Source organism: Diceros bicornis, chromosome 14 (genome assembly GCF_020826845.1).
Source record: "Diceros bicornis minor isolate mBicDic1 chromosome 14, mDicBic1.mat.cur, whole genome shotgun sequence".
NCBI classification, from domain to species: Eukaryota; Metazoa; Chordata; class Mammalia; order Perissodactyla; family Rhinocerotidae; genus Diceros; species Diceros bicornis.
The window spans coordinates 37232526-37376704 of record NC_080753.1 but is presented as its reverse complement, the minus strand read 5'-3'; the positions used below and the strand labels follow the sequence as shown (position 1 = coordinate 37376704).

Genomic DNA, 144179 nt, shown 5'->3' with positions numbered 1-144179 from the left:
ATTTCCCTGATAGTTAGTGATTTTGAACATCTTTTCATGTGTCTGTTGGCCATCTGTATATCTTCTTTGGAGAAATGTCTCTTCAGGTCTTTTGCCCATTTTTTAATTGGGTTGTTAGTTTTTTTGTTGTTGAGATGCATGAGTTCTTTATATATTTTGGAGATTAAGCCCTTATCAGAAGTATGGTTTGCAAATATCTTCTCCCAATTGTTAGGTTGTCTTTTCGTTTTGTTGATGGTTTCCTTTGCTGTGCAGAAGCTTTTTAGTTTGATGTAGTCCCATTTTTTTTTTTTCTATTGTTTCTCTTGCCTGGTCAGACGTGGTGTTTGAAAAGATGTTGCTAAGACCGATGTCGAAGAGCGTACTGCCTATGTTTTCTTCTAGAAGTTTCACAGTTTCAGGTCTTACACTCAAGTCTTTAATCCATTTGGAGTTAATTTTTGTGTATTGTGTATGGTCTACTTTCATTTTTTTACATGTGGCTATCCAGTTTTCCCAACACCATTTGTTGAAGAGACTTTCTTTTCCCCATTGTATGTTCTTGGCTCCTTTGTCAAAGATTAGCTGTCCATAGATGTGTGGGTTTATTTCTGGGCTTTCAATTCTATTCCATTGATCTGTGTGTCTGTTTTTGTGCCAGTACCATGCTGTTTTGGTTACTATAGCTTTGTAGCATATTTTGAAATCAGGGAGTGTGATACCTCCAGCTTTGTTCTTTTTTCTCAGGATTCCTTTAGCTATTCGGGGTCTTTTTTGTTCTATATAAATTTTAGGATTCTTTGTTCTATTTCTGTGAAAAATGTTGTTGGAACTCTAATAGGGATTGCATTGAATCTAGAGATGGCTTTAGAAAGTATGGACATCTTAACTATGTTAATTCTTCCAATCCAAGAGCACAGAATATCTTTCCATTTCTTTGTGTCTTCTTCAATTTCTTTCAGAAATGTTTTATAGTTTTCGGTGTAGAGATCTTTCACCTCTTTGGTTAAGTTTATTCCTAGGTATTTTATTCTTTTTGTTGCAATTGTAAATGGGATGGTATTCTTAATTTCTCTTTCTGCTACTTCGTTAGTGTACAGAAATGCAACTGATTTTTGTATGTTGATTTTGTATCCTGCAACTTTACCATGTTCGTTTATTACTTCTAAAAGTTTTCTGGTGGATTCTTTAGGGTTTTCTATGTATAAAATCATGTCATCTGCAAATAGTGACAGTTTCACTTCTTCCTTTCCAATTTGGATCCCTTTTATTTCTTTCTCTTGCCTGATTGCTCTGGCTAGGACTTCCAGTACTATGTTAGATAGGAGTGCTGACAGTGGGCATCCTTGTCTGGTTCCTGTTCTTAGAGGATGGCTTTCAGTTTTTCACCATGGAAGATGATATTAGCTGTGGGTTTCTGATATATGGTCTTTATTATGTTGAGGTACTTTCCTTCTATACCCATTTTATTCAGAGATTTTATCATAAATGGATGCTGTATCTTGTCAAATGCTTTCTCTGCATCTATTGAGATGATCATGTGATTTTTATTCTTCATTTTATTAATGTGGTGTATCACGTTGATTGATTTGCAAATGTTAAACTGTCCCTGCATCCCTGGAATAAATCCCACTTGATCATGGTGTATAATCTTTTTAACGTATTGTTGTATGCGATTTGCTAGTATTTTGTTGAGGATTTTTGCATCGATGTTCATCAGTGATATTGGCCTGTAATTTTCTTTTTTTGTGTTGTCCTTGTCTGGTTTTGGTATCAGGGTAATGTCAGCTTCATAGAATGAGTTAGGGAGCTTGCCCCCCTCCTCAATTTTTTGGAAGAGTTTGAGAAGGATAGGTATTAAGTCTTTGAATGTTTGGTAGAATTCACCAGGGAAGCTATCTGGTCCTGGACTTTTATTTTTGGGTAGGTTTGTGATTACTGTTTCGATCTCCTTACTGGTGATTGGGCTATTCAAATTCTCTACTTCTTCTTGATTCAGTTTTGGAAGGTTGTATGATTCTAAGAATTTATCCATTTCTTCCAGATTGTCGAATTGGTTGGCATATAGCTTTTCATAGTATTCTCTTATAATCTTTTGTATTTCTGAGTTGTCTGTTGTAATTTCTCCTCTTTCATTTCTGATTTTACTTATTTGTCCCTTCTCTCTTTTTTTCTTGGTGAGCCTAGCTAAAGATTTGTCAATTTTGTTGATCTTTTCAAAGAACCAGCTATTGGTTGTATTAATTTTTTCTATTTTTTTTTGGTCTCTATTTCATTTATTTCTGCTCTGATTTTCATTATTTCCCTTCTTCTACTGATTTTGGGCTTTGTTTGTTCTTCTTTTTCTCCTTCCTTTAGGTGCATTCTTAGATTGTTTATTTGACATTTTTCTTGTTTGTTGAGATAGGTCTGTATCTCTATAAACTTCCCTCTTAGAACCGCTTTTGCTGTATCCCATAAATTCTGGCATGTTGTATTTTCATTTTCATTTGTCTCCAGGTATTTTTTGATTTCTTCTTTGATTTCTTCGTTAACCCAGTCGTAGTTCAGTAGCATTTTGTTTAATCTCCACGTATTTGTGGCTTTTCTGATTTTCTTCCTATAGTTGATTTCTAGTTTCATACCGTTGTGGTCAGAAAAGATGTTTGGTATTATTTCAATCTTCTTAAATTTATGGAGACTTGTTTTGTGGCCTAATATGTGATCAATCCTGGAGAATGTTCCATGTGCATTTGAAAAGAACATGTATTCTTCGGTTTTTGGATGGAATGCTCTGTATCTATCTACTAGGTCCATATGTTCCAGTGTATCATTGAAGGCCAATATTTCCTTATTGATCTTCTGTTTGGATGATCTATCTGTTGGTGTAAGTGGAGTGTTAAAGTCCCCTACTATTATTGTGTTACTGTCTATTTCTGTTTTTACTTCTGTTAATAATTGCTTTATATATTCAGGTGCACCTACATTGGGTGCGTAGATATTTACAAGTGTTATATCCTCTTGTTGGATATTTCCCTTGATCATTACGTAATGCCCTTCTTTGTCTCTTTTTACAGTTTTTGTTTTAAAGTCTATTTTGTCTGATATGAGTACTGCTACCCCAGCTTTCCTTTCATTGCCATTTGCGTGGAGTATCTTTTTCCATCCCTTCACTTTCAGTTTGTGAGTGTCTTTAGGTCTGAAGTGTGTCTCTTGTATGCAGCATACATATGGGTCTTGATTTTTTATCCAGTCAGCCACCCTATGCCTTTTAATTGGAGCATTTAGTCCATTGACATTTAAAGTAGCTATTGATAAGTATGTACTTACTGCCATTTTTTAACTTTTTTTTTTTATTCAGTGTTTTAGTAGTCCTTCTCTGTTCCTTTCTTCTTCTATACAGAATTGATGGTCACTTTAGTTTGACCTCTGTCTGAAAGCTGTACTCTTTAACTCCCCTCCTCCCTCCTTTTATGTTTTTGATATCATATCTAACCTCTTTTTTGTGCATTTGTATCCATTACATTCTAATCATGGAAATAGATAATTTTTCCTGTTTGTGGTCTTCTCTTTTCCCCTTAAATCAGTCCCTTTAACATTTCTTGTAGCACTTGTTTCTTGGTGACAAACTCCTTTAATTTTTGCTTATCTGGGAAAATTTTGATCTCTCTTTCCATTTTGAATGATAACCTTGCTGGGTAGAGTATTCTTGGCTGTAAGTTTTTTCCTTTTAGCACTTTAAATATATCGTGCCATTCTCTTCTAGCCTGTAAGGTTTCTGCAGAGAAGTCAGCTGATAGCCTTATGGGGTTTCCTTTGTATGTAACTTGACGTTCTTTTGCAGCTTTTAGGATTCTCTCTTTATCTTTAATTCTGGACATTTTGATTATGATGTGTTTTGGTGTGGGCCTCTTTGGGTTTATCTTGTTTGGGACTCTCTGTGCTTACTGTACCTGGATGTCTGTTTCCTTCCTTAGGTTAGGGAAGTTTTCCTCTATTATTTCTTGAAATAGATTCTCTGCCCCCTTGTCTCGCTCTTCTCCTTCCGGGACACCTATAACACGGATGTTAGTGCGCTTGATGTTGTCCCAGAGGTCCCTTAGACTGTCCTCACTGTTTTTAATTCTTTTCTCTTTTACCTGTTCAGCTTGGGTAATTTCTTCTAGTCTTTCATCCAGCTCACAGATCCGTTCTTCTGTATCCTCTACTCTGCTTTTGAGTCCCTCTAATGAATTTTTCATTTCCAGTATTGTATTCTTCATTTCTGATTGGTTCTTTTTTATATCTTCCATTTCTTTGTTGACATTCTCACTGAGTTCATCTATTCTTCTCCCCAGATCAGTGAGCATCCTTAACACTCTTAGTTTGAACTCTCCGTCAGGTAGTTTGCTCATTTCTGTTTCACTTAGTTCCTTTTCTGGGGTTTTGTCCTGTTCCCTTACTTGGAATGTATTCTTTTGCCTCCTCATTTTGCCTCTTTCCCTGTGCTTGTGTCTACGTATTAGGTAGGTCAGCTACGTCTCCTTCTCTTGGATAGGTGACCTTATGTAAGTGTTGCCTTAGGAGGCTTCCAGTGTGCTTCCCTCAGTTCTCAATATTCCAGGGGTCACCCCTATGTGTGCTACATGTGTCCTTCTGTTGTGGCCTGTTTGTTCTCCCTGTAGGCACCCAGGGAGGCTGAGCTATGCTCCTGGCCAGTTGTTGTAATGCTCAGCTGCTTGTAGTTGTTGTGGGCCCTTCAGTCTCTTTATCAGGTGTGGGGAGCCCCAGCACAGTTGGCTGCAAGTTCTAATACCACATTTGTGTTGCAGTATTTCTTTTAAGTGAGTAGGCCCCCAGTGTGGCAGGTTGTTAGGCTCAGGGCCTTACAATTGCTGTAAGACTCTAGCCTATTAGGTCTCTTGTCAGCACTCTGAGGATTGCAGCTGGGTGGGGCTGGCCTCAGGCACAGGAGCACCCAATCGTTTCAGGCTTTGGAAGGTGGGGCAAACCCCCTATGTGGGTCTTTGAGAAGCACAAGTCTTCTGCAGCTGACAAGCCCTGCCGCCCACAGGTCCACACACACAGTCAACACAGTCCTGCCCCATGTGAGCGTCCCGACCTCCCCAAGCGGACCCAGTCTCTCCACAGCGGGGGCCCCACACACTCTGCCACCGCCCCACACTCTCCACCCGTTCCTTGTGGACACCCTGCCCCGCTCAAGTCGGCTCAGTTGCCAGGCTGCAGAGAATCCAGTCGCCAATCTATGCAGGCCCACAAGTTGCCTGAGGGCTTGTTGTTGGGTGGGGCCAGTCTCTAGGGTGGGCTGCCTGCCCTGGCTGAGCTGGATTAAATCGGTGCTCTAGTGGGTGGGGCAGACCCTGGGCTAGCAGGCCTCAGGGAGAACTCCAATGGCTTCTGTGTCAGCACGCTCACACCAGGCCACAACAATGGCCGCCGCCATTGTCCCAGTCCCTGGAGAGGTCTCACCCCTCACCGAGATGCACTCAGGGCCTATTAGGTAGTCTCTTGTCACCAAAGCACTGTGCACCTTTCTTTCTGGTGATTTTAGGATGCTTTCTGAAACGGGTGAGTTTGCTTGCGGGCCCTTTAAGAGCCAGTTTTAGTTTCTTTGTGAACTGGTTTTTCTGGGGGTACTCCCCAATGTTTTAGTAGCAGGCAAAGTCAGATATTATGCCACTCGTCTCGATTGTGCTGGGTCCACAAAATGCCCACAGCGGGGGCGCTCCCGGCTCAGGGCCCCGCTCCTCCAGGGAGGGCTGCGTACTTGTGAGCTGCTCCCGTGAAACTGGCGGCTTGTGAAGGCGGCCTTTTTCCTCTCCAGAAGGGAGTCTCTGCCTCTTCTACCTCAGTTAGGATTGTCCATTGTTGCAGGAGTTCCTCTTATCCAGTTTTCAGTTCTGTCTCAGGGGTATTTTTTCCACGAGTAGTTGTAGATTGGCTGTGTCCACGGGAGGAGGTGAGTTCAGAGTCTGCTTATGCCGCCATCTTGACTCCGCTTCCTCAATCATCTTTATCAGCATTATCATAGCTGTTTTCAGCAGGCCAAATGGAAAAATAGAAATTTTTCTCCAAATGGAAAGGCAAGAAATCCTACAGCTTCTGCACACAGGTTAGGTATCTCCAATACCGTGTTTTACAGATTCTACATTTTATGTAGTGGTTGCTGGATGAAAGGGCTACGTCTAAGCAAAAGTGTCTGGGCTTGACACAATTAAGAGTCTCTTGCATGTACTGTGAAAATAGCCAAATATCTGTAAGAGCATTCCTACAAGCAATACATCTCATTATATTATAATCACTTCTTTTCTTACATTGTTGTGTAAATTATGGTGTTCACACTGGGAACAGAGGGGAAAAAGAGACTGACTATTCATCTGAGTGAATTTACAAAAGAACCATATGAGAGAGCATCCACTCTCAAAGACTCTAATGTAATAGGTCATTTCATTAATGGTGACATACACTTGCCCTTTCCAGATATGTTTGAGCAGTGGATATACCATTCATTTGTCCCAAAGAGTATGGAAAATGAGCTGCTTGAAGATGTGATAAAATGTCTATCATCTTTCTTTTCTCAAATATTTTATTTTTCTGAGAGCAATTTTAGGTTCACAGCAAAATTGAGAGTAAGGTTCAGAGATATACCATATAGCCCCTGCCCCTACACACACACAGCCTCCCTCACTATCAATCCCCACTCCTGAGGGGTACGTTTGTTATAATGATTAACCTACATTGACATATCACTATCACTCAAAGTCAATGGTTTACATTAGGGTTCACTATTGGTAATGTATATTCTACGGGTTTAGATAAATTTGTAATGACATGTATCCACCATGTCATGGTGGCATCATACAGAGTCTTTTCACTGCCCTAAAAATCCTCTGTGCACAGCATATTCCTTCTTCCATTCACTCTAACCCCTGGCAAACACCGATCTTTTTAGTCTCCATAGTTTTGCCTTTTCTGGAATGTCATATAGTTGGAATCATACAGTATGTATGTAGCCTTTTCACATTGGTTCCTTTTGCTAAGTAATATGCATTTAAGGTTCTTCTATGTCTTTCTATGGCTTGATAGCTCATTTCCTTTTACCACTGAATAATATTTCATTGTCTGGAATATATTACAGTTTATTTAACCATTCACCTATTGAAAGACATTTTGGTTGCTTTCAAGTTTGGCAATTAAAAATAAAGCTGCTATAAACATCTGTGTGCAGGTTTTTGTGTGAACATAGGTTTTCAACCCCTTTGGGTAAATATCAAGGAGGAAAATTGCTGGATCATATGGTAAGAGTATGTTTAGTTTTGTAAGATACCTCCAAACTGTCTTCCAAAGTGGATGTACCATTTTGCATTCCCATCAACAATGAATGAGAATTCCTGTTGCTCCTCATCCTTGCCAGCATTTGGTGTTGTCAGTGTTCTGAATTTTTGCCATTCTAATAGGTGTGTAGTGGCATTTCATTGCTGCTTTCATTTGTATTTCCCTGATGAAATATGATGTGGAGCATCTTTTCATATGCTTATTTGCCATCTGTGTATCTTTGGTGAAGTGTCTGTTAAGGTCTTTGGTCTGTTTTGTAATCAGGTTGTTTGTTTTCTTATTTTTCAGTTTTCATAGTTATTTCTATATTTTGCATAACAGTCTTTTATCAGATATGTCTTTTGTAAATATTTTCTCTCGGTCTGTGGCTTGTCTTTCCATTCTCTTGATCTATCATCTTTTAAGTAATATATACACAATTGATTCCTCCTTCTCTATCCCAAACCTCACATATTTTACTACTATAAAAATATAAATGTCCTTGTTTTTTCTTCTATTTATGTCTATTTGTGTGTGTGTGCATAGTATTTCAGGAGGATATACAGGAGATGAAAAATTAGGTTTCAAATATATCAAATATCATAGTCCCAGCTCCTCTTTACAGCAACTTTGTTATCCGTCTTTCCTCAAGCATTTCCATATTTTACAGTGTTTGTCGTTTAGTAGAGGATGAAGGGAGTAGATTTTGTGATTAACTCTAGGCTTATCAAATATACTGACCTATTCTGAATTCCATCTGTATTGAAATAAAAGAAAGTTGATGTTCAAGTGGAAGTTGCTATTTATCACTAGACTGAGTTAGTCAGCTAAGTTGTTTGGCAGAGAGAGTCAAAGAGAAAAATTAGTGAGTTCAATCCCTAATGCAGACCTGATATTCATTGCATAGAGAAAGGTGAGTGCTGTTGAACAGTGTTCATTCTGATTATTGGGCATCTGGTATGATTTTTCATTATACAAGGAGTACAGGATGCTAAGTATCTCATATATCCTTGCATGTATGGTCCAGTATTTTTTGGCTTCATTTTTTGTTCACATATGGTAACTCTAACCTTGAGCAATTTCCATTAAAATGGTTGGTTCTTCAATTTTGCTGGTTTTTAAAGATTTTTTATTTATTCATTTTTTCCCCCCAAAGCTCCAGTAGATAGTTGTACGTCATAGGTCCGCATCCTTCTAGTTGCTGTACGTGGGACTCGGCCCCGGGTTGGACAGAGAAGTGGTGCCTCGGGGCGCGCCCGGGATCAGAACCCGGGCCGCCAGCATCAGAGCGCGCGCACTTAACCGCTAAGCCACGGAGCCAGCCCTAATTTTGTTGGTTTTTGTTAGCCATAAGTGGTGATCTTCTCTTGTAGGAGTTTTAGAGCTACCCTTTATCAGATTAATGAAATTCCCTTTTATCGCAAGTATGCTAAGATGCTAAGTGTGTTTTTATGTTAACATGGATTGATGCTGCATTTTATCAAAGGAGTTATTGCATCTATTAAAATGATCACGTGATTTTCCCTTTATTTTGCTAATACTGTATATTACATAAATTGACTTTTTTTTTTTTTTGGTGAGGAAGATTGGCCCTGAGATAACAGCTGTTGCCAATCCTCTTCTTTTTGCTTGAGTAAGATTGTCCCTGAGCTAACATCTGTGCCAATCTCCCTCTGTTTTGTATGTGGGACACCACCACAGCATGGCTTGATGAGTGGTGTAGGTCTGCGCCTGGGATCTGAACCTGCGAACCCAGGCTGCCAAGGCAGAGTGCACCATACTTAACTGCTATGCCACTAAGTTGGCCCTTAATTGACTTTTTAACATGGAAACAACTTGGAATTCCTGGGATAAAAACAACTTGGTCATAATCACTAGATTTAAAATGTTAATAATTTGCTTAGAATTTTGCATTATGTTCAAGAGAGGGATAGGCCTGTAATTTTCTCCTCTTGAACAAAGTTGAGGGACTTGGAATACTTGATATCAAGATTTATTATGAGGAGACAGCAATTCAAACAGTGTTGTATGGGTGAAAGAATAGACAAGGAGAATAATGAAACACAATGGAGAATCTAGAAACAGATCCACATGAATTTGCACATTAGATTTATAACAACCTTGGCAGTGAAAAGAAGAGGGGAAAGGGCAGTATTTTAATAAAATAAGTAGTACTTTATCAACTTTATATGGGATATCCATATAAAATAAACTCCCTTAACAAAAAGTGTCTCTTGCCTCTTTGTTCTCTCTCTCTCCCTCTCTGTATGTTTCTCTGTGTATGTATATATGTAGAATACAATAATACTACTCCAAATACAATTCACAAAAAATACTACTTAGTGACCAATCATTTATTTATACAATATTGCATATATTATCTTCAGTATACACACTGTCAAATCACTTATTCGACAAATATTTGAAGCAATTATTACGTAACAAAAACTTACTAAGATAATGTAGATACTGTAATAGAACAGAAGGATAAAATTATTACCTTTATGGTAGAAAGATGAGTTGATACTCATTTATGTTAACATTCAGCCTCCTCCCTAGTCAGTTCTGACTTCTGTAAGGTAACCAAATGATGGAAATTAGACCTGTACCAAGTCAGCTTTACTTTCCAAACGAACCAGCATGGAGAGAAGACAATGTCGTACAATTCTACTCAAACTACAAATTTCAGAGGAAAAGCAAGGCCTTAAGAACTTCCCAGTGCCTCTCATTACTCATACATCTCTTTTTTACTTGCTTCTTATAGTACTCTTGGTTCAGGCAAGATTCATAGAGTAAAACAGTCCATCCTATGTATTTCTGGGAATGAATTAGGCATTTATAAAATTATTGAAGTGCTGGAGGAGATAAACCTAGGAGATAACTACTAGCTTTCAACACTCATCCAGAGAGCCTGATAGTGCCTTTTGCCCTCAATAGTCAGGACCTAGGAAAAAACTGCTCCTGAATTGACACCACCTTTGAAATCTGAGATGAGTGATTGCAAGACGTTACAAAAATTCAAGGACATATCTGTTGCCATTGTCAGAAAAAAGGAGACTCCCCCTCACTTCCACATTTCAAATATCTCTCAAATGCATCTCAGTGAGCTGCATCTAGAACCTTGGAGGCAAGAGCATCTGGAAAATGTATTTCTCCAGCTTTCAAAAAATGCTAGTTGTTGTCATTTATTATTCTTCTTCATTATTATCAGTCCATTTTATCAATATTTTCTTGTTACAATTTATCAATATTTTCTTCTATCATGCTTTTGGTGACCTATATTCAAAATCTTTGTGCACCTGTCTAAAATCAAGTCTTGCAGATTACCCCAAGGTTTTCTTCAAAAATTTTTATAGTTTTAGCTCTTATATATAATCCATTTTAAGTTAATTTTTGTGTACAAAGTAAGGATCTCAGTTCATGTCTTTTTTTGCATGGAAAATCCAAGTGTTGAATAGGCTATTGAATTGTCTTGACATATTTGTCAAAAGTCAATTGATTATAAATATAAATCTTTACTGCTGGACTCGAAATTCTGTTCCCTTGACTATAAATGTAATCTTAAGACAGTACCGCATTGTCTTAATTACTATGACTTTGTAGTAAGATTACAAATCAGGAAGTGCAACTGTCTTAACTTTTTTAAAAAAAATTTTTGTCTGTTATGAGTTTCTGTAGCTTTTTGATGAATTATCATCAGTTGGATGTCAGTTCATGATAATAGCTAACATTTGCACACCTTGATATTAGACAGAAGTAGAGGACAAGGTATGAAGACTGTCTAAGATATTAAAAAATGAAACTACAGGTGGTATCTTAGTAAATGCAAATCTAACTAGGAGAATATATCTCAAGGATTATTTTGATCAACTCTAGTTAACTAAGTAGACTTTTTTGTATTATTAATTGATTATTTCATTTGTTATTTGGGCCATTGTAAGATATAAATTAAAGATCAAACATTTTGTTTTGAAACTTTTAGTCAGGATAGAAATCCTTAACAAATCAGTGAAATTCAGTGTCTTAGTCTCCTTATGACATGTTACTATGCTGGGTTTTTAAGAACTGACAAACAAAGAGTTTTGCTTTAAGTTCTTGGACAAACTTGATAACAAACGTAAGAGTTGGAAAGATTGTCAGTGAAGAAAAAAATCAAAAAGTTTAACATGAGAGGAAAAAGAGAAAGAGGAATTAAAAAGAAATCTAAATCCAAAGTGGAGATTCATTGTCATGATCAAGGATCTTGAACCAAAGGTTTGAGAGGAAGCTACATATACTTACCATCAAAGGTAATTTTTGTGATCCATGGAATCTTGAGAGGAAGCAGTGTTCTTCCAGAAGTCATCTGCTTTGGAAGGCCTTTTAGTGAGTGTCAATGTCAGATTTCCATTGGGATTAGATATTCAGGTTGTAAGATTCTAAATACGTTAACAATGGGAATCATGTGTCCACGTGTCTGGGAGCTTGAGAAGCATATTTGTGAATAATAGTACCTGAAATGATACTTTCCAGTGTGTTTTCAAGGCTGATATTTTTGTTAAATATTTTAGTGTGTTTAGTTTTTCAGTTCTATATCACGTAGAGATATATCAGGTGATATGCTCTTTTGAACTGTCACATCTATTGTGCATATTCCTTTGTATATACCATTAGTTATTTGAGAATATCTGGCAAGATCAGAGTGACTGAGCTGGAATCTGTCAGAAGAGAAGTCAGGACAAATCTCATGGATCTTTCAGTAACAATTTCATATAGTGGCAGTTTATGAGGATTTTTACATTCACAGCATTGTTGTCATTTGGGCTGAGGTAAAAGTGCAGATCAGAGAGGTTAAGGTCTCTTAAAAACTTAGACAATTCGATTTTAACATACTATTAGCTCATTTCATCTTCTTAGAGTTTTGGGAATATGTTTCTTTTTAATGAAGTTACCCTTCCTTCAGTGTGTTTAAAGTATTTTACTTAGAAACTGTGTTTTATTTACAGAGAGCATTGAGGTTTTCCTTAAGTAAAACAAAATCCACAATCCTCGAAACAAATGAGATTTATTTTTAAATGTTTAAATGGTCCTTGAGATGGGGATTTGAGATTTGATATAACGTTATCATTTTTCAACTTAAGATAATCATAGATAAAGTAATATTTGGTAATTCATTGTCTCAAGTAAGTGAAAGAAAATCCCATCAAACAGTTTTGTAAGATTTGAACAAATTTGACTTGACCTTGTCTTTGGGAGTATTATTTGTTGTTGTTTCATGAATAAAATGTCTGGAAGTGGTTTGGAGCAGCTCCAGGCTATAGATGACAGTTTAGAGATAACATTAAGTTTTTCTTTTGGGGGATAAGTTTCTTGTATTTGAATAAGTTATTCCTATTTTGAAATCGGATTAAACACTGTCCTCATAAGATTCATATAAGTAAAGCCATTGAGACCACTTGTTTATATAACAGAGTATATACTTTAGTACAGGCTTTAATTTTGATAAGTGAGTTTTTTCTTTGGAAGTTGCCTTGTTACCAAGAAGCAGTCATTGCTTTGTTTTCAAAATCTTAATCAAGACCTCTGATTCATAGTTCATCCATGATTCATGACATGTAGAAATCATGAACAAAACCTAGATTATATACATATCAGTATAGATATTTGCTCTTAAATCTCTAGCAAATTAGCACACACCTATCAGAGCTATTTTCATACAATGAAGTATTAGTGACACATAATATTAGCAGTTACAGCATGGTTGTAAAATATATGCTTTAATTATTAGAATTGTCATCAGGTTTGAACATTAGTCAAATTAGAACGTGGTATGTTTGGAGTTTGAAAAGCTTTTAGATGGTCGTGATATTTCTCTTTATTATGTGAGAAGCAGACAATAAAGTATATAGGTGCTACAATAGAGAATATCAAATATATATGATTATTTTAGAGTCCTTTATTTCATAACATGAGGTAATAGAACTTTGTGGTTACTTGGTGCCTATTCAAGAAATCCAAGCTCCAAAGATAGTTTAGTTGTAAAAGATATTTTACTATTTTTGACAGAGAAAACTTGTATTATGCTGATAAATCAACAATATCCAAAAACTACTGTAAATTTGTTTATTCTGGTAAAAAATGGCAATTCTGTAATTTATAAAAATAAGAGAAAAAAGTAGATTTAAAACCAATGCAAAGTGAAATAAGTCAGAGGGAGAAGGTCAAATGCCCTATGATTTCCTTCATTAAGTAGTAGATAATAACAACAATAAACAAACACATAGGGACAGAGATTGGATTGGTGGTTACCAGAGAGGAAGGGGGGAGGGAGGAGGGTGAAAGGGTAATTCGGTACATGTGTGTGGTGATGGGTTGTAATTAGTATTTTGGTGGTGAACATGATGTAATCTATGCATAAATAGAAGTACAATGATGTACACCTGAAATTTTTACAATGTTATAAACCAATGTTACTGCAATAAACAAAAAATTAAAAAAAAAAACAAAAAACCAAGTTTAGTTACAAGTGTTCTGCATCCTCTACTTAAAGATTTTCCAGGTATGCAAAAATTCATCAACATTAGCTTAAACTCTTAAAGTCAATTGAAAATCTTGGTCATCAATTAAGTTGATACACTGAATTAACATAATTTGAAGCGTTAAATAAGACATTCCTTTTTAATTAAAACATTACCTACGATAATTTCAGTTAATTGAAGGCATACTTTTATAACTTTATAAACTTAAACAAAGTGATATTAGATTAAACTCAATAAAACCAGTAGATTATATTCATGAAATTCAAATTTTGTAGACTTTTTATACAAAAATAAACTCAAGATTGTGTAAACTAAAACATTATGCTAACGTTTTTACAGGGAGAGACACATAGAACAGTTTTCTTCTCAAAATTATTAACCAATCTAATATTTCAAAAGAATCGCTTAAGTAATAATAATACATATATGTTTTACCTATTTAATGATATATCACATATAAAAACTTTAAAATTATTTGAAAACAATACAGTTTTGTTGTGCTTCTTATATTATCATATAGTCAAAGAATCAAAGTCATTAATTAAATTCAGAATATCGTTTTTAATTCTGAGTTATAGTTTGAGCAAAAGAAATTTTTGAGAAGCAGTACATCATTTAAAGCATAAGGATATGTGATTTTAGAAATCTAAGTTTCTTTTATTTTATCTTGATATACGTGCTTATTCATCTTTGTAAGTCAATCAGAGGTCCATTGCATTTTAAGAGACAGTATATTTAATTAATTATCTCCCTCTACGTGAAGACAAGGAATATTGATGTGTTTGCTAAAAAAATTTATATTGATAAAAATTGAATATTTTATTAACTCTTGTGCAAATACATAAGTAAATGTAATAAGAACATGACTTGAAATAGAACCAGAAGCATTCATATATATTTAAAAAATAAAGACATATAGTTAAAAATCATTAGATCTCTTCAGAGGCCTCATTGATGACAAATCTTAGTAGTATTGTGATTCTCTTTTGAAATTGGTAGGACATTCTCTTTTTTCAATGTTCATATTCTTTAAGATAATGACATTGTTTTTTACCAGTTTTTCTTTAAAAGATTACCTTGCTTAAGGTTTAGGAAATATTAAAGCTTGATTTATACAGCTATAGAAAATTCTCATTTTCCTGAATCAATTTGTCCAATTTGCAATGGCATAAGTTTTTTCTCTCTGCATTACTTAGCCTATTTAAAGAGTATTGAAGGAACATTGATTTCCAATTCTTTCATTATTTAAAACTTTTGGTAAACCAGTCAAGCAAGGCTGAGCTTGAGAAGGTATGGGTTCAATTTCTTTTTATTTTAAGGCTCTTCTTTTTTTTTTTTTTGTGAGGAAGATCGGCCCTGAGCTAACATCTGCCTATCCTCCTCTGTTTGCTGAGGAAGACTGGCCCTGGGCTAACATCCATGCCCGTCTTCCTCTACTTTATATGGGATGCCACCACAGCATGGCTTGACAAGCAGTGCATCGGTGCACGCCGGGATCTGAACTGGCGAACCCAGGCCGCTGAAGCAGAGCGCGCGCACTTAACCGCTTGCGCCACTGGGCCGGCCCTAGGCTCTTCTTAAATACACAATTTTATTAAAGCCAAAAATACCTGTAGGAGAGTGTGGCTTATTAAGATCATCTTTGGTATACAAATTCCATTTTTGCAGACACTGACAGTTATTAGGACTGCAATTGCTGTGTATTTAAAAGGTCAGAAAGTTGGGACGAGGAAAGATTTCTGACCTTTAGAGCTAGGAACACTCATACTGGCGCAAACACAAAATGCACTGAGAGGATTCCATCGAAGTCAGAAAGACAAAAGACTAAAAACCTCTCAACCTTGCATCGTCTATGCCAGAAAATGTAACTGCTAGAAATATTAGAATGTTCCAACAAAGAAACATGCAAACACACACACGTACACACACACTCACCAAATGGATTAGATTCAAATTCCCTGTCACTTTTCACCTGGCAGGGACTCGATTCCTAAGAACCATCACGTGACAGAAATCACTTAATAATATAAATGCAAAAATCAAAACTAAAAATCCAGCACTGCTGACACCAACGTGGACACAAATGGATCTGGACAATCAAAATATAAACAAAAAGCAAACTTGACAAAGAATCAGAAGTGGAATGTAAGAACCAAGGAAAGCTCAACCGGGAGACTTACCAGAGCAGCCAAGGAACGGTGAGTTGCAGTCAAGGAATCCAGTGCAAATGAGGTTCACTTTCAGGTTAAATGTCTCCGCTGGTCCAAAGGTGAGATCTGGATGAGCAATATCTCAGTGGATGTCCAAGAATAAACTGCTGGAGATTAACTAAAAGACACCTAGCTAATTTGAGGCACATTGTTTATTTATGCAAGAGTAATCAATCAATAGATTGATTTCATTTAAAAAAGTAAAGGCAAGATTTATAGAAGAGAAAGGGCAAAGAGGGAAAAAATATCAACTGCAAAGATTTTGGAAATAATAAGTCATGTTTGCACTATAGAGGGTAAACCAATAGGCTGACAGATAACAAAGATGTCTGTCTAGACATCTCGAGTATGTTAAGTAGGGAGATGAAAAGAAGGAAATTCATTTGCTTATAGATTCTCCAGAAAGTCTGATGAGTTTGTTTTTGCAGCATGTATGTCAGGATGTCTTAAATAATGCCTCCTGGTACCTTTCTTTAGCATCTCCACCTTAGTTAGGCTTTCCTCATTAGAATTTCTCACGCTGCTCTGCTCTGAACTTTTCGTACCAGCCTATTCAAAGCCTTCTTTATATCTTTGTTTCTCAGACCATAAATGGGAGGGTTGTGGTTGGAGTTAGAACAGTATTCAAAAGATTATGAACATTCCTTTACTATGGGCATAGGAGCTGTTGGGCTGGATATAGACAGCTGTTATGGTCCCATAGAAGAGAGAAACTACCAACAGGTGGGACCCACAAGTGCCAAGGGCTTTTTGCCTGGCTTGACCTGACCTGATCCTCATTACTGCTTGGACAATGTACTCGTATGAGATGAAGATGAGTGCCAGAGGGAGAAAGAGCAGTACCAAGGAAGCCATGAAGAGCTGAACCTCATTGGCATGAATGTCTACACAGGCCAACTTGATCATGGCAGGCACTTCACAGATGAAGTGGTGAATCCTAGGGTTCCCACAATGGTGCAGCTGAAGGGTGATGGTGCCATGAATTAGGGTGTTGCCCACTCTGCTCAACCATGCCATTCCTGCAAGGGACTGGCAAAGTCGAGAGTGCATAACTGTGGCATAATGGAGTGGTCGGCAAACAGCAGCATAAATGATCAAACGCCATGACAGCTAGGAGAACACATTCAGTGGATCTCAGCGCCACGGACACGTAGAGTTGAATGGCACAAATTATGGGAGTAATTGTCTTGGTTGATCTGTGGAGGTTCCACAGCAGTTGGGGAACAATGCTGGTGGTAAAGCAGAGGTCAACAAGGGAGAGGTTGGTAAGAAAATAATACATGGGTGTGTGGGGCATGGGATCCAGACAGGAGACCAGGATGATTGGTGTGTTGCCTACCAGTGTCAGGAGGTAGGAGGTTAACACAACCACAAAGAGGATTTTCTCAAGCTGCATCAGGTCAGAGAAGCCCACCAGTAGGAAATCGCCTGCCAAACTCTCATTAATTGTCGTCATCACCCGACTCATGCAAAGGAGAGAGACATGTATGAAAATATAGATGTTACATAGTGAGAAGCAATTAAAATCAGAAATACTATTGAGAGAAATTGACCCTGAAGTTGCGGAATGAGAGTGTGTGCTGTGTGACAGTGCGGAGGAGAGAGAGACAGCTGTACGTTTCCAGGACGAAAGTAAAAATAGGCAGAACTTACAAAGAACTGTTGAAGTATTTGGTGATATTAAATATACACAGAAGTAATTAATAATTAATTATTGCTCAGTTCTTACAAATTGTTTAATTTTTTTCTGGAAATCCACTATCTTCTTCTTCAATGGCATCTTGTAAGATTATAAGTAAAAGAAGTAAGGGAGATGTTGTTCGATCAACAAACGTCTTTTCAGGCATTCTATCAATTGTCAATAGAAAAACTAGAAACTGAGGATCAGGTATATTTTTGAAAATAAAGTATATGATTATTTCAAAACGTATTTCATACGTTTGTTAATATCATGCTAAAGATGCAATGTGAAGAATCCAATCATCATGTTGTTTTAATTATTTAATAGATACAATCCATATAATAAATAGTTTTCTTTCAACATTTTTTGTATAATGTAAAAATGAGCAAAACTGCTGAACCTACTCCCCTCATTATTTAGTCAAGAAATTTCAAAGTCTCTGGAAGAAATATCAGACCAGTGTCTAAAAATGTAATCCTGTGAAATATACTTCTCAGAAATCTTAGGGAGTTTTCTTAAGGTATCTACTACTAATTAGAGAGAAAACATATGTATGTACCTCAAGCATTTCTTCTGATGCAGTCATCATGTCCACCTATTTTTAACTCACCTCTCAACCCAGTTCCATTCACTCACTTTTCATTCACTTGATCCTAACAAAATAGAACCCATGAGAATCCCACATTTTTAACTGCGTGTATTTGAATATGAATGGAGTCTCTTCAATTCCCTACCATTCTTGAGAAGATAGAATGATTCAGAGAGTAAGGGGAGGAAATCACATACATGCATATATAAACAAACACAACATAAACATGCATACATGTATGTATTCAAAGTTATAATTATATCAGAAATAACTCTTACCTTCTGTAACTTAACAAACTGTATAACTGGAAAGAATTTAAGAAAGCTAAAAGTAAGGAAATTCCCTGATATATAGAGATACCACTCTTTTTTCTTTTTCTATTTCATGTTCCCCTTCCTGAAAGTTCATTCTTCAAGATTAAGGGAGCTGTACAAATATAGTTTATTTCAAATTGAATTTCTTTCGAAAATAGTAAGAGTCAATTTAATATGGTGTTCAGAAATAAAACCCCTTCCTAGAAGGTAGACATGAAAGCTAGATGAATTAATGGCTGGTGTGGTTTGAGAAAGACTGACCCGAGCAAACGAAGAAAGCAATTACAATGTTTTCTCTATTTAGATAATTAGTAGTATATGTAGATGGGTAAGAGAAAAGATGTGGTCCTCATTATTTACTCACCTCTGAAAATTTTGTTCCTTCACTCTTCTGACTAGTTTCATAAGCCAAGAAAGTGATGTTTATGAATGAGCTTTCCAGAACCATGAGGTTCTGAACGTGGATCTGTAAATCCAAGACCAACTTTGGGGTGGAAGTGTTTATTTCTGGAGCCAGAACACACTGAAGTTTGTTACTGAAGCAGAGATTGATATCAGGCCCAGAATGGGACCTTGGAGACTGTATCTTCCTAATAAGGCAATTAATACCAAGCACAATAGTGAACAACAGCAAATTCCCTAGGAAAATTCTATGGAAAAAATGACTTCTGATCACATATGTTCAATCTTGAGGACTTACAGACCTCAATTCACATGCTAAAATAAAATCTTGAAAAGTGAAAGTAAAGGTCCCACCCTCAGCATGGTACATCTCTACAGGCATGATATTGCATGGAATTATTACCATCACTTCCATATTTAAGTAATCACTATATAATCAGGACATAATTATCAAACCTTATAAGCCAAATACATATGCATGTGTCACAAATCACGGTGTACCAATAGGACAGGTTTTCAAGTGTGGTTCTGTTTTAAGGAGACTGCAACAAAAGATTTGGTAATCACATATTTACTTTGGTCAGTATTTCCCAAACTTTTCAACAGTTTCCCTGGTCAAATAAGTTTGAGAGACTCAGCATAACATTTCAAAGAAATTCACAAAGTACATTAGTATAGTAGAGGCTATGCCTGCTTGTATTAGATTTCTTCCAAAATATCCCCAAATCTTTTATCCACAAAGCATTTTATTGAGTAACACTTGTTAACATCTTGTGTAAATAGGACAATAGAAAAAGTTTTAGAGACCTTGTCATAGAAACACATATTTTAAAATAAAAAGGGCAATTGGATATTGATATCACCTGTAAATCACTAGTTATAAATATGCAAAGTACATGGATTTTATGGAGAGTAATCATGAAATTTCTGGAGTCCAAAACCAGGAAGACACAGCAAACCTTTGTCTCACTTATGACTTTGAGAGGATCCTAATACTGGATCCAGTTCATTTTGTCATACCTAAAAACACACTAAAAGGAGACATTATATGCAAATATGGGAAAATGATATATAAAAATGAAAAAAGGTGAAGAAAGCCTGCATGAACTATGGAATATCATTAAGAAAAACCATCTATACATTACTGGAGTCCCAGAAAGAGAAGAGAAAGGAGTGAAAGACAGAAAGATTATTTAAGGAAATAATGGCTCAGAGCTTCCCATATCTGGGAAGAGATTTGGAGATCCAAATTCATGAAGCTCATAGGTTACCCCCAAAATTTCAAATTGAAAAGGTCTTCTCTGAGACACATTATAATAAAACTGGTTAATGTCAAATACAAAGAGAGAATTTTAAAAGCAGAAAGAGAAAAGAGAATTCCTCACCAACAAGGGAATCCTCATGAGGCTATCAGTGGATTTCTCAGTAGAAACCTTGTAGGCCAAGAGAGAGTGGGATGATGTATTCAAAGAGCTGAAAGAAAAAAAAATGACCAACCAAGAATACTCTACCTGACAAAGATGGCCTTCAGAAAAGAAGGAGAGATAGGGGCCAGCCTGGGGGTGTAGGGGTTAAGTGCCCATGCTCTGCTGTGGTGGCCAGGGGGTTTAGACCCCAGGAGAATAACAACACACCACTTGTCAAGCCATACTGTGGTGGCTTCCCATATAAAAAGTGGAGGAAGATGGGTGTGGATGTTAGCTCATGGCCAGTCTTCCTCAGCAAACAAAAAGAGGAGGATTGGTGACAGAGGTTAGCTCAACACTAATCTTTCTCACAAAAAAAAAAAAAAGAAAGAAATGAAGGAGAGATAAAGACTTTCCTAGACAAACAAAAACTGAGGGAGTTCATCACACTAGACCTGCCTTAAAATAATACTGAAAGGAGTTCTTCAAGCTGAAATGAAAGAATGCTAATTAGCAACAATAAAACATATAAAATATATAACACACTGGTAAAGTTAAATATGTAGTAAGATTCAGACTATTCTAATATTGTGATATGGTGATATGTCAACCACTTAACACTAATATAAAGGCTAAAGGATGAAAGCATTAAAAACAACTACAGTTACAATAATTTGTTAATGGAAATATAATATAAAAAAATGCAAATTGGGACACTGAAGAAATAAAAAGTGGAAGGAGAGTAATAGTGTAGAATTTTTGTATGTGATTACAGTTAAGTTGTTATCAGCTTAAAATGGACCTTTATATTAATAAGATGTTTTAGTAAGCCTCATGGTAAACACAAAACAAAAACCAACAGTAGATACACAAAAGGTAAAGAGAAAGGAATCCAAGCATAAGACTAGGAAAATCATCACTTCACAGAGGAAACAGCAAGAGAGGAAGAAAGAAAAAAGGAAACTACAAAGTAGCCAGAAAACAACAATTTACATGACAGTAATAAGTCCTTACCTGTCAATAATTACTTGAAATGTGAGTGGGTTAAATTCTCCAATCAAAAGGCATAGAGTAGCTGAATGGATAAAAAAAAAAACAAGACTCAAGTATATGGTGGCTAGGAAGAACTCATTTCACTCTTAAGGACACACACAGGCTGAACATGAAGAGATGAAAAAGAGATATTCCACACAAATGGAAACCAAAAGAAAGAAGAGGTAGCTGTATTTCTATCAGACAAAATAGACGTGAAGTAAAAAACTGTAATGGGAGAGAAAAAAGAAGGTCATCATATAATGATAAAGTGGTAAACGTACGATATACCATCTTGATATTATATCATCAAGAGGATATAACAATTGTAAATATTTATGCATTTAGTATTGGACCATCTAAATCTACTAAACAAATACCATTGATTTGAAGAGAGAAATAGACAACAATACAATAATAGTAGGGAACTTCAATCCCCACTTTCTATAATGAATAGATCATCAGACAGAAAATCAATAAGGAAACATTGAATTTGAATTATATACCAAATGGATGTTTCTACTGATTCCATATAGGATTTTTATGGGAAGTTACTCAGCTCTGTGATGTTCCTGTAAAGAGAAGATATACACACTGCGAGAAAGGCCAAGGATCTAACCATCAGCACATTACATTAAATGGGTCCAATAAATTAGATTTAAGATTATACTGATTCTGACCAAAGTTAATCTCTACCCCAAAAATGAGTAGTGTCTGCTATGGCAAATTCTGCACAGAGAATAATAGAGGACTGCCTCAGTATATCAAATGAAGCAGTAAAAAGAAAGTATTCCAAAGCATCACATTCAAAATCCTCATACTCTTCAATTTCTCCTTCTTCTTTCCTATTTACCACAAACATATTTTAAAACTAAAGATCATGAGGTAATTCAAAGAGGCTGGACTCAAAATAGCAGAGGCTGCCTGCACAACCCGTAAAATGTATTATGTCCTCTGAATTCCTGGAAAGAAGCGTCAAAAAGTTTCTGTCTCAAGTACTGACTGGGGAGCATTCTGAGAATGCCCCAATTCAATTACAGAGACTGCTGGGATTGGTTAACCAAGTATGCTATAAGCATAGGAGGAGAGAGTGCTAGTGAGTGTGCCAGGTATTCCTTCCTTTTCAGGGACATATCCACAGAGAACATGGGGTTAGAGATCTTCAATTTTTCCCACATTAACTTTGGCAAGAAAATAAATTGAACAGAATGACAGAAGTTCCAAAAGCATTTAAACTTAGCTGTAGTGAATTAATACACTTCCCTGCTTTTGGAGATGGCAGGCTGTGGCTTGTTACGTATCCACAAACACCGTCTTGACATGAGTACAGCCATGTTTGGCCGCTCCATTGACCTACAGCCACAAGCACACAAAGAAATATAAAAGCTGCTTTCTGCGTGGTGGGAACTGGCCCTTCTCCCATGGAGATAGTTGCAATGTGTAAAAATTTCAAGGCCTTTTGGGTGCCGCAGCCTAGGGCAGACTGGCCATCTGTGCCGGGCTGTGACGATAACTAGGGAAAACAATGCATGTACGCAACTGCCGGGCTGGGAGGATAACCAGGAGGCTCAGTGCACGTATGCCACTGATAACCATTTGTGCATGGGGACACTGGATGCTTGCTCTGAAAAAAAACTCTGTAACTGCTTACTCTGAAAACTATTGATGCTATAAAAAACTGCTGAAGACTGAGGCCTGGTGAGAGTTCCACATGTGGAAGGGAGGCCTTGCCCAGGACTTGTGATTCCCGCCCAGCCGTGTCAATTGAAAGGACTCTCCCAGCAGTGGGGCGTGGATGTTGTGAATAATTGATTTGTTGTGAAGTAATTGATTTGTTGTGAATAACTGATCTGATGTGTTCTCTTTTCGGTCAACCTCGTGTTTCTCTTTCTGGTTGATTTGTGTCATTTCCCTTCAGTCGATGTGGATGTTTTCCCTTTCCAATCGAGCTGATGTTTTTCCTTCTTAATATTTTACCTATTCGGATCTGTTTGTGGACTATCGCCTTTACTCTCCTCTATATAATAAAATACACCTTCAGTCCATTTGTTTGAAGTGGAAAGTCTCTTTTACATCTCCGATCAAATCCCCGAACCTCTCAAAACAAACGCTTGCCCAGAAATATCACCATGGTCCATTGGGGCTATGACTAGCAATGTCACAAAATAAACATATACCGGTTAATTAGTAATGTGTATTACTTTTTTTTTTACAATGAGTATTATGTTTTTTCATCGAAAAGTATAATACTTAACACACTTTAAAAATCCTGTTATCAGAAAGATTTGAAAACATTATCAAATGAACAAATGTTGATGGAGTCTACTGCTACCTAAATCTCTTAATTGCACTTATAAGTGAATGCACCCAATGTATTTTGGAGGAAAAAAGACAATGCAAGTACTCTTAGCCAGATGTCTCTTAATTAGGCAACTTTGTACAATGCACCAACAGCTGCACAAACATCTTCAGCAGCTCTGAAAATTTGCCTTTATTTTCTTCTCTCATCCTTTTGCTTTCAGTCTTTTGTCCTTCAACAAAAATTTCCCATATTAATTTAAGCTGCTACTGACCATTTCTCTTAGAATTCCTTTGGTACTAAAATAAATCACTTAATATTTTATGAATTAAAGTACTTGTTTTAGATAGTCCTAACCAGTATATTTGCTCTTTGGTGCTGACTCACGGGAAGAGGTAACTTCTTGTGTGAAAGATAGAAAGTATGCTCAATCCCAGTAGCTTTCCTCAGCTTAATTGAGCCATCTGTTTGATAGGTTTCTCCTGAATCTGTAAGGGTTACGGTCTGGTGCACATAATTAAAAATTCCAAAATACAAATGCCTCTTAAAAAAATGCAAGTTTATATCCCTCACACAAAAAATTGCAATTTCTCTGGAAGAAAGGCTCTTTCTATCTTTCTGTTCTGACATCACTTAGTTTTGGTACGTGTCCTTTCTGTGCAAGCTGTAGACTAGAGCTTGCAGCCATCTCATTGAGTTCCAGGCAGCTGGATGGATGGAGGATAGTCAAAACAGACATTCTCCTTTTCTTTAAGGAAATCTTCGGGATATCTCAACCTACTTCAATTTATATCTTATCGGACAAAATTAGTTGTAAGATACACTTATCTGTAAGAGAGGCTGAGAAATATATTCTTTAACAGAGTGCATTTGCTACAGTAAATAAATTCAGTATTCTGTTACTAAGGAAGTGGAGAATAGTTTAAAAGATAATTGTTTTGTTCAGTACTCATGAACCTAATAAAAATCTTCTTGGCTTTACATCTGATTCAAAGAATGATGACCCAAAGAACTACATTTAAATTATATTTTAGTAATCAGATTCTAATTCAGCATTACTAAAAGCAAAAAGTATAAACCAAAATATAGAAGGTTAGGACAATAAGTTCTTTACCTGGAATTCAAAGAGGACATTGTGCATATTTCATTTAAGGCAGCTGCAGTAAGGGGAATTTTCTATTCAACTGTTAGCTTCATCATTCCTATTCTTTTTCCTTTTCCCTATATGATGTCAATAACAGGTATTCAGTATCTTACATTTTTATATCATCAAAATAATAAGCAGTCTTTACCTTATAGTTTTTTCAGTATCCTAATATATACCATTCACTCTCCATCTTATTGTGATTACTTTTGATAACAACAAGTAGTACTTTGTCAACCTCATGTGTAATTACAAGATTATTATGGTTTGTTAATTTGAATTTTTATATTAATCAGAATAAATATTAACTTAAAATAATATGACATGAAAATTACTTATGTAGTTTTCATAATTATTTTTGACATCTATTTTGTTTAATTCAAACAAAAATTAAAGTCTGAATATCACAGTCTGTAATAGCAGCTACCTTGATATAGGTTATTCATTATTTTTATCTGTCTTTTACATTTACTTCTTTAGCCCTAAATGTTAGCATTTACCAACAAATGTAGACAGACCTTTTCATGACAATTCCTGAGAGAGAGAATCAAACTGCTGCCTGACTCTCTCCAGTGACAAGAAATTGTGTCTCCTGAGGGAGGGAGGCAGGATAAGGAATAAGAAGAAATTAAATATAACATATTCGTATTCCATTGTTTATCAGGAATGAGGAGGGCTCAAAAACATCATGTAATTAGCACAGCCTTGCATGCTTGTGTGTGTGTGTGTGTGTGTGTGTGTGTGTGTGTGTGTGTGTGTGTGGAGTTGAGGGCATTGCCAGTAGGGACATGATGCTCTCTCATGAGATAATCTTGCTGAGATCAGACACGGTGCTGAATGCAACAAAAAATTCTCAGTGCATGGTTTTAGAGGTGAGGATTGGGCAGATTTACATCCTCTGAATTTTGGGAGGTTATAATAAGAGGGTTCAGAGAAAATCAGGGGGTGGCTCATCAGAATCAATAACCATCTACTTTTTCCCCTCAGATATTAATGATTAAAGGTATGTGACATAACTGTCTTAAGAAAAGAGGTTGTGGAAGACTGTGGATTAATATGTGAAAATGGATAGTCAATACCCAAAGCATTATTCAGTTCTGGCCATTATTTTAATAAATTATTCTCTCCTTCTCTGAAGAATGTAACAATTTACTCAATTTGCCAATATCCCTGTTGTAAAATTGCTGTAAGTTGTTCTAAATTAATTATTTCACAGAAATAGGTATTTCTCTTATTGATAAGGAATGGAAATACCTAGATTATTCTGTTCACTTTAATCCAATCAAATGATAAAAGAGCTTCTGCTGGGTTATGTCAAGGTGTCACCTTATTGTCAAGTCCTTATTATTATTAGGTAATTATTATAGATGATGTGACTATGAGGAAATTGTGGGAAAAATGTGTAGTCATCTCTGTAATCTTTAATGACCAATTTAAGTAAATTGTATGTACTATTAAAGTATTTTAGAAATGACAATTTCATAATAATGAAAGTTAATATTTATTGAGAGTTTCTTGTTGCCAGGCACTATACTAAGCGTTTCAGATACAATATCTAATAATGTATAACGCTTTCCTTCAGTTGATAGGAAATAAACATTTCCTTATGAAAACAGAGATTAACAACGGACTGAGTCAGTCAAGGATCATTTATAATTATGTGGTGTTGACCCAAAATGAATCACATGTGCTGGATTGTTTCCAAAGCAGACTAAATAGGATGTGCTTGATTTGTATCTTGGGGCTGAGTAAGGAGGCACGTGAAGCCAAGTCATGGAACTATTAAAATTATCTTATCTCCTTCCTCTATTTCTTTCCTATGTCTAGCTATGACTGAAAGTCCATGCCATGATTTAAACCTGATTTAAACCTTCAGAATCCTGCCAATGTTCAAGGTCCACTTAATCTTTTATTATGCTTGGTAGGAATCTATAAACATAATTTATCATTGGGCACGAAACTCTTATATCTTCAGATGATATCACTGTGCCTATTTTCTTAATTACTGACTCTTAATACGGGCTATTTTTATAGACTGATAATGATAGGGAATATTCCAGGCAGCATGCTATGAAATCATTAACATGCGACTTTAAAAGGCAAGAGTTTTGGTTGCTGATAAATTACATTTTAGTGTCTGTCCTTTACTCTTTTTCCATGGTTTTCTTGTACAATATTTGCGTTTTCAACTCAAAGCAACTCAGCAAGAAAGGTAGAAATGGCTTCATCCTCCTTTCATTACACAGAAATAATGGGTCGGAAACTTTAAGTCACGAAAATGTACCAGGTGAGAGACAGAAGCAATGCCAAATTGTTCTACTGCCTGTGAGGCTCCTTTCTGCAGATGTCTGACACCTGCCTTGAGCATCTTACTGTCTTTCCATAAGCAATGATTAAAATAAAATATTTTTAGTATGTACATAAAGCTGACTTCTACTACATAGATCTCAGAGTCCCCAGACTAAGCTCAACAGAGAGTAAATCCTGAAAATAATAGAAAGAGTAAAAAAAAATCGAACTTTACCTGGATCAGTATTATTCCAATTGACAGGGAGAGAGAAGAGCATTTAACTACATCTGTTTGTATTCTCACCTCCAGTGAGTTATGTACATTTATTTCTATGATTTAGTATTTATTTCTTAAAAAAGTACCATTATTTGCCAGTTCAAATATTCAGAAGCCCTCACAAACCTTAACTACTTCTGACCTCTTATTTTTACAATTGCTCCTGAACTTTGTGAGGTTTTAAAATATACTATTCACGAGATGAATTTTTAATTCATTCTGTGAGTCTAAAAATATCAAATGATTAACAGCATGCATTAACCCTTAAGCAGTCAGCTCTCACTGTGTGCCGTCCACCAGGAGGTTTCTCCTTTTCTCAACATTCCCTGACTCCCAACCCCAACATAGGCATCTGCGTTTGCTGTTTAAGGTCTAAATAGGACTAGGGTATTCATGAAAGGAAACCACCATTGTGATGTCTCTACTTAAGAAAGAGTCAGACATTCTCCTTTTCTGGTTGGGATTTCCCACTTGGTCTTTCCATCAGTGTCACAGAAGAAATTGCGATTCTTCCAAAATATAGGAAAAAAAATGGGTTAAGACACATATTTGTGTATTTAACTGACAAATGGAATGACAACTTCTCCATACTCAGAGCTTTCTATGCAACTATTTAGACTATTATTAAGGAGTCAGGATATTTAAACAATCTTTTGGGTTAAAAAAAAATAAGCAAGCCATTGTCTATGTTTTCTTTGCCTCAGCTTTAACTTAATTCTGTTGCTACACAGAAATATGGATATTAAAATTAATTACTATGCAAGGAAAAAGTTTATAAATGCTTTAATATAAGTGTATATACATTCTAATAAACTACTAGATATGTGAGCAAATTTTCCAGTAGTTATATGCATTGAGGGTCCCTATAATTGTGCAGAGGTGCTATTTTACATTTAACAGACTTTGAATCAGTACACTTGTTTCTGTCCTTAACTTTTGACAAATTTTGCATAGTTCAGTTGATACCCAAATTACTAGATTAGAGTGATTCATATTACACAACTATTTTTTCCCAAGACGTAACGTTTAGGTGATATTTTTATGCCTGTCTGTCTGTATGTTCCTATGTATGTATGTGTGTGGGTGTGTAGTTTTTGTTTTTCCTCTCTCCTTCATGGCCAATGAATAGAAAAACATGAAATATAGATGAAGACAATGAGCAGGAGGAATCAATAGGGATTGTGATGTAAAATTCCACAAGAGGGAGTATATAAGAAGGTAAATCTATTGTGAGAGAACACATGTATACAGACACTGCTATAGCTAATACTTATTGAGTGTTTAATCACTTTTACAGGAATAAACTCACTTAATTCTCATAGCAACCCATTAGACAGGTACAGCTATCACCACTTTTTATGAATGGGTAAACTGTGTAATAGATAGTTTAAGTAAATGTTAACTTTGATCCAGCGTTAGATGACTACACTAGGATTTGAACGAAGATAGAATATATCTAGAATACTCGTAATTATGATGCTGTTTAGCATGGATTTGAATGTGTGTGTTTCTCTCTGTGGATGTTAAGATATTTGTATATGTGAAAAAATGTACATTCTTGTACATATCTTTTTGTGAATGACCTAATATGTTTGTCTATTCATACTAAATTGGATCCTAAAAAAGCGTACCTTTGTTTTACATGTACTGGCATCAAACGTTAATGTAGGATAAAGAATGATGTATTATAAACTAATGTAGCCTAAACATGATCTCAGGTTATGCTAATGAACAGATAGAGTCCAGACCAATGGAAGTGAAACCTCCATATTCTTCTGCCCTTTTCATGACAAACATTGCTTAGAATTTTGGTTGACGATATTTCAAAAGAACAATCCCAACTACGTGACATCCACAAAAAAGAACAAGGAATATTTTGTCAGGAATTGATAATTATTAGATTGAGAGAAAAATAATTCACATTAGATATAGTTGAGGGAGATCAGATTTATCATAATTAACTTCAGAAAATAAAATATGCAAGAATGGGCAGACTGTATAGGCAGCCAGAGTAAAGTTTATCATTCAAACTTTTTTTTTCCTTACATGAGAACTCCTTCATTGTTAAGGGTGATGGATATAAAGGTAAGCAAAAGTAAATAAATAAATTTCTGCACTTGGTGTTGTGTCTGAGGCTACACTCAAGAAGAAATTAGCAATTAATTGTCCTTAGAGTTGTGTAAGTGCTCTCATAGCTGTTAGAGGGTGGTGGGAACGCACATTGGAGGGGGCATATAACTGACTAGCGTGAGGATGAGGCAAGTGGGCTCTGGGAAAGAGCTTGCAGAGAGGAGATAAATCTCTGCTGGAACTTGAACTTGAACTTTAACAAGCAGTAAAGTAGGTGGACAATCAAGGAGGAAAATGTCAAGATACCATGGGAAAATAAGCACAAAGAAAAGGAAATATATGCAAGCGAGTCATGTACTAAAAGACGCAATTATTTTGATATGACTATAACTTGATGTCCATTTGGGCAAGGGGTGAAATAAAAGTTTCTATCAAGAGACAGTGACATGATCCATAGATTTTCCTAAATTATATTAAGAAATTTGAATTTACCTTAAGGCAGTGGAAATTTTCACTTAGCAAAGAGCACTCTGATAGAGAAAGATTGGCAGCTGAGAAATATTGGAAAGTAAAGAATTTTGTTGTAATGATGAAATTATCTCTGCAGTACAACATAGATATGATATGAATGGCTGTGATACAGTCTTCACATGGCTGCCCCTTCCTTTCAATCACATCTCAGCTCATGCTTCTCATTGTCAAGAGCCCTCTTTAAACATCCAATCTAAATTGGTCAGTTACCAGGACATAACATGGTTTTAATTCTCTGTATTGCAGCAACTATTTATTTATTGAATGGCTATTTAATTTCTGCCTTCCTTCACTTAATAAATTCAATTTGAGAAGAATTCTTCATTGATTGTTGTATCTCAGGACTTACAACAGTAACTGCACAATACTCTGTGCTTAATAAATTTTTGTTGAATGAATGAGTAAAGAAAGCAAGTCAATGGTAACAGAAATGACAAGAAATGGATAAATATGAAAGGATCTTTTTGGCAGTATTTGACAACTGATTAAAGGAACAGATGAAAAGAGAGTTGAGCTGAAATTAATACTTTTCCATTTGATGCTTGGTGACTAGGTGTATTTCAGAGAAATCAACTGGGAGAGTGACCATGAATAGGAATTGACTTGAAAAGGTATGAGGATGATTGTAATTTCCGAAATTCTTGAATTTTAGAATTGCAGGTAAGAAATTTATGTCTCTGACTTACTAGAGTTTGTCACAAGTAATACAAAGATTTATATTTATATCTGAAAGAATCTCTTTGATGACTTTGCCTTTCTCTTTTTCAGGTCATGAACCTCAATTGCTCCTTGTGGCAGGACAACAGTATGTCCGTCAAACTCTTTGTATTTACCAAATTCTCTGAGGTCACTGAACGGTGTTTTCTTTTATTTACCCTAATCCTGCTCATGTTCTTAGCATCACTCACAGGCAATGCTCTTGTAGCCCTTGCCATCTGGACCAACCCAGTCCTCCACACTCCCATGTACTTCTTCCTGGCCAACTTGTCTCTCTTGGAGATTGGCTGCACTTGCTCTGTCATACCCAAACTGCTGCAGAGCCTTGTGAGTGAGGCCCGAGGAATCTCTCAGGAGGGTTGTGCTACACAAATGTTTTTTTTTATATTATTTGGTATCAGTGAGTGCTGTCTTTTGGCAGCCATGGCTTTTGACCGCTACATGGCCATATGTTCCCCACTTCACTATGCAACACGAATGAGTCGCAGAGCATGTGCCCAGTTGGCAATGGTTTCTTGGGGAGTGGGATGCATGGTAAGCTTGGGGCAGACCAACTATATTTTCTCCTTGGACTTCTGTGGCCCTTGTGAAATAGACCACTTCTTCTGTGACCTCCCCCCTATCCTGGCACTTGCCTGTGGGGATATATCCCATAATGAAGCTGCGGTCTTTGTTGTGGCCATCCTTTGCATTTCCAGCCCATTTTTACTGATCATGGCTTCCTATGGCAGAATTCTAGCAGCCGTGCTGATCATGCCCTCACCTGAAGGCCGCCAGAAAGCTCTTTCCACCTGTTCTTCTCACCTTCTGGTAGTAACACTCTTCTATGGTTCAACATCTGTCACCTACTTAAGGCCCAAGGCTAGCCATTCACCAGGAATAGATAAACTCTTAGCCTTCTTCTATACAGTGGTGACATCCTTGCTCAACCCCATCATCTATAGTTTACGGAACAAGGACGTCAAGGCAGCTCTCCAGAGAACCCTGTGCAAGAAAAAAGTTGTGACTTGTAGATAGATACGCGTTGACCATGCAAATCCACTCTTTGGAAATGGTGCACACGCGACCCATGAATAAAAAGAAAGAAACCAAAAGTACACTGTTCAACCTTTTTTGTAAGGACCTTCTTTAATAACAGTGATTACAAATTTAGGAGATATCTGTGTATTCAGAGCTAAAGTTCTGACTACTAAATTCTGGACGGAAGTTGACTACCAAAGAGTTTTATAGGTGAGTCCAACACTAGACAGGTTTTCCAAAATATTTATTATTGGCTTAGAATATAAATTGTCAGATTATATCTCAGTAGTCTGGCAAATTTTTACTCTATACTCTTAGGAATTTTTTAGCTCCTGAGGGGCTCATCTGACTTCTGCCCTGTTAACTGGGGGGAGTGTTCGCACATATGTCTGTCCCATATGACTCTTAAATCTCTGCTAATTCTATGAAGTTTAGTATTTCCTTTCATAAAAAATGTTTTACAATTCTTCATCCTTAATTATTGTTGCATGATATAGACTTGAATTCTTTTTTGTGAGTACATGTACTATAAAAATATGTAACATGCAAAACAAAAAAGCAACATGTGTTTCAGAGATTTTGTTGAAGAATATTAAGAGAAAAAATATGGAAAGTTTTTATCTAGACTCCACTTGGTGAAAATATTTTTAAAAAGAAAGACAAATCATATTTAAATTCAAGGATGGGAGAAGAAAATTGAACTAAAAATAACTGGTATAAGTAATTTTAAATATGTTTATGTAATTTACAAAATTCTCATATGTGCAAAAGAATCCCGAGTCAATATATTTGTAAATCATCCACAAAACTTGCTCTTAAGTGAAATGAACTTGGTTACAACACAATCCAGTAGCCCCTATAGAGACATTGCCTTGGATTAAAATGTCTAATTCTCAGGGAGGTGCTGTGTTAGCACTTGATGTATGAAGGATTAATAAATACTCCTATAATAGTTGTAATCTGACAAAGAGTGGAGAACTGTGACTGCTCCTATGACTTAAGTTTATTCCCCAGATAAAGAGATTTAATCTTCTCCTGTTGGTCAAAGGATACAAACTTCCAGTTACAAGTTGAATATGTTCTGGAGATCTGATGTACAGCATGGTGACTGTAGTTAATTATACTATATTGTATACTTGAAATTCACTAAGAGAATAGATCTTCTGTGTTCTCATACACAGAAAATGATAACTATGTGAGGTGATGGATGTGTTAATTAACCTTATTGTGGTAATCATTTCACAAAGGATGGGTATATCAAATCATCACTTGTACACCTTAAATATATCAATTTTATTTGTCAATTATACCTCAATAAAGCTGAAAAGAAGAAAAACTATGTGATAATTCTACTATCAAAAGATAGTAGTGATGTTCACTAATAACCAAGATGTATGTTTTACCAGATATCCCTACTTTACCAAAAACTGTACAATTCATTCATTTAAACACAATACACTGTTATTTTCATTCATATGTGTGTAGGATAATTAACAGTGGAAATAATCTGAACATGCAAAAATAACTGATAGGTTAACAATTACTCTACAGGAGAAGGCAGGAATTATATGCAGGCACCAAAGACAATTTATAAGTTTGCTTATTAATCTAGAAAAATGATTTATTAAGTATTAAAAGCAAGTAAAAAACAATTTGCATAGTATGAGCATTTTTGTTTAGTTTCATGTTTGAAAGGCTAAAAATGAAATATTTACAGTGGATCTTCTAGGCATTTATATTACTGGTGATTTTTTCTTATCGTTATTTCTAAAGTTCGTGTAGTTCATACTTAATACAAATATTAAATTATTTAATGATAATTTAAGACATTTTTCTTAAGACAAATTCATGGTCTTCATAGCAAATTTATAAAACACATGAAGTGTAAAAATTAAAATTTAGTTCATTTATATTCCTTCAATCCAGAAATAATCAATGTAAATATTTGATTTATTTTATTTTAGCCTTTTTCTTTCTGCTAATCACATGGACACACAGTCACCTCTCATTGCAGATCGTGTTATCAAAACATATACTGTTTTGAAAGCAGTTGAATATACGAAAAGCACCAAAAATGCATCTTTTAGGACATCTTAATATTCAATGTCTTAAATATGTACATTATCATTAATTAACTCACCTTCAATGTTTTCTCTATGAAATAGTCCTGACTATTGTAAAGTTAGAAATCTCTTAATAACTTTGATCTTCAAACTCTGTCCTTTTTGGTTTCAAAGAGCCTTTGGAGTGCATTTTCCTCAGCACTCGCTATAACTATACCACCAACAGCAATAATGATAACTGCCATTTACTGAATTCAGAATACATAAAAAGAACAGCTCTAGCTCATTAAATATGTTGTCTAATTTGCCTTCAAAACCTCTGTACTATTACTGTCCTCATTCTACACATGTGGAAACCAAGGAACAGAAGGCTGGAACAGCTTGTCCCCACATATAAAATATGGACCAGAATTCAGTCCAGGCAGTCTGGTTTCTGATCCCAGGATGTGAGGCTCTACTCCGTGACTTCTAAGGAGGCTTATGCCGTCAATTCTGATTCCCTTCATTCTTTGTCCCTGAGGTCAGTAAGAAGGAAAAGGACCAAATGACTCCAGAGAATGTCTCTGTTAGGAAGGGACAGCCTTGGTGCTTAGGCTTCTTTCTAACTTGTGAGATTTTTTGGCTGATTTTATTTTTCTTTCTGAAAGCCTCTCCGTTGGTTTTAATCAACATATGTGATGTAAACATCAACTTTTGATTTATATTTAAGGATAATCCTAAAGAAAACCTACACAATACCTAAAGTGACTACTATCTCTTTTTAACCAAAATATATTTGACATATTGTGTAAATTTAAGGTGTATAATATGCTGATTTGATACATTTATATATTGTAATATGATTGTCATTGTAGTAATAATTGGCACCTCTATCACATAATAATCATTTCTTTTTTCATGGTTGTAAACATGTGTGAACCTGTTTCTGGGTAGACCGTTATCTTCTTTTACATAAAAATCCAGTCACAACTGTGTTCTGTATTCAAGCAAAGTTCTTGAACAAAGAGATTTTTGGAATGTGCTATTTATTTGAACCAATAATGGATGAACTAACAGAGGATAAAGGATAGGTTGTGAAGGGGTTAAAAATAAAGAGATATTTTTTGTAAGGAAAGCAGGGGTTGGTTTGCAAACTATAAAAGGTGGGCCAAATTTGACCTGCTGCCTATTTGTGTAAGTAAAGTTTTATTGTAACCCAACCAGCAACTCATTTACATTTTGTCTGGGGGTTGCCTTCTTGCCATAACTGCAGAGTTTAGTGGTTGCTCTAGAGACTATGTGGGACCACAAGGCCTAAGAGAGTAAATAATGGACTCTTTAAACAAAATGTTTGCTAACCCCTATTGTAGATAAAATGACACTTAAGATACATACCAACAAAATGCAAGGTGCAGAACTTTTTTGGATTCTGATTTGAACAAACTAAAGAAAAAAGCCATTTTACGAAAGGAAAATCTGAACATGGGCTGATAGATTATACTAAGAAAATGTTATTATTTTTCATCTAAATTATGAATTATTAATAAATTGTTAAATAATAAAAATTTATGTTTGCAATGATATGATGCCTGGGATTTACTTTTAAAAATTACAGGGGGCCAGCCCCATCGCATAGTGGTTAAGCGCGCGCGCTCTGCTGCTGGCGGCCCAGCTTCGGATCCCCGGCGTGCACCAACACACCGCTTGACGGGGCATGCTGTGGCAGCATTGCATATAAAGTGGAGGAAGATGGGCAGGATGTTAGCTCAGAGCCAGTCTTCCTCAGCAAAAGGAGGAGGAATGGCATGCATGTTAGCTCAGGGCTGATCTTCCTCACACACACACACACACACACACACACACACACACACTAAATAAATAAATTAATTAAAAAAAAGAAAAATTATAACAAAGTATTGTGAGAGGAAATAGATGAAACAAAATTGGCATGATATTGATAATTAATGTTTACCTGTTGTGTATACGAGTTTATCTTACATTATTCTATCTCCATTTTCTGTTTGAAATTTTTGCATATTAACAACACTAGTATCTTGTCCATTTTATGTTATTGACTTCTATCTTGATTTCATTTTTGTCAAATAAAATGCTCTTATGCTTTTACACTTTTGAATTATACTCTAACTTGCTTTGTCATTTATTATACAGTCAACTTTTTGTAAATTTTCTCTGTATGCTTGACAAATTTTTGTTTGTATTCATTAGCTTCAGTGTTCTATATACATTTTTTAGATAGAAAAAATTCATACTCTCTATATCCTTATTTATGTTTGCATGTTTTTTCTACCAGTTATTCATCCAATGCTTGCTGTGGATTTGTCTATTTCCTTTTTTATTTGTCAGATTTTGCCTCATATTTTGAAGCTATGTTATAGGATGCATATAAGTTCAGGATTATAACTTCCTAATTGATTAAATATTTTAACATTATGAAATGTCCCTCCTTATTCCTAGTAATAGTTCTTCACATAAAATCTACACTGTCTGATATTAGTATGATTATTTCAGTCTCTTTTGGCTAGTGTTCGAATGATATGTCTGTCTTTATCCTTTACTCTGCAGACTCATATATAGCTTTTTTTAAAATTTACTCTGAAAATGTTTGTGTTTATTTGTAGAACTTGGACCATTTACATTTATATAATATAATTTATATACTATTACTGGAGTTTGAAGCTACCATTGTTCTATGCATTTTTCAATTGATCCAATTTATTATCTTTTATTCTACTGTATTGATGTCTTATAATTAATCAAATACTATTTTATCATCATACTTTATTCACCTATTAGCTTGCTTGCAATACACTATTTTACTACTCTTTAGTACCTATCTTAGACATTAAAAGATACATCTTTAATCTGTGGTAGACTAAATTAGTGCTTTTGTCAATTTGCTGTCTCTATAAACTGATTTTGAGTGATTTCCAGTCTATGCTGTTAAGCGAAAAAGACAAATCTTAAGTGATATAGAGACAAATCTAACAGAACTACTGGGAGAAAATGACAAACCAATAATTTTAAAGAACGTTCTCGCAGATTATGTTTACCAATAGTAAAATAAGAAGTCAATAACAAAATGATAGCCACAAAATAGATATCACCAGCAAAACGATAGACAAACATCCCATGTATTTGGATTCTAAAAGCCACACTCCTAAATAATTTCAAGTTAGAGAATAAGTAAAAATTAAATTTACAAAACAGGTGCAATTTAACTTCAGCAAAAGTACATATAAAAATTTGTGGCATGCAGCAGTATTAAAAGTCAAATTTACAGCTTTAAACACATTTATTTGAAAATAAGAATAGTTGGAAAAACAATAAGTGCTTGCGTTTAGAAGTTAAGGAAAGAACAACAAAATGAACCCAAAGAAAATAGAGGAAAGGAAATAATAATGATAAAAGGAGAAATGAATGAAGTAAAAGACTCATGCAACAGATTAAACACAGTTGATCAGTAAAAAATAAGCTGATTCTTTGATAAGACTAATAAAATAGAAAACTTCTAAACTACAATATTTACATGAGTTAGATATGAAGATAAAAAGTGACACAGATTATAATAGAGATTTTAAATGCCGTAAGACATTATTTTATGAATAATATTAAGCTAATAACAAAATTTTCAATGCAGTGCATAACTTTCTACAGAAAAATATAAACTATCACAATTCACTTAAGAAGAAAAAAGCCTGAGTACATCAATAATTTTCTAAAAAATGAGTTCAGAATCATAAATGTCCAATGACCTACCTTCAATGGCACAAGGCTGAATCTGTTTTATGAGAGTTCTAGAAAACTTGAAGAACCACTAATTCCAACCGTATTGAATCTCTTCCAGAGTTTAGTAAGAAACAGGAAGTTACTCAATTCATTTTACAAGACTAGTGTAACCTTGATGCATAAACAGAACAAGGATAACATCAGAAAATATTATTGGCCAATACCCCTTATAAGTACAAATACAGCAATTTTACATAAACTCTTAAAAAACTATATTTAATGTAAAAGGAATATTCTAAAAATAGCACATCACAGACAAATACAGCTTATTCCAGGAATACATGTATTGCTTTAAGTTAGAAAATCTTTTAATTTAACTGTGTTAAAAGATTTTAACCACATAAGGGGCTGGCCCTATGGCTTAGTGGTTAAGTGTGTGTGTTCTGCTACTGGTGGCCCAGGTTTGGATCCCAGGCGTGCCCTGACGCACCGCTTGTCCAGCCATGCTGAGGCGGCACCCCACATACAGAAACTAGAAAGATGTGCAACTATGACATACAACTATCTACTGGGACTTTAGGGAGAAAAAGGGGGAAAAAAAGGGGGAGGATTGGCAATAGATGTTAGCTCAGGGCCGGTCTTCCTTAGCAAAAAAAAAACAAAACAAAAACAAAAACAAAAGAGGAGGATTGGCATGGATGTTAGCTCAGGGCGGATCTTCCTCACAAAAAAAAAACAGAGATTTTAACCACATAATAGCTTATGGGAGGAAAACTATGTGATTACCTTAATAGCTTCAATTTGAGACAATGAGTATCAGCACTTTATTTGGCAAAATTTCTGAATGTTAAACTCGTACTATATGGGGGACAGAGGATAGGCAATGAGTTTTCTCATACAGTCTTGGTGGGAGTGCAAATCAATATAGCTACACTATAGAAAAATTTTGTAGTATCAATTAATTTTTTATGTAGTAAATATTTTTTTAATTGTGGTATACTTGACATATAACATTATATTAGTTTCAGGTGTACCATATAATGATTTAATATTTGTATATAATGTGAAATAATCATCACAATTAGTCTAGTCAATATTCATCAGTATACGTAGGTACAAAAATTTTTTTGTGTGTGATGAGGATATTCTTTTTTGTTGTTGTTCAGGAGGACTGGCCTTGAGCTAACATCTGTTGCCAATCTTCCTCTTTTTGCTTGAGGAAGATTGTCACTGAGCTAACATCTATGGCAATCCTCCTCTATTTTGCATGTGGGACACTGCCGCAGCATGGCTTGATGAGTGGTGCATATGTCCGTGCCTGGGATTCAAACCCACAAACCCCAGGCCGCCAAAGCGGAGCATGTGAATTTAACCACTACACCACTGGGCAGGCCCCCTGATGGGGATTTTTAAGATCTAGTTTCTTAGCAACTTTCAAATATGCACTACAGTATTAATAACTGTAGTTACCATGCTGTATATTACATCCCCATGACTTATTTATTTTATAACCAGAGGTTTATATGCTTTGCTCTCCTTAATCCATTTCACTCACCCTCCTAACCCTCATCTCTGGCAACCACCAATCTGTTCACATATAAGTGAGATCACACAATGTTTATATTTCTCAGTCTGACTTATTTCACTTAGAATAAGCAGTTTTTTAAAATTATTAGTGGGCATATCCTTTAGCAGAGGGGATCTACTTGTAGTTGTCTAATACACAGGATCACTCATACATAAATACTAAGACACACCCACAAAGATATTTATTGCAGCATTGTTTAAAATCATGAAAAATTTGGAAATAATAAAAATATTCTTAACTAAATAAAACTTGATACATACATATGATGACATAAGGTGGATATCTATGTGACTATCTCTCAAAAAACCTAACATTAAGAGCGATGCATATAGTTTGATATAATTATGTACATATAAAAGCAGTAATATTTTTTCTTTAAAGTATTTTAAAAATGGTTTTGAAAAAATACAAACTGATAATCATGGATTCCTCTAGTTATGACTGCAGATAATTAACATAAAATATTTGAGATGAATATGATTTCAGGTTTAACTTTAGGATTCTCTCCATTTTTTTAATAAGACAATGTATTCACATATTACTTATTGATAAAAAATAAGCATATTCAAATAAAATATGCCTATAAGTTTAATTAAAATTTTGCAGTAGGCTACCCTTGAAGTAAGAAAGAAGATCATGAAATAAAATATGCATAGCTGCTTATTTTAACAAAAGAGGCACAAGAAGCAAAAACTAGAAACTAATGAGTGATTTCACACAAGAGATAGGTGGAAAATGGATGAAACACAGGCAATGGGAATAGTTTAGCAGCAATGAGGAGAGGACATTTTCTGAGTATACATTTTTGGATAACTCTCACTAATAGAGTCATAGTAATATTTCACATACTCCTCAAATGAATAATTAACTAAAACCAACCAGGATGTGAGTGGAATCTAATGGAATATGAATTATTATAAAATAAAAATCTATAAGATAAACAACAAAACTGTATTGAAAGGATGGAGGAAAAAAGGAACTAACCTAGTTAAACCCAGTGAAAACCACAATTAAAGGATGAAGGAAAAAGGAACTAGTTCTGGAAAATAGTATTTTGACTGGAAACCACAGGCTAAAGACAGAAACAATTCCACACAAATACTGTGCTCTACTTAGTAAATCTATTTCTAATTGGGGTATGGTTACCTATTCTGAAACTATTTTATGTGTTCAGTAGGATTAAAAGTAAATAAACATAGAAGATGAGAATCAGGTCTCTCACTATCTGAGAAAACAATTACATATAAGAAATGGGAGGGAGAGGTGATGTCAGCTTCATGGTGGAATGAGTTATTCCCTTTGTCTCTCCCTGCTAAGTTATGACTAATCGGACATCCATTGACCAACAAGGGGCTCCTTACATAGTACAACAAAATTTTTTTTTTAACTTTTTTTTCGTGTGTGTGAGGAAGGTCAACCCTGAGCTAACATCCATGCTAATCCTCCTCTTTTTGCTGAGGAAGACTGGCTCTGAGCTAACATCTATTGCCAATCATCCCCCTTTTTTTTCCCACAAAGCCCCAGTAGATAGCTGTATGTCATTGTTGCACGTCCTTCCAGCTGCTGTATGTGGGACATGGCCTCAGCATGGCCAGAGAAGTGGTGCCTCGATGTGTGCCCGGGATCCGAACCCGGGCTACCAGTAGTGGAGCACACGCACTTAACCGCTAAGCCATGGGGCGAGCCCCAGAACAAAATATTTTAAAGATCCATGCATCTATATGTCTAAAGGTGAGTGGACTGGGCCTCCAGGAGCCGTGAAACAGGAGAACAGCCCCTTGCCTGATCCCTGGGCAGCTGCGATCCAAAATGTAGATCCTCACATGCACACACACAGGTGAACAGAGGCTGCAGGGGCAGGGACATCACTGGCAGCTTAGCCCCTGCCTCCCCAGCAGTGTTGGTTGGTGCACACACCCTTAGCATTCAGAACACAAAACAGAACCAGATGCCCTGCCCTTTCCCTCACCTTCAGCAGTGGCCCAGTCTTACCAACAGTGGGGACAGTATTCAAAATGTGGATTTTCCCAGCTGGGATAGGGAGCTCTGACCTGAATTTTCAAAACACGCTCACTCACACTCAGTGACCAGAGGCTACACAAGTGAGCAGCAATGACACACACTCTTTGCTTAGCTCCTAGCACACCCAACAGTGGCAGATGGAACTTGGACCGGAGGCTTCAGTAACCACAACAGAACCCATGACTCAGCCCCCAGTGGTGACACCCCTGACACCAGCTCTACCAGCAGTGAGGGCTGCATACAAGTTTCTGCGTATGGATGCAGCGCCTGTGAACACAGCACCTCTGGCAGTGTTGCCGACAGCACCCCCAGACAACCTGGAAGCTGCACTGCAGGTGATGCACTGCAGGTGATGCATGGGGAAGGAACCTCTGAACACATGGAGAACACACAAAGAGCCAGTGAGGGAACAAGAGACCTAGGCCACCCTGGAAGCAACAGAAGTGCTCACAGTCCAGTGACGCCAGTGGTGACACCTGTACAGCAGTAACATCATAAGCAGCAAGTCACCAGCAACCTCAGAGGCACAAGCAGCACAAGGAGGGCACTGACAACACCTCTGGCAAAGGCAGTGGAGAGTGGAAGATGTAGGCTTTTAAATACAAGCAGAAGCAGGTCAGATCCAAGGTAAACAAAGCCTAACCCAAATAATAAAGGTGATTACTATCACAAATGTACCAGCAGAGGATCAAGTCATCAAGTACCATGAAGAACCACAATAATACAGAAGAACAGAAAGAAAATGACCACTCTCCAGAAACAAAACTTGAATTCCACAGGATATTACAATCTAACTGACAGAGAATTAAAAACAACTGTCATGAAGAAACTCAATGAGTTACAAGCAAACTCAGAAAGATAGTTCAATGAGCTCAGGAATAAAATTAATTAACAGAAGGAGTACTTAACCAAAGAGATTGAAACCCTAAAAAAAAAAAAAAAATTCTGGAGATGAAGAACAGGATTAATGAGAGGAAAAATAAAGTAGAATGCATTAAAAATAGAGAAGACATTATGGAAGGCATACTTAGTGAGCCTGAAGATAGAAATCTGGAAATAATTCAGGTGGAAGAGGAGAGAGAACAAGGACTTTTTTAAAAAGGAGAAATTCTATGAGAACTATCTGACTCAAGAAGGAAAAGTAACATAAGGATAATAGGTACCCCAGAAGGAGAAGAGAGGGAGAAAGGAGCAGAGAGCTTATTCAAAGAAATAATAGCTTCCTCCCAAACTTGAGGAAGGAACTGGATATCCAGTACATGAAGCTAATAGAACTAATTATCTCAACGCAAAAAGACACTTTCCAAAACATATAAAGTTAAAACTGTCAAAAGTCAAAGGCAAAGAAAGAATATTAATTACAGCCACAGAAAAGAAAATAACTTACAAAGGGACCCTCATCAGGTTTTCAGTGGATTTCTCAGCAGAAATTCTATAGGGTAAGAGAAAGTGGAATGATATATTCAAAATACTGAAAGACAAAAGCTATCAGCCAAGAATTCTCTATGCAGCAAAATTATCCTTCAGATATGAAGAAGGAATAAAAGCTTTCCCAGACAAACAAAAGCTGCGGTAGTTCACCACCAATAGACCTGCCTTATAAGAAATGTTGGAAGGAGCCCTCCAACGAGAAACAAAATGGAAAAGGTTTAAAAGGCCTTCAGCACGGTGATAAATAGACAGACAGAATCATAAAATTGCAACTCTATATGGAAATAGATTATTAAACACTTAATCATACCATAAAAGCTAAAGGGAAAGACAGCATCAAAAATAAGAATAACCACTTCAATTTAGACACAAACTCACAACACAAGAAAGAATAATTTGTGACGAAGAAAATCATAGAAGTGGAAGAGGAGAAGGACAGAACCTGAATAGGCTAATGCAAATAAAACATTTTTAGCAAAAAAAGGTCTAGCTCATCCTCAAGATCTCTTGTACAAACCTCATGGTAACCACAAAACAAAAAATTACAGAAGCATCACAAATCATAAAAAGAGAAAATTGAAGAAATATCACAGAAAAACACCAAACTGAAATGGTAGACAGAAATATAAGAAAAAATAAAGAACAGATGTATAGAACAACTGGAAAACAAAAGATAAAACGGCAGTATAGGGCCCTCATATATCAATAATCACTCTAGATGTAATAGGATTGAATTCACCAATCAAAATTCTCAGAGTGTCTGGATGAATTAAGAAACAAGATCCATAATAGGCTGCCTCCACGGACCCATCTGAGCTCTAAAGACAAATGCAGGCTCAGAGTGAAACGGCAGAATACGGTGTTCCAAGCAAATGGCAAAAAAAGAAAGCAGGTATAGCTATATGTATATCAGACAAAACAGACTTCAAGATAAAAATGATATCAATAGACAAAGATTGGCATGATATGATGATAAAAGGGATGTTCCACGAAGAAGATATAACAGTTATTAATACATATGCACCTAACATAGGAGCACCAAAGTATATAAAGCAACTAGTAACAGACTTAAAGGGAGAAATTGACAGCAACACAACAATAGTAGGGGACCTCAATACCCTGCTTACATCAATGGATAGATCATCCAGACAGAAAGTCAACAAGGAAATAGTGGCCTTAAATGAAACACTAGACCAGATGGACTTTATAGATATATATGGTACCTTCCATCCCAAAGTAGGAGAATACACATTATCCTCAAGTGAATATGGAATATTCTAAAAAATAGACCATATTTTGGGAAATAAAACAAGCCTCAATAAATTTAAAAAGATTGAAATCATATCTAGCATCTTTTCCAGCTACAATGGTATGAAACTAGACGTCAACTATAAGAAGAAAGCTGAAAAAGTCACAAATATGTGGAGACTAAACAATATGCTACTGAACAAATATTGGATCAATGAAGAAATCAAAGGAGAAATAAAAAAATACCTGGAGACAAATGAAAATGAAAACACAACATGCCAAAACTTGTGGGATGCAGCAAAACAGTACTGAGGGAAGTATATAGAAATACAGGCCCATCTGAAGTAACAAGAAAAATCTCAAATAAACAATATAACACTACACTTATAAGAACTCTAGGGGCTGGCATCGTGGCCTAGTTAAGTTTGGCGTACTCCACTTTGGCAGCCTAGGTCGATTCCTGGGCGTAGACCTACACCACTTGCTGGCAGCCAAGATGTGACAACAACCTAGGTACAAAATACAGGAAAGTCGGCATGGATGTAAGCTCAGGGCGAATCTTCCTCAGCAGAAAAAAAAAAAAAAAAAACTTGATATAGAAGAAAAAACAAACCCCAACGTCAGTAGAAGAGTGGAAATAATAAAAATCAGAGTGGAAATAAATAAAATAGAGATTAAAAAGAGAATAGAAAGGGTCAATCAAACTAAAAGTTGATTTTTTGAAAAGAAAAAAAATATTGACAAACCTTTAACTAGACTCAGAAAAAGGAGAGAAGGCTCAAATCAATTAGAGCAAAATTGAAAGATGAGAAATTACAACAGATAATACATAAATCCAAAGGAGTATAAGGGAACACTATCAAAAACTATTTGTCAATGAATTGGATAACCTAGGAGAAATTGGAAAATTCTTAGAATCATATAACCTCCCAAAACTAAATCCGGAAGAAACAGAGGATCTGAATAGATCAATAGCAAGTAACGAGATGGAAACGGTAATCAAAAACCTCACAAAAAACAAAAGTTCAGGACCATATGGCTTCTCTAGTGAATTCTACTAAACATTCAAAGAAGATTTAGTACCTTTCTTTTTCAAACTCTTCCAAAAAGTTGAATAGGGTGGGACTCATTTTACGAGACCAACATTACCCTGGTACCAAAACCAGACGAGGACAACACAGAAAGGAAAATTACATGCCAAAATTGCTGATGAACATAGATACAAAAATCCTCAAGAAAATATTAGCAAATCAAATAAAACTATACATTAAAAGGATGATACATCACAAACGGGTGGGATTTATTCTAGAGGTACAGGAATGGTTCCCCATCTGAAAATCAATCAATGTGTTATACCACATTAACAAAATAAACAATAAAAACCACACGGTACTCTCAATAGATGGAGAGAAAGCATTTGATAAGACCCAACATCCATTTATGAAAAAACTCACAGGAAAATATGTATAAAAGGAAAGTACTTCAACTAATAAAGGCCATATATGACAAACCCACAGCCTACATCATACTCAACTGTGAAAAACTGAAAGTTATTATTCTAAGAATAGGAACAAGACAGGGATGCCCACTCTCATCACTCTTATTCAACATAGTATTGGAAGTTTTAGCTGTAGCAATGAGGCAAGAAAAAGAAATAAAAGGCATCCAAATTGGGAAAGAAGAAATAAAACTGTCACTAGTTGTGGATGACATGATTCGTTATATAGAAAACCAAAAGGATCCACCAGACAACTGTTAGAAATAATTAACAAATACAGTAACATTTCAAGGTACAAAATAAACATACAAAATCAATTGCATTTCTATGCACTAGAAATGAACTAGCAGAAAGAGAAATCAAGAATAAAATCCCATTTAAAATTGCAACAAAAAGAATAAAATATCTAGGAATAAATTTAACCAAGAACATAAAAGACTTATACACTCAAAACTATAAGACATTATTGAAAGAAATTGAAGAAAACGTAAAGAAATGGAAAGATATTCCATGCTCATGGATTGGAAGGATAAACATAGTTAAAATGTCTATATTACCTAAAGCAATCTAAAGATTCAATGCAATCCCAATCAGAAACCCAAAGACATTTTTCACGGAAATAGAACAATAATCCTAAAATTTATACAAAACGTAAAAGACCCCAAACAGGCAAAGCAATTCTGAGAAAAAAGGACAAAGCTGGAGTACCTTTCCTCATTTCAAAATATACTACAAAGCTGTAGTAATCAAAAGAGCATGGTACTGGCAAAAAAACAGATACATGGATTCATGGAACAGAATTGAGAGCCCAGAAATAAACTCACACATTTATGGACAACTAGTCCTTGACAAAAGTGCCAGAGCATACAATGGACAAAGGAAACTCTCTTTAATAAATGGTATTGGGAAAACAGGACAGCCACTTGCAAAAGAATTAAAGTAGATCACTATCTTACACCATACACAAAAATTAACTCCAAATCGATTAAAGATTTTAATGTAAGACTTAAAGCCATAAATATACTAGAAGAAAGCATAGGCAGTACCCTCTTTGACACTGGATTTAGCAGTATCTTTTCAAATACCATGTCTCCTCAGGCAAGGGAATCAAAAGAAAAAATAAACAAATGGGACTATATGAAACTAAAAAGCTTCTGCACTGCAAAGGAATCCAGCAAAAAAATGAAAAGACCACCCACTAGCAGGTAGAAAATATTTGGAAATCATATATCCAAGAAGGTGTTAATTTATAAAATATATAAAGAACTCATACAATTCAACAACAAAAAAATGAACAACCCGATCAAGAAATGGGCAAGAGATCTGAACAGACATTTTTCCAAAGAATTTATACAGATGCTAACAGGCCAATGCAAAGATGTTCAATATCACTAATTATTAGGGGAATAGAAATCAAAACTATAATAAGATATTACCTCACATCCATCAGAATGGCTATTACCAAAAAGACAAGAAATAGCAAGTGTTGGAGAGGATGTGAAGAAAAGGGAACCCTCATGCACTGCAACAGCATCCTCAAATATGCACAGATATTTCACAAATGGGCATATGGCCTTTAAAAATACAAAAAAGGAATATTGACCTCATTCATAATAACAGAAATGCAAAATAAAATTTAAAATAAAAATAGTTTTCTCAACTATCAGGTTGAAATAGAAATCCAAAAGTTTTATAACATACTGTATTCCTGAGGCTCTGGGGAGGACTAAATGGTGTAATTCTTATTAAGCTCTAATGAAAAAATGCCTAGCACAAAGTAAGCACTAAATATGCAATTCAAGATTCATGAGTTGGGTATATATCTATCAACAGGGACTATGGATCCAAAACTCAATCCAGAGAATGTATGTTTTTCCATGATTTGCATTTAGCCTTTAAGGAAACATTATTTCTTTGGAAAAAATACCTATTTCAATAAAAGGGCCCTAAGAGAACTCTGATTAGATGTAAAATTTTCCTTGAGGCTGAAAATTGGCTTGTCTATTTATAAATAACAGAGGCAGGAAATAATCTAGAGAAGAGATAGCTCTGAAATGCAGGACTTATTCTATAGAAGGGAGAGCCAAATGGCAGTGTTATGTAGAATTCATTTGCTTTGTAAGGAGTTTATGAGGTTATTTTTCATATTTTCTCAATGGACCAAGCTACTTTCTCCATGATTATTGCTTAATTGTAGCTGGGAGATTGGTTCCCCAAGGTCAAAATTTCTAGCATGCCCCATCCTAAAGTCATTACATTCCCTCAGGAGTAGAAGACAAGTAGACACTAGGTATCCTTGTATTTTTTCAGATATGTCATAAAAGATAAGCAGAGTCAATATTTTGATGACATTTAGACACAAAGATGGTTGGACTTAGGAGGAACTATGGAGAGTGAAACACTACCTTACAAGTTGAAAAATGGAGCAAAACTAAGAGGTAAGAGACAAAAAAAAAACCTCTGAGATGCTTCTTTCAGAGGATAAGGAAGCTTAGTTCTGAAAGAGGGTAAGTTACTTTTACTCTTTATGCTTTTCTTTTTTTTTTTGTTTATTGCAGTAACATTAGTTTATAACATTGCATAAGTTTCAGGCGTACATCATTACACTTCTATTTCTGCATCGATTACATCATGTTCTCATGTTCTCCACCCAAATACTAATTACAATCCATCACCACACACATGTGCCTAATTATCCCCCCACCCTCCTCTCTCCCTGCTGCCCCTCTGGTAACCACCAATCCAATCTCTATCTCTATGTGTTTGTTTTTTTTTGTTATTATCTACTACTTAATGAGTGAGATCAGACAGTATTTGACATTCTCCCTCTCACTTATTTCACTATGCTTTTCTTGACCATAGAGACAGAAAATTTTGCCTAGAGTACTGTCATTTTGACAATCAATAAGTTTGTTTTAGGAAGACAGACTATGGACAACAGCAGGAGAGAGAGGCAATCATGGTATGTGAAATAAAAATAATTTTATTAAGAATAAAACTTATTTAGAACAAAAGACAAAAGAATAGTTGATATTTAAATATTTGAATAGCCAGAGTGAGTAGGGTATTGAGTTAGGCTAGGTAATTTTTTCTGTCTTAATTTCCAGGATTGTTAATTATGGGAAGAGCTAACTGACAGCTGAGGGTAATTATGCCTGGTAATTCTTTTAAAGCATGAACTGATCTCTTACCCCAAAACAATGTAGATTTGGTACGTAATCTGCTTAGAGGTTTGGGAAATGACTTAAATAATCAAGTGGATGAGCCCCTATTTATCAAGGAATCATCTTTCTATATATATGTAATTTGTAGTCTGGAAAGGATTGCCAGTGGATTTAGGGGTACTACAAATTCATTTTAGCAACATAACACAAGAGAACAGAAAGTTTGCAGACATGCACCTTGAGAATGTTTTAGAGAGTTTATTATTATACCAGCTAGGTAGCACAAATGATACAAAAGATATACTTATTTCCAGGACCAATTTGATTATGCATATTGCTAAAAATTATGTCCTATTCTATTGAAGATAAAGAAAAAACACATTTCATACTTTTTTATAATACAAAGTGTAAATAATGAAGTATTGCTAAGAAAGTATAATATGTTTTATACTAAGAACACATGAGAAAAAACTGTTTTGAATGATTGTGGATTAAGTACGATGTAAAAATAGTTCTGGATATATCTTCAGCCAAGACTTGTTATATGGTATTTTGTCTTTGAAGTCTGCTCTTGTATAATAAAAGCAATTATTACAGATTATTTTTTCAAGGAAACATTTAAAATCAGAATCTTTCCTTTTCTTCCTTCCTTTCTTCTTTCTTTTCTTCCTTCCTTCCTTCCTTTCTTCCTCCCTCCCTCCCTCCCTTCCTTCCTTCCTTCTTTCCAAAAGGATTAGTGAGTAATATACCTTAAAGAGATGGAAATTACAAGTGGCCACAGACTAAATTTTGAATTAGGTGAAATCTGGCTTTGGTGACTTCATTTCTGTTTTATTGTCTTACTCCCCTTTAAGATTCCTTCTCAAGTCTGAAAGTTTTCCTACATTGCCCAAATGAACACCCATTGATAGAAGTTTTCATACACTGCAGAATGGCCTCTTCTTTCCGTAACATTCTCACATTTATATCAAACAAATCACAATGTGAATGATGAATGACATATATATGGGAAGAGTATACATTTTACCAGGGTAATACGTTAACCAAAAGATTTAAACTTTTAGTTTTTTCTTACTGCCTATCAAATAACAGCATATTTGTACTACGGATATGATTAACCATAAAAAAATCGATGACTAAAGTAAAATATTTTTGGTCATCATGAAAAGATAACTGCCACAATAGAAACAATCAATTAGGATTTAAATCTTTTATTTTATCCATCTCTGTGTTGTTTTACATCAGCTCATTGAATCTCCATAACAATCGCCATGTGAAAGTTACTGAGTTAATCCCCCAAGGACATAAAATTAATATCATATAAATGGAATATATGCAGTCTCCACTCTCAGTAACTGCTTCTTTGAATGATTTCACCATGAGTCCTGATGAGAATATTTTGGGCACAAAATCAGGTATATTGTATGGCAATGGAAAGAGTATACCAAAACCCCAAGAGTTCTAGTATATATTATAGCAAGTCCATTTAGTATAACTCAATAAAGACCATTTAGTACAATCAGAACAAAGCAAGATTAAATAAGGAACCGTCCTTGGAGACGGTGCCTTGTTTAGTAACATCTATTACATATTTGTTCATTATGAAAAGAATGCCTAATCACTGAATAAAATTTGGAAAAGTGCAACACAACAGTTTAATGAAAATCATTAATAATCTCAAATCCAGAGATGATTCTAAGTATCATTTTCTGTGGTATTTTTCCCCATGTTTTTTTGTACATAAATTTATGTATATTCCATCAATATTGGTAAAATATTTCATATTTTATATTATGCCTATTTCATATTCTAAGATATTGTGAGCATCGTGAATAGGTATTGCATAATTAAAATCAATTGTATTTACTGTATAATAATCTAATCAATGGATAAATTATATTCAACATTTCTCTATTCTGAAATAGTAAGGTTATTTTTTCTAATTTTTCAATAATGTAAATATACTGATGATGCTTATACTGGAATTGAAATATTTATTTACATCTGATTTTGTATCTAGAATGTTTTCTAAGGAGAAACTTCTAAATAAATGATACTATTGTTAACATTTAAAAATGGCATTTCTTTATTTTTTAAAATTCTTAGTGATGTGTGAAAAATTTTCAATATGGAATATTTTATCTATATTTATACAGAAATATTTTGAAATTGTACCTTTCTTTAGTAACTGTTCACTTTATGAACTTAATTTTAATAAAATGTTTTAATAATTTGCCTCAGGATACTAATTATGTGTAAATTATGTCAAAATGTTTTATTCTTCCTAGTATTTACGATTCTTATTTAATTTTATTACTTCATTGCGCTAGCTAGTAAACCAGCTCACTGTGCGTTCCAGGACACAGACCTGTTTTGCCTAATATGCTTTGCCGTCTTTCAGTTCAGACAAAACAGTGACCTTGAATTCATGCATGCGGATTATTGGATACGACAGATTTTATATCTTTACTAGCTAATATCTAATGTTTTAAATAAAATATGTTACTAAGTGAGTGTTTAAATATTCACACACTACAGGTTTATTCATGAATTCTTAGCTATATAGAATACTGTTTAAAAACACAGGATTTTCTCTGGGGCGGAAGTCTGGCATCAGGAGTTTGATGCCTGCACTGCCATCATAAACAAGTTATTTAACCTTTCTGAAACTTACTGTCTTTGTCTATAGAATGGAAATGATTTATGAGGATTAAGTGAGACGCTGTATGTAAAGTGCTTAAAAAAGCCCTTCACTCATAGAATCGCTTCATGAATGATGATTGTTTTTATTGTTATTTTAATAGTAATACTCAAATTTAATGATGCATTGAAAGTAGTTCAAAGTTTGAATAAAATGTTCTCACTTGAATTATATATTTGTTTTACACATAAGATGAATGAAGTATTCAGACAGTGTGTGTGTATACATACATGATCACATCCAGTACTCACATCAGAGAATTTCTGTAATATTCTTCATAGCTCGTTTCATTTTGCTACATAAAATCCACTGTATAGACATATTTTCCAGAAAGCAGAAGATTATAAGATACTGAAGTTTTATTGCATGAAAGCATATTTTGAGATTTTTTTTATACTTGATGTATGGCTAAATGATGGGAATAGTGAGACCAACCATGGAAACCACAAACTTTTTTTAGATCTTGTTATTTGATATACATATATATTTATTGCAACAAATATAAATGTGTCTTTGATATAGCAAATTAAGTGAAAATTTGTGTGCTATTAGTCTTAGCTATGTTAACTCTTACAAATTATTCATTGGCTAAATATCATAATAAATGAATTCCATGAGTGTACTTTCTTTGGCACTTGGAGTTTTACTCATATTAACATAATTACAAGAAGCAGAAAGGAGAAATACAGTAAGCAGAAAGAAGAATTTACCTTCTTTAACTGGTAGTGCCTTTCAAAGGTGATCTTTTTCATCTTCTATAATAGAAACACATTAAAAAGCAGCAAGAAAATGAATTGAATTGAAGGGAATGAAGTTAGAACACATGAGTAAATTAGAGATTTAATGATGCATCAGTGAAGTTTCAGTTTCTCTCAATCTTAGATCCAACAGTTTCTTTTTGTAACAAATATATTCCAATACCTCTTTCCTATCTTTACTGTTATGATCTCTACTTCTTAAACTATGAGTTTACTAAATGAAAGCCATGAATTGAAACATGCTTGTTAAAATAGGTATACATGGTTGTTAATTCGCACTTTTATTGCTGAGGTAATAAAAGGAAATATATTAATGATTTTGGTTCAGCATCCCCTATCCAGTTCCTGGGTTGCATGCAGGTGCCTGAACCAGAATAAGTTCTACGCATGGGATAATCAGGCTCCCAAAATTCTCTCTGCGCTGTTCCCTGCAAGTAGTGTCACAACAACGAGAAGATTCAATAATACCTTTAGTCACCTCAATGGCTTTGTTTTGGTGGGCTTTTGTGAATGGCCCAGACTAGAAATAGTTCTTTTTGTGGTCATCTCCATCTTCTACATCATGACCCTCCTTGGGAATTCAGCCATCATTAGCTTGTCATGCTTTGATCCCAGACTCCACACCCCCATGTATTTCTTTTTGGCTAATCTCTCTTTTTTGGCCCTCTGCTCTACTACCTCCATTGTGCCCCAGATGCTGGTAAATGTAGGGAGCCACCAGAGAAACATCAGCTACATAGGATACATAGCTCAACTTTTAATCTTCCTTGGTTTGGGATCCACTCAATGTGTACTTCTCTCAGTAATGGCCTTTGATCGCTATGTAGCTATCTGCCAACCTCTCCATTACACAGTTACCATGCATTTTTGGCTATGCCATCAGCTGGAAGCAGTGGGCTTGGTAACAGGTTTCAAAAACTCTTTGGTGCAAACAGTGTCGACTCTCCTGTTGCCTCGTTGTGGTCAATATCAGGTGGAGAATTTCTTCTGTGAGGTACTGCCATGCTTCAATTACCATATGTTGATACATGGATCAATGAAGTGGAGATGTATGCAGCAGTGGTAGTCATAAAAGTGATCCCAATTGGATTGATTCTATTCCCTTACATCAACATTGTCAGAGCTGTAGTTAGGATCCAATCTTCTGAGGGTCACAAGAATGTTTTCAACACATGTGGGTCTCATCTGCTGGTGGTCTTTATGTTCTATGGCTCAGCCATTAATGGTTATGCATATATGGCACCCAAGAGCAACTCAGCCAAATTGAAGGGCAAGCATCTTGCACTTTCCTATGGACTTATAACTCCAATGCTCAACCCTCTCATCTACACCTTGAGAAACAAGGATGTTAAGGGAGCAGTAAGAAGCTACTGGGGAGAGAACAAGAGCAAAGATGGAACATGGCTTAGGAGAATGAAGTCCTCTTAACAATTCAAATTCCACACTGCCAGAATGCCAATGGGCAACTGCCAGCATTCCTCTCACTCCCAAATTACAATGGCTGATTGTTACTATTATTACCTATGTATTTCACAGGAAGTAAAATATTGATTATTCTCCACCTGAAGTAATGAAACAGAGCTCTAAAAACAGGTAATGAACATTCATAGATTTAGTAAAGTAATTGCATTTTTACTAAGTTGTCTTTTCTAATGAAGTTTTAAATTAATAACGAAATATTTCTTATCATATGGCACATTAAAACTGATGATTAAGGGAATAATCTTGAAACTTGTGTAAAAAAGCAGAAAGTTGACTGCTTAAAATGACTAAATTATGTTGCAAAATTAGCAGAATGCACTTATAGATAATCAAGAAAAAACTTCATTTCCTCCTTTGATAGCCTTTTTTTAATGTTGTCAGTAAAGCTGTTGTATATCTAACCTAATTTTAACCAATATGAGGATGGGACATCCTCAGGGAGCCAAGTGCATGATGTGGTCATCTACACTGTTCTGGAGAAAAAGAAGTGCACAGATAGAAAGCTCTGTGCAATACCTCTGCCTATTTGTTCATTTAGCCAATCCTTCTATCAGCCTCTTTTAGTATATTTCTTTAACTCTGCATATCGTCCTTTTTTTTTAATTTATTTTTTAATTATTTATTTTTTTGAGGAAGATTGGCCCTGTGCTAACATCTGTTGCCAAACTTCCTCTTTTTCATTTTTCTCCCCAAAGCACCAGTAGTAGTTACGTATCATAGTTGTAGAGTTGTAGCTCTTCTATCTGTTCAGTTCACAACTCTTTCCCTTCAACTCAGTGAGACTGCTGGGCTCTTCTGCACTGTGTCCTGGAAACTCTCTCTAGGAAGAAAGGCAGACAATTGTAGGTCTCATTTCTTTTGTTTCCTTCTCTTATCAATCACAATCCTCATGATACCTGTTGTTCATGCTTTGAATACCATTGTTTCATATATTTATCTGAATTTGTAGTTGCTTAAGATAGGAGAGTAAATCTGGTTCTTTTTACTCCATCGTGGCACAAAAGAAAAGTCCATAAACAGAGGGGCTTTTCTTTTCTTTTTGGTGACAAAGATCGTCTCTGAGCTAACATCTGTGCCAGTCTTCCTCTATTTCATATGGTGGATGCCTCCACAGCCTGGCTTGATGAGCAGTGCATAGGTCTGTGCCCAGGATCCAAAACTGCAGACCCTGGGCTGCCGAACCAGAGCACACGAACCTAACCACTATGCCACTGGGTCAGCCCCCTAAAAGGAGTTATTAATTCAAATTGTTTTAATTATTTTATTGAGGTTATATTGGCTTATAATATTGTGTAATTTCAGGTGTACATTATTATATATCAGTTTCTGTATAGACTGCATCATGTTCACCACCAACAATCTAGTTTTTCTTTGTCACCATACATATGTGTCCCTTTTGTCTTCCCCCAACCCCCTTTCCTCTGGGAACCACTAATCTGTTCTCCTAATCCATGCATTTATCTTCCTAATCATATGGTGTTCATTTTTCTCTGTGTGGCTTATTTCACTTAACATCATACCCTCAAGGTCCATCCATGTTGTCGCAAATGGCACAATTTTGTATTTTTACGGCTGAGTAGTATTCTGTTGTATATATATACCACATCTTCTTTATCCGTTTATTGGTAGATGGGCACTTAGGTTGCTTCCACTTCTTGGCTATTGTGAATAATGCTGCAACGAACATAGAGGTGCATGAATCTCTTTGAATTGTTGATTTCAAGTTCTTTGGATAAATACCCAGTAGTCGGATAGCTGGATCATATGGTATTTCTAGTTTTAATTTTTTGAGAAATATCCATACTGTTTTCCATAGTGGCTGCACCTGTTTACATTCCCACCAGAAGAGTATGAAGGCTTTCTTTTCTCCACATCCTCTACAACATTTGTTATTTTTTGTCTTGGTAATTATAGCCATTCTGACAGGTGTAAGATGATATCTCATGGTAGTTTTGATTTGCATTTCCCTAATAATTAGTGAAGTTGAACATCTTTTCCTGTGTCTGTTGGCTATCTGTATATCTTCCTTGGAAAAATGTCTGTTCATACCATCTGCCCATTTTTTGATTGGTTTGTTTGTGTTTTTGTTGTTGAGTTCTATGAGTTGTTTATGTATTTTGGAAATTAAGTCCTTGTTGGATATATGATTTGCAAACACTTTCTCCCAGTTGGTGGATTGTCTTTTCGTTTTGTTCATGGTTTCCTTTCCCTTGCAGAAGTTTTTTAGTCTGATGTAGTTCCATTTGCTTACTTTTTCTTTTGTTTCCCTTGCCTGAGTAGACAGGGTATTTGAAAAGACACTGCTAAGACGGATGTCAAAGAGTGTACTGCCTATATTTTCTTCCAGGAGTTTTATGGTTTCAGGTCTTGCATTCAAGTTTTTAATCCATTTTGAGTTAATTTTTGTGTATTGTGTAAGAAAATGTTCTACTTTCATTCTTTTGCATGTGGCTGTTCAGTTTTCCCAACACCATTTATTGAAGAGACTATCCTTCTCCGTTGTATGTACTTAGCTACCTTGTTGAAGATTAGCTGTCCATAGATATGTGGTTTTATTTCTAGGTTCTCAATTCTGGTCCATTGATCTGTGTGTCTGTTTTTATGCCAGTACCATGCTGTTTTGATTACTATAGCTTTGTAGTATATTTTGAAGTCAGGGATTGTGATGCCTATAGCTTTGTTCTTTTTTCTCAGAATTGCTTTGGCTTTTCAGGGTCTTTTATTGTTCCATATAAATTTTAGTGTTCTTGGTTCATTTCCATGAAGAACATCATTGAGGTTCTGATTGATATTGCATTGAACCTGTAGGTTTCTTTAGGTAATATGGATATTTGAATCATGTTTATTCTTCCAATCCACGAGCATGGAATATCTTTTCATTGTTTATGTCTTCTTCGATTTCTTTCAATAATGTCTTACAGTTTTCAATGTATAGGTCTTTTACCTCCTTTGTTAAATCCACTACTAGATATTTTATTCTTTTTTTGCCATTGTAAATGGGATTGTATTCTTCTCTTTCTGCTAGTTTATTATCAATGTATAGAAATGCTACTGAGTTTTGTATGTTGATTTGTACCCAGAACTTTGCTGTAGTTGTTGATTATTTCTAATAGTTTTCTGGTGAATTCTTTTAGGTTTCCTATATATAGAATCATGTCATCTGCAAACAGTGAGAGTTTTATGTCTTTCTTTCCATTTTAGATGCCTGTTATTTCTTTTTCTTGCCTAATTTCTCTGGCCAATACTTCCGGTACTATGTTGAATAGGAGTGGTGAGAGTGGTAACTCTTGCCTTGTTGCTATTCTCAGAGGAATGGCCTTCAGTTTTTCACCATTAAATATGATGTTGACTATGGGTTTGTCATATGTGGCCTTTATTATGTTGAGGTACTTTGTTTCTGTACCTAATTTATTGAGAGTTTTTATCGTAAATGGTTGTTTGTTTTTGCCAAATGTTTACTCTGCATCCATTGAGATGATCATGTGATTTTTATTCCTTGTTTTGTTAATGTAGTGTATCACATTGATTGATTTGCAGATGTTGGTCCATCCTTGTATTCCTGGAATAAATCCCACTTGATCAAGGTGTATGATCCCTTTTATCTACTGTATTTGATTTGATAATATTTTGTTGAGGATTTTTGCATCTATGTTCATCAGTGATATTGGCCTGTCATTTTACTTTTTTGTGTTGTCCCTGTTTCGTTTTCGTATCAGGATAATGTTGGGCTCATAGAATGACTTAGGAAGCATTCCAGTCCTCTTTAATATTTTGGAATAAGTTGAGAAGGCTAGGTATTAAATCTTCTTTGGAAGTTTGATAGAATTCTCCAGAGAAGCCATCTGGCCCTGGACTTTTGTTTTTTTGGGAGGTGTTTGAAGGCTGTTTCAATCTCTTGTTATTGGTCTATTTAAATTCTCTATTTCTTCTTAATTCAGTTTTGGCAGGTTGTATGAGTCTAAGAGTTTATCCATTTACTCTAGGTTATCCAATTTCTTGGTATATAGCTTTTCATAGTATTCTCTTATAATCCCTTGTATTTCTGTGGTATCTATTGTAATTTCTCCTCTTTCATATCTGATTTTATTTATTTGAGCCTTCTCTCTTTTTCTCTTAGTGAGTCTGGCTAAGGGTTTGTCAATTTGGTTTATCTTCTCAAAGAACCAGCTCTTAGTTTCATTGATCCTTTCCACTGGTTTTTTAGCCTCTATTTCACTTATTTCTGCTCTAATTTTTTTGTTTGTTTGTTTCCCTCCTTCTGCTGTCTTTGGACTTTGTTTGTTCTTTTTTTACTGATGAAGATTCACCATGAACTAACATCTGTTGGCAATCTTCTTGTTTTTGCTTGACGAAGAGTAGACCTGAGCTGACACCTGTGGCAATCTTCCTCTATTTTGTATGTGCATCACCACCATAGCATGACCACAGACCAGTAGTATATGTTTGTGCCTGGAAACCAAACGCAGGCCGCTGAAGCAGAGCACGCTGAACTTAACCACTAGGTCAGGGAGCAAGCACCTGTTTGTTCTTTTTCTAGTTCTGTGTGGTGTAGTTTAGCACTACTTTTTTGAGATTTTTCTTGTTGATTGAGGTAGACCTCTACTGCTATAAATTTCTCCCTTACTACCACTTTTGCTGCATCCCCTATGTGTCGGTATGTTGTATTTTCATTTCATTTTTCTCCAGATATTTTTTGATTTCTTCATTGATCCAATTGTTGTTAATTAGCATGTTTAGTGTCCACATATTTGTTCAGTAGCATGTTTAGTCTCTATATATTTGTGACTTTCCTAGGTTTTTTTCTTGTAGTTGATTTCTATTTTCATAGCATTGTGCTCAGAGGATGCTTGATGTGATTTCAGTCTTCTTAAGTTTATTAAGTCTGGCCTTGTTTCCCAATATATGGTCTATCTTTGAGAATGTTCCATATGCACCTGAGAAGAATGTTCATTCTGCTGTTTTTGAACTGAATGCTCTATAAATATCTATTAAGTCAACTTGATCCAGTGTTTTATTTAAGGGTACTGTTTCCTTGTTGACTTTCTGTCTGGATGATCTATCCATTGATGTAACTGGGGTGTTGAGGTCCCCTATTATTATTGTGTTGTTTTCAATTTCTCCCTTTAGGTCCGCTAATAGTTGCTTTATATACCTTCATGTTCCTGTTTTAAGGGAGTATATATTAATAAGTGTTATGTCTTCTTAGTGGAATGTGTCTTTCATCATTATATAATGCCCTTCTTTGTCTCTCATTATCTTTTTTATCTTGAAGTCTGCTTTGTCTGATATAAGTATGGCTACGTCGGCTTTCTTTTGCTTGTTGTTTGGAGTATCATCTTCCATCCCTTCGCTCTGAGCCTCTTTGTATGTAGAACTAACATATGTTTCTTGGAGGCAGCATACTGTTGGGTCTTGTTTTTTAATCCATCCTGCCCCTTTGTGTCTTTTGATTGGAAAATTCAATCAATTTATATTTAGAGTGATTATTCATATATGAAGGCTTAATACTGCCATTTTATCTCTTGTTTTCTTTTTTTAAATATATTCCCATTGGTTCTTTTCCCTTGTATTTCTGACTGCTCTTTCAGTTTGGTGGTTTTCTGTGATGATTTTCTCGGTTTTCTCTTTATTTATGATTTGCGGCTCTGCTCTGTTATTTTGTTTAGTGGTTACCGTGAGGTTTGTATAAAAGATATCATAGATGAGATAGTCCATTTTCTGGTAGCCTCTTATCTCCATTAGCCTAAGCAGGTTCCATCCATTTTCTCTTCCCCTTCCATGTTTTTGTTGTCACAAAATATTCTTTTTTGTGTTGTGAGTTTGTGACTAAATTGAAGTGTTTATAGATATTTTCGATGCTTTCTTTGCCTTCATCATTTCTGTTATAATTAATTGTTTGCTAGGCTATTTTGATAGAGAGCTGCAATTTCCTGATTTTGTCTATTAATCTCCTTGATCAAGGCTTTGTAAACCTTTGCCTTTTTGTTTCAGGTAGGAGGGCTTCTTTCATCACTTCTTGTAAAGCGTGTCTAGTGGCAGTGAACTCCTTCAGCTTTTGTTTATCTGGTAAAGTTTTTATTTCTCTGTCATATCTGAAGGATAATTTTGCCGGATAGAGTGTTCTTGGCTGACAGTTTTTGTCCTTCAGTATTTTGAATATTTCATTCCATTCTCTCCTAGCCTGTAAGGTTTCTACTGAGAAATTCACTGAAAGCCTGATAGGGGTTCCTTTGTAGGTTATTTTCTTCTCTCTTGCCGCCCTTAATATTTTTTCTTTGTCATTTACTTTTGACAATTTTAATATTATATGTCTTGGGGAAGGTCTTTTTGCATTGATGTAATTAGGAGTTCTATTGGCTTCATGTACTTGTATGTCCAGTTCCTTCTCCAGGTTTGGGAAGTTCTCAGCTATTATTTATTTGAACAAGCTCTCTGCTCCTTTCCTCCTCTCTTCTCCCTCTGGAATAACTATTATCCTTATGTTCCTTTTCCTAATTAAGTCAGATATTTCTCAAAGAACTTCTTCACTTTTTAAAAAATCTTAGTTCTCTCTCCTCCTCCACCTGAAGCATTTCTAGGTTTCTATATTCAAGGGCACTAATTCTCTCCTCCAGAAGGTCTACTCTATTTATTAAGCTTTCTACATTATTATTTATCTCTTTAATTGTATTCTTCATAGCCAGAATTTCTACTTGCTTTTTTGTATAACTTCAATCTCTTTGGTGAAGTATTTCTTCCATTCATTAATTACATTCCTGAGCTCATTGAATTGTCTTTCTTAGTTTTCTTGTACATCATTGAGTTTTTTTATGATAGCTATTTTGAATTCTCTGTCAGTTAGATTGTAGTCTTCTGTGAATTCAGGTTTGTTTTGTGAAGACTTGCCATTTTCTTTCTATTCTGCAGTGCTACTATAGTTCTTCATGGTGTCCGATGAATTGTTCCCCTCCTGGTTAATTTGTGCTAGTAATAACCTTTTCTTATTTTGGTACAGCTTTGGTTACTGTGGTTCTGGTCACCTGGGTCTGACATGCCTGCACTGGCTCTCCCCAGGCTTGAATGCTGCTATCCTGTGGACCAGCTGTGCTCCTGTTCCCAGGTTGTCTTGGTGTCCTGGTGGCACCACTGCCAGAATTCTGGGTTCATGGGTGTCACTGTCCTTGGTGGGGGCCTGGGGACCTGGGGAGTTTTATATAGCCCTTGCTGCTGGTGGAGATGCCATCAGGATTGCTGCCACTGGGGTCTGGGTCACAGGTTCTACTGTGGTTCCTGTTGCTTCTGGTCACGGGTTCCACCTGCCACAGTTGGAGGGGGCAGGGGCTGTTATTTTTGTTCCCTCCCCATCCACTGGTAGTTGTGCCAGTAAGCCACTCTGTGTTCATATGATCTGGGACACAGCCACTCAGCAGGCCACCACGCTTGGCAGGCAGGTTGCACTGGCATGGGTGAGGCCAATTCCTGGTGGGGTGCCTTCACATGGGCTGAGCTGCCACCACTTGGCAGGGAGCATTTGCCTAGGCGGGGCCACTACAGCAGGGTTGGCGTTCCCATGGACCAGGCTACTGTGGCTCTGCAAGCATTTGCATGTGGGCCAGGCTGCCCCTGCCTCCAACCCCAGTGGTGCTGGCTGCAATGTGTGAATCCTTGACCTGGATCACTGCCACCAGGGAGCAGGAGGTTGCCACTCTCCTAGTTCCACTGCTTCCTGGGGTCCAGACCACCCCCTTCAGATGTATAGCTTCATAGATCTCTCAGGCATCCTGTTGTGCTGTGTAAGGAATCCTCTGTTGGTTAATGGATGTCCATTTAGTTGTAAATTAGAAGGTAGTGAGAAAGGGAATGACTTAATCTGCCATGATGCTGATGTCACTCCTCGAGACAGTTTTTAAATTGTTTTAATTTTAATTTTTACAAACTTATTTGCTTATTTTGAAAATCAGATATTTAGTTTCCTATTTCTGAAGGCATGTTTAATTTCATCATTTTTGCTGAATTTTCAATTCTTCATTTTTTTCTCTATAACATATATAATATATATTTATATGTTTATGTCATATCCTGGTTATGTTATATTCTATGTCTTATAATTTCAATATTGAAGTTTTACGAGACTCTTTACACTATCCATTGTTTCTACTGATTCTCATAGTCTTTTTCCATTTGTACTTATACATTTCTTGCTATGAGCTGATTTCTTCCTTGTGTATTTGTGTAAATTCTTTGATACCTAGGTTAAATGTAAATTTCTGTAAGGATTTTTGTTTCTTTCTTCCAATTCTTGAGTCATCATCAATCCAGGAAAAGTATAAACTAAATTTATGGCATGAAATAATTTTGACACAAAGTGGTAAAGCAAATTTGGAATATAAATCACAGGAGGAGTATTTATTGTTGGAAATTCTCAGAAACAGTTATTTGCTCCTTCTTTATTTGGGCTGGCTCAAATTAAATCAGTTTTCCTAGGAATACTCTTGTATTAAGTGATGAAGCAGATTTTGTTTTGTTTCACCCTTACTCTTAGGGTATGAACCTTAGTTCCCCAGATTTTCAGGGAGGGGATGTCTCTTATGCTCCCCAAATGAATAAGCTCTGGGCATCATGTCCATTCTATTACACCTCATGAACCCAAGAAAACCAAACCTAAGATTTTTACAGATTTGGCAAATGCCCTAAAGATAAAAACAACTTTTCTATCTGGATTATTTACCCACATTTATATGTTGAACTAATCGATTATTCTCTTGATTGTTCTACTATACTTTTGGATGCTCTTTATATTTCATAGCTTACTTTTAGTTATTTTTATTGAAAGAAGCAGCCTTAAAAACTAGCCTACCATATTACTGGAAATGGAATTTCCATTAACTATTTTTTTATTCCTGCTATTTATCTGGCACCAGGGTAGGTTCGAGAATACAAGTCAATCTAAACCAATGCTACTTAGTGTGGTCTATGAATCAGTGCTGGCTTGTGAGGTGTTTCTTATCAGCCCACAGTAAAATACATACAGAAACTGAAAGTGAATGTAAGCAAGTAAACTTGTACCTTATCTTGTCCCAGACTAGAATTGTCAAGGAAAAGATGAGCATTTTATCGTGTCACTGGTATGCTAAAACACTTTAATTATTAGCTCTTCATGGACCAGAGACTGAGTAGCATGGTGTGTAAACTAGGACGGTTTTTAGACTTTTATTGGAGTCACATAAATACTATAGCTACTCTCTCCAAAATATGTACATATACAAAGAAATATAAAAGTTAACATAAAATGTCAGTGAATATATATGGATCTTTTGAAGTCTTATAGATCTTGGTTTTTTAATCCTAGCAAGAGACAAAAGCAGGGAGAAGACATTTTGAGTAATCACTTCATCATCCAACACTGCCACTCCACTTATTTGTGAGTATAAACTAGAGTAGAGAAAAGCTGGACCCCATAACTGACTATCAAGGGAACAAGTTGCAAAATGTCATTTATTAGTCACTCCTTCACCCAACCAAACCTCAGTTCATACAATGTACACACCAAGTTCTGATCTCAGATCACTGCTCCCAAAATTGAAATTTGTCGTTATTTTTCTATCCCTCACCTCCAACCTCCACCCCTAGAACCTGTAGGCTCTTCCCACGTTAGGAAAATTCCACACTTAAAGAGTCTTGGTAGGAGGCAGAGACAATTTCCCTCCATAAGAGAGGAAAACCCACTTTCCCATACACTCTTGCAGTGGGTCACGACATGAGGCTCCACCAGTCAGGTGACCATATGCTGGTCTCTGAGTCAGGACATGGCGATACAGAGAAAGTAGGACTGTGCAGAATGCATTTGGCAAAGGTGGCAGGAGTGGCAGTAGTGTGATCCAGTTGCCAGGAGCAACAGAGACTGCAGTCCTAGCCACAGGATCCAGTGTCCAGCATCAGGAGAGTCAGTGGTATGAGCAGTGGCATCTATGCCCTGCAGCAGTGAAAGCGATTCCTATGTGGGGCCTGAGGCCCAATACTTTCTCTCTCTCTTTCTATCTATCTATATTCATTTATATTTCAGTTATAACAATTTGAAATCCATTGCTCTCACCAAAAAGTGAATCAGAAATCCATGTAGGGAAACGTTTCAGAGAGCAAGGATTTAGAGATTATTTTACCAGCTTTATTGAGATATAATTGACAAATGACATTGTGTATGTTGGAAGCTTACAACCTGTTGACTTGATTCACTTAATATATTGCAAAATGATTAACACCATAGACTTAGCTAACTGACACCTGCATCCTGTCACATAATTATCATTTGTTTTTGTGGTAAGAATATTCAAGGCCTACTCTCTTAACAACTCAGAGATTTTCTTTTGCTAAGCTGATAAGCACTTCCAAAATCATCCACCTGGCTATACTCCACTGCAGAGAAAACAATGTATATCTCTCAGCATACGTCTTGCTTTTTCCTTCCCAGGAAAAAACATGTAAATGTGGATTTAAGACCCCTCCCTACCCTGAATGCTCTCTGACCACTGGCATCTGTTGTTCCCAGTCTGGCTGAGCACCAGGATTACTTGTGGGCTTGTTACAAAATACTCAGGCCTCTCCCCAGACACACCATCTCATAATATTGGGCATGAAGCCCCAGAATCACTTATTTAGCTAGATATCCCACACAGCCATGTGGGAATCTTGGTCTATGTTCTTGCTACTAAATGTGTGATCAGAAGACTAGCAGCATCAGAACTGACTCGTTATAAATGCATAATCTCACGCTCTACTCCAGACTGTCTAGATGTTAACAAGATGCCCAAGGGATTCCTGTGCACAGGAAAGTTTAGGACTCCCTGGTTTCCATGCTTTTTAGAAGCAGAGCCAGAACTGTGCAGTCTGCTCCTGGAGTGTGGTCTGATCAGATCACGTAGCACTGGGGGCCCAAGGTTCAGTCCTTGTTTCTTTCTCTTCTATAGCCATTATTCCTTGATGACCTCATTCGTTTTCAAGGCTTTAAATATCATTTACATGGCATCACCTTCCAAGTCTACTTCTCCAGCCCAGACGTCTCACCTAAACTCAAGGCTTGCATATCCAGCTACTAAAACTAAACTCACTTGCATCTAATTGACATCTCTCTTCCAACTTTCCTAATTGGATGTCTATGATGCTGCTTCCTCAAATGTGTTTCGTCTAAAGTCTTCCCCAGTTTCACTGAAGGCACCCCATATTTCTACTTACACAGTCTGAAATTTGGGGTGTCCTCCTTGATTCCTCTTTCTCATAACCCAGATTTACTCCATTAGGAAATGCTGTGAAGCCCATCTTCAGAATGTACCCAGAATCCTATCACTTCCTATTATTTCTCTGCTCACACCCCACACAAAGCAACTCACATCTCTAGCCTGGAACACAGCACTAGTTTCCTACAGTTTTCTCTACCCGTTGCTCACACTTCACCTCTTGATTCTGCACAGCACCAGACTGATGGTTCTCAAGAGAAGTCACACCAGGTCGATCTTCTTTTCAACAGTCTTGTAACTGCACATCTTACTCAGAGAAAAATCAAAATCTTCCAATATCCTCGAGATCTACATGACTTGGGATTTAATTCAGACCTCATCTCAATTACTCTCTGCTCCAACCACACTGGTCTCCTTGCTCTTCCTTGAACACACAGACATACTCCTGCCCTAATGCATGTAGCACTGGAGATTCCCCTGCCGGGAAGAACTTCCCCCAGACATCCTCATGGACAGATCATGTACTTCAAATCTTTATTCAAGGTCAGCTTCCCAATGAGGCCCAGACTGACCACTCTAGGAAGACAGTCATCTTCCCTGTCCCCACACTCTTATACTCCGGGTCACCTTCCTTAAAGCACTTACAACTTCTAACATAAACACTTCTCTTATTTACGATGCATGTAGCATACACTCTGCCCCTCACCACTAGAACACATGCTCTGCAACACCAGCAATTTTTCCCTGTTTTTAGTTCACTGAAGTTTTCTAGCTGCAAAAATAATTTCTTATATATCTGGCAAATGACAATTATCAGTTGAATGAATGATCAGTGTAGAGCACCTCTCTATTCTAGAGACGATATCTTTATTAATGGAACCTCAGGCCACACGCTGTGTTGTGGTGGCTACAGCACAATGTCCACTCACACTGACATCAATGTCACTTGTACTTTTCTCACAAGGGCTGCTCTCCCCTCCCTCCCACAGCCACCCTCCTGCACACACACAGTTATATTTCTCTCTTCAGGAAGGACAAGCATATGGGCTTACGGGTTCTATTTTCCACCAACTGTGAATCTAAGGTAGACTTGACTTATAAACCCATGAGTTTGGATCAGAGCCAGGACTAGGATGACTAGAGCTGAAGGCAGACAGAGGGGGCAGTCTGCAGAGAAGAAAGAAACCAACTCGGGGGACTGGCCCCATGGCCTAGTGGTTGAGTTCAGCGCGCTCCACTTCGGCGGCCCGGGGTTTAGTTCCCTGGTGTGGACCTACACCACTCATCAGTGGCCATGCTGTGGCAGGAACTGACATACAAAATAGAGGAAGATTGGCAACTGATGTTAGCTCAGGGCGAATCTTCCTCAGCAAAAAAAAAAGAAACCCAACAAGAATTTATCTAAGATAAAAAACTATCAGGTCCTTCCTCTCTGCTAATTCTAGAAGCTGACTCTTTAAAAATGGAGAAACGATGGAAAGAACAATCCAGAAAACAGCCCTAGAAGGAAGGCAAGAACTGGATGAGTCTGAAAACTCATCTCTCGATACCAAAGAGTCTCCTGTGTGCAGGGGCCACTGTGAGCCTTAGGGGGACAATGAATGGCTAAACGACTCTTGCTGCTGTCAGAGATGGGGGATACTCGGAGGAAAATGAGACCAGAACTGGAAATATGAAAATGAACAGGCATAATCCAAAAAAAAAAAAAAAAAATCCAAAGAAACAAAACATAAACACACAAAAGGTAGGGGCTGAGGGGAAGACCCTGGCCTGAGCCTAAGCTGACCCGGACACACGAAGCCCTGACTGTCTATGGTCCTGAAGACACAATATCCAGGTGACATCCAAGTCCCTGTGATCACAGGTCCTGGTGCGACAAGGTTCTACTGAAGGGACCAGAACAAAGGAGCAGTGAAGATGATCCAACCAAGGAGTGACCACATCAAAGCCCACAATACACTGAACACCAACTGGGCATAGACCCCGTCCATCCTCGCCTCCTCACAGCCTTCTCCTGCCCCCACCCACAACCGACTCAAGACAGCAAACACATGAATTCTGGAAGGTGCTCAGTGCTTCCATTTATTTCCTCTCTCAAACTTTAGGAAATTTCTCCTTTAATTAACACATCAATCCCTTATGACAAGAATTAGAAAAAACAGATTCATATCCAGATTCACATTTTCAGTAAGGAAACAAGTCATTACTACTCAACGCAACACGAAGTAAAGACAGGGATGGAAACGGCCCAGCCCTGCCTCTGCTGGAACAGGAAAGTCCATCAGGAAAACACACAGGTCATTGTGAGGACGGGTCATGGTGGGAAGCGGGTGGACCAGTCTCCCCACCTCCTCACATTATGCTAATATTAACGCAGACACATTCAGATGCCAGCTGCAGAAAGAGAAGTCAGGGGATTCTGGAGTCACAAAGTGGGAGCGTGAACAAATCTTGCATCACTCAGTCCCCCACAAGGCAGCTGTCTCACACTGTGAGAGAAAATAATCATGAACACATTCAGGTCAGTCACTTAAGTGTTGACATTCTCAATAGCCCACCACATGCTTAAAATGTCCCACTCAAAGAATTCCCATAACGCAGTCCTGTCCCCTCTGACCCAACTCCTCCCCCACTTCAGGCCTCCAGGGTCTCACCTTTAGGATCCGTGAGAGACACATCAGAGCCCTGGGCACTGTCACTGCCTGGGGTAGAACAAAACAGAACGTGGTCAGAGCCCATAGGAGATGAGACTAAAGGAGGAAATACGGGGTGGGTGAGCTCCCCCATGGGCTCCGTCTACACTATCCCAAGGGTCTCAAGGATCAGCCCCACAGCCCAAACTTACTTGCAGTCTGAGCATAGTTCCCTCTTTGTTCACCTGTGGGAAGAAAACAGGGAGAATGCTGAGCCATGAGACACTAGAGGAACCGCCTAGTCCTGGACCACAGGGAAGTTTCCAGAACCATGACTGAAGATCCAGGGCAGGATCATGAAACATGAAGAAAGGAGACGTGGGGGGACTGGACCAACTGCCCCCCTGGAGCTCTGTCCTCAGCAGGGACCTTCAACTGCTGGGAATCAGGTCCCCGGCACTAGAATTATCAAGGTGAAAAAAATCTGTCTTTCATTTTCACAAGTGCTTTACAGAAGACTGTTAGTAATCAGTTCCAGATTGGCCAACACGTGTACGGATGGTACTTCCCATTGACGAGGCAGGGCAAGTTCTACCTGGGGCTTGAAACTGCCCAGTGGGACAAGAAAGCTCAGATCTCCCACTCCCTTCCCTACCTGAGCTCTTCTTCCTCCACATCACAGCTCCAGCCACCACAGCTCCAGTGACCACTGCTCCAAGGAGAACCAGGCCAACAATGATGCCCATGATGGGGATGGTGGACTGAGGCGGCGGCTCTGGGAAGGGAAGGGAAGGTGAGGGGCTCTGATCTCAGGCTTGTGTCCCGACCTTGCTGAAGGTGTTCAAAAAGCTTCTGAGAAAAGGCATCTCTCCTTGTCCCCCTCCTCACCCCATCTCAGGGTGATGGGCTCAGGCAGCCCCTCATGCTGCACATGGCATGTGTATCTCTGCTCCTCTCCAGAAGACACAACCACAGCTGCCCACTTCTGGAAGGTCCCGTCCCCTGCAGGCCTGGTGTCCACAAGCTCTGTGTCCTGGGTCATGTCCTTCCTATCATGCTGCCAGAACAGGGTGATCTCTGCAGGGTAGAAGCCCAGGGCCCAGCACCTCAGGGTGATCTCTCTGTCAGAGATGGGGTGGTGGGTCACATGTGTCTTTGGGGGATCTGAGGAGGAAGAATCAGAAAATTCACACTTTCAGTTACCTCCATGCGCCACTGAAGCATCATTCATGTGACCATCCTGATTATGGATACGACGATTGGTTTGGAAAGAGGAAACACAAAACGCAGACACCAGTTTGGACTTGGGGATCTGGGATAATCTCCTATCCCTTGCAAAGCTCTAGAATCAGGGTGAGAGCCCAGGATAGGAGTCTCCAGCTTTCTAAAGAGGAGAACACAGACTTCTGGTCTTGACCTGGGTAGAGAGTGAATGACTCAGAAAAGCTGGAGTGAGACCTGCAAAGATGTTCTCAGGGTGAGAACAAAGCCTTGAGAGAGAAAGTCATGGTTCACAAGATGGCTGTCAGGGTCAAAGGGAACCAGTGATGGGCGATTTCAGGGATGGTCTCCCCTTCTATTCCTGAAGAAACTGGATTTCTAAACTGTCCTTCAGAAAAGGGTGGGCCTTCTGGGCGAGTCACTAGTACACAACACGACAACCTGTGTGGATTCCTCTGTCTCCCGAGGGGTGGTATTCTGACACTGAACCCATTTTCCTCCCCTCTCTGTGGGATGCCAGCCACAGCGGGAACGGAGATCTGGATGCTCGGCGGCCCCTCGTACCTACGCGCTGCAGCGTCTCCTTCCCGTTCTCCAGGTATCTGCGGAGCCACTGCACGCACTCGCCCTCCAGGTAGTTCCTCCAGCGCTCCGCCTCACCGGCCGCCTCCCACTTGCGCCGGGAGATCTGAGCCGCCGTGTCCGCCGCGGTCCAGGAGCGCAGGTCCTCGCTCAGGGCGAGGTAATCTTTGCCGTCGTAGGCGTCCTGCCTGTACCCGCGGAGGAGGCGCCCATCTGGCCCCACGTCGCAGGCATACATCCCCTGGACCGTGTGAGACCCTAACCCCGCCGCGCGGTCAGCCCCGCCCACTCGGCCCCGCCCCCGACCAGACCCGCAGCGATTAAACCTAAACTGAAAATAAAACCGCGGAAAAGTCCCCGCCGGCTCTTCCCAGGTTGGGGGGGCGGGGCAGGTCCCGCAGCCTCGGGGTGAATCTCGGACCCGGAGACTCGGGGAGACCTCGGCCCGTCCGTGGGGGTGGGAGTCGTGACCTGGACCCGGGCCCGCGTCGCTCACCGGCCTCGCTCTGGTTGTAGTAGCCGCGCCGGCTGTTCAGACTCCCTCGGAAATCCTGTGCAAAGCCGTTGGCGCGCCGCGTCTCGTCCTCCCAATACTGCGCCCCCTCCTGCTCCATCCACGGCGCCCGCGGCTCCGTCCTCGGACTCGCGGCGTCGCTGTCGAACCGCACGAACTGCGTGTCGTCCACGTAGCCGACGGCGATGAAGCGGGGCTCCCCGCGGCCGGGCCGGGACACGGCGGTGCCGAAATACCTCAGGGAGTGGGAGCCTGGGGGCGGGGAGGGGCTGAGACCCGGCCCCACCCTCCTCCCGGCGCGGGTTCCCCGGTCCGAGGGTGATGGGGCCGGGAGGGGGCGAGGGGGCGACGGGGTCGTCATATGGAAGCGGGGCGGCGGACGGACAAGGGCGGGGACTTCGGGTGGGAAGAAGTGGGGGCGGGAGAAGAGAGAGGTCTGGACGGGGCGGGGCCGAGTGGGGGGCGGTCTGGGCAGGTGTCCGCGGAGACGCGCCTTCCCCGAGGGTCCTGCTACCCCGCCACGCGGTCCCCTCGCCCCGCCCCCCGCAGAGGACGTTTCCTCCTGACCCCACACTCACCGGCCCAGGTCTCGGTCAGGGTCAGGGTCCCCGAGAGCAGCAGGAGGAAGGTTGGGGGCATCACGATACTCATCTTCGAGGTCTGGGGAGAATCTAAATCTTGGCGGGTCCGTGGAGACTTGATAACCCGGAACCGGGGAGACGCTGATTGGCTGCTCTAGAAACCGGACACGCAATGGGAGTGAGAACTGGGGCCGCGTCATGAGTCTCCAGGCGGGAGGACCTGACAGGTAGTGAGCGGGAGAAGTGAAACTCGGGGAGATGGGGACTCCCCAACACTGAGCTTCCCCGTCCCAGACACCGCCCTCGGGCTGAGACCCTGAGAGCCACGTCCGGGGACCTAGGACTCTGCCCTGACCCCTCTCCTCTTACACCGAGACCTCTTTGTCACACTCTCTCCCCGAGTCCTGGCCTAGGGGCTGTATGAGTCAGTGATTCTCAAACACTTGGGCTTCATGATATCTATACAGTCTTACAAATTAGTGAGGACCCCAGGGATGATTTTGCTTATGTTGGTGATAGCTATCGATATTTACCATACCAGGAATAAAAGTTTTTAAATATTTTTATAAATTTATTTAGAATAATATTTATAACCCACTGCAAGTAAACAAATAATGTTTTTCTGAAAAATAACTATTTGCCAACATAAACAAGGTAGTGAGAAGAGTGGATCTTTTCACATTTTACATTTTTGCATGTCTTTTTCTTGTCTGTCTCGTTAGAATACCACTGGGTTTTCATATTTGCTCTGCATTTAATCTGTTATTTTGGTTGAAGTATATGAAAAACAATACGGCCTCACACAAATATGTAGGGATAGTATTTTTAATAACCTTTTCAGATAATTATGGATGTTCAACTTTGTTACTAAAGTAAAACTACACGTGTGGTAGTGTCTCAATGGTTATTTGCAAAGTAGAACCTTAAACAATATTATTGAATATTTCCTATTCTGTTACATTAAAATCCACAGACCTATTTTGCATATTGAATGGCTCTTGTAGTAATGTATGATTTTTTTAAATAATGTGTTGTTTCACTAAGTTTCACTAAGATTGTGTTTCACAGCACAATCTTCCTGTGTTGATGTGTTTAACTAAAAATTATCAAAATACCGCATTTGTTAATATTACCGCAGATCTCAACAGGATGTTTGTCGGTACTGGGAAGCTGTCAAGCTTATGTGGTGGGACACAAATTTTCCAAAATTCTGGTTTTCTCTTGAGAGCTTCCATTTTATCAAGGCAATAAGTACTGTCAGTTGATTTTCTTGAAAGGAGAAGCTCACATTCATTTTGAGAAAGTGTGTGCCAGTTAACCAAGTCTAATCATAGTTTCTGTCATTCATTCTTTTAAGTAAAACTGGTATTCCATAAAAAAGAGGCTAGCTCAGCTCGCACAAATTATTTTCGTTGGGACGTAGTACTTGGGTGCTTTATGTGTACTTCCCACATCATCATGTAAGATATTTTTTAAATGTGGATTTAAGGATAATGATTTGGTAAAGATAATAATTTTTAATTCTTCAACAAGTATGTTTTAAAATAAAAGTTTTTTTTTTTTTTTGTCCTTCAAGTGATGGTGAAGATGACTACTATTGCAATTGGGTACCATAGCCTCCATTCTTACTAAGTGTCACCTCAGTGCAAATGTCAACGTAAAGAAAAGACAAATGATGTCTAGTAATATTAGGAAAATAGTTTTGACCTCATGGATCCTGTGGAAGGGTCTCAATGACTTCAACGGTTCCACAGACCACAGTTTGAGGGTTGCCATTCTGAATAAACCAGGGAGAATCTCCCAATTGGTCCCCATTTTTGCATCCTGTTCATTTCCCAGAATCCTTCTCCCTGAGTTTGGATTTTCTGCCTCTCAAAACTTAGCTTCTAGCATTGCCCCTGGTCTCCTCTGAAAGAGAACACATCCCATGGAAAGTTGATGCCAGAGAGTGTCCTCAGTCAGTGTGAGTCTGGGAAGGAAGGTGGAGGGACAGGTGTTTCCCTTTGGAACTGAGAACAGTTTGTGCCTAAAGGCACTAGACTCACTGATAACCTATTTTGATTTTGTTATACACCAGCTTATTATGTATTCATATCTCAGACAGAAATCTGATGTATCTCTAAGAGAAATAATATTGGCCCTTTCATTTTATGTGGGTCTAATGCATCTGTCTTGAGGCCCACAAAGTATGATTAGCAGTACTGTCCAATAGAATGTCCTGTGATGAAGGAATTGTTTCATATCTGCCCTGTGCAATATGGTAGCCAGTAGCTACGTGTAGCTATTGAGCACGTAAATGTGGCTGGCTACTGTGCTGAGCAGTTGAATATTTAATGTTATTTACTTTAACTTTAAATAACCATATGTGGCTAGTAGCTACCTTATTGGACAGTACATATCTGGAATGTTGTTAGTTTTCAGTATACTGCCCCGAAAAAGATACTGTGTGACTCAAGGTTGATGTATATTAAAATTATCTTCATAGGAGGGGCATGGATTTGTCCATGTGGATCATAAACATGCCCTTAAAATACAGCATGTCCAAGAAGTTTAATTAATATGTATTTTAACAACTAGAGTGTACAGACATGAACCAAAACATAATTTTTCAACTTAAGGTCATAAATGTTCAAAAATGCCCATCACTAGAGATAATCCTTGTGGTATTGTTTCCGTTAACCTGGTAAACATAAGCAGGGACACAAGTCTTCACTTAGCCCAAGAGAAAGCATTTATTGAATACAACAATATCAAATACCTGGTAAGCCCTGTGGACAGACTTGTAAAATTATAGCTCAGAACATGTAAACCTTAGAATGTAAACCTCTGTTTCCCTTCACCCTTGGACCCCTTTCCTAGATGAAAATATACATGAAAGTTTTAGAATTGTGGAATAAAGAATTCTCTAAGCACAACCCAAAGATAAAAAGCCTTAAGGAAAAAATAAAACTTCTGTACGTCAACCGTACACTCACAAAGATACAGACACATGTACATAATCAAAACTCAAAGACACATAAAAAATTTGGACAGACAAAAGGGTAATAACGTGTCTCAATGTTCTTCAGCCAAAGGTGACCGGGAGCACATCTGTGGGCAAACAAGTATCAACCAGAGTGGGAAAATATACTGTCACAAAGATTGATGGGATTGAAAACTGGTACAAAAATCTCTCAAGGACGCTTTTAAAAAATGTCTCAACATTGTAAATATGCTTACATTTTGATGCAGAAATTACTCTTTTAGGAATTTATCCTAAGAAGATAATCACACCTGTTCTTAAAAGTATATATTCAAGGATGTTCCTTGAATTGTGGTTGATGAAAGCAAAGAATGCAATTTGTATAAATGCTACAATCACTATAATGATGATTGCTATGAATAGAGGAGCACTTAACATGTCTCAGGCAATGATGCCGTGATTTACATAGAGGATCAAAGTTAATCTTCAAAGCAAACCCATGAGGCACCCAACATGTGAACTCTTTGTATGAACAGGGAAGGGGAGACTCCGAGAAGTTTAGGAAGTGGTGGATCTGGAGTTTAACCCAGGGAGTTTTCTCTCAGAGCTTTGTTGACTTGTCTTCCACTGGCTCCCTGCCCATCAAGTGGTAGTTATAACTCTGCACTTCATGCAAGTAACTGTTGCAATGTTCCAGAATATTCTGTGATAGCAGGCCTCTAGGCTCAGAATTCGGAAGGATGTCAAGGGGCAGTGTGATTTAACTACACACACCAAATAAGTCCACCATCCAGCATATATTTTGAGGCCTCCAGTGGATCAGGATCAGCTGGACTTTGGAAATACAGTGAGGACCGGGAGTCAGACCTTGGTGATGTGACACTGGCATTGTCATGACAGAGGTGGACATTTAGCAGAAATGACAAAGATAAATGAAATCACTACTGAGCCAAGTTCTGTGAAGAAAAAGTTCATGATATCATGAAAGCAGGTAACCAGGAGACTTAACAGGTCCCGTATCACTACTGTCAATAATATCTAATAGATGTAAAAGATATATGGCTTATGAAACAAGAACAGAATTATATACAATTATATACAATCATTGAACAAGAAAAAGCTTTTGGAAATTCAAAATATCATAGAAATGAATAATTCAGTAGATGAACTGGAAGATTAAATTCATACTCCCACTCAGTATTACAGATGGAAAAGTCATGGCAAGCAGGAAAGAAGACCTAGAATAATATTAATCTGTCACTCAGGGACTCCAACACATTAATAATACCAGTTTCAGAAATAATGGAGAGTAGGAAATGGTAACAAAAATTTCAAGAATATTTCTCAGAGTTTACAGAAAATATTTACATTTTGAAAGGCCTAACCACGTTCTTACTACAGTAGATGAAAACATACCCACACCATAACAATCACAATGAAATTTCAGGAATAAAGTGGAAAAGATGAGACCCTGAAAACTTCAAGAGGCAACAAACACAGCTCTGGAGTCTAGAAGATATCGTAGCAATGCCTTCCAAATTCTGAGGAAAAAATATTCCAATATGAAGTTCCGTACCAAGTCAAGATGTGAGTAAGGGATGGCGCAGCCTAAAGACATTTCAGATGTTTAGGGTTTCAATGTTTACTTTCCATTTTCCTTTCCTCAGGATACTACCAGGCAACGTGGGGAACAATGATGGCGGAAACCAAAAGAGGGGAAAACGGGATCCAGGCAACAGGGGAGCCAGAATAAGAGAGAGGCAAAGCACTGCCCAGAATGAAGTGAAGGAGATCCAGGATGTCAGCCCTGCAGGGAAGCAGTCCACGTGGGGCAGGACTGAGGACTGTGCAACAGGTGTCCTCAGAGAGACGAAGTTGGTAGCATAACTGATGTGTTGAAATGTATTCATGAACATTTAGACTCGGGGCGGGGTGGTACTGGAATGATTTAGTAATGAATACAACAGAAACCAAGCAAATGAAGAAGCATGATATTTACTAACTCCAGGGAACATAAAAAGTTGATTCAAGCAAGGAAAAGTAGTCATATCAAATGCTAAGTTGTGACTAACATTTACATGGGCATAATAATGCAGACATTGCATATTTAGCTAATCAAAATTGTAAAGTAATTATATTGGGAGGATGGGGTGTGTGAAAGAAGTGCCAATTCACTAAAAATGTTGCATAAAGCTGAAAAACAAAGGAGCATTATACGTATTTGATTTAGAGGAATGGAAGTAACAATTAGAGAATCAGCTAAAAGAAGTAAAAGAAGTTGTCTCTGAGATTCAGGAAATAGGGTGGGGAGGGGGGCGTCTGTCTTCCTAACAAGCCTTGTAGAAGTATTGGACCTTTTACACTCCGTGTAAATGGATATTTGGTAAAAACAAAAATACAACATGGTAGTGAGAGAATGGACTCAAGAATTGTCCTATAAGGTGTGTCATGGAAATGGAGCAGTAGTTGGAAGGAGACATGGGACTGAGAGGTGGATTCTTATGAGAGGACTTTGTTTTGATTTACTTAATTTCTTTCTTTCTTTTTTTTAAAATGGGAGCTATTACAGCATGTTTGTATCCAGGAATGAATGAGCCAGAAGAGAGTGGGAAGCTGATGATTGAGGGGAGGGAGGGGATCTGATCCTGTGCCCAAGCTGAGAGGTGGCCTTAGACAGCAGCAGGACCATCCTTCATCACTGCTGTGTGAAGGCAGAGGATATAGGTACCGATGTGGGGTGTGGGGGGATGATGGTGCAGTTCTCACCAAGTCCTTCTCTCTGACTGAAAAAAGAAATAAGCTCATCACCTAAGAGTGGGGAGTGGGGAGGGAGTGAAAGGGATTGAGGAGGGAGGAGAAAGTGAGAAATAGCCCCCTCAGCAGGTGTGAGAGTGAACTGCCTCAGGAAATGGCATCCAGGGAGAGCAGGGCTGAGGGCCACTGAGCTCTGTGCTCATCAACTTAGAGAGAGGGGCAGCAGCAGGAGCATATATACTAGACTAGGAGAAAATGCAAGAAAACATCTCCAAGTGTGAGGATTACAGTTATTTTTGTCATTTATAACTTTTACATTTTATATTTTTTTCTACACAGAATGTACATTATATCATATATATTGTACATTATACTTATATACCATAATCAGTTTAAATTTTAAAAGGGAAGCAGATGTGTAGAAAAGGTCCAGAGCTCAGGGCGCAGAGCTGGAAGTGCTGGGCTCCATGTCTGGGCAATGAACTCACAGAGCCTTTTATCTGTTTCTCAGGACACTGTTCTCTGTGGAGGCCAAGCAGGATCTTTCCCTTCTTTTTGGGGTGTGGTCATTTATTAGTACCTTGTCAGCTCTGAGGCCTTTAAGAAGATGGTTTTTGTCGTTTACGTGGCATTTTTAGCTATTTTCAGTGGGAGGATTTCTCCATACAATCTGTCCCACCTTTTCAGATATGGACATTCTGTGGCAAAATAGTTCAGTGAAAGGATGATTGGTCCTCGAGTAGAGAATCAGAATTTGACTCTTAACACATGATCTGAGGGTGATCTGTCAAGTCTTTTATGAGAGTAAGAGATTTTAATGTGATTTATGTTTTGAAAACATTATTTGTGTATACGCAAGAGAATTCAAAAAATACTCAGGAATATACTAAAATAAATGTCACATTCTCCCTCTCCCATCCCCCATTCACCCAAGTCCTTTACCCAGAAGGCATCACAGTTAGCAATTTCTCATTTCTATGTTAAAATATATCGATGCATTAATGGATACTGTTACGTCATAAATGGGCTCAAGCTACAAACTGGGATAAAATATCTACAAATCACATATCTGATAAGGGACCTGTTTTAGAATATATATAGATCCCTTAAAACTCCACAATAAGAAAACAAATAACTCAATTAAAAAATGTGCAGAAGTCTGAACAGACACCTCACCAAATGAGATAATGTGAATGGCTAATAAGCACATGAAAAGATGCTCAACATCTTATATTATTAGGGAAATGCAAATGAAAACAACAGTGATACCCATTATATACCTATTAGGATGACCTAAATCCCCAAACTGGTAATGCCAAGTGCTGAGCAGGATGTGGAGCAACAGGAATCCTCATTTATTGTGGGCAGAGATACAAAATAGCACAGCCACTATGGAAGATATTCATCAGATTCTTATAAAGCTAAACATAGACTTACCATACAACCTACTGATCATCCTCCTAGGTATTGACACACTCATTTGAAAACTTACAGTTGCACAAAAACCTCCATGTAAATGTTTATAGCAAAACACCCTTGAAGTGTGGGCTGTTTATAGTGACTTCCAAAGACTATTGTATGAAACGGACGAAGAAAAAAAGGAACTTCACAGGGAGGAACCTGGGAAACACAACCTCAGCCAGGTGGGGAAGGTTAACATCATCAGTGATCAATCAAGTCGGTATTATATACCCTTGATATGTTGTGTTGAGAATGGCACTTCAACTCTGTGGTCTTCTTCCCCAAAACCCATAGCCCCAGTCACCCAAACTCAAATCGAGAGACAGTCTACAGTATAGCCGAGCAGTGCTCCTCAAAAATGTCAAAGTTATCAAAAAAGAGGAAAGTCTGAGAAACTCACACCTGAGGAACCAGAAGGAGGCACGATTGGGACTTAATGTGGTATCATGGATGGGATCCTGGAACAGAAAAAAGAAAAACTAATGAAATCCAAATAAAGTATGGGGTTTAGTAATAATGTATCAATATTGCTTCATTAGTTGTGACAAAAATTTGATACTGATGTAGATGTTCATATCAGGGACAACTGAGTGTGGGGTGTACAGGAACTCTGTACTAACTTTGCAACCTTTCTGTAAATCTCAAACTATGTATTCTAAAATACAAGAGTTTATATTTTAAATTAGCCCTCAGAAAAAGAATTGGGAGTGGGAAAAAAACATGATCTACTTTTCAGTTTTGCAGAGTGTTGCTATCAAGAGGCTTAAGAGAGGGGTTGTGGGAGAAAAGATGGAAACCTCAGAGGCAGGGCAGGGCTCCAGAGCTCTCCCCTCCTCCAATCCCTGCCCCACCCCCAAGCCTGAGCCCAGGGTTGCTCAGAAGGCATCTTCATCCCCCATTGATATCCAGCTTCCAGGTCAGCCACCTCTGCCTGACTCAGATCACAGCCCATCCTCTCTCCTGGCCTTGCCAATAGGAGGGAGCAGAGTGGTGGCGCCCCCGTGTGGCAACAGGAGTGAGGACAGAAGACCAGAGCTCCTGTTTGGCCTCTTCCAGGACCTCCCCAGTGTCTCCCTGGGCTCCCAGCATCAGGACAGGGCTGTACACACGAGGGGGATGGCCCCATCCAGTGTCAGATTCAGAGTCTGAATTGTTTCCCAAAATACACGCTGATATAGACGTTTTCCTCTCCATCCAATGACCATGGACCCTGGCCTCAGGGAGGAGCAGATCTCCAGGCCATTACAGCTGGTTCTCAGGTCTGGGGTAGACCCCACGAACACACTGGGTACTCTCAGTCTCCTGCATGAGACCTTGAACCCAGGAGTCCCTGTTACTTGTTCTTGCTGCTGCTTCCAGGGATGAAGTCTCTAGGGAATCAACTCTGGATTCTACGTTCCTAGGATGGGGTGGAAGAGGGGGAGGAGGAGGAAGTGATTCCCGAGGTAATGGCCCAGGAAGATGGGGAAGCTCCTTGAGGAGTGACAAGAGGGAGAAAATAGTGACATTGGGCAGGTGGAGGCCAACAGGAGTGGATGGGGAGGAACCTGAGAGGAGAGGGGCAAGGGAAGGGGTCAGCTTAGTGGACACCTGTGTGGGGAGGGATGGCTTCTGTGTGGGGAGACACAGAGGGGCTCCTGGCTGGGGCACTGAGGTCTCTATTTTCACCTGGGTGGTAATTACACAGGTGTTTTTCCTGGTAAACTATACTGAAGTTTAGGCATTTTTCCTTACTTACAGGTGAGGTATAACTCACAGACTCAGAAGAAAGGGGTAAGAAGAAGAGAGGGGAGATAATTAAGAGGCTTCCCCTCTTCCAGAGCAAGACCCTCCCCTCCACCCACGACGCCCTTATGCTGGGGTGACAGAGAAAATGAAGGAACTGAGAGCAGGGGAGAGCCAAGGCCTGTGCTGCCCTGGAGGGGACAGCCCTGGTCCTGATTCCGGGGTTTCCAGAGTCCCACTCCCTGAGTGATGACTTCACAGGCGTGTCCAAGTCCATCCCCATTTCACGGCCCTCAGCTACCTAGACATCTTCTGTTTGTTTGCTAAGAGGATAGGAACCACTGCTCCAAGAGCGGGCCCTGGGGCCATGGACAGGGAGTTGTCCAGCTGCTGGAGGCCACTGAGATGTCGTTCCTGGAGCACAGAGGGCAGGACATGGAGTGAAGTCCGGAGACTACAGTGGGCTACAAGGAGATCAGGGATGAGTCGGGCCCTGGCTTCTGCCTAACATTTCCCCCGGAACCCGAAAGTGTCCCTCTCCCCTCCCCAGGCCTCCAGGACCCAGGTGTCCCAACACCATACCCATGCAAAACAAGGGTGGACCCTTTTGTCCAGGTATCAGACCACTCACCCTCTTGGATCCTGGAGGGAAGCCCCGTCCTCCTCCCCATCCCCTAGAGCCCAGGACCGTGGCGTCCTGCCTCTTTTCTCCCTTCCTGGACCTAGGCAGAAAAGGACTTGCTGTCTAGATCTCTCACACCTCCCTTCCTGCCACCTGCAAACCACAAAATTAAAGGTCTTGCGGTCCTGGACCCAAAACCAATTTCTGGGCCTGCAGAATGACCTCGGGGTTTCAGGGTCGCAGGTCAGGGGAAAGCATCCCTGAGCCCCACAGGCTACAGATGAGCCATGCCTTCTAGCTGGGCAGAAATAGTGGATTCTGGACTTAAGTCTAGACCTGGGAGGAATGCACCGTCTAAAACCCCATCTAAAACTTCTGGTCAGAGTGCTCCTCTGGAGTGCAAGGGTCTGCAGAGGCAGCTGATGGTCTGGCTTTGTCCTTGGCAGTGGCTTTTGGCTGCATGTGAAGTGTGGAGGGGCTCTGTGTGGCTTTTGTCTGCTTGGGTCCTGGCCTGGGATACATAGTGAGCAGCCCCTCCTCCTCCCAACAGAAAGAGACACTCCCTCCACCATCACTTACCAGGGAACCTCTTACCCCTCCTGTGTCAGTCTCAGCTTTGAGGAGATCTGGTCCCTAGACTTCTTCATTCATTAACAAATACTTATTGAGCATCTGCTCTGTGCCAGACACTATTCTAGGCCTTTTGGGATACATCAGACCAACTCAGGCAAAATCCCTGCCCTCATGGTGCTTACATGCTGAAAAGAACAAGGTAGGGAATATGAGGGAGCTGGCTGTAATTTTAAATATTATCCTCAGAGAAGCTTTCCTGAGAGGTGACATTTGAGCTAAGTGGTGAGGGAGTGAGGCATGCACTTATAGGGAGAAGAGTGTTCTAGGGTCACCCTCTGCACAGACCTGGGGCTCTACTGGAGAGAGCACTGAGGCTACAGCAGGAATGGGAGTGGACCGACCTCAGGCAGGACTTCCTGTAGAGGAATTGTGAGGATCTGGGTTTGTATATCTCGTGTCTTGCTACCTGCAAGTGGAGGAAAGTTGAGAGAGGAGGGAGAAAGCCGAGGTGGGGTCATAATTTCCCTTGTGATTTCTTTAAGCCATGATAACCCACGGTTTTGACGTATGTTGATTAATTTCCAAATATTTCAGGATTTTCCAGATATCTTCATGTTATGGATTTCTAATTTAATGTCATTGTGGTCAGAAAGTATACTCTGTAATTTCAATCCCTTTAAATTAAATGAGACTTGTTTTAGGGGCTGACTATAGTCTGTTTTTGTGAATGTTCCTTGTATACTTGAAAAAATTGTCTATTCTATTCTTGCTGGATGTGGTACTCAATACATAATTAGGTCAAGATGGCTGATAATATGGTTTGTCTTGTATATCCTTACTAGTTTATTTATTTTATTAATGAGAATGCAGTAGTGATCTGTAAATATAATTTTTAATTTGTTTATTTCTTTTTCAGTTCTGCCACTTGATAATTCATCTATTGTGGAGCTCTGTAGTTAGGTATGTATATATTTCTTACTTTTGTCTTCTTGTGATACTGACCTATCTTCATTATAAAAAGTCCTTCTTTGTCTCTAGCAATACTCCTTCTCCTAAATTTATTTTGCTTCATAGTAATACAGACATTCCAGTTTCCTAATGCTTTCTATTAACATGGCATATACCTTCACTCTTTCACTTTTAACCTATTTTTGGTTGTGTATTTAAAGTTTTTCCATTATATAGAGCATATTATCTGTCTGTATATTTATCTAGTCTAATAATCTCAGCCTTTTGATTTGAATTTTTGTCAATTTATATTTAATATGATAGTTGATATGGTAGAATCCAAATCTATAATTTTCCTATTTGTTTTTGTATTTTCTCATTTCTTATTGATTCCTTTGCCTCCTTTCCTACCTTCCTTTATTTCAAGCAAATATGTTTTATGATTTTATAGCTTCTAGTAGCTTTTTAGCTTGATTTATTTCCATTAATTTTTTATTATTTTTATAAGAATTGAAACCTGCATCTTAACGTTTCACCATTAACTTAAGGTAACATGGAACTACAGCCATTAAAATATAGGATACTTGCAGCAATATTGTTCCATTAACCACCTTTACACTATTATTGTCCTATGTATTACTTTTTTACTTTAATAGTCATATGTCTTTTAAGAAAACTAATAAAAATGTACATAAAGACTACTGTGTAACATTTCTCTTGTTAATTATTCCTATGTGAGTTATCATCTAGTGTCATTTCCCTTAAGTCTGGAGGACTTCCTTTAAAGTTACTTTATTGTAGGACTAGTAGCAATGATTTCCCTGTTTTTATTTATCTAAAAATGTCTTTACCTTGCCCTCTTTCCCACTACTTTTTTTATTTCTTAAGGTTTGTAAATGAAGTGAAATTCACCAATTTTATATATACTGTTAGATGAATATCAGTACTTGTTTAGCATCATGCAACTTTTACGACAAAGAAATTCTAGAACAGTTCTGTTATCTTAAAATGCTTCCTCACGACCCTTTGTATTTGATCCTCTCTCCGTACCCCTGCCCTAGGCAACTACTGATCTCCTTTCTGTCTCTAACTGTGAAATTTCCCATTCCATTCAATTTTATCTTTATGAAGTGTCTTTTTTTCCATCTCTGGCAATGCATTCTATTTTGTAATCTCTTTTATTTCTGATCTCTATATAGTCACTTCAGCCTCCTTATGGTTTCTGTTTGCAGGGCATATCTTTTTCCATCAATTTACATTCAACCTGTGTCTTTATATTGAAACTGCATGTCTTATAAGAAGCATGTAATTGGGTTTTGTTTCTTAACCTATTCTGACAAGTTCTGCCTTTTAATTGGAGTGGTAATCCATGAAGTTTATTGTAGTTTTTGATATGATAGTTTATTGTAGTTTTTGATATGATAGATACTACAGCTATCATGATATTTTTTCTGTTTTTGTTTCTTCTGTTCCTCCTCTCCTATGATGACTTCTCATCAGAAAACACAGAGCCAGAAAAAAGTGAAAAAATACCTTAAAAGTGCTAAAAGAAAAAAATTGTCAACCCAAAATTCTATAGCCAGCAAAAATGTCCTTCAAGTATGAAGGTCAAAAATGAGATATTCAAATAAAAGAAGATTAAAAGAATTTTTAACCAAAAGACTTGTACTATAAGAAATGGCAAAGGAAGTTCTTCAGGCTAAAGGCAAACGATACCAAATGGAAACTCAGACTGTCAGAAAAGATGAAGACCATCAGAAATGGCAAATATCTGGCTAAATGCAGAAGGCCATCTCTTTTTGTTTTGGCCCATTTTCTGTTACTTAGTAAATATATAGCTATTTAAAACAGCATATGTGTGGATGGTGCCTTCCAGTAACAAAACAGGAGATAGGCAAACTCCTGTCTGGGTCCAGAAATCCCCCCAGTTGTAATAGAAAATAGATCCCCAGTGAATTAATGAGGATTAAGTGAGATGCTATATGTCCAATGCTTAAAAACGACCTTCACTCATAGAATCACTTCAAGAATGATGATTGTTTTTATTGTTATTTTAATAGTAATACTTATATTTAATGATGCATTGCACGTAGTTCAAAGTTTGAATAAAATGTTCTCATTTGAATTATATATTTGTTTTACACATAAGAAGAATGAAGTATTCAGACAGTGTGTGTGTATATACGCGTGATCACATCTAGTAATCACATCAGAGAATTTCTGTAATATTCTTCATAACTCTTTTCACTTTGCTACATAAAATCCATTGTGTAGGAATACTTTCCGGAAAACAGAAGATTACATTATACTGAAGTTTTATTACATGAAAGCCTATTTTGAGATTTTTTTTTATACTTTAAGTGTGGCTAAATGATGAGAATAGTGAGACCAACCATGGAAACTGCAAATTTATTTTAGATCATGTTAGTTGATATACATATATATTTATTGAAACAAATATAAATGTGTCTTTGATATGGCAAAACAAGTGAAAATTTGTGTGCTATTAGTTTTAGCTATGTTAACTCTTACAAATTATTCCTCAGCTAAATATCATAATAAATCAATTCCATGAGTGTACTGCCTTTGGCACTTGGAGTTTTACTCACATTAACTTAATTACAAGAAGCATAAAAGATAAATACAGTAAGGCAAAAGAAGAATTTGCCGTCTTTAATCAGTAGTGCCTTTCAAAGGTGGTCTTTTTCATCTGCTATAATAGAAATGAATCAAAAAACAGCAAGAATATGAATTGAATTGAAGTGAATGAAGTTAGAACACATGAGTAAATAAGAGATTTAATGATGCTCCAGTAAAGATTCAGTTTCTCTCAATGTTAACAGATCCAACAGTTTCTTTTTGTAACAAATATTTTCTAATACCTCTATTATCTTTACTTTTATAATCTCTACTTAGTAAACTATGAGTTTACCAAATGAAAGCCATGAATTGAAAAATGATTGTTAAGATAGAGATACATAGTTGTTAATTCTCACTTTTCTTGCTGACGTAATAAAAGGAAGTATATTAATGATTTTGTTTCAGCATCACCTATCCGATCCTAGGTTGCATGCAGGTACGTGAACCAGGATAAGTTCTACACATAGGATAATCAGGCTCCCAAAATTCTCTCTGTGCTGTTCCCTGCAAGTAGTGTCACAACAATGAGAAGATTCAATAACACCTTTCATCACTTTAATGGCTTTGTTCTGGTGGACTTTTCTGAATGGCCCAGACTAGAAATAGTTCTTTTTGTGGTCATCTCCATCTTCTACATCATGACCCTCCTTGGGAATTCAGCCATCATTAGCTTGTCACGCTTTGATCCCAGACTCCACACCCCCATTTATTTCTTTTTGGCTAATCTGTCTTTTTTGGACCTCTGCTATACTACCTCCATTCTGACCCAGATGCTGGTAAATGTAGGGAACCACCAGAGAAACATCAGCTACATAGGATGCATAGCTCCACTTTTAATCTTCTTTGGTTTGGCATCCACTGAATGTGTACTTCTCTCAGTAATGGCCTTTGATCACTATGTAGGTATCTGCCAGCCTCTGCATTACACAGTTATCATGCATTTTCTACTATGCCATCAATTGGCAGCAGTGGGTTGGGTAACAGGTTTCAGCAGCTCCTTGGTGCAAACAGTGTTGACTTTCTTGTTACCTCGTTATGGTCAATATGAGGTGTAGAATTTCTTCTCTGAGGTACCTGCCACACTTCAATTATCAAGTGTTGATGCATGGATCAATGAAGTGGAGATGTATGCAGCCATGGTGGTCATAAAAGTTATCCCAGTTGGATTGATTCTATTCTCTTACAACAATACTGCCAGAGCTCTAGTAAGGATCCAATCTTCTGAGGGTCGGAAGAAGGCGTTCAAGATGTAGGTCTCATCTGCTGGTGGTCATTATGTTCTATGGCTCAGCCATTAGTGGTTATGCATATATGGCACCCAAGAGCAACTCAGCCAAATTGAAGAGCAAGCTTCTTGCACTCTTCTATGGACTTATAACTCCAATACTCAACCCTCTCATCTACACCTTGAGAAATAAGGATGTCAAGGGAGCAGTAAAGAAGCTACTGGGGAGAGAACAAGAGCAAGGATGGAACATGGCTTAGGAGAATGCAGTCCTCTTACAAGTCAAATTCCACACTCCCAGAATGCCTATGGGCAACTGCCAACATTCCTCTCACTCCCAAATTACAATAGTTGATTGTTACTATTGTTACCTATGTATTTCATAGGAAGTAAAATATTGATTATTCTCCCCCTGAAATAATGAAACAGAGCTCTAAAAACAGGTAATGAACATTCATAGATTTTAGTAAAGTAATTGCATTTTCTTCCTAAGTTGTCTTTTCTAATGAAGTTTAAAAATTAATAACCAAATATCATTTCTTATCATATGGAACATTAAAACTGACAATTAAGAGAATAATCTTGAAACTTATGTTAAAAGCAGAAAGATGACTGCTTAACATGACTAAATTATATTGCAAAATTAGCAGAATGCACTTATAGATAATCAAGAAGAAACTTCATTTCCTCCTTTGATAGCCTTTTTTTAATGTTGTCAGGAAAGCTGTTGTATATCTAACCTAATTTTATCCAACATAAGGATGGGACATCCTCAGGGAGCCAAGTGCATGCTGTGGTCATCTACACTGTTGTGGAGAAAAAGAAGTGCATAGATAGACAGCTCTGTGCAATACCTCTGCCTATTTGTTCACTTATCCAATCCTTGTAGCAGCCTCTTTTAGTATATTTCTTTAACTCTGCACATTATTCTTTTTTTAATTTATTTTTTAATTATTTTTTTGTGGATGATTTGCCCTGTGCTAACATCTGTTGCCAAACTTCCTCTTTTTCTTTTTCCTCCCCAAAACACCAGTACATAGTTGTGTTGGTGTTGTGTACACATAACCTCCCTCACTATCAATCCCCACACCTGAGTGGTACATTTGTTATAACGATCAACCTACATTGACATGTCATTATCACTCAAAGTCCATGGTTTACATTAGGGTTCACTCTTGGTGTTGTACATTCTATGGGTTTCGATAAATTTGTAATGACATGTATTCACCATTGTAGTGTCATATAGAGTATTTTCACTGCCCTAAATACCCTCTGTGCACAGCCTGTTCATTCCTCCATTCACCCTAACCCCTGACAAATACTGATCTTTTTAGTCTCCCTAGTTTTGCCTTTTCTGGAATGTCATATAGTTGGAATCATACAGTATGTGGTCTTTTCAAATTGGCTCCTTTCACTGAGTAATATGCTTTTAAGTTTCCTCCATTTCTTTCCATGGCTTGATAGCTCATTTCTTTTTAGCACTGAATAATATCCCATTGTCTGGAATCTTACATTTTATTTAACCATTCACCTACTGAAAGACATTTTGGTTGCTTTCAAGTTTGGCAATTATGAATAAAGCTGCTATAAACATTTGTGTGCAAGTTTTTGTGTGAACATAGGTTTTCAACTCCTTTGGGTAAATACCAAGGAGCAAAATTGCTGGATCATATGGTAAGAGTATGTTTAGTTTTGTAAGATACCTCCAAACTGTGGATGTACCATTTTGCATTCCCATCAACAATGAATGAGAATTCCCGTTGCTCCTCATCCTTGCCACCATTTGGTGTTGTCAGTCTTCTGAATTTTGGCCATCCTAATAGCTGTGTAGTGGTATTTCATTGTTCATTCTTTTGTATTTCCCTGATGAAATATGATGTGGAGCATGTTTTCGTATGCTTATTTGCCATCTGTGTATTTTTGGTGAAGTATCTGTTGTGGTCTTTGGTCCATTTGTTAATCAAGTTGTTTGTTTTATTATTTTTCAGCTTTCATAGTTATTTGTATACTTTGCATAACAGTCCTTTATCAGATATGTCTTTTGTAAATAATTTCTCTCAGTCTGTGGCTTGTCTTTCTATTCTCTTGATCTATCATCTTTTAAGTAATATATACACAATTGATTCTTCCTTCTCTATGCCAAACCTCACATATTTTACTACTATAAAAATATAAATGTCCTTGTTTTTTCTTATGTTTATGTCTATTTGTGTGTGCATATATTTTAGAAGGATATATAGGAGATGAAAAATTAGGTTTCAAATATCTCAAACTCCCAACTCCTCTTTAAGGTAACTTTATTATCCATCTTTCATCAAACGTTTCCATATTTTTAGTGTTTGTGGTTTGGGAGAAGGTGTAAGGAATAGATTTTGTGATTAACTCTAGGCTTGTCAAATATACTGATCTTTTCTGGATTCCATCTTTACTGAAATAAAAGAAAATTGATGTTCAAGTGAAAGTTATTATTTATCAACTCAGTCAGCTAAGTTGTTTGGCAGACAGAGTTAAAGAGAAAAATTAATGGGTTCAATCCCCAATGCAGACCAGATATTCATTGCATACAGAAAGAGGAGGGCTGTTGAACAGTGTCTACTCTGATTATTGGGCATCTATTTTGATTTTATATTGTACAAGAGATACAAGATGCTAAGTATCTCAAATATCCTTGCATGTATGGTCTAGCATTTTTTGGCTTCATTTTTTTATCACATATGCTAACTACAACCCTGGGCAATTTACATTAAAATTGTTTGTTCTTTAATTTTGTTGTTTTTTGTTAGACACAAGAGATCATCTTCTCTTGTAGGAGTTTTAGAGCTACCCTTTATTAGATTAAGGAAGTTCCGTTTTCTTCTTAGTATGCCAAGTGTGTTTTTATGTTAACATGAATGGATGCTGCATTTTATCAAAGGTTTTTTTCTGCATCTACTGAAATGATCACATGATTTTCCCTTTATTTTGTGAATACACTATATTACCTCAATTAACTTTTTAATGTTGAAACAACTTTGAATTTCTGGGATATAAACAACTTGGTCATAATTGCTAGACTTAAAATGCTAATAGTTAGCTTAGACTTTTGCATTATGTTCATGAGAGAGATAGCCTTGTAATTTTCCCCTCTTGAACAAAGTTGGAGAACTTGGAATACTTGATATCAAGATTCATTATGAGGAGACAACAATTAACACAATGTCTAATGGGTGCAAGCATAGACAAGGAGAATAATGAAACACAATAGAGAATCTAGAAACAGACCCACATAAGTCTGCGCATTAGATTTATAACAAACTTGGCAGTTAAGATAAGAGGGGAAACGGCAATATTTTAATAAAATAAACAGTGCTTTATTAACTGGATAGCCATATAAATAAATATTGACACTTTTCTCTCAAAAATTATTTCCCTATAGATAGTAAATATTATAAATGTGAATGGCAAAACATTAAACCAAATGGAAAATAACACTAAAGGTTATGTTCTTGATCTTGGGGTTGGCAAAGTCTTTTTTTTTTAAAAAAATTCATAAATAGTACTAACTATAAAAGAAGTGATTAAGGTACCTATTGTGATTAATTGGACTTCATTAACGTTAGAAATTGCTGCTAATCACAAGATACTGTTAAGAAAGTGATAACATAAACCACAGAGTGGGAGAAGATGTTTATAATTTATTATAACTTCAAAATCTAGACCAGAATATATAAAGAATATCTAGAAATCAGGAAGAAAAAAATAGATAACTGAATAGAAAAATGTCCTGAAGTCTTGAGCAAGTGCTTCACAAAAATTGACACTTAAATGACCAATCAATATACAAAAAGATGTTCACCTACGTTAGCCATCACGGAAATGCAAATTAAACCCACAATTTAATACCATGCTATGCTTACCAGAATACCTAAACTAAAACAGACTGATAATTCCAAGTGTTGGCAAGAATTTGAGCAGATGAAATTCTCATACATGGCTGCTGGGTGTTTAAATTGGTTTATCCATTTTGGAAACTGCTAGACTGTGTACCTACTCTTATTACCCAGGAATTCTATTGCTGGATATACTCATCAAAATAGCTAAAATAAAATGTTCATATAAGCGGTATTAATAATAAAACCCAATAGAAATTACCAAGTATTCACCAGTAGTAAAATAGATCAGTACATTTGAGTATATTCATAATACAGAACACTATACAGTATTGAAGCACAGTACTGTTACAAGCAATGACCTGGATGAATCTCACAAACAAGTTCAATGAAACAATTATGTACTGCATGATTCAGTCTATGAAAAGTTCAAAAACAGGTAAAACACATTTTATTTTTAGACACCTGGATGGAGATTACCTTGGGGAGTGAAGTGGAAATAGTGAATGGAATGGGCACGAGGGCGCGCTGGAGATTGGGTAATGTTCTAGTTTTTCACCTGGGAAGTGGTTGCATGTGTTTTTGTTTTCACTTTGTGAAAATTCGTTTATGTTTAGTCTTTTCTTCTTCATGTATATTATACTTTATAAAAATATTTAAAAATTCGTGTCAAATGGGATAAGCTGATAGAATATTGTTATTTAATATTTAATATCTAACTGAAAGTGTCAGTCCTGTGAGTGACTATAAATAAATAAATTAACATTGAGTCTTACTTTGTGAATTTTCGAAGTTGTAAATAGTTTTGTTATTGCAATGAATCTTTCACTACATAAACAGTGCCACTTTTCAATTTCCTTTGCTGATGTAAAAGGGAAATAGCTCCTGATCATTCCAATACTGGCTGCTCAGAAAATGTGTTTTTTTTTATTTTGAGAAATTACATGCTTTTCTCCTACAGTAAATAAACATTTCTACGTTGGAATTTTACTTAAATTCATCATTAAATTAGTTTATATTTCCTGAACTGGTTCCCACTTATCAGTGAGGAAAGTCATAAGGGAGTAAGATAATTTCTTGAATATTCTTCACAACCATGCTTTGGCTGACTATATTTTAAACATTGAAAGTCAAAATCTACATTTTATGGTCATTTGTATTCCCCATCACCTAGCAGAATAATCAGTTGTCTGAAATTGCTTGGAGACTTATGAACCAATGGGTACGTCATTTAGACTTGATTTTAGTTCATTGGTCCTAATGTTTGGTATGTCATTCTCAAAACATACAGGCTGACATAAAGGCATTAGGACTAGTATTTATGGATAAGAGCCAAACTTTGTCATTATATAATCCTTTTTTCAAATGCTGATTCTTGGGCACATTAGTGAAACCGTAGGTTTACTTACTTTCCTCATGTAGCAAATGGGAATAACAGAAGTCATGGACCAAAATAAATTTTATAGCATGTAGTCAATTTAATTAAATGATAGCTTTACAAGTATTATTGTTATAATTATTCATATGGTCAACCTATTGAGTGCTCATAAAATGTTATATACCAATGTTACTGCAATAAACAAAAAATTAAAAAAAATAAAAAAATAAAAGAAAATTAAAACAATAAAATAAAAAATTAAAAAAATGTTATAAATAATGCTGATATATTTATTCATTCTCCAATAAGGTTAAATAAAAACTTCCTTAACAAAAAGTGTCTCTTGCCTCTTTGTTCTCTCTGTGTCCCTCTCCATGTATGCCTGTGTGTCTCTGTGTATGCCTATATGTAGAATACAATAATACTACTCCAAATGTGGACGATTCACCAAAAAATACTTAAATGATCATTTATTTATACAATATTGCATATAGTATCTTCAGAATACACGCTGTCAAGTCACTTATTCAATAAATATTTGAAGCAACTGTTACTTAACAAAAATTTATTAAGATAATGCAGATACTGTAGTAGCGAAGAAAGATCAAGTCATTACCTTTATGGTAGAAAGAAGAGTTGGTACTCATTTATAATAACATGCAGCCTCCTCCCTAGGCAGTTCTGATTTCTGTAAGGTAAGCAAGTGATGGATCAGACCTGTACCAAGTCAACTTTACTTTTCAAGTGAACCAGCATGGACAGAAGACAACGTTGTACAGTTCTATCCAGACTACAAATTTCAGAGGAAAAGCAAGGCCTTAAGAACTTCCCAGCACCTCTCATTAATTATGTACCTCTTTTTCACTTGTTTCTTATATTAATCATGGTTCAGGCGAGATTCATAGAGTAAAGTGGTCCATTCTATGTATTTTTAGAAGGAATTAGACATTTACAAAACTATTGAAAGTACTGGAGGAGATAAACCTGGGGAATAACTACTAGCTTTCAGCACTGGTCCTGAAAGGCTGAGATTGTATCTTGTCTTCAATAGTCAGGACCTAAAGAAAACCGCTCCTGACTTGACCCCTCCTTTGAAATCTGAGATGAGTGGCAAGAACTCAAGGTCATATTTGTAGCAATTGTCAGAAAAAAAGAGGCACCACCTCTCTTCCACCTTCCCAATAAGTCTCAAATGCATCTCCGTGAGCTCCATGCAGAACCTTGGAGGCATAAGCATCTGGAAAATGTAGTTTTCTGGCTCTCAAAAAGTGCTAGTTTTTGTTGTTTATTATTATTATTCCTTATTATTATCAGTCCAATTTATGAATATTTCCTTGTTCCAACTTATCAATATTTTCTTCTGTTGTGCTTTTGCTGTCCTATATTCAAAACCTTTGTCTATCTGTCCACAATCAAGTCTTGAAGATTACCCCTATGTTTTCTTCAAAAACTTTTACAGCTTTAAGTCTTATATGTAATCCATTTTAAGTTAATTTTTGCATATAGTATAAGGTAAGGATCTCATTCATCTTTATTTGTCTGGGAAAATCCAAGTGTTGAATAGACTATTACTTCCCTATTGAATAATCTTGAAATATTTGTCAATTAACTATAAATGTTCATTTCTGGACTCTAAATTCTGTTCCCTTGATCTATAAGTGTAATCTTAAGACAGTATTGCATTGTCTTTTTTTTTTTTTTCTTGTGAGGAAGATCAGCCCTGACCTAACATCCATGCCAATCTTTCCCTTTTTGCCGAGGAAGACTGGCCCTGGGCTAACATCCGTGCCTATCTTCGTCCACTTTATGTGGGATGCTGCCACAGCATGGCCTGACAAGCAGTGCATCAGTGTGTGCCTGGGATCTGAACCTGGGCCACCAGCAGCAGACCGCGTGCACTTAACCACTACGCCATGGGGCTGGCTCCTGCATTGTCTTAATTACTATAACTTGTAGATAAGTTTAGAAATCAAGAAGTGCAACTCCCTTAAATTTTTTAAAAAAAATTTCTCTATTATGGGTTTCTGTAGCTTTTTGATTAATTATCAGCTGTTGGATGTCAATTCATGATAAGGGCTAACATTTGCACACTTTGGTATCAGACAGAAGTAGAGGGTAACAAGGTATGAGGACTGTCTCAAATATTTAAAAAAAAGTTAGTGTCTTATTTAGTAAATGCAAATCTAATTAGGAAATTATGTCTCAAGGATTATTTTGATCAACTCTAGTTAACCAAGTAGACTTTTTTTGCGTGTGTGTGTGTGTGTGAGGAAGCTTGGCCATGAGCTAATATCCTTTGCCAATCTTCCTCTTTTTGCTGAGGAAGATCGGCCCTGAGCTAACATCTGTGTCCATTCTCCTCTATTTTGTATGTGCGACGCCACAGCATGGCATGATGAGTGGTGCGTCAGTCCACGCCCGTGATCTGGTCCTGTGATCATTGGGCCATTGAAGTGGAGCCCATGAACTTAAACACTATGCTACCAGATTTGCCCCCAAGTAGACTTTTTTATATCATTAATTATTTTATTTGTTATTTGAGCCATTGTAAGGTATAAATTAAAGATCAAACATTTTATTTTGGAACTTTTAGTCAGGATAGAAATCCTTATACAAATTAGTGAAATTCAGTGTCTTAGATTCCTTTTGATACGTTATTATGCTGGGTTTTAATAAGACCTGACAAACAAAGAGTTTTGTTTTAAGTACTTGGAAAGGCTAGATAACAAATGTAACAGATGGAAGGATTGTCAGTGAAGAATAAAACCAAAAAGTTTTACCCGAGAGAAAAAAGAGAAGGAGGAATTAAAAACAAATCAAATCCAAGGTGGAGATTCATTGTCATGGTCAAGGATCTTGAACCAAAGGTTTTGAGACGAAGCTACATAAACCTACCATCAAAAGTCATTTTCGTGATCCATGGAATCTTGAGAGTAAGCGATGTTCTTCCAGAAGTCACCTGCTTTGGAAGGCCTTTTAGTGAGTGTCAAGGTCAGATTTCCATTGGGATTAGATATTCAGGTTGTAAGATTCCAAGTGTGTTTACATTAGGAATCGTGTGTCCATATGTCTGGGAACTTAAGAGCCACAATTGTGACTAATAGTACCTGAAATAATCCTTCCAGTGTGTTTTGAAGGTTGACTTTTTTGTTAAATACTTTAGTGTGTTTAGTTTTTCAGTTCTATATCATGTAGAGACACATCAGGTGATATTCTCTTTGGAACTATCACTTGCAACTATTGTGTAATTTACTTTGTATATACTATTAGTTATTTGAAAAGATCTGGCAAGATCAGAATGACTGAGCTGGAATCTATCAGAAGAGAAGACGGGACAAATCTCATGGATCTTTCAGTAACAATTTCCTATAGGAAGATTTTATGAAGATTTGAAGGTACACTCACATCATTGTAGTCATTTGGGCTGGGGTAAAACGGCAGGCCAGAGAACATTAAGGTCACTTAAAAATTTAGACAATTTGATTTTAACATACTATTAGCTCATTTCATCTTCTTAGAGTTTTAGGAATATAGTTTCTTTTTAATAAAGGTACCTTTCCTTCAGTGTGTTTAAAGTATTTTACTTAGAAACTGTGTTTTGTTTACAGGGAGCATTGAAGTTTTTTCTTAAGAAAAACAAAAAACCACAAGCTTTGAAATAAATGAAACTTATTTTTAAATGTTTAAATGGTCCTGGAGATGGGATTTGAACTTTGATCTGCTTTATCCTTTTTCAGCTTATGATAATCACAGATAAAGTAAGATTTGGTAATTCATTGTCTCAAGTAGGTGAAAGAAAATCCATCAATATTTTAAAAAATTTGAACCAGTTTGATCGACTTTGTCATTGGGAGTATTTGTTGTTGTTGTTTCACGAGTAAAATGTCCGGAAGTTGTTTGGAGCAGCTCCAGGCTATATGTGACGGTTTTGAGATAACATTAAGTTTTTCTTTTTTGGGGGTAAGTTTCTTGTATTTGAGTAAGCTCTTTCTATTTTGAAATCATATTAAATACTGTCTGTTTAAGATTAGTATGAGCAAAGCCATTAAGACTGCTTGTTTATATAACAGAGTATTTACTTTAGTATAGGCTTTAATTTTGATAAGTGAGTTTTTTCTTTGGAAGTTGCCTTGTTACCAAGAAGCAGTCATTGCTTTGTTTTCAAAATTTTAATCAAGACCTCTGATTCATAGTTCATCCATGATTCATGGCATGTAGAAATCATGAACAAAACCGACATTGCATACATATCAGTATAGATGTTCGCTCTTAAATCTCTAGCAAAGTAGCACACACCTATCAGAGCTATTTTCATATAATGAAGTATTAGTGACACAAAATATTAGAAGTTACAGCATGGTTGTAAAATATATGCTTTTAATTATTAGAATTGTCATCAGGTTTGAACGTTAGTCAAATTAACACGTGGTAAGTCTGGAGTTTGAAAAGCTTTTAGATGGTCGTGATATTTCTCTTTATTATGTGAGAAGGAGACAATAAAGTATATAGGTGCTACAATAGAGAATATCAAATATATATGATTATTTTAGAGTCCTTTATTTTATAATGTGAGGTAATAGAACTTTGTGGTTACTTGGTGCCTAGTCAAGAAATCCCAATTCCAAAGATAGATTAGAGGTAGAAGACATCTTACCATTTTTGACAGAGAAAACTTGTATTATGCTGATACATTAACATTATCCAAAAACTACTCTAACTTTGTTTATTCTGGTAAAAAATGGCCATTCTGTAATTTATAAAAATAAGAGAAAAAAGTAGATTTAAAACCAAGTTTAATTACAAGTGTTCTGCATCCTCTACTTAAAGATTTTCCAGGTATGCAAAAACTCATCAACATTAGCTTAAATTTTAAAGTTAATTGAAGATCTTGAAGTCATCAATGAAGCTGATATACTGAATTCATATAATTTGAAGCATTAAATAATACATTCCTTTTTAATTAAAACATTACCTATGATAATTTCAGTTAGTTGAATGCATACTTTTATAATTTTCTAAACTTAAACAAAGTGATATTAGATTAAACTCAATAAATCCAGTAGATTTATGAAATTCAAATTCTACTGTATGATTTCCTTCATTAAGTAGTAGATAATAACAACAATAAACAAACACATAGAGACAGAGATTGGATTGGTGGTTACCAGAGGGGACGGGGGGAGGGTGGAGGGGGAAAGGGATAATTCGGCACATGTGTGTGGTGATGGGTTGTAATTAGTATTTTGGTGGTGAACATGATGTAATCTATGCAGAAATAGAAGTATAATGATGTACACCTGAAATTTATACAATGTTATAAACCGATGTTACTGCAATAAACAAACAAAAATTTAAAAGAAAACCAAATAAATTATAAGATGCCTTTAAAAAAATAAATTAAATTCAAGATTGTATAAACTAAAACATTATGCTAACATTTTTACAGGGAGGGAAACATAGAACAGTTTTCTTCTCAAAATGATTAACCAGTCTAATATTTCAAAAGAATCACTTAAGTAATAATAATACATATATTATTTCTCTGTTTAATTATATATCATACATAAAAACATTAAAATTATTTGAAAACAATACAGTTTTGTGGTGCTTCTTATCTTAATAAATAGTCAAAGAATCAAAGTCATTAATTGAATTCAGAACATAGTTTTTAATTCTGAGTTATAGTTTGAGCAAAAGAAATTCTGAAGAATCAGTACGTCATTTAAAGCATAAGGATACATGATCTTAGAAATCGGTTTATTTTATTTTAACTTGATATAAGTGCTTATTCATCTTTGTAAGCCAGAGGTCCATTGCATTTTAAGAGACATTACATTTAATTATCTCCCTCTACATGAAGACAAGGAAGATTGATGTGTTTGCTAAAAACATTTCTGTTGACAAAAATTGAATGTTTATTAACTCTTATGCAAATTAAATAAGTAAACCTAATAGAATATAACATAAAACAGAACCAGAAGCATTCATATATATTAAATAAACACAGACATATCATTAAAAATCATTAGATCTCTTCAGAGGCCTCATTGATGAGAAATCTTAGTAGTATTGTGATTCCCTTTTGAAAGTGGTAGGACATTCTCTTTTTTCAATGTTCGTATTCCTTAAGATAATGATATTGTTTTCTACCAGTTTTTCTTTAAAAGACTACCTTGCTTAAGGTTCAGGAAATATTAAATCTTGATTTATACAGCTATAGAAAACTCTCATTTTCCTGAATCAGTTTGTCCAATTTGCAATGACATAGGTTTTCCTCTGCTTTACTTAGCCTATTTAAAGAGTATTGAAGGAACATTGATTTCAAATTCTTTAGTGATTTAAAACTTTTAGTAAACCAACCAAGGAAGGCTGAGCATGAGAAGCTAGGGATTCAATTTTCTTTTATTCTAAGGATCTTCTTAAGTATACAATTTTATTAAAGCCAAAAATACCTGTAGGAGAGTGTGGCTTATTAAGATCATCTTTGGTATACAAATTCCATTTTGGCAGACACTGACAGTTATTAGGACCGCAATGGCTGTATATTTAAAAGGTCAGAATGTTGAGAGGAGGAAAGATTTCTGACCTTTAGAGCTAGGAACACTCATACTGGCGCAAACACAAAATGCACTGAGAGGATTCCATCAAAAGTCAGAAAGACAAAAACCTAAAACCCTCTCAACTTTGCAACCTCTATGCCAGAACATATAATTTCTAGAAATATTAGAATTCTCCAACAAATAAACATGCATACACACACACATACACACACACGCACCAAATGGATTAGATTCAAATTCCCTGTCACCTTTCACATGGCAGGGACTTGATTCCTAAGAACCATCACGTGACGGAAATCACTTAATAATCTAAATGCAAAAATCAAAACTGAAAATCCAGCACTGCTGGCACCAGTGTGGACACAATTGGATCTGGACAATCAAAATATCAATGAAAAGCAAACTTGACAAAGAATCAGATGTATAATGTAAGAACCAAGGAAAGCTCAACCAAGAGACTTACCAGAACAGCCAAGGAATGGTGAGTTGCAATCAAGGAACCTAGTGCAAATGAGGTTCACTTTCAGGCTACATGTTTCCATTGGTCCATAGGAGGGACCAGGTGGGCAATATCTCAGTGGACTTCCAGGAATAAACTGCTGAAGATTAACTCAAAGATACCTAGCTAATTTGTGGCACGTTGTTTATATATACAAGAACGATCAATCAATAGATTGATTTCATTTAACAAAGCAAAGTCAAGATTTATAGAAGAGAAAGGGCAAAGAGGGAAAAAATATCAACTGCAAAGATTTTGGAAATAATAAGCCGTGTTTGCAGTATATTGGGTAAACCAACAGGCTGACAGATAACAAAGACGTCTGTCTAGACATCTTGAGTATGTTAAGTAGGGAGATGAAAAGAAGGAAATTCATTTGCTTATGGATTCTCCAGGAAGTCTTGTGAGTTTGGTTTTGCAGGCTGTATGTCAGGATGTCTTGAATAATGCCTCCTGGCATCTTTTCTTTAGCACCTCCACCTTAGTTAGGCTTTCCTCATTGGAATTTCTCACTCTGCTCTGCTCTGATCTTTTCTTTTTTTTTTTTTTTCAGTTGTTTCCACTTATTATTTTTTAAATTTTTTGTTTACTGCAGTAACATTGGTTTATAACATTGTATAAATTTCAGGTGTACATCATTATACTTCTATTTCTGCATAGATTACATCATGTTCACCACCCAAATACTAATTACAATCCATCACCACAGACATGTGCCCAATTATCCCTTTCCCCCTCCTCCCTCCCCCCTTCCCCTCTGGTAACCACAAATTCAATCTCTGTCTGTATGTGTTTGTTTGTTGTTGTTATTATCTACTACTTAGTGAGTGAGATCATATGGTATTTGACCTTCTCCTTCTGACTTATTTCACTTTGCATAATATCCTCAATGTCCATCCATGTTGTCACAAATGGGTGGATTTCACCATTTCTTATGGCTGAGTAGTATTCCATTGTGTACATATACCACATCATCTTTATCCATACGTCCCTTGATGGGCACTTAGGTTGCTTCCAAGTCTTGACTATTGTGAATAACGCTGCAATGAATACAACAGTGCATGTATCTTTACGCATTGGTGTTTTCAAGTTCTTTGGATAAATACCCAGCAGTGGAATAGCTGAATCATATGGTAGTTCTATCCTTAATGTTTTGAGGAATCTCCATACTGTTTTCCATAGTGGCTCCTTGTTTGGTCTCCTTGTAGGTGCCCAGGGAGGCTGAGCTATGCTCCTGGCCAGCTCTTGTAATGCTCAGCTGCTTGTAGTTGTTGTGGTCCCTTCAGTCTCTTTATCAGGTGTGGGGAGACCCAGCACAGTTGGCTGCAAGGTCTAATAGCATGTTCCTATTGCTGTATTTCTATTAAGTGAGTAGGTCCCGAGCGTGGCACGTTGTTAGGCTCAGGGGCTTACAATTGCTATAAGCCTCCAGCCTTTAGGTCTCTTGTCAGCTCTCTGAGGATTGCAGCTGGGTGGGGTTGGCCTCAGGCACGGGAGCACCCAATTGTTTCAGGCTTTGGAAGGTGGGGCAAACCCCCTATGTGGGTCTTTGAGAAGAACAAGTCTTCTGCAGCTGACAAGCCCTACCGCCCACAGGTCCACACACACAGTCAACACAGTCCTGCCCTTTGTGCGCACCCCAACCTCCTGAAGTGGACCCAGTCTCTCCACACGGAAGCCCCACACACTCCACCACTGCCCCACACTCTGCACTTGCTCTTTGTGCACGCCCTCCCCCACTGAAGTGGGCTCAGTCACCAGGCTGCAGAGAATCCAGTCCCCAATCTACGCAGGCCCACAAGATACCTGAGGGCTTGTTGTTGGGTGGGGTCCCTAGGGGTGGGCTGCCTGCCCTGGCTGAGCTGGATTAAATCGGTGCTCTAGTGGGTGGGGCAGACCCTGGGCTAGCAGTCCCCAGGGAGAACACCAATGGTGTCTGTGTCAGCACGCCCACACCAGGCCACAATGATGGCTGCCACCAGTGTCCCTTCCCTGAAGAGATCTGACCTCTCACCAAGGTGCACTCAGAGCCTATCAGGTGAGTTTCTTTTCACCAAAGCACTGTGCACCTTTCTTTCTGGTGATTTTAGGTTGCTTTTGGAAATGGGTGAATTTGTGCATGGGCCCTTTAAGAGCTGGTTTTTCTTTCTTTGTGAACCAGCTTTTCTGGGGGTACTCCACAATGTTTTAGTAGCAGGCAAAGTCAGATATTATGCCACTTGTCTTGATTGTGCTGGGTCCACAAAATGCCTACAGTGGGGGCACTCCCTGGCTCATGGCCCTGCTCCTCCAGGGAGGGCTGCGTACCTTTGGGCTGCTCCCGGGTGGCCGTGAAGCACTGCCGCTTGTGGAAGTGGCATTTTTTCTGTCCAGAAGAGAGTTTCTGCCTCTTCCACCTCTGTTAGGATTGTCCTTTGTTGCAGGAGTTCCTCTTATCCAGTTTTCAGTTCTGTCTCAGGGGTAATTTTTCCACAAGTCATTGTAAATTGGCTGTGTCCGCGGGAGGAGGTGAGTTCAGAGTCTGCTTATGCCGCCATCTTGCCTTCTCTCCTCAGCCCTCAGATTCTAATTCAGCATTACTAAAAGCAAAAGGTATAAACCCGAATATAGAAGATTGGGACAATAAGTTCTTTATGTGGAATTCCAAAGAGGACATTGTGAGTATTTCATTTAAGGCAGCTGCAGTAAGGGGAATTTTCTATCCAACTGACACCTTCATCTCCTTTTCCTTATATGATGTCCATAATAGCTACTCAGTATCTTACGCACTTTTTTATATCATGTAAATAATAAGCATTCATTACTTTATAGTTTTTTCAGTATCCTAATATGTCCCTTTCACTCTCCATCTTATTGTGAATACTTTTGATAACAACAAGTAGTACTTTGTCAAACTCATGTGTAATTACAAGATTATTATGATTTATTAGTTTGTCTTTTATAATAATCAGAATAAATATTAACTTCCTCAAAATAATATGACATGAAAATTACTTATGTAGTTTTCTTCATTTATTTTTCTTTTTTTTTTTTTTTTTTTTTTTTTTGTGAGGAGATCAGCCCTGAGCTAACATCCGCCAATTCTCCTCTTTTTTTTTGCTGAGGAAGACGGCCCTGGGCTAACATCTGTGCCTATCTTCCTCCACTTTATATGGGACGCCGCCACAGCATGGCTTACCAAGCAGTGCGTCGGTGCGCGCCCGGGATCCGAACCAGCGAACCCCGGGCCGCCGCAGCGGAGCGCGCGCACTTAACCGCTTGCGCCACCGGGCCGGCCCCTCTTCATTTATTTTTGATGTTTATTTTGTTTAATTCAAACAAAAAATGAAAACCTGAATATCACAGTCTGTGGTAGCAGCTACCTTGATATAGGTCATTCATTATTTTTAACTGTTGATTTATCTATCTTTTACATTTACTTCTTTAGCCCTAAATGTTAGCATTTACCAACAAATGGAGACAGATCTGTCCATGACAATTCCTGAGAGATAAAATCAAACTGCTTCCTGACTCTCTCCAGTGGGAAGAAAATGTGTCTCCTGGGAGAGGGAGGCAGAATAAGGATTCAGAACAAGAAGAATTGAAATATAACATGTTCATATTCCATTGTTTATCAGGAAGGAGGAGGGCTCAAATATCTCATCATGGAATCAGCACAGCCTTGTATGCTTCTGTGTGTGTGTGTGTGTGTGTGTGTGTGTGTGTGTGTGTGTGGAGTTGAGGGCATTGCTAGGAGGGACATAATGTTCTCTCATGAGATAATCTTCCTGAGATCAGACACAGTGCTGACTACAACAAAAGCTTCTCAGTGCATGGTCTTAGAGGTGAGGACTAGGCAGATTTACATCCTCTGAATTTTGAGAGGTTATAACAAGAGAGTTCAGAGAAAATCAAGCAGTGGCTCATAAGAAACAATAACCATCCACTTTTCCCCCCTACATATTAATGATTAAATGTATGTGACTTAACTAATGTGTTAAGACAAGAGGTTGTGGAAGACTGTACATTAAAGTGTGAAAATGGATAGTCAATACCCAAAGCATTTTTCAGTTCTGGCTATTATTTTAATCAGTCATTTTCTCCTTCTCTGAAGAGTACAAAAATTTACTCAATTTGCCAATATCCCTGTTGTAAAATTGCTGTAATTTGTTCTAAATTAATTATTTCACAGAAATAGGTATTTCTCATTGATAAGGAATGGAAATACCTACATTATCCTGTTCACGTTAATCCAATCAAATGATAAAATACTTCCTGCTGGGTTATGTTAAGGTGTCACCTTATTATCAAGTCCTTATTATTATTAGGTAATTAGTATAGATGATGTGACTATGAGGAAATTATGGAAAAAGGGTGTAGTCATCTCTGTAATCTTTAATGACCAATTTACGTAAATTGTATGTACTATTAAAGTATTTTAGAAATGACAATGTTATAATAATGAAAGTTAATATTTATTGAGAGTTTCTTGTTGCCAGCCACTATACTAAGTGTTTCAGATAAAATATCTAATAATGTATAACATTTTCCTTAGGTTGATAGGAAATAAAGAAATATTTCATTATGAAAACAGAAATTAACCAGGGACTGAGTCAGTCAAGGAACATTTATAATTATGTGGGGTTGACCCAAAATGAATCACATGTGCTGGATTATTTCCAAAGCAGACTAAATAGAGTGTGCTTGATTTGTATCTCGGGGATGAGTAAGGAGGCACGTGAAGCCAAGCCATAGAACTATTAAAATTATCCTATCTCCGTCCTCTATTTCTTTCACACCTCCAGCTATCACTGAAAGTCCATCCCATGACTTAAACCTTCAGAATCTTGCCAATGTTCAATGGCCACTTAATCTTTTATTGTGCTGAGTAGGAATCTATAAATGTAATTTATCATGGGGCATGAAACTCTTATATCTTCAGATGATATCACTGTGCCTATTTGCTTAATTACTGACTCTTAATACAGGCTATTTTTACAGACTGATGATAGGGAATATTCCAGGCAGCATCCTATGAAATCATTAACATGAGATTTTAAAAAGCAAGAGGTTTGGTTGCTGATAAATTACATTTTAGTGTCTGTCCCTTACTCTTTATTCATAGTTTCCTTGTACAATATTTGCATTTTCAACTCAAAGCAACTCAGCAAGAAAGGTAGAGAGGGCTTCATCCTCCTTTCATTACACAGAAATAATGGGTCAGAAACTTTAAGTCAAGAAAATGTACCAGGTGAGAGACAGAAGCAATGCCCATGCCAAATTGTTCTACTGCCTGTGATGCTCCTTTCTGCAGATGTCTGACACCTGCCTTGAGCATCTTACTGTCTTTCCATAGGCAATGATTAAAATAAAATATTTTTAGTATGTACATAAAGCTGACTTCTACTACATAGATCTCAGAGTCCCCAGACTAAGCTCAACAGAGAGTAAATCCTGAAAACAATAGAAAGTTTAAAAAAAAAGTGGATTTTACCTGGATTAGTATTATTCCAATTGACAGGGAGAGAGAAGAGAACTTAACTACATTCGTTTGTATTCTCACCTCCAGTGAGTTCTACACATTTATTTTTATATGATTTAGTGTTTATTTCTCAAAAGAGTACCATTATTTGCCAGTTCAAATATTTAGAAGCCCTCGCAAACCTTCACTACTTCTGACATCTTATTTATTTATTTATTTTTTGTGAGGAGGATCGGCCCTGAGTGGGCATCTGCCAATCCTCCTCTTTTTGCTGAGGAAGACTGGCCCTGGGCTAACATCCATGCCCATATTCCTCCACTTTATATGGGACGCCAGCCACAGCAGGGCCTGACAAGTGGTGCATCAGCGCACGCCCGGATCCGAACCAGCGATCCCTGGGCCACCGTAGCAGAACACGCACAATTAACCGCGTGCGCTACCTGGCCGGCCCCCTGACATCTTATTTTTACAATCACTTCTGAACCTTGTGAGATTTTTAAAATGTACTTATGATGAGATGCCTTTTAAATTCATCTCGTGAGTCTACAAATATCCAATGATTAACAACATGCATTAGCCCTTTTGCAGTCAGCTCTCACTGTGTGCCATCCACCAGGAGGTTTCTCTGCTTCTCAACATTCCCTGACTCCCATCCCCAACATAGGCAGCTGCATTTGCTGGTTAAGGTCTAAATGGGACTAGGGTATTCATGAAAGGAAACCATCGTGATGTCTCTACTTAAAAAAGAGTCAGACATTCTCCTTTTCTGGTTGGGATTTCCCACTTGGTCCCTCCATCAGTGTCACAGAAGAAATTATGTTTCCTCCAAAATACAGGAAGAAATAATGGGTTAAGACACATATTTGTGTATTTAACTGACAAATGGGATGAGAACTTCTCCACATTCAGAGCTTTCTATGTAACTACTTAGACTATTATTAAGGAGTACGGATATTTAAACAATCATTTGTGTTTAAAAAAAATAAGTAAGCCCTTGTCTATGTTTTCTTTGCCTCAGCTTTAACTGAATTCTGTTGCTACATGGAAATATGGATATTAAAATTAATTACAATGTAAGAAAAAGTTTATAAATGCTTTAATATAAGTATATATACATTCTAGTAAACTACTAGATATGTGAGCAAATTTTCCAGTAGTTATATGCGTTGAGGGTCCCCATAATTGTGCAGAGGTGCTATTTTACATTTAACAGACTTCGAATCAGTACACTTGTTTCTGTCCTTAACTTTTGACAACTTTTGCATAGTTCAGTTGATGCCCAAATTAGTAGGTTAGAATGATTCATATTACACAACTATTTTTTCTCAAGACATAACGTTTAGGTGACATTTTTATGCCTGTCTGTCTGTTTGTATGTATGTATGCATGTAGGTATGTACGTATGTACGTACTTTTTGCTTTTCCTCTCTCCATGATGGCCTAAGAATAGAAAAACATGAAACGGAGATGAAGACAAGGAGCAGGAGAAATCATTAGGGATTGTGATGTAAAATTCCACAAGAGGGAGTGTATAGGAAGGGAAACCTGTTGTGAGAGAACACATGTATACAGACACTGCTTTAGCTAATACTTATTGAGTGTTTAATCACTTTTATGGGAATAAACTCACTTAATTCTCATAGCAACCCATTAGAGAGGTACAGCTATCACCACTTTTATGAATGGGAAAACTGTGGAATAGAGTGTTTAAGTAACTGTTAACTTTGATCCAGCATTAGATGACTACACAAGGATTGGAACCCAGATAGAATATATCCAGAATACTCTTAAGTATGATGCTATTTAGTATGGATTTGAATGTGTGTGTTTCTCTCTGTGGATATAAAGATGTTTGTGTATATGAAAAAATGTACATTTTTGTACACATCTTTTTGTGAATGACCTAATATGTCTGTCTATTCATACTAACTTGGATCCTAAAAATGCATACTTTTGTTTTACATCTACTGGCATCAAACATTAATGTAGGATAAACAATGATGTGTTATAAACTAATGCAACATAAACAAGATCTCAGGTTATGCTAATGAACAGATAGTGTGCAGACCAATGGAAGTGAATCCTCCATATTCTTCTGCCCTTTTCATGACAAATATTGTTTAGAATTTGGTTGATGATATTTCAAAAGAACAATCCAAACTACAGGACATCCACAAAAAAGAACAAGGGATATTTTGTCAGGAATTGATAATTATTAGATTCAGAGAAAAATAACTCACATTTGAGATATTTGAGGGAGATTAGATTTATCATAATTAACTTCAGAAAATAAAATATGCAAGAATGGGCAAATGTATAGGCAGCCAGAGTAAAGTTTATCATTCAAACTTTTCTTTCATTGCATGAGAACTCCTTCATTGTTAAAGGTGATGGATATAAAGGTAAGCAAAAGTAAATAAATAAATTTCTGCACTCTGTGTTGTGTCTGAGGCTACACTCAGGAAGAAATTAGCAATAAATTGTCCTTGGAGTTGTGTAAGTGCTCTTACAGCCATTAGGGAGTGGTGGGAACACACAGTGGAGGGGGCATGTAACTGACTAGCATAGGGATGATGCAAGTGGGCTTTGGGAAGGAGTTTGTAGAGAGGAGGTAAATCTCTGCTGGCAGTTGAACATGAAGAGGCAGTAAAGTAGGTGGACAATCAAGAAGGCAAAAGTCAAGATACCATGGGAAAATAAGCACAAAGAAAAGGAAATATACGCAAGCAAGTCACTTACTAAAAGTCGCAATTAGTTTGATATGACTATAACATGAGGTCCATTTGGGGAAGGGGTGAAATAAAAGTTTCTATCAAGAGACAGTGACATGATCCATAGATTTCATAAATTATATTAAGAAATTGATTTTTAACTAGAGGCAATAGCAATTTTCACTTAGCAAAGAGCACTCTGATGGAGAAAGACTGGCAGATGAGAAATATTGGAAAGTTAGAAATTTTGTTGCAAAGATGAAATTATCTCAGCAGTACAACATAGATATGATATGAATGGTTGTGATACAGTCTTCACATGGCTGCCCTTTCTTTTCAATCACATCTCAGCTCATGCTTCTCATTGTCAAGAGCACCCTTTGAACATCCAATCTAAATTGGTCAGTTACCAGGACATACCATGGTTTTAATTCTCTGTGTTGCAGCAACTATTTATTTATTGAATGGCTATTTAATTTCTGCCTTCCTTCGCTAAATAAACTCCCCTTAGGAAGAATTCTTTATTCACTGTTGAATCTCAGGACTTACAACGGTAACTGCACAATACTCTGTGCTTAATAAATTTTTGTTGAATGAATGAGTAAAGCAAGGAAGTCAATGCTAAGAGAAATGGCAAGAAATGGATAAACACGAAAGGATCTTTTTGGTAGTAGTTGACAACGGATTAAAGAAACAGATGAAGAGAGAGTTGAGCTGAAATTAATATTTTTCCATTTGATGCTTGGTGACTAGGCATATTTTGGACAAATCAACTGGGATATTGGCCATAGAATAGGAATTAGTTTGAAAAGGTATGAGGATGAGTGTAATTTCTGGACTTTTTGAAATTTAGAATTGCAGGTAAGAAGGTTATCCATCTGACTTACAAGAGCTTGTTACAAGTAATATAAAGATAACCATTTACATCTGAAAGAATCCTTGATGACTTTGACTTTCTCTTCTCCAGGTCATGAACCTTAATTTCTTCCTGTGGCAGTACAACAGGATGAGTGTTAAACACTTTGCATTTACCAAATTCTCTGAGGTCACTGAACACTGTTTCCTTTTATTTACCGTCATCCTACTCATGTTCTTAGCATCACTCACAGGCAATGCTCTTGTAGCTCTTGCCATCTGGACCAACCCAGTCCTCCACACTCCCGTGTACTTCTTCCTGGCCAACTTGTCTCTCTTGGAGATTGGCTGCACTTGCTCTGTCATACCCAAAATGCTGCAGAGCCTCATGAGTGAGGCCCGAGGAATCTCTCGGGAGGGTTGTGCTACACAGACATTTTTCTTTATATTATTTGGTACCAGTGAGTGCTGCCTTTTGGCAGCCATGGCTTTTGACTGCTATATGGCCATATGTTCCGCACTTCACTATGCATCACAAATGAGTTGTGGAGTGTGTGCCCAGTTGGCAATGGTTTCTTGGGGAGTGGGATGCATGGTAAGCTTGGGGCAGACCAACTATATTTTCTCCTTGGACTTCTGTGGCCCTTGTGAAACAGACCACTTCTTCTGTGACCACCCCTAATCCTGGCACTTGCCTGTGGGGATATATCCCATGGTGAAGCTGCAGTCTTTGTTGCGACCATCCTTTGCATTTCCAGCCCATTTTTACTGATCATTGCTTCCTGTGGTAGAATTCTAGCAGCCGTGCTGATCATGCCCTCACCTGAAGGCCGCCAGAGATCTCTTTCCACCTGTTCTTCCCACCTACTTGTAGTAACACTCTTCTATGGTTCAACATCTGTCATCTACTTAAGGCCCAAGGCTAGCCATTCACCAGGAATAGATAAACTCCTAGCCTTCTTCTCTACAGAATTGACATCCATGCTCAACACCATCATCTATAGTTTATGGAACAAGGAGGCCAATGTAGCTTTCCGGAGAACCCTGTGTGAGAAAAAAGTTTTGACTTGTAGACAGATACGAGTTGACCATGCAAATCTGCTCTTTGGAAAAGATGCACACACAATCCATGAGTAAAAAGAAAGAAACAAGAAAGTACACTGTTCAACCTGTTTTGTAATGACCTTCTTTAATTACAGTGATTACAAATTTAGGAGATATCTCTGTACTCAGAGCTTTAGTTCTGACTACTAAATTCTGGAAGGAAGTTGGCTACCAAAGAATTTTATAGGTGAGTCCAACACTAGACAGGTTTTCCAAAATATTTTAGTCTAGGCTTAGAGTATAAATTGTCAGATTATATCTCAGTAGGCTGGCAAATTCTTACTCTATACTCTTAGGAATTTTCTAGCTCCTGAGGGGCCCATCTGACTTCTGCCCTGTTCACTGGGGGGAGTGTTCCCACACATGCCTGTCCCATATGACTCTTAAATCTCTACCAACTCTACGAAGTTCATTATTTCCTTTCATAAAAAATATTTTACAATTCTTCAACCTTAGTTATTGTTACATGATATAGACTTGAATTCTTTTCATGAGTACATGTACTATAAAAATACATAACATGCAAAAAAAAAAAGCAAACATGTTTCAAAGGTTTTGTTGAAGAATATTAAGAGAAAAAATATGGGAAGTGTTTATCAAGACTCCACTTGGTGAAAATATTTTTAAAATGAAAGAAAAATTATATTTAAATTCAAGGATGGGAGAAGAAAACTGAACTAAAAATAATTAGTATATGTAATTTTAAAGATGTTTATGTAATTTACAAAATTTTCATATGTGCAGAAGAATCCTGAGTCAAGATATTTGGAAATCATCCACAAAACTTGCTCTTAAGTGAAATGAATATGGTTACAACACAGTTCAGTAGCACCTATAGAGACGTTGCCTTGGATTAGAACATCTAATTCTCAGGGAGGTGCTGTGTTAGCACTTGATGTATGAAGGATTAATAACTACTCCTATAATAGTTGCAATGTGACAAAGAGTGAAGAACTGTGACTGCTCCTATGACTTAAGTTTATTCCCCAGATAAACAGATGTAATCTTCTCCTGTTGGTCAAAGGATACAAACTTCCAGTTATAAGATGAATAAGTTCTGGAGATCTAATATATAGCATGATGACTATAGTTAATTATATTGTATTGTATACTTGAAATTTCCTAAGAGAATAGATCTTTAGTGTTCTCGTACACACACAACATGATAACTATGTGAGGTGATGAATGTGTTAATTAACTTTATTGTGGTAATCATTTCATGATGGTTAGGTATATCAAATCATCAATTATATACCTTAAATATATACAATTTTATTTGTCAATTATACCTCAACAAAGCTGAAAAGAACAAAAACTATGTGATAATTCTACTCTCAGAAGATAGTAGTGATGTTCACTAATGACCAAAACGTGTGTTTTGCCAGATATCCTTATTTTACCAAAAACTGTACAATTCATTCAAACATAATACACTGATTTTCATTTACATGTGTGTAGGATAATTAACAATGGAAATAATCTGAACATGCAAAAATAACTTACTGGTTAACAATTGTGCTACAGGAATAGGCAGGAATTATATGCTGGCACCAAAGACAATTTAGAAGTATGCTTATTAATCTAGAAAAATGATTTATTAAGTATTAAAGCAAGTAAAAAACAATTTGTATAGTGTGACCATTTTTGTTTAGTTTCATAAGTTTGAAAGGACAAAAATGAAATATTTACAGTGGATCCTCTACGCATTTATATTACCAGTGTTTTTTTCTTATCCCTGTTTCTTTATTTTATTTTATTTTTTGTGAGGAAAATCGGCCCTGAGCTAACATCTGCCAATCCTCCTCTTCTTTTGCTGAGGAGGACTGGCCCTAGGCTAACATCCATGCCCAACTTACTCTACTTTATATGGGACACCACCACAGCACGGCTTGACAAGAGGTGCCTCGGTGTGTGCCCGGGATCCAAACTGGCGAACCCCGGGCCGCACAGTGCAGCCCGCGCTCTTAACTTCTTGCACCACTGGGCCGGCCGCCCATCCCTGTTTCTCAAGTTCGTGTAGTTCATACCTAATAGAAATATTAAAATATTTAATGGTAATTTAAGATAATTTTCTTAAGATAAATACATGGTCTTCACAGCAAATTTATAAAACACATGAAGCATAAAAATTAAAATTTAGTTAATTTATATGCCTTCAATCCAGCAATAATCAATGTAAATATTTGATTTATTTTATTTTAGCCTTTTTCTTTCTGCTAACCACATATGCACACAGTTACTTCTCATGACTGATTATGTTATCAAAACATATACTGTTTTGAAAGCAGTTGACTATATGAAAAGCACCAAAAATGCATCTTTTAGAACATCTTAACGTTCAATGTCTTAAATATGTATATTATCACTAATTAACTTACCTTCAACATTTTCTCTATGAAATATTCCTGACTATTGTAATAGTTAGAAATCCCTTACTAACTCTGATCTTCCAACTCTGTGCTCTTTGGTTTCAAAGAGCCTTTAGAGTGCATTTTCCTCAGCACTAGCTATAACTGCACCACCACCAACAATAATGATAACTGCCATGTACTGAATTCTGAATACATAAATAGGACAGCTCCAGCTCGTTAAATGTATTGTCGAATTTGTCTTCAATACCTCTGTCCTATTACTGTCCTCATTCTACACATGTGGAAAACAAGGAACAGAAGGCTGGAGCAGCTTGTCCCCACAAGTAAAATGTGGACCAGTATCCTGTCCAGGCAGTCTCGTTTCTGATCCTAGGATGTGAGGCTCTACTGCACAATTTCTAAGAAGGTTTATTCCTTTCATTCTGGTTCCCTGCAGTCTTTGTCCCTCAGATAAATAAGAATGAAAAGGACCAAATGGCTCCAGAGAATGTCTCTGTTAGAAAGGGATAGCCCTGGTGTTTAGGCTTCTTTCTAACTTGTGAGATATTTTGGCTGATTTCCTTTTTCTTTCTGAAAGCCTCTCCTTTGGTTTTAATCAGCATAGGTGATGTAAACGTTAACTTTTGATTTATATTTAAGGATAATCCTAAAGAAAACCTACACAATACGTCAAGTGACTGCTATCTCTTTTTAACCAAAATATATTTGACATATTGTGCAAATTTAAGGTGTACATTTATATATTGTAATATGATTGCCATTGTAGTAATAATTAACACCTCTATCACATCATAATCATTTCTTTTCTCATGGTTGTAAACATGTGTGAACCTGTTTCTGGATAGACCGTGTCTTCTGTTACATAAAAATCCAGTCACAACTGTGTTCTGTAGTAAAGCAAAATTCTCCAACAAATAGATTTTTAGAATGTGCAGTTTATTTGAATCAATAATGGATGGACTAACAGAGGATAAAGGATAGGTTGTGGAAGGTTTAAAAATAAAGAGATATTTTATTTAAAGTGAGCAGGGGTTGGTTTGCAAAGTATAAGAGGTGGGCCAGGGCCGGCCCCATGGCTTAGCGGTTAAGTGAGTGCGCTCTGCTGCTGGCGGCCCGGGTTCGGATCCGGGTTGCGCACCGACGCACTGCTTCTCCGGCCATGCTGAGGCCGCGTCCCACATACAGCAACTAGAAGGACCTGCAGCTATGACGTACAACTATCTACTGGGGCTTTGGGGGAAAAATAAATAAATAAATAAAATTATTAAAAAAAAAAAAAAAAAGAAGTGGGCCAAATCTGACCTGCTGCCTATTTGTGTAAATAAAGTTTTATTGGGATTCAACCAGGAAACTCATTTATGTATTGTCTAGGGGTTGCTTTCCTGCTATAACTGCAGAGTTTAGTGGTTGCTCTAGAGATGATGTGGGACTACAAGGCCGAAGAGAGTAAATATGTGGCCCTTTAGAGAAAATGTTTGCTAAACCCTGTTATAGATAAAAAGACACTTAGGAAACATACCAACAAAATGCAAGGTGTGGAACTTTTTTGGATTCTGATTTGAACAAACTAAAGAAAAATAGCCATTTTTAAGACAGAAAAATCTGAACATGGCTGATAGATATTAAGAGAATTTTATTAATTTTCATCTGTTATGAATTATTAATAAATTATTAAATAATAAAAATTTGTGTTTGAAATGATATGATGCCTGGGATTTACTTTTGAAAATTACAGCAAAATAGTGTGAGAGGAAATACATGAAACAAAATTGGCATGATATTGATAATTAATGTTTACTTGTTTATACGGGTTTATCTTACGTTATTCTACCTCCATTTTCTGTTTGAAATTTTTGTATATTAAGAACACTAATATGTTGTCCATTTTATGTTATTGACTTCTATCTTGATTTCACTTTTGCCAAATACAATGCTCCTATGCTATTAACTTTTCAAGTATATTCTAACTTGCTTTATCATTTATTATACAGTCAACTTTTTGTAAATTTTCTGTTTGCTTGACAAATTTTTGTTTATACTTATTAGCTTCAGTGTTCTATCTATATTTATTAGATTGAAAAAATTCATACTCTCTATATCCTTACTCATTTGTGTTTGTACATTTTTTCTACCTGTTATTCATCTAATGCGGGCTGTGGATTTGTCTATTTCCTTTTTTATTTGTCAGATTTTGCCTCATATTTTGAAGCTATGTTATAGGATGCATACAAATTCAGGATTATTATAACTTCCTAATTGATTCATATTTTACCATTATGAAATGTCCCTCCTTATTCCTAGTAATAGTTCTTTGCATAATGTCTACTTTGTCTGATATTAGTATGATTATTTCAATCTCTTTTGGCTAGTGTTCGAATGATATGTCTTTTTTTATCCTTTACTCTGCAGTCTCATATACAGGTTTTTTAAAATTTACTCTGAAAATGTTTATGTTTATTTGGAGAATTTGGGCCATTTACGTTTATATAATATAATTTGTACTCTTACTGGAGTTTGTAGCTACCATTGTTTTATGCATTTTCAATTGATCCAATTTATTGTCTTTTATTCTACTGTATTGATGTCTTTATAACTAATCAAATACTATTTTAAGATTATACTTTATTCACCTATTAGCTTGCTTGCAATACATTATTTTATTATTCTTTAGTACCTATCTTAGATATTACAAGATACATCTATGGTAGACTAAGTTAGTGCTTTTATCAATTTGCTGTCTCTACAAACTGACTTTGAATGATTTCCAGTCTATGCTGTTAGGTGAAAAACATAAATCTTAAGTGATATAGAGCCAATCTAACAGAACTAGTAGGAGAAAATGACAAGCCAACAATTTTAAAGAATTGTTCTCACTCATTTTCTTTACCAATAGTAAAATAAGAAATCAATAACAAAATGATAGGCACAAAATAGATATCACCAACAAAATGATAGACAAATGTCCCATGTATTTGGATTCTAAAAGCCACACTCCTAAATAATTTCAAGTTACAGAATAAGTAAAAATTAAATTTACGAAGCATGTACAACTAAACTTCAACAAAAGTACATATAAAAATTTGTGGCATGCAGCAGTATTAAAAGTTGAATTTATAGGGGCTGGCCCAGTGGTGCAAGCAGTTGTGTGCACACGCTCTTCTGCGGCGGCCCGGGGTTCGCCAGTTCAGATCCTGGGTGTGCACCGACACACTGCTTGTAGAGCCATGCTGTGGCGATGACCCATATAAAGTAGAGGAAGATGGGCACGGATGTTAGCTCAGGGCCAATATGCCTCAGCAAAAATGGGAGCATTGGCATCAGATGTTAGCTCAGTGCTGATCTTCCTCACACACACACACAAAAAGTTGAATTTATAGTTTTAAACACATTTATTTGAAAATAAGAATTGTTGTAAAAACAATAAGTGTTTGCATTTAGTAGTTAAGGAAAGAACAACAAAATAAACCCAAAGGAAATAGAGGAAAGGAAATAATAATGATAAAAGGAGAAATGAATGAAGTAAAAGACTCATGCAACAGATTAAACACAGTTGATCAGTAAAAAATAAGTGGATTCTTTGATAAGACTAATAAAATAGAAAACTTCTAAACTACAATATTTACATGAGTTAAATATTAAAATAAAAAGTAACACATTATAATAGAGATTTTAAATGCCATAAGACATTATTTCATGAATAATATTAATCCAATAACTTAAAAATTTAAATGCAGCGGATAATTTTCTACAGAAAAATATAAATTATCACAATTCACCTAAGAAGGGAAAAGTCTGAGTACACCAATAATTTTCTAAAAAATGAGTTCAGAATCATAAAAGTCCAATGACCTACCTTCAATGGTACAAGGCTGAATCTGTTTTATGAGTTCTAAAAAACTTGAAGAACCATTAATTCCAGTTGTATTGAATCTCTTCCAGAGTTTAGCAAGAAATAGAAAGTTACTCAATTCATTTTATGAGACTAGTGTAACCTTGATGCATAAACAGAACATGAATAACATCAGAAAATATTATTGGCCAATATCTCTTATAAGTACAAATACAGCAATTTTACATAACTCGTAAAAAACTATATTTAATGTAAAAGGAATATTCTAAAAATAGTACATCACAGACAAATACAGCTTATTCCAGGAAGACATGTATTATTTTAAGTTAGAAAATCTTTTAATTTAACTGTGTTAAAAGATTTTAACCACATAATAGGTTATGGGAGAAAAATTATATAATTATCTTAATAGGTTCAAGTGGAGACAATGAGAATTTTCACCACTTTATTTGGCAAAATTTCTGGATGATAAATTCTTACTATATGGAGGATGGAGGATAGGCAATGAGTTTTCTCATACAGTCTTGGTGGGAGTGAAAATCAATATAGCAACACTACAGAAAAATTTTGTAGTATCAATTTTTTTAACGTAGCAAATATTTTTTAGTTGAGGTAAACTTGACATACAACATTACATTAGTTTCAGGTGTACAATATAATGATTTAATATTTGTATATAATGTGAAGTAATCACCACAATAAGTCTAGTTAATTTTCATCAGTATGCATAGGTACAAAAAATTTTTTTCTTGTGATGAAGAATTTTTTTTGGTCAGGAAGACTGGCCCTGAGCTAACATCTGTTGCCAATATTTCTCTTTGTGCTTGAGGAAGATTGTGGCTGAGCTAACATCTATGGCAATCCTCTTTGATTTGGATGTGGGACAGTGCCATGGCATGGCTTGATGAGTGGTGCATAGGTCCACACCTGGGATTCAAACCCGCAAACCCTGGGCCGCCAAAGCGGAGCATCTGAATTTAACAACTATGCCACTGGGAAGGCCCCTAGATGGGCATTTTTAAGATCTATTTTCTTAGCAACTTTCAAATATGCAATATACTATTATTAACTGTAGTCGCTATGCTGCATATTACATCCCCATGACTTATTTGTTTTATAACCAGAGGTTTATATGTTTTGCTCTCCTTAACTTATTTCACCCACCCTCCTAACCCCCCACCTCTGGCAACTACCAATCTGTGTTCTGTGTCTATGAGCTTGTTCTGTGTTTGTGTGCAGTAGATTCCACATATAAGTGAGATCATACAATATGTGTATTTCTCAGTCTGACATTTCCCTTAGCATAAGCAGTTTTTAAAATTGTTAGTGGGCATATGCTTTAGCAGAAAGATTCTACTTGTAGTTACCTAATACATGGGATCACTCTTACGTAAATACTAAGATACGTACACAAGGATATTTATTGCAGCATTGTTTGAAATAATGAAACATTTGGAAATAATACAAATATTTTTAACTAAATAAAACTTGATACATACATATAATGACATAAGGTGGATATCTATGTGAATGTCTCCCAAAAAAGTAACATTATGAGTGTTGTATATAGCTTGATATAATCATGTAAATATAAAAGCAGCAATATTTTTATATTTTTTCTTTAAAATATTTTAAAAATGTTTTCGAAAACATACAAACTGATAATCATGGATTCCTCTAGTTATGACTGCAAACAATTAAGATAAAGTAAGTGAGATGAATATGATTTCAGGTTTACCTTCAGGATTCTCTCCTTTTTTTTCAATAAGACAATGTATTCATGTATTACTTATTGATAAAAAAATAAACATATTCAAATAAAATATGCCAATAATTTTAATTAAAATTTTGCAGTAGGCTACCCTACCCTTTCTTACCCTGAAGTAAGAAAGAAGGTAATGAAATAAAATATGCATAGCTGCTTATTTGAACAAAAGAAGCACAAGAAGCAAAAACTAAAAACAAATGAGAGTGATTTCATACAAGAGATAGGTGGAAAATGGATGAAAGACAGGTGACGGGGATAGGTAAAGCAGCAATGAGGAGGAGAAGACATTTTCTGAGTGTACTTTTTTGTATAACTCTCACTAATAGAGTCATAGTAATGTTTCACATGCTCCTCAAATGAATAATTAACTAAAACCAACCAGGATGTGAGTGGAACCTAATGGAATATGAATTATTATAAAATAAAAATGTATAAAATAAAACATCAAAACTGTATTTAAAGGATGGAGGAAAAAAGGAACTAATCTAGTTAAACCCAGTGAAAACCACAATTAAAGGATGAAGGAAAAAGGAACTAATTTTGGAAAACAGTATTTTGACTGGATACCACAGGCTAAAGACAGAAAGAATTCCACACAAATACTGTGCTCTACTTAGTACATCTATCTAATTGGAGTATGGTTACGTATTCTGAACTAATTTATGTGTTTACTAGGATTAAAACAAAATAAATATAGAAGATGAGAATCAGGTTTCTCACTATTGTAGAAAAAAATTACATGTAAGAAATGGGAGGGAGAGGTGAGGTCAGCTTCGGGGTGGAGTGAGTTATTCCTTTTGTCTCTCCCCACTAAGTTGTGACCAATCTGACATCCATTGACCGACAAATCTTACATAGTACAACAGGTTTTCTAAAAGATCTATGCATATATATATCTAAAGGTGAGTGGACTGGACCTCCAGGAGGTAGTGAAACAGGGGAATAGCACCTTACCTGATCCCCTGGCAGCGGTAAACCAAAATGTAGATCCTCGCACCAGTACACACACAGGTGAACAGAGGCTGCAGGGGCAGAGACACCACTGGCAGCTTAGCCCCAGCCTCCCTAGCAGTGTTGGTTGGTTCACACACCCTAAGGATTCAGAACACAGAGCAGAGCCAGTGACCCTGATCTTTCCCTCTCCCTCAACAGCGGCCCAGTCTTTCCAATAGTGGGGACAGTATTCAAAATGTGGATTTTCCCAGCTGGGACAGGGAGCTCTGACCTGAGATTTCAAAACACACTGGCTCACGCCAGTGACCAGAGGCTGCACAAGCAAATAGCAATGACACGCACTCTTTATTAAGCTCCTAGCACACCCAGCAATGGCAGGTGGAACTTGGACCTGAGGCTTCAGGAAACCACAGCAGAACCCATGACTCAGCTCCAAGGGGTGGCATCTCCAACACCAGCTCTACCAGCAGTGAGGGCTGCATACAAATTTCTGGGTGTGGATGCAGCACCTGTGAACACAGCACCTCTGGCAGTGTTGCTGACAGCAGCCCCAGACAACCTGGAAGCCACACTGCAGGTGATGCACTACAGGTGATGCACTGCAGGTGGTGCATGGGGAAGGAACATCTGAACACACGGAGAGCACACAAAGAGCCAGTGGGGGAACAAGAGACCTAGGCCACCCTGGAAGCAACAGAAGTGCTCACAGTCCAGTGACTCCAGTGGTGACACCTGTACAGCAGTAACATCATAAGCAGCAAGTCACCAGCAACCTCAGAGGCACAAGCAGCACAAGGAGGGCACTGACAACACCTCTGGCAAAGGCAGTGGAGGGTGGAAAGTGTAGGATTTCAAATAGAACCAGAAGCAAGTCAGATCCAAGGTAAACAAAGCCTAACCCAAATAATAAAGGTAATTACTATCACAAATGTGCCAGCAGAGGATCAACTCATCAAGTACCATAAAGAATTGGAATAATACAGAAGAACAGAAAGAAAATGACCACTCTCCAGAAACAAAACTTAAAGTCCATAGAAGATTACAATCTAATTGACAGATAATTAAAAATAACTGTCACGAAGAAACTCAATGAGTTACAAGCAAATTCAGAAAGATAGTTCAATCAACTCAGGAATAAAATTAATTAACAAAAGGAGTACTTAACCAAAGAGATTGAAACCGTAAAAAAAAGAAAAATTCTGGAGATGAAGAACAGAATTAATGAGAGGAAAAATAAAGTAGAATGCATTAAAAATAGAGAAGACCATATGGAAGACATAATTAGTGAGCTTGAAGATAGAAATCTGGAAATAATTCAGATGGAAGAGGAGAGAGAACAAAGATTTTTTAAAAATGGAGACATTCTATGAGAACTATCTGACTCAATTAGGAAAAGTAACATAAGGATAATAGGTATCCCAGAAGGAGAAGAGAGGGAGAAAGGAGCAGAGAGTTTATTCAAAGAAATAATAGTTTCCTCCCAAACCTGGGGAAGGAACTGGATATCCAGTACATGAAGCTAATAGAACTAATTGTCTCAACCCAAAAAGACATTTTCCGAGACATATAAAGTTAAAACTGTCAAAAGTCAATGACAAAGAAAGAGTTTTAATTACAGCCACAGTAAAGAAAATAACTTACAAAGGGACCCTCATCAGGCTTTCAGTGGATTTCTCAGCAAAAACTCTATAGGGTAAGAGAAAGCGGAATGATATATTCAAAATACTTAAAGACAATAACTATCAGCCAAGAATACTCTATGCAGCAAAATTATCCTTCAGATATGAAGAAGGAATAAAAGCTTTCCCAGACAAACAAAAGCTGAGGGAATTCACCACCACTAGACCTGCCTTACAAGAAATGTTGGAAGGAGCCGGCCTACCTGAAACAAAAAGACAAAAGTTTAAAAGGCCTTCAGCGTGGTGATAAATAGACAGACAGAATCATAACATTGCAACTCTATATCAAAATAGATTATTAAACACTTAATTATAACATAGAAGCTAAAGGGAAAGAAAGCATCAAAAATAAGTATAACCACTTCAATTTAGACACAAAGTCACAACATAAAAAAGAATAATTTGTGACAACAAAAACATAGAAGAGGAAAAGGAGAAGGACAGAACCTGAATAGGCTAATGGACATAAAATATTTTTAGCAAAAAAAAGTCTATCTCATCCACAAGATCTCTTGTACAAACCTCATGGTAACCACAAAACAAAAAATTAGAGCAGCATCACAAATGATAGAAAGAGAAAATTGAAGAAATATCACAGAAAAACACCAAACTGAAATGGTAGACAGAAATACAAGAAAAAAATAAACAACAGATGTATAGAACAACCAGAAACCAAAAAATAAAATGGCAGTACTATGCCCTCATATATCAATGATCAGTCTAAGTGTAATAGGATTGAATTCACCAATCAAAATACTCTGAGTGGCTGGATGGATTAAGAAACAAGATCCATAATAGGCTGCCTCCAGGGACCCATCTGAGCTCTAAAGACAAACGTGGGCTTGGAGTGAAAGGATGGAATATGGTATTCCAAGCAAATAGCAAAAATGAAAGCAAGTATATCTATATTTATGTCAGACAAAACAGACTTCAAGCCAAAAAAGATATCCATAGACAAAGATAGATGTGATATGTTGATAAAAGGGACATTCCACCAAGAAAACATAACAGTTATTAATATATATGCACCTAACATAGGAGCAAAAAGTATATAAAGCAACTAATAACAGACAAAGAGAAAACTTGACAGCAACACAACAATAGCAGGGGGCCTCAACACCCCACTTATCAATGGATAGATCATCCAGACAGAAAGTCAACAATGTAATAGTGGCCTTAAGTGAAACAGTAGACCAGATGGACTGAATAGATATATATAGTACCTTCCATCCCAAAGTAGAAGAATATACATTATCCTCAAGTAAATATGGAATATTCTCAAAAATAGACCATATTTTGGGAAATAAAACAAGCTTCAATAAAACTAAGAAGATTGAAATCATATCAAACAGCTTTTCCAACCACAATGGTATGAAACTAGACATCAAATATAAGAAGAAAGCTGGAAAAGTCACAAATATGTGGAGACTAAACAATATGCTACTGAACAACTATTTGATCAATGAAGAAATCAAAGGAGAAATAAAAAAATACCTGGAGACAAATGAAAATGAAAACACATCATACCAAAACTTACGGGATGCAGCAAAAACAGTACTGAAAGGGAAGTATATAGCAATACAGGCCCACCTGAAGTAACAAGAAAAATCTCAAATAAACAATATAACACTATACTTAAAAGAACTAGAGGGGCTGGCCTTGTGGCCTAGTGGTTAAGTTTGGTGTACTCCGTTTTGGCAGCCTAGGTCGATTCCTGGGAGTAGACCTACACCACTTACTGGCAGCCAAGATGTGGTAGTGACCCATGTACAAAATACAGGGAGGTTGGCATGGATGTAAGCTCAGGACGAATCTTCCTCAGCAGGAAAAAAAAACTCAATAAAGAAGAAAACACAAACTCCAAAGTCAGTAGAAGAGTGGAAATAATAAAAATCAGAGTGGAAATAAATAAAATAGAGGTTAAAAAGAGAATAGAAAGGATCAATCAAACTAAAAGTTGATTTTTTGAAAAGATTAAAAAAATTGACAAACCCTTAACTAGACTCAGAAAAAAGAGAGAAAGCTCAAATCAATTAGAGCATAAATGAAAGATGAGAAATTACAACAGATAATACAGAAATCCAAAAGAGTATAAGAGAAGACTATCAAAAGGTATTTGTCAACAAATTGGATAATCTAGGAGAAATGAGCAAATTCTTAGAATCATACAACCTCCCAAAACTAAATCTAGAAGAAACAGAGGATCTGAATAGATCAATCATAAGTAACGAGATAGAAACAGCAATCAAAAACCTCACAGAAAACAAAAATTCAGAGTCATATGGCTTCTCTAGTGAATTCTACTAAACATTCAAAGAAGATTTAATGCCTTTGTTTTTCAAATTCTTCCAAAAAGTTGAATAGGGTGGGACTCATTTTACGAGACCAACATTACCCTGGTACCAAAACTAGACAAGGACAACACAAAAAGGAAAATTGCATGGCAAATTGCTGGTGAACATAGACACAAAGATCCTCAACAAAATATTAGCGAATCAAATAAAACCATACATTAAAAGGATCATACATCACAAACGGGTGGGATTTATACTAGGGATGCAGGAATGGTTCAACATCTGAAAATCAATCGATGCGGTATACCACATTAAAAAAATCAACAATAAAATTCACATGGTAATCTCAATAGATGGAAAGAAAGCATTTGACAAGACCCAACATCCATTTATGAAAAAACTCTCAGGAAAATAGGTATAAAAGCAGAGTATTTCAACTTAATAAAGGCCATATATGACAAACCCACAGCCTGCATCATACTCAACTGTGGAAAACTGAAAGTTATTATTCTAAGAATAGGAACAAGACAAGGATGCCCACTCTCATCACTCTTATTCAACATAGCATTGGAAGTTTTAGCTGAAGCAATGAGGCAAGAAAAAGAAATAAAAGGCATCCAAATTGGGAAAGAAGAAATAAAACTTTCACTAGTTGTGGATGACATGATTCGTTACATAGAAAATCAAAAGGATCCACCAGAAAACTATTAGAAATAATTAACAAATACAGTAAAGTTTCAGGGTACAAATTAAACATACAAAAATCAGTTGCATTTCTGTACACTAAAGATGAACTAGCAGAAAGAGAAATCAAGAATAAAATCCCATTTAAAATTGCAACAAAAAGAACAAAATATCTAGGAATAAATTTAACCAAGAAGATAAACGACTTACACACTCAAAACTATGACATTATTGAAAGAAATGGAAGAAGACATAAAGAAATAGAAAGATATCCCATGCTCATGGATTGGAAGAACAAACACAGTTAAAATATCTATATTACCTAAAGCAATCTAAAGGTTCAATGCAATCCCAATCAGAAACCCAATGACACTTTTCATGGAAATAGAACAAGAATCCTAAAATTTGTATGAAACATAAAAGACCCCAAATAGGCAAAGCAATTCTGAGAAAAAAGGACAAAGCTGGAGTACATTACCTGATTTCAAAATATACTGCAAAGCTGTAGTAATCAAAAGAGCATGGTGCTGGCAAGAAAACAGACACACGGATTCATGGAACAGAACTGAGAGTCCAGAAATACACTCATACATTTATGGACAACTAATCTTTGACAAAAGAGCCTAGAACATACAATGGAGAGAGGAAAGTCGCTTCAATAAATGGTATTGGGGAAAATGGACAGCCACATGCAAAAGAATGAAAGTAGATCATTATCTTACACCACACATAAAAATTAACTCAAAATGGATTAAAGATTTAATTGTAAGACCTAAAGCCATAAATATCCTGGAAGAAAGTATAGGCAGTACCCTCTTTGACATTGGACTTAGCAGTATCTTTTCAAATACCATGTCTCCTCAGGCAAGGGAATCAAAAGAAAAAGTAAACAAATGGGACTATATCAAACTAAAAAACTTCTGCACTGCAAAGGAAACCATCAAAAAAAATGAAATGACCACCCACCAACTGGGAGAAAATATTTGGAAAGCGTATACCCAACAAGAGGTTAATTTATAAAATATATAAAGAACTCATACAATTCAACAACAAAAAGTGAACAAGCTGATCAAGAAATGGGCAAGAGATCTGAAAAGACATTTTTCCAAAGAAGATATACACATGCCAACAGGCCAATGCAAAGATGTTCAATATCACTAATTATTAGGGAAATGCAAATCAAAACTATAATAAGATATTACCTCACATCCATCAGAATGGCTATTATTAAAAAGACAAGAAATAGCAAGTGTTGGAGAGGATGTGGAGAAAAGAAAACCTCATACACTGTAACAGCATCTTCAAATATGGGCAGATATTTCACAAATAGGCATATGACCTTTAAACATGCAAAAAAAAAATATTAACCTCACTCATACTAGCAGAAATGCAAAATAAAATTTAAAATAAAGATTGTTTACTCAACTATCAGGTTGAAATAGAATCCAAAAGTTTCACAACATACTGTATTGGTGAAGCTCTGGGGAGGACTAAATGATGTAATTCATATTAAACTCTACTGAAAAAAATGCCTAGCACAAAGTAAACACTAAATATGCTTTTCAAGATTCATGAATTGGGTATATATCTATCAACAGGGATTACAGATCCAAAACCCAATCCAGAGAATATATTATATTTTTTTCCATGATTCTCACTTAGCCTTTAAGGAAACACTGATTCTTTGGAAAAAATAACTATTTCAATAAAAAGCCCCTAAAAGAATTATGATTGGATTTAAAATTTTCTTTGAGGCTGAAAATTGGCTTAAGTGTCTATTTATAAACAACAGAGGCAGGAAATAATCTAGAAAAGAGAGAGCTCTGAAATGCAGGATTTATTCTTAGAAAAGAGAGCCAAATAGCAGCATTATGTATCTTTTTAAGGACTTTATGAGGGTATTTTTCATATTTTCTCAATGGACCAATCTCCTTTCTCCATGATTATTGCTTAATTGTAACTGGGAGATTGGTTCCCCAAGGTCAAAATTTCTAGCATGCCCCATCCTAAAGTCACTACATTCCCTCAGGAGTAAAAGACAAGGAGACACTAGGTTGTCCTTGTATTTTTTCAGATATGGCATACAAGATAAGCAGAGTCAATATTTTGATGAGATTTACATACAAAGAAGGGTGGGCCTAGGAGGAACAATGGAGAGTGAAATATTACCTTACAAGTTGAAAAATGGAGCAAAATGAAGAGATAAAAGACACAATGGAACCTCTGAGACACTTCTTTCAGAGGACAAGGAAGCTTAGTTCTGTAGGACGGTAAGTTACTTTTACTCTTTATGCGTTTCTTGACTATTGAGACAGAAAATTTTGCATGGAGTACTGTCATTTTGACAATCAAAGAGTTTGTTTTAGGAAGACAGACTATGGATAACAGCAGGAGAGAGATGCAATCAGGGTATGTGAAATAAAAATAATTTTATTAAGAATAAAACTTATTTTGGGCCGGCCCCGTGGCTTAGCGGTTAAGTGTGCACGCTCCGCTGCTGGAGGCCTGGGTTCGGATCCCGGGCGCGCACAGGAGCACCGCTTCTCCGGCCATGCTGAGGCTGCGTCCCACATACAGCAACTAAAAGGATGTGCAGCTATGACATACAACTATCTACTGGGGTTTTGGGGGGGGGAAATAAATAAATAAAATCTTTAAAAAAAAAGAATAAAACTTATTTAGAACAAAAGAATAAAGAATAGTTGATATTTAAATATTTGAATAGCCAGCGTGAGTAGGGTATTGAGTTAGGTTGGGTAATTTTTTCTGTCTTACTTTCCAGGAATGTTAATTATGGGAAGAGCTAACTGACAGCTGAGGGAAATTATGCCTGGTAATTCTTTTAAAGCATGAACTGATCTCTTACACCAAACCAATGTAGATTTGGTAGGTGATCTGCTTAGAGGTTTCGGAAATGACCTAAATAATCAAGCAGATGAGCCCCGGTTTACCAAGGAATCATATTTCTATATATATGTAATTTGTAATCTGGAAAGGATTACCAGTGGATTCAGGGTATTCCAAATCATTTTAGCAACATAACACAAGAGTAGAGAAAGTTTGCAGACATGCACCTTGAGAATGTTGTAGAGAGTTTATTATTATACCAGCTAGGTAGCACAAATGATACAAAAGATATACTTATTTCCAGGACCAATTTGATTATGCATATTGCTCAAAATTATGTCCTATTCTATTGAATATAGAGAAAAAAGACATTTCATACTTTTTTATAATACAAAGTGTAAATAATGAAGTATTGCTAAGAAAGTATAATATGTTTTATACTAAGAACACATGAGAAAAAAACTGTTTTGAATGATTATGTATTAAGTAGGATGTAAAAATAGTTTCTGGATATATCTCAGCCTAGACTTGCTATATGATATTTTGTCTTTGAAATCTGCTCTTGTATAATAAAAGCGATTCTTACAAATGATTTTTTCAAGGAAACATTTAAAATCAGAATCTTCCCCTTTCCTCCTTCCTTCCTCCCTTCCTTCCCTCTCTCCCTCCCTACTTCCTTCCTTCCTTCCTAACAAGGACAAAAGAGAATTCCTTCCTCCATTCCTTCCTTCCTTCCTTCCTTCCTGTCTTCTGTCCTTCCTTCCTTCCCTCTCTCCCTGCCTCCCTCCCTCCTTCCTTCCTCCCTCCTTCCTTCCTCCCTCCCTTCCTTCCTTCCTTAAGGATTAGTGAGTAATATACCTTAAAGAGATGGAAATTACAACTGGCCACAGACTAAATTTTGAATTAGGTGAAATCTGGCTTTGGTGACTTCATTTCTGTTTTATTGTCTCACTCCCCTTTAAGATTCCTTCTCAGGTCTGAAAGTTTTCCTACACTGTCCAAATGACCACCCAATCGTAGAAGTTGTCAGACACTTCTTTCCATAAAAATTACTCTCACATTTATATCAAACAAATCACAATATGAGTGGTGATGCATATAAGGGAAGAGTATACATTACCAGGACAATACGTTAACCAAAAGGATTTAAACTTTTAGTTTTTTCTTACTGCCTATCAAATAACAGCATATTTGTACTACGGATATGGTTAACCAGAAAAAAATTGATGACTAAAGTAAAACATCTTTAGTCACCATAGAAAGATAACTGCCAAAATAAAAACAATCAATTAGGATTTAAATCTTTTATTTTATCCATCTCTGTGTTGTTTTACATCAGCTCATTGAATCTCCATAACAATCGCCGTGTGAAAGTTACTGAGTTAATCGCCCAAGGACATAAAATTAATATTATATAAATGGAATATATGCAGTCTCCACTCTCAGTAACTGCTTCTTTGAATGATTTAACCATGAGTCCTGATGAGAACATTTTGGGCACAAAATCAGGTATATTGTATGGCAATGGAAAGAGTATACCAAAACCCCAAGAGTTCTAGTATATATTATAGCAAGTCCATTTAGTATAACTCAATAAAGACCATTTAGTAGAATCAGAATAAAGCAGGATTAAATAAGAACCCTCTTTGGAGAAGGTGCCTTATTTAGTAACATCTATTACATATCTGTTCATTATGAAAAGAAATCCTAATCACTGAATAAAATTTGGAAAAGTGCAACACAACAGTTTAATGAAAATCATTAATAATCTCAAATCCAGAGACAATTCCAAGTACCATTTTTAGTGGTATGTTTCCCCATGATTTTTTATACATAAATTTACATATATTCCAGCAATATTTGTAAAATACTTCATATTTTATATTATGCCTGTTTCATATTCTAAGATATTGTGAGCATCATGAATAGGTACTGCATACTTAAAATCAGTTTTATTTACTGTATAATAATCTAATCAATGGATAAATTATATTCAACATTTCTCTATTCTGAAATATTAAGGTTATTTTTTCTAACTTTTCAATAATATAAATAAAACAATGGTGCCTATCCTAGAATGGAAATATTTATTTACATCTGATTATGTATCTAGAATGTTTTCTAAGGAGAAATTGATACATAAATGATACTATTATTAACATTTAAAAATGACATTCCTTTATTTTTTTAAATTCTTAGTGATGTTTGAAAAAATTTTGGTATGAAATAGTTTATCTATATTTATATAGAAATCTTTTGAAATTGTACCTTTCTTTAGTAACTATTCACTTTCTCAACTTAATTTTAATAAAACTTTTTAATAATTGGTCTCAGGATAGTAACTATGTGTAAATTATGTCAAAATGTTTTATTCTTCCTAGTATTTATGATTCTTTTTTAATTTTATTACTTCATTGTCCTAGGTAGTAAACCAGCTCATTGTGCATTCCAGGGCACAGTCCTGTTTTACCTAATATGCTTTGTCACTTTCAGTTCAGACAAAAGAGTGACCTTGAATTCATGCATGCAGATTATTGGAGATGACAGATTTTATATCTTTACTAGCTAATATCTAACGTTTTAAATAAAATATGTTACTAAGTGAATATTTAACTATTCACACACTACAGGTTTACTCATTAAATCTTGGCTATGTACAATATTGTTTAAAAACACAGGATTTTCTCTGGGGCAGAAGTCTGGCATCAAGAGTCTGATGACTGCACTGACATTTACTACCTATGTAATCATAAGCAAGTTATTTAACCTTTCTGAAACTTACTGTCTTTGTCTATAGAATGGAAATGATTAGTGAGTTTATGAGGCTTAAATGAGATGCTATATGTAAAGTACTTAAAAAAGCCCTTCACTCATAGAATCACTTCATGAATGATGATTGTTTTTATTGTTATTTTAATAGTAATACTTATATTTAATGATGCATTGCACGTGGTTCAAAGTTTGAATAAAATGTTCTCACTTGAATTATATATTTGTTTTACACATAAGAAGAATGAAGTTTTCAGACAGTGTGTGTATATATGCATGATCACATCCAGGACTCACATCAGAGAATTTCTATAATATTCTCCACAGCTGTTTTCACTTTGCTACATAAAATTCATTGTGTAGCCATATTTTCCAGAAAACAGAACATTACATGATTCCGAAATTTTATTACATGATTCCGAAGTTTTATTACATAAAATCCTATTTTGAGATTGTTTTCTATACTTGATGTGTGGCTAAATGATGGGAATGGTGAGACCATCCATGGAAACCACAAACATTTTTAAGATCACGTTATTTGATATTAAATTTGCAACAAATATAAATGTCTTTGATATAGCAAAGTAAGTGAAAATTTGTGTGCTATTAGTCTTAGCTATGGTAACTCTTATAAATTATTCCTTGGCTAAATATCATAATAAATCAATTCCATGAGTGTACTGCCTTTGGCACTTGGAGTTTTACTCATATTAACTTAGTTACAAGAAGCAGAAAGGATAACTACAGTAAGCAGAAAGAATTTACCTTCTTTAACTGGTAGTGCTTTTCAAATGTGGTCTTTTTCATCTGCTATAATAGAGATGCATTAAAAAGCAGCAAGAAAATGAATTGAATTGACGTGAATGAAGTTAGAACACATGAGTAAACGAGAGATTTAATGAGGCTCCAGTGAAGTTTCACTTTCTCTCAATCTTAACAGATCCAACACTTTCTTTCTGTAAAAAATATTTTCTAATACCTCTTTACTATCTTTACTTTTATAACCTCTACTTAGTAAACTATGAGTGTACTAAATGAAAGCCATGAATTTAAACATGGTTGTTAAAATAGAGATACATAGTTGTTAATTCTCACTTTTATTGCTGAGGTAATAAAAGGACATATATTAATGATTTTGTTTCAGCATCCCCTATCCAGTTCCTAGGTTGCATGCAGGAATGTGAACCAGGAGAAGTTCTAAGCACAGGATAATCAGGCTCCCAAAATTCTCTCTGTGCTATTCCCTGCAAGTAGTGCCACAACAATGAGAAGATTCAATAACACTTTTCATCACCTCAAGGCTTTGTTTTGGTGGGCTTCTCTGAATGGCTCAGACTAGAACTGGTTCTTTTCGTGGTCATCTCCATCTTCCACATGATGACCCTCCGTGGGAATTCAGCCATCATTAGCTTGTCATGCCTTTATCCCAGACTCCACACCCCCATGTATTTCTTTTTGGCTAATCTGTCTTTTTTGAACCTCTGCTATATTACCTCCATTGTGCCCCAGATGCTGGTAAACATAGGGAGCCCCCAGAGAAACATCAGCTACATAGGATTCATAGCTCAACTTTTTATCTTCCTTGGTTTAGCATCCACTGAATGTGTACTTCTCTCACTAATGGCCTTTGATTGCTATGTAGCTATCTGCCAGCCTCCGTATTACACAGTTATCATGCATTTTCGGCTATGCCGAAAATCAACTGGAACCAGTGGGTTGGGTAACAGGTTTCAGAAACTCCTTAGTGCAAATAGCATTGACTTTCCTGTTACCTTGTTGTGGTCAATATCAGGTGGAGAATTTCTTTTGTGAAGTACCTGCCACGCTTCAATAACCATGTGTTGATATGTGGATCAATGAAGCGGGGATATGTGCAGCTGTGGTGGTCATATAAGTTATCCCAGTTTGGATTGATTCTATTCTCTTTCATCAACGTTGTCAGAGCCGTAGCAAGGATCCAATCTTCTGAGGGTCATAAGAAGGCTTTCAACACATGTGGGTGTCATCCACTGGTGGTCATTATGTTCTATGGCTCAGCCATTAGTGGTTATGCATATATGGCACCCAAGAGCAACTCAGCCAAATTGAAGGGCAAGCTTCTTGCACTCTTCTATGGACTTATAACTCCAATACTCAATCCGCTCATCTCCGCCTTGGGAAATAAGGATGTTAAGGGAGCAGGAAACAAACTAGTGGGGAGAGAACAAGAGCAAGGGTGGAACATGGCTTAGGAGAATGCAGTCCTCTTACAATTCAAATTCCACACTCCCAGAATGCTTATGGACAACTGTCATCATTCCTCTCATGCCCAAATAACAATGACTGAATGTTACTGTTATTACCTGTGTTTTTCACAGGAATTAAAATATTGATTATTCTCCCCCTGAAATAATGGAACAGATCTCTAAAAATATTTAATTGAGCATTCATAGATTTTGGTAAAGTAATTGGATTTTTGTTACCAAGTTTTCTTTTCTAATGAAGTTTTAAAATTAATAACCAAATATCATTTCTTATCATATGGCACATTAAAACTGCCGATTAAGGGAATAATCTTGAAACTTGTGTAAAAAGCAGAAAGATGCCTGCTTAAAATGACTAAATTATGTTGCAAAATTAGCAGAATGCACTTATAGATAATCAAGAAGTAACTTCATTTCCTCCTTTGATAGCCTTTTTTAATGTTGTCAGTAAAGCTGTTGTATATCTAACGTAATTTTAACCAATGTCACTATGGGACACTGTCAGGGAGCCAAGTGCACGTTGTGGTCATCTACACTGTTCTGGAGAAAAAGAAGTGCACAGATAGAAAGCTCTGTGCAATGCCTCTGCCTATTTCTTCACTTAGCCAATCCTTATAACAGCCTCTTTTAGTATATTTCTTTAACTCTGCACATCATTCTTTTTTTTAATTTATTTTTTATTTATTTTCTTTGATGAAGATTGGCCCTGTGCTAACATCTGTTGCCAAACTTCCTCTTTTTCTTTTTTCTCCCCAAAGCACCTGTACATAGTTGTGTATCATAGTTGTAGAGTTGTAGCTCTTCTATCTGTTCAGTTCACAACTCTTTCTCCTCAATTCAGTGTGACGGCTGGGCTCTTGTGCACTGTGTCCTGGAAACTCTCTCTAGGAAGGAAGGTAGACAATTGTAGGCCTCATTTCTTTTGTTTCCTTCTGTTAGGAATCATAATCCTCACGAAACCTGTTGTCCAAGGTTTGAATACCATTGTTTCATATATTTATCTGAATTTGTAGTTAAGACAGGAGCGTAAATCTGGTTCTTTTTACTTCATCATGGCACAAAGGAAAAGTACATAAACAATCTTCCTCTATTTTATATGGAGGATGCCTCCACAGCATGGCTTGATGAGCAGTGCATAGGTCTGCGCCTGGAATCCAAAACTGCAAACCTTGTGCTGCTGAAGAGTATTACATGAACCTAACCACTATGCCACTGGGCTGCCCCCTAAACAGAGCTGTTTTTTGTTTTTGTTTTGGTGAGGAATTTTAGCCCTGAGCTAACATCCTTGCCAATCATCCTCTTTTTGCGGAGGAGGATTGGCCCTGGGCTAACATCCATGCCCATCCTTCTCTACTTTATATATGGGACACCTGCCACGCCCTGGCTTGATAAGCAACACATAGGTCAGTACCGCGGATCTGAACCCGAGAACTCCAGGCCTCTGAAGCAGAGCATACAAACTTAACCACTATGCCACTGGGCCAGCCCCCTTAAAAGAGTTATTAATTCAAATTGTTCTTTTTTTTGTTGTTGTGAGGAGATCAGTCCTGTGCTAACGTCTGCCAATCTTCCTCTTTTTTTGCTGAGGAAGATTGGCCGTGGGCTAACATCTGTGCCCATCTTCTTCCACTTTATATGGGACCCCGCCACAGCACGGCTAGCCAAGCCGTGCGTCGGTGCACACCCGGGATCCGAACCAGTGAACCCTGGGCTGCCACAGCAGAGCGCGTGCACTTAACCATTTGCGCCACCAGGCCAGCTCTCAAATTGTTTTAATTATTTTATTGAGGTTATATTGGCTTGTAACATTTTGTAGTTTCAGGCGTACATCATTATATATCAGTTTCTGTATAGACTGCATCGTGTTCACCACCAACAATCTAGTTTTCCTTTGTCACCATACATATGTGTCCCTTGACCCCTTTCGTCCTCTCCCCACCCCCTTTCTTCTGGTAACTGCTAATCTGTTCTTATCCATGCATTTATCTTCCACATATGAGTCAAATCACATGGTGTTCATTTTTCTCTGTGTGGCTTATTTCGCTTAACGTCATACCCTCAAGGTCCATCCAAATGGCACAATTTGGTATTTTTATGGCTGAGGAGTATTGTATTGTATATATATATACCACATCTTCTTTATCCAGTGTCCAGCATCAGGAGAGTCAGTGGTATGAGCAGTGGCATCTATGCCCTGCAGCAGCGATAGCGATTCCTATGTGGGGCCTGAGGCCCAATACTTTCTCTCTCTCTTTCTATCTATCTACATAAATTTATATTTCAGTTATAACAATTTGGAATCCATTGCTCTCACCAAAAGGTGAATCAGAAATCCATGTAGGGAAACGTTTCAGAGAGCAAGGATTCAGAGATTATTTTACCAGCTTTATTGAGATATAATTGACAAATAACATTGTGTATGTTGGAAACTTACAACCTGTTGACTTGATTCACTTAATATATTGCAAAATGATTAACACCATAGACTTAGCTAACTGACACCTGCATCCTGTCACATAATTATCATTTGTTTTTGTGGTAAGAATATTTAAGGCCTACTCTCTTAACAACTCAGAGATTTTCTTTTGCTAAGCTGATAAGCACTTCCAAAATCATCCACCTGGCTATACTCCACTGCAGAGAAAACAATGTATATCTCTCAGCATACGTCTTGCTTTTTCCTTCCCAGGAAAAAACATGTAAATGTGGATTTAAGACCCCTCCCTACCCTGAATGCTCTCTGACCACTGGCATCTGTTGTTCCCAGTCTGGCTGAGCACCAGGACTACTTGTGGGCTTGTTACAAAATACTCAGGCCTCTCCCCAGACACACCATCACATAATATTGGGCATGAAGCCCCAGAATCACTTATTTAGCTAGATTTCCCACACAGCCATGTGGGAATCCTGGTCTATGTTCTTGCAACTAAATGTGTGATCTGAAGACTAGCAGCATCAGCACTGACTCGTTATAAATGCATAATCTCACGCTCTACTCCAGACTGTCTAGGTGTTAACAAGATGTCCAAGGGATTCCTGTGCACAGGAAAGTTTAGGACTCCCTGGTTTCCATGCTTTTTAGAAGCAGAGCAAGAACTCTGCAGTCTGTTCCTGGGGTGTTGTCTGATCAGATCACGTAGCACTGGGGGCCCAAGGTTTAGTCCTTGTTCCTTTCTTTTATATAGCCATTATTCCGTGATGACCTCATTTGTTTCCAAGGCTTTAAATATCATTTACATGGCATCACCTCCCAAGTCTACTTCTCCAGCCCAGATGTCTCACCTAAACTCAAGGTTTGCATATCCAGCTACTAAAACTAAACTCGCTTGCATCTAATTGACATCTCTCTTCCAACTTTCCTAAGTGGATGTCTATGATGCTGCTTCCTCAAATGTGTTTCTTCTAAAGTCTTCCCCAATTTCACTGAAGGCACCTCATAGTTCTACTTACAGTCTGAAATTTGGGGTGTCCTCCTTGATTCCTCTTTCTCATAACCCAGATTTACTCCATTAGGAAATGCTGTGAAGCCCATCTTCAGAATGTACCCAGAATCCTATCACTTCCTATTATTTCTCTGCTCACACCCCACACAAAGCAACTCACATCTCTAGCCTGGAACACAGCACTAGTTTCCTACAGTTTTCTCTACCCGTTGCTCACACTTCACCTCTTGATTCTGCACAGCACCAAACTGATGCTTCTCAAGAGAAGTCACACCAGGTGGATCTTCTTTTCAACACTGTCTTGTAACTGCACATCTTACTCAGAGAAAAGTCAAAATCTTCCAATATCCTCAAGGTCTACACGCCTTGGGTATTATTTCAGTCCTCATCTCAACTACTCTCTGCTCCAACCACACTGGTCTCCTTGCTCTTCCATGAACACACAGACATACTCCTGCCCTAATGCATGTAGCACTGGAGATTCCCCTGCTGGGAAGAACTTCCCCCAGGCATCCTTGTGGACAGATCATGTACTTCAAATCTTTACTCAAGGTCAGCTTCCCAATGAGGCCCAGACTGACCACTCTAGGAAAACAGTCATCTTTCCTGTCCCCACACTCTTATACTCCAAGTCACCCTCCTCAAAGCACTTATAACTTCTAACATAAACACTTCCCTTACTTGCGATGCATGTAGCATACACTCTGCCCCTCACACTAGAACACATGTTTTGCAACACCAGCAATTTTTCCCTGTTTTTAGTTCACTGAAGTTTTCTAGCTGCAAAAATAATTTCTCATATATCTGGCAAATGACAATTATCAGTTGAATGAATGATCAGTGTAGAGCACCTCTCTATTCTAGAGACCATATCTTTATTAATGGAACCTCAGGCCACATGCTGTGTTGTGGTGGCAACAGCACAACGTCCACTCACACTGACATCAATGTCACTTGTACTTTTCTCACAAGGGCTGCTCTCCCCTCCCTCCCACAGCCACCCTCCTGCACATACACAGTTATACTTCTCTCTTGAGGAAGGACAAGTGTATGGGCTTACACGTCCTATTTTCCACCAACTGTGAATCAAAGGTAGACTTGACTTATAAACCCATGTGTTTGGATCAGAGCCAGGACTAGGATGACTAGAGCTGAGGGCAGAGAGAGCGGGCCGGCTGCAGAGAAGAAAGAAACCAACACGGGGGACTGTCCCCATGGCCTAGTGATTGAGTTCAGCGCATTTCACTTCGGTGGCCCGGGGTTTAGTTCCCAGGTGTGGACCTACACCACCCATCAGTGGTCAAGCTGTGGCAGGAACTGACATACAAAATAGAGGAAGATTGGCAACTGATGTTAGCTCAGGGCAAATCTTCCTAAGCAAAAAAAAAAGAAACTCAACAGGAATTTATCTAAGATGAAAAACTATCAGGTCCTTCCTCTCTGCTAATTCTAGAAGCTGGCTCTTTAAAAAGGGAGAAAAGATGGAAAGAACAATCCAGAAAACAGCCCAAGAAGGAAGGCAAGAACTGGATGAGTCTGAAAACTCATCTCTCGATACCAAAGGGTCTCCTGTGTGCAGGGGCCACTGTGAGCCTTAGGGGGACAATGAATGGCTAAACGACTCCTGCTGCTGTCAGAGATGGGGTATACTCGGAGGAGAATGAGACCAGAAATGGAAATATGAAAATGAACAGGCATAATCTAAAAAAAAAAAAAATCCAAAGAAACAAAACATAAACACAAAAAAGGTAGGGGCTGAGGGGAAGACGCTGGCCTGAGCCTAGGCTGACCCAGGCACACGAAGCCCTCACTGTCTGTGGTCCTGAAGACACAATACCCAGGTGACATCCAAGTCCCTGTGATCACAGGTCCTGGTGCGACAAGGTTCTATTGAAGGGACCAGAACAAAGGAGTAGTGAAGATGATCCAACCAAGGAGTGACCACATCAAAGCCCACAATACACTGAACACCAACTGGGCACAGACCCCGTCCATCCTCGCCTCCTCACAGCCTTCTCCTGCCCCCACCCACAACCCACTCAGCACAGCAAACACATGAATTCTGGAAGGTTATCAGTGCTTCCATTTATTTCCTCTCTCAAACTTTAGGAGATGTCTCCTTTAATTAACACATCAATCCCTTATGACAAGAATTAGAAAAAACAAATTCATATCCAGATTCATATTTTCAATAAGGAAACAAGTCATTACAACTCAATGCAAAATGAAGTAAAGACAGGGATGGAAACGGCCCAGCCATGCCTCTGCTGGAACAGGAAAGTCCATCAGGAAAATACACAGGTCATTGTGAGGAGGGGTCATGGTGGGAAGCGGGTGGACCAGTCTCCCCACCTCCTCACATTATGCTAATAGGAACGCAGACACATTCCTATGCCAGCTGCAGAAAGAGAAGTCAGGGGATCCTGGAGTCACAAAGCTGGAGCCGTGAACAAAAGTGAACAAATCTTGCATCACTCAGTCCCCCACAAGGCAGCTGTCTCACACTGTGAGAAAAAATAATCATGAACAGATTTAGGTCAGTCACATAAGTGTTGACATTCTCAATAGCTCACCACATGCTTAAAATGTCCCACTCAAAGAATTCCCATAACCCAGTCCTATCCCCTCTGACCAAAGTCCTCCCTCACTTCAGGTCTCCAGGGTCTCACCTTTAGGATCTGTGAGAGACACATCAGAGCCCTGGGCACTGTCGCTGCCTGGGGTAGAACAAAACAGAACGTGGTCAGAGCCCACAGGAGAACAGACTAAACGAGGAACTATGGGGTGGGTGAGCTCCCCAATGGGCTCCATCTACACTACCCTGAGGGTCTCAAGGATCAACCCTCCAATCCAAACTTACTTGCAGTCTGAGCATACTTCCCTCTTTGTTCACCTGTGGTAAGAAAACAGGGAGAAGGTTGAGCCATGAGATCCTAGAGGAAGCCCCTAGTTCCGGACCAAGGGAAGTTTCCAGAACCATGACTGAATACCCAGGGCAGGATCATGAAACATGAAGAAAGGAGACGTGGGGGAACTGGACCAACTGCCCTCCTGGAGGTCTGTCCTCAGCAGGGACCTTCAACTGCTGAGAATCAGGTTCCCAGCACTAAAATTATCAAGGTGAAAAAAAAAAACGTGTCTTGCATCTTCACAAGCTTTACAGAAGACTGTTAGTAATCAGTTCCAGGTTGGCAAACACGTGTATGGATGGTACTTCCCATTAACGCGGCAGGGCAACTTCTACCTGGGGCTTGAAACCGCCCAGTGGGACAAGAAAGCTCAGATCTCCCACTCCCTTCCCTACCTGAGCTCTTCTTCCTCCACATCACAGCTCCAGCCACCACAGCTCCAGTGACCACAGCTCCAAGGACAACCAGGCCAACAATGATGCCCATGATCAGGATAGTGGATTGAGGAGGCGGCTCTGGGAAGGGAAGGGAAGGGAAGGGAAGGGAAGGTGAGGGGCTCTGACCTCAGGCTTGAGTCCTGACCTTGCTGAAAGTGTTCAGAAAAGCTTCTGAGAAAAGGCATCTCTCCTTGTCCCCCTCTCACCCCATCTCAGGGTGACAGGCTCAGGCAGCCCCTCATGCTGCACATGGCACGTGTATCTCTGCTCCTCTCCAGAAGGCACCATCACAGCCGCCCACTTCTGGAAGGTCCCTTCCCCTGCAGGCCTGGTCTCCACAAGCTCTGTTTCCTGGGTCAGGTCCTCCCCATCACGCTGCCAGAACAGGGTGATCTGTGCAGGGTAGAAGCCCAGGGCCCAGCACCTCAGGGTGACTTCTCTGTCAGAGATGGGGTGGTGGGTCACATGTGTCTTTGGGGGATCTGAGGAGGAAGAATCAGAAAATTCACACTTTCAGTTACCTCCATGAGCCACTGAAGCATCATTCATGTGACCATCCTGAGAATGGATACGATGATTGGTTTGGAAAGAGGAAACACAAAACGCAGACACCAGTTTGGACTTGGGTATCTGGGATAATCTCCTATCCCTTGCAAAGTTCTAGAATCAGGGTGAGAGCCCAGGATAGGAGTCTCTGGCTTTCTAAAGAGGAGAACACAGACTTCTGGTCTTGACCTGGGTAGAGACTGAATGACTCAGAAAAACTGGAGTCAGACCTGCAAAGATGTTCTCAAGGTGAGAACATAGCCTTGAGAGAGAAAGTCATGGTTCACAAGATGGCTGTCAGGGTCAAAGGGAACCAGTGATGGGTGATTTCAGGGATGGTCTCCCCTTCTATTTCTGAAGAAACTGGATTCATTAACTCTCCTTCAGAAAAGGGCAGGCCCTCTGGGCGAGTCACTAGCACACAATACGAAAACCTGTGTGGATTCCTCCCCCTCCTGAGGAGTGGTATTCTGATACCCATCCCATTTTCCTCCCCTCTGTGGGATGCCAGCCACAGCCGGAGGGGAGATCTGGAGGCCCCGCGACCCCTCGTACCTGCGCGAAGCAGAGTCTCCTTCCCGTTCTCCAGGTATCTGCGGAGCCACTGCACGCACTCGCCCTCCAGGTAGTTCCTCCAGCGCTCCGCCACACCGGCCGCCTCCAACTTGCGCCGGGAGATCTGAGCCACCGTGTCCGCCGCGGTCCAGGAGCGCAGGTCCTCGTTCAGGGCGACGTGATCTTTGCCGTCGTAGGCGTCCTGCACGTACCCGCGGAGGAGGCGCCCATCTGGCCCCACGTCGCAGGCATACATCCCCTGGAGGGTGTGAGACCCTGACCCCGCCCCCGCGGTCAGCTCCGCCCACTCGGCCCCGCCCCCGCCCCTCAGAGATTGAACCTCAACTGAAAATGAAACCGCAGCAAAGTCCCCACCGGCTCTTCCCGGGTGGAGGGAATAGGCGGGTCCCGCAGCCTCGGGGTGAATCTCGGACCCGGAGACTCGGGGAGACCCCGGCCCGTCCGTGGGGGTGGGGGTCGTGACCTGGACCCGGGCCCGCGTCGCTCACCGGCCTCGCTCTGGTTGTAGTAGCCGCGCAGGGTGTTCAGGCCCACTCGGAAACTCTGTGTGTAGCCATTGCCGCGCCGCGTCTCGTCCTCCCAATACTCTGGCCCCTCCTGCTCCATCCACGGCGCCCGCGGCTCCGCTGTCTGACTCGCGGCGTCGCTATCGAACCGCGCGAACTGCGTGTCGTCCACGTAGCCGACGGCGATGAAGCGGGGCTCCCCGCGGTCGGGCCGGGACACGGCGGTGCCGAAATACCTCAGGGAGTGGGAGCCTGGGGGCGGGGAGAGGCTGAGACCCGGCCCCACCCTCCTCCCGGCGCGGGTTCCCCGGTCCGAGGGTGATGGGGCCGGGAGGGGGCGAGGGGGCGACGGGGTCGTGATACGGAAGGGGCGGCGGAAGGAGAAGGGCGGGGACTTGGGGTGGGAAGAAGTGGGGGCAGGAGAAGAGAGAGGTCTGGACCCGGCGGGGCCGAGTGGGGGGCGGTCTGGGCAGGTGTCCGCGGAGACGCGCCTTCCCCGAGGGTCCTGCTACCCCGCCACGCGGTCCCCTCGCCACGCGGTCCCCTCGCCACGCACCCCGCAGAGGCTGTTTCCTCCCGACCCCGCGCTCACCCGCCCAGGTCTCGGTCAGGGTCAGGGTCCCCGAGAGCAGCAGGAAGAATGTTGGGGGCGTCACGATACTCATCTTCGAGGTCTGGGGAGAATCTAAATCTTGGCGGGTCCGTGGAGACTTGATAACCCGGAACCGGGGAGACGCTGATTGGCTTCTCTAGAAACCGGACACGCAATGGGAGTGAGAACTGGGGCCGCGTCATGAGTCTCCAGGCGGGAGGACCTGACACGGGTTGTGAGAGGGAGAAGTGAAACTCGAGGAGATGGGGACTCCCCAACACTGAACTTCCCCGCCCCAGACACCGCCCTCGGGCTGAGACCCTGAGAGCCACGTCCGGGGACCTAGGACTCTGCCCTGACCCCTCTCTTCTTGCACCAAGAGCTCTTTGTCACACTCTCTCCCCGAGTCCTGGCCTAGGGGCTGTATGAGTCAGTGATTCTCAAACACTTGGGCTTCATGATATCTATACAGTCTTACAAATTAGTGAGGACCCCAGGGATGATTTTGCTTATGTTGGTGATAGCTATCGATATTTACCATACCAGGAATAAAAGTTTTTAAATATTTTTATAAATTTATTTAGAATAATATTTATAACCCACTGCAAGTAAACAAATAATGTTTTTCCGAAAAATAACTATTTGCCAACATAAACAAGGTAGTGAGAAGAGTGGATCTTTTCACATTTTACATTTTTGCATGTCTCTTTCTTGTCTGTCTCGTTAGAATACCACTGGGTTTTCATATTTGCTCTGCATTTAATCTGTTATTTTGGTTGAAGTATATGAAAAACAATACGGCCTCACACAAATATGTAGGGATAGTATTTTTAATAACCTTTTCAGATAATTATGGATGTTCAACTTTGTTACTAAAGTAAAACTACACGTGTGGTAGTGTCTCAATGGTTATTTGCAAAGTAGAACCTTAAACAATATTATTGAATATTTCCTATTCTGTTACATTAAAATCCACAGACCTACTTTGCATATTGAATGGCTCTTGTAGTAATGTATGATTTTTTTAAATAATGTGTTGTTTCACTAAGTTTTCACTAAGTTTCACTAAGATTGTGTTTCACAACACAATCTTCCTGTGTTGATGCGTTTAACTAAAAATTATCAAAATACCACATTTGTTAATATTACCGCAGATCTCAACAGGAAGTTTGTCAGTACTGGGAAGCTGTCAAGCTTATGTGGTGGGACACAAATTTTCCAAAATTCTGGTTTTCTCTTGAGAGCTTCCATTTTATCAAGGCAATAAGTACTGTCAGTTGATTTTCTTGAAAGGAGAAGCTCACATTCATTTTGAGAAAGTGTGTGCCAGTTAACCAAGTCTAATCATAGTTTCTGTCATTCATTCTTTTAAGTAAAACTGGTATTCCATAAAAAAGAGGCTAGCTCAGCTCGCACAAATTATTTTCGTTGGGACGTAGTACTTGGGTGCTTTATGTGTACTTCCCACATCATCATGTAAGATATTTTTTAAATGTGGATTTAAGGATAATGATTTGGTAAAGATAATAATTTTTAATTCTTCAACCAGTATGTTTTTAAATAAAAGTTTTTTTTTTGTTTTTTTTTTTTCCTAGAAGTGATGGTGAAGATGACTACTATTGCAATTGGGTACCATAGCCTCCATTCTTACTAAGTGTCACCTCAGTGCAAATGTCAACATAAAGAAAAGACAAATGATGTCTAGTAATATTATGAAAATAGTTTTGACCTCATGGATCCTGTGGAAGGGTCTCAGTGACTTCAAGGGTTCCACAGACCACAGTTTGAGGGTTGCTGTTCTGAGTAAACCGGGGAGAATCTCCCAACTGGTCCCCATTTTTGCCTCCTCTTCATTTTCTAGAATCCTTCTCCCTGAGTTTGGATTTTCTGCCTCTCAAAACTTAGCTTGTAGCCCTGCCCCTGGTCTCCTCTGAAAGAGAACTCGCCCCATGGAAAGTTGGTGCCAGAGATTGTCCTCACTCAGTGTGAGTCTGGGAAGGAAGGTGGAGGGACAGGTGTTTCCCTTTGGAACTGGGAAAAGTTTGTGCCTAAAGGAACTAGACTCACTGATAACCTATTGTGGTTTTGTTATACACCAGCTTATAATGTATTCATATCTCAGACAGAAATCTGATGTATCTCTAAGAGAAATAATATTGGCCCTTTCATTTTATGTGGGTCTAATGGATCTGTCTTGAGACCCACAAAGTATGACGAGCAGTACTGTCCAATAGAATGTCCTGTGATAGAGGAATTGTTTCATATCTGCATTGTCCAATATGGTAGCCAGTAGCTACATGTGGCTATTGAGCACTTAAATGTGACTACTGTGCTGAGCAGTTGAATTTTAATGTTATTTACTTTAACTTTAAATAACCATATGTGGCTGGTAGCTACCTTATTGGACAGTACATATCTGGAATGTTCTTAGTTTTCAGTATCCTCCCTGAAAAAAATGCTGTGTGACTCATAGGTTGATGTATATTAAAATTATCTTCATAGGAGGGGCATAGATTTGTTCATGTGGATCATAAACATACCCTTAAAATACAGCATGTCCAAGAAGTTTAATTAATATGGATTTTAACAACTAGAGTGTACAGACATTAACCAAAACGTGATTTTTCACCTTAAGGTCATAAGTGTTCAAAAATGCCCATCACTGGAGATAATCCTCATGTATATTACATTGGGACTCATGGCATTGTTGCCATTAACCTGGTAAACATAAGCAGGGACAAAAGTCTTCACTTAGCCCAAGAGAAAGCATTTATTGAATACAACAATATCAAATACCTTGTAAACCCTGTGAACATAGTGGAAAATTATAGAGCAGGATATGTAAACCTTAGAATGTAAACCTCTGTTTCCCTTCACCCTTGGACCCCTTTCCTGGATGAAAATATACATGAAAGTTTTACAGTTGTGGCATGAAGAATTCTCTAAGCATGACCCAAAGATGAAAAGCCTTAAGGAAAAAATAAAACTTCTCTACGTCAACCACACACTCACAAAGATACAAACACATGCCCATAATCAAAACTCAAAGACACATGAAAAATTTTGACAGACAAAAGGATAATAACATGTCTTAATGTTCTTCAGCCAAAAGCGACCAGGAGCACATCTGTGGGCTAACAAGCATCAACCAGAGTGGGAAAATGTACTTACATAAACATTGATGGGATGGAAAGCTGGTACAAAATCTCTAAAGGGCGCTTTTGAAAAATGTCTCAACAATTTAAATGTGCTTACATTTTGATGCAGAAATTTTTCTTTTAGGAATTTATCCTAAGAAGATAATCACACCTGTTCTTAAAAGTGTGTATTCAAGGATGTTCCTTGAATTGTGGTTTATGAAAGCAAAGAATGCAATTTATCTAAATGCCACAATCGCTATAATGATGATTGCTATGAATAGAGGACCACTTAATATGTCTCAGACAATGATGCAGTGATTTACATAGAGGATCAAATTTAATCTTCAAAGCAAACCCATGAGGCACCCAACATGTGAGCTCTTTGTATGAACAGGGAAGGGGAGACTCAGAGAAGTTTAGGAAGTGGTGGAGCTGGAGTTTAACCCAGGAAGTTTTCTCTCAGAGCTTTGTTGACTTGTCTTCCACTGGCTCCCTGCCCATCAAGTGGTAGTTATAACTCTGCACTTCATGCAAGTAACTGTTGCAATGTTCCAAAATATTCTATGATAGCAGGCCTGTAGGCTCAGAGTTCAGAAGGACATCAAGGGGCAGTGTGATTTAACTACTCACACCAAATAAAATCCATCATCCAGCACATATTTGGAGGCCTCCAGTGGATCAGGATCAGCTAGACTCTGGAAATACAGTAAAGACCGGGAGTCAGACCTTGGTGATATGACAGTGGCATTGTCATGACAGAGATGGACATTTAGCAGAAATGACAAAGATAAATGACATCACTGCTGAGCCAAGTGTTGTGAAGAAAAAGTTCATGATATCATGAATGCAGGTAACCAGGAGACTTAACAGGTCCCGTATCACTACTGTCAATAATATCTAATAGATGTAAAAGATATATGACTTATGAAACAAGAACAGAATTATATACAATTATATACAATCATTGAACAAGAAAAAGCTTTTGGAAATTCAAAATATCATAGAAATGAATAATTCAGTAGATGAACTGGAAGATTAAATTCCTACTCTCACTGAGTATTACAGATGGAAAAGGCATGGCAAGCAGGAGAGACCTATGAGGATATAGTCTGTCACTCAGGGATTCCAACATATTAATAATACCAGTTTCAGAAATAATGGAGAGTAGAAAATGATAAAAAAAAAAATCGAGAATATTTCTCAGAGTTTACCGATAAAAATTTACATTTTGAAAGGCCTAACCACGTTCTTACTACAGTAGATGCAAACATACCCATAACAATCATAATGAAATTTCAGGAAGAAGGTGGAAAAGAAGAGACCTTGAAAACCTCAAGAGGCAACAACCCAGGCCTTGATTCTAGAAGATATTGCAGCAATGCCTTCCAAATTCTGAGGAAAAAAATATTCCAATGTGAAGTTCTATACCAAGTCAAAATATGACTAAGGGCATAGCAGCCTAAAGACATTTCAGATGTTTAGGGTTTCAATGTTTACTTGCCATGTTCCCTTCCTCAGGATACTACCAGCCAATGTGGGGAGCAATGATGGAGGAAACCAAAAGGGGAAAATTGGATCCAGGCAACAGGGGAGCCAGAACAAGAGAGAGGCAAAGCACTGCTCAGAATGAAGTGAAGGACATCCAGGATGTCAGCCCTGCCAGGTGTGCAGGGAAGCAGTCCACGACGGGCAGGACTGAGGACTGTGTGACAGGTGCCTTCAGAGAGATGAAGGTGGTAGAATAACTGATGTGCTGAAATGTATTCATGAACATTGAGACTCTGGGCGGAGTAGTGGAATGATTTAGTAATGAATACAATAGAAACCAAGCAAATGAAGAAACATGATATTTACTAACTCCAGGGAACATAAGAAGTTGATTCAAGAAAGGAAAAGTAATCATATCTACTAAATGCTAAGTTGTGACTAACGTTTACATGGACATAATAATGCAGACACTGCACATTGAGCTAATGGAAATTCTAAAGTAATTATATTGGGAGGATGGGGTTATATGAAAGAAGAGCCAATTCACTAAAGATGATGCATAAAGCTGAAAAACAAAGGAGGATTTTACGTATTCGATTTAGAGGCATAGAAGTAACAATTAGAGAATCAGCTAAAAGAACTAAAAGAAGTTGTCTCTGAGATTCAGGAAATAGGGTGGGGAGGGGGGCATCTGTCTTCATAACAAGACTTGTAGAAGTATTGGACCTTTTACACTCCGTGTAAATGGATATTTGGTAAAAATAAAAAGACAACATGGTAGTGAGAGAATGGACTCAAGAATTGTCCTATAAGGAGTGTCATGGAAATGGAGAAGTAGTTGGAAGGAGACATGGGACTGAGAGGTGGATTTTTATGAGAGGATTTTGTTTTGATTTATTTAGTTTCTTTCTTTCTTTTTTAAAAAATGGGACCTATTACAGCATGTTTGTATCCAGGAATGAATGAGCCAGAAGAGAGTGGGAAGTTGATGACTGAGGGGAGGGAGGGGACCTGATCCTGTGCCCCAGCTGAGAGGTGGCCTTAGACAGGAGAAGGACCATCCTTCATCACTGCTGTGAAGGCAGAGGATACAGGTACCAATGTGGTATGTGAGGGGATGATGGTGCAGTTCTCACCAAGTCCTTCCCTCTGACTGAAAAAAGAAATAAGCTCATCACCTAAGAGTGGGGAGTGGGGAGGGAGTGAAAGGGATTGAGGAGGGAGGAGAAAGTGAGAAATAGCCCCCTCAGGAGGTGTGAGAGTGAACTGCCTCAGGAAATGGCATCTGGAGAGAGCAGGGCTGGGGTCCACTGAGCTCTGTGCTCATCAACTTAGAGAGAGAGTTCCAGCACTGGGACAGCAGCAGGAGCATATATACTAGACTACGAGAAAATGCAAGAAAGTATTTCCAAGTGTGAGGATTACAGTTTTGTCATTTATAACTTTTACATTATATAATTTTTTTCTACGGTGAATATACATTATATCATATATATTGTACATTATACTTATATACCATAATCAGTTTAAATTTTAAAAGAT

The 144179-nt window shown here is 37.7% G+C and overlaps 1 protein-coding gene and 4 pseudogenes across 1 annotated transcript; 2 read left to right on the top strand and 3 right to left on the bottom strand.

Annotated features, from left to right (window-relative positions):
- Positions 1-16515: 16515 nt before the first annotated feature.
- Positions 16516-17456, bottom strand: LOC131413328 (olfactory receptor 2G3-like; annotated as a pseudogene).
- Positions 17457-30762: 13306 nt separating this feature from the next.
- On the top strand, positions 30763-32168 carry LOC131413479 (olfactory receptor 10C1-like). Its single transcript, XM_058554007.1, has one exon. It carries the CDS (start codon positions 30806-30808, stop codon positions 31766-31768), a length of 963 nt encoding a protein of 320 aa, XP_058409990.1. The 5' UTR covers positions 30763-30805; the 3' UTR covers positions 31769-32168.
- A 9139-nt stretch (positions 32169-41307) lies between these two features.
- On the top strand, positions 41308-53449 carry LOC131413327 (putative olfactory receptor 2B8; annotated as a pseudogene).
- A 13281-nt stretch (positions 53450-66730) lies between these two features.
- LOC131413951 (patr class I histocompatibility antigen, A-126 alpha chain-like) lies at positions 66731-138264 on the bottom strand (annotated as a pseudogene).
- Positions 67297-70408, bottom strand: LOC131414213 (patr class I histocompatibility antigen, A-126 alpha chain-like; annotated as a pseudogene).
- Positions 138265-144179: the final 5915 nt, after the last annotated feature.

Excerpts from the sequence above, each read along its gene's own strand:
- LOC131413479 (XM_058554007.1), top strand. The coding sequence starts at position 30,806 with ATGAACCTCAATTGCTCCTTGTGGCAGGACAACAGTATGTCCGTCAAA.